The following is a 114,236-nucleotide window of genomic DNA, read 5'->3' as shown; positions in this document are numbered from 1 at the left end:
GCATCTGCTTCCTGACAAGCTTGAAGATGGGAGGAGCTCCCTGAGTCTGTCCCAGTGGAAGTGGCTAACACGCAGCCTCTGGGACGGTGATCAATATGCTGTGAGCTTAGTGGCTGGCAGCTGTGTGGGGGTGGAGGGGCCGGTGATTCCCAGATGGGGCAGGGATCTTGGTGCTCTCAGCCCTGTGGTCCGTGCAGGGCCCTAATGCTGGAGTGGTTCCCTAAGCCTTTGGCTCCAGCCCTTTCTGGGCAGAGAAACTGAACAAGGCAACGGGCCTGGTATGTTTTAAATAGATGCTGCTTGCTGTAGCCAATAAGCCCACCAGCGTGGGGCTGAGTGACCCTTCCTGAGAGATGGCTGTTGCGCCATTCCTCTGGCTTCCAGCCCCTCAGAGTCCCCCTGCTCTTCGTTGACCTCATCCACCGACATTGGTTGTCCTCTCACCGCTCTCTGGATGGTGTCTCCTCAGGCCTTTCTGGTCCTAGTACTTAGGACACTTCATTGGTCTGCACTCTCTGCTTCATCTTTCCCTGCAGCTGCTTTCCTCCTGCGCTGTATTGTTACATCTTGTGGAGTCTGTCTGTCTGCGCTACCGTGTGCACGTCTGTCTGCTGCTCCGAGCAGGACTCTGCCAAGGCTCTCAGTTGTCCTCTTGCCCCCACCCTCCCATGGCTGTTGGGGGACCACCCACCCATATCTGAAAAGAAGGTGGGTGCAAGGCACGCGAGTGGAGGGTAGAGGAACTGCCTTGACCATCCCAGTGGTGGGCAGGAGACAGCTCCTGTCTGGGAAATGGGCCTTAGAGGGGGCAGCTGTTTCCTGGCAGAGAGCAGTACACTAGATCAGCCAGAAGAGGAGGAGTCAGAAGTCAGAGGAAAGGTGGAGGGAAGGGGGGGACTCAGATGTGAGGGGCCTGCACCCACCCAAGGTGATCATCAGAAACAGAGGTGGGAAAGGAAGGCCCAGTGGAAGCTTGGTGCCCTGCGGGAAGGCTGTGGAGGAGCGGGCAGTAGGGATGAAACTAGGGGAGGGGGCCCTGCAATGCTGCACCCAGCTCTGCCAGGTGGAGGCAAGTGGCATGGGGTGGGGCCAGGAGGAAAGGGAGCCTTCATGACCCTTTCTCCCCACTCACCTCTGGCCCTTTTGCTGTTTTTCTGTATGTTTTTTTTTTCATGTTCCTGTCCTCATGTTATATTAGCAAAAAACAAAACAAAAGGCAGCCTGTCTTTGAGAGGGAATGGCGAGATCTGGAGAATCAGGCTGCATGCACGTCTCCCTTTGCTGAACTCCTGGGCTCCTTTGCCCATCTGGCTGCTGGAGCCAGGGGAGCCAGCCCCTCACTGGCACACCTTGAATGGAGTCCCTATACCAGCTTGACAGCCCAGAGGAGTGTCAGTGGCAAGGGCAGCCAGCAACTGTGTGCAGCCACAGGTCCCCTCCGGTGCCTGGGGCAGCGGGGGAGCAGGCTGCTGGCCACTGGCTGGAGTTGGTCTTAGGCAGGGCCTGGGCTGAGGGGCAGCTTCCAGCTTGTGATGCCAGCCCCACCGTGGGCTCCTCTCCCCCAGGAACTGAGCTTCAGAAAGGCCTATGGAAGAAGAAACAGGAAAACTCTTCCCTTGCTTAAAATAAATTAATGGGAGGGGTAATAAATGCATGTGGTAAAAAATTCAAAAGGTACAGAATGTACAGTGAAAAGTCTCCCACTCCTGTTCTCAAGTTTTCCTTCTCGGAGGATCCCTGGACGTGCCAATTTCTTGTACACTGTTCTAATTTCTCCTTTTTAGGTATTCTGTAATCCAGATGTTTTCAGACGGATCCAATGGAATATTTTAAAATTTTGGGGTGTATATGTAGGGTATGTAATATATGCAGGGGGGCCAAATGATAAAGAAAATTGTGCTCAGTTTATTGCCAATAATTCTTGCTGCGGCAGGGAATGGTTTAAAATATTAAAATAAATAAATAGAATCCTAAAATGCTAGCACTAGAAAGCACTTTCCAAGCCCTTTTGTACCAAAGATTTCATTTTAAACACAAGAAAGAGGTCCAGGCGACTTCCTAGTGTCACCGTCTAGCGAGTGGCATGCCTGGGACTCACACCCAGGAGTCCCACCTTCTGATCACCCCCCCTTGCCCAAGAACACACTAAATGCTCCATATTTAGATACTGGCCTTTATAGAAACATGTGATTCAGAAATGGAAGGAAAGATAAACGACTGGACATGGATTTAGACATTTTTATCACTGGACATAAATATAGGGAAAGAAATCAGTAATTCCTGGAAAAACCTGAAGTCAAATTCCAGGGAAAACCTGAAGTCAAATTTCAGTTGGAAAACAGCACCCCTACACACACACACACACACACACACACGCACACACACGCACGCACAGAGGCATTGACAGAAAAGATGAAAGTCCGTACAGTCCATTTTCTGTCTAGAGGCGGCACATGCCCCCGCCGCCTGCCCCCATGCTAAAGAACTTGCATCCTTCGGATCTACTGTGCAGGCAGAGGCAGGCAAGTTTTTGTTGGGCTGGAGGGAGAAGTGCCATCCTAGACTAGAATAAGACAACCTGTGCATGGACACCGCGGGATGCGAAGGGAGGGGGAGGATGTGCGTGGCCATACCACCGCAGAGATCGCCACTACTGGCTCCATGAGCACTGACAGCCCCAACCTTTTATACCACCTACCAGGAGGAAACACCCCAAGATTTACACACTGACAAACGGCAGGATGGTTTTTTAAAATATTCTCTCTGCTTTGACATCAGCTCCAGACACTGTGAATGGTTTCAGTGTCCAAGCCAGATTGATGGGCCTTTTGATGGCCTCAGAGGGTGGCTCAGGGAGAGCGGGCATGTATGACTGTAAACACTGGCTGTGAAAACCCTCAATTGCGTTGCAATGGTAAGTTTCCAGGCAGTGTGGATCTAATGTTCCACGCCTCCTGCATTAACAGCTTCTTCTTCCTGTTCAATTATTTCGGCTGGTAAGGGAGTAGAAATTACACTTCAAAATGTATCGATGGATATTTTCAGCCTTGCTGAGAGCTTCAAAATATATACCAATCCTGGGAACAGCCTCTTCATTTCTGCTTCCCAGTTTCTCAAGAAAAATGGAAGTATCATTTATACTAATACTGTTAGACTGAAGGAAACACAGGGCCAGGTCCATGGGTCTTTCCGTTCATATTCTCTCTGATCTTATCATCTAACCTCTCTTTGTACAAGATGATGAGGTCCTTGATAAAGAAATGAATATTCTTAAGAGCTTGGTTCAGGGCCTTGAATCAGGGCATCTGATGGAGGCAGGACCAAAAAAAAAAAAAAACAACAAACAAAAACTCAGTTCTCTGCATCTTCTCATAAGAGATCCAGACGTCCTGATCTCTGATGAACATGGCCTTTCCCCCGTGCCTAGGTGCTGGGTACACGGGCAGCCACCAGCAATGTCCTTCCCCAATTGTATTCTGGTTCCCTTAGCTCTACCTGACTGGCCTCTCCCACTCCTCTTTCTGAGCACCAGACCTGGACCTACAGCTGCCTTCCTGAATGGACCACAGAGGACTCAAGTTCAGTTGACCATGCCTCCGGAATCTGCACCTCCTCCTGTGTTCCCCATGTCAGTTCATGATTACCCTACACCAAAGCACTTGACTCCTACACAGGACATTTACATGTTCTTCTCAAATCCTTCTTCTCGCCTTCACCTCCCACTGATCATCAAATTCTTTGCGTCTACCTTCTTTCTCTTCAGCTCCAGCGTTCTCGCACTAATCCGGCCCCACAGAATTGCAATATCACTGTGATCCCCTACCACTAGTCTTCAGCCTCCTCATGAAAACTTATAACTGATTATGTCATTTCCTGTTTCAAAATCTTGGATGGTTCTCCATGGCTTACCAGAATAAGTCCAAACTTCTTACAGAGGCATAGCAGATGCCAGTTAACTGGTCCACACCTGCCTCTCTAACCTCATTACCATCACCACCCCGACACCATACACACCAAACCATTCACCATTCCTGACTCCTGTACACTTCCACATCTTAGTTCCTTTGTTTGCCTCTTCCTCTTCCCAGAATTCCCTTCCACATCTTGCCCCCCTTTTTATCCTTTACGACTCAGCTCTCAGATGACTTCGTCCCTGTGAAGAAGCCCCCTTTGGGCTTCCATGAAACTTATTATATGATCTTGACTACTTATCTATATTTCCCCATTATCAGTTACTGGGCTCCTCAGAAGCTGGGATCAGATTTTGTTCACTTTGTAAAATATATTTTTTATTGTTGTTTTTTTTTTTTAATATATTTTATTGATTTTCCACAGAGAGGAAGGGAGAGGGACAGAGAGCCAGAAACATCGAGGAGAGAGAAACATCGATCAGCTGCCTCCTGCACACTCCCCACTGGGGGCGTGCCTGCAACCAAGGTACATGCCCTTGACCGGAATCGAACCTGGGACCCTTGAGTCTGCAGGCCGACGCTCTATCCACTGAGCCAAACCAGCCAGGGCTATTTTTTATTGTTGATAGTATTGCAGATATCTCCCATTCCCTCTCCCTTTCCCCCCTAATCCCAGCCGCTACCCCCCCCCCAGGTCTTCCCTACCCTGTGCCATGGGCCATGCATATAAGCATATAAGTTCTTTGGTTTATCTCTTCTGGTCCCCCCAACCCCACATCGAGGTATGTCAGTCTTCGTTCATTTTTATAGCCCTGGAACCTAGAAGTGCCTGACATAGTAGGTGTACAAGAAGGAGTGGAAAGGAAAGGACTTGCAAATACCACCCCGATGGGCAAACAGGCATTGGCTGTACAGTCGACGTAGCATTTCCATGGGACAGAATGGGGAGAAGCAGCAGCCTACTGCCTTAGGTATTTATTCGTTCATTTGCTTGTTGCACAAATATTTAGCGAGTGCTGCCGTGATGCCTAAAGAGGAACTGGTGATACATAAAGGAAGCTGCCGGGTCCTGCTCAGAGGAACTCCCATTCCAGGGAGTTCAGGCATGTGACAGGCCCTGGCCTCACAGTGTGGGCCACAGGGACCTGAGGACCTCTGCCATCCGCTCTGCAGAGGTTGTGGGGGAGGGGAAGGGACCAAGAAGAAGGCGGTGGGAATGGGGGGGGGGGGGCGCGGGGGGCGGGCAGGAAGGACTTGGAGCTTGGACAGTGCTCTGCCTCCAGACCAATTCTGCTGACCAGATGGCTTCAGTATTTATGCATTTCCCCTTTGTAGGAATTCCTTGCTGTTAAGAAAAAAACACTTGACACATTTCTAATTAGCCCTCAGACTCTGCAATCCTATTATTCCTAAATGCAACAGCTGGGTTATTTCATGATCGGTAATAACGTTCATGGTTTCTGCAGTTATCCACCAAATCGGTCATTCCTTCCCTGACTTCTGATGGGACTAGAGAGGACTTTCTCACCCCCTCATCCTGGGGTAGCAGGGTTTGGCCTCAGGCCAATGGTTGGGGGAGGGAGCCTTCTGCTTCCGAGGAAGCACTGCTAGGGGACCTGGGTTACTCACTACACTGGGGCCCGGGTCCCCACACACTGAGCCTAGATGCATCCTCCTTTTCTCTGGGCTCCATCCCTGCACTGGACTCGCAAGTGCTTGACTTAAGAGAGAAGTTCATGACCTGGCCGGTGTTGCTCAGTGGTTGAACATCATGGCTCAGTTTCCAGTCTGGGCACATGCCCGGGTTGTGGGCTCCATCCCCAGTAGGGGGTATGCAGGAGGCAGCTGAATCAATGATTCTCTCTCATCATTGATGTTTCTATCTCTCTCCCTCTCCCTTCCTTTCTGAAATCAATCTATCTATATCTATTATAATAAAAAGGTAATATGCTAATTAGACTGGACGTTTTCCGGATGTCATTCTGGATGTCCTTCCTGATGAAGCCAGGGCCAGAAGGAAGCCAGCCCGGGCCCCGAGTGCCTGCGGGAGGCCTGAGGGAAGCCAGTCCGGGTCCTCAGTGCTTGCCAGTGGCCAGAGGAGGGAAGCAGCCCGGATCCTGGGTGCCTGCTGGCGGCCGGAGGAGGGAAGCCCAGGCCCCGGGTGCCAGAGCGAAGGCCTACTCTTGCATAAATTTTCATGCATCAGGCCTCTAGTATATATATAAGGCTAATATGCAAGCTGTCCCCTCGGGAGTTCGACCTGGAGACCGGGAGTTCAATCATTCGCCAAGACGTGCTGACCACCAGGGGGCAGCCAGAAGGTCCCGATTGCCAGCTAGGCCTAGAGACCCTACCTGTGCACAAATTTTGTGCACTGGGCCTCTAGTAAAAATATATTTTTAAAAAAGAGAGGTGCATGTTTCACAGAGCTACCCTACCCTTTTCCCGACCTCTGCCTCTCCTCTTTACTTCTATCAACAAATACTTAATGCGCATGTACTATGTACCACTACATGCCAAGCAGTGTTCTAAGTGTAGAGAAGACAGCAGTAACCAAAACATATCAGAACCCCTGCCCTGCAAGGAGCTGACAGTACAGTAGCAGAAACTGATATGAAAAGCCATGGTTATCAGACAAATAGAATGATGACTAATAAGTAGACTCTTTGAGCTCCTTACACAGAGCCAGGTCTCCTCCCCCATCTATCACAGTTTATGTAAACTTAACTTATAAATAACTGTTCCTTAGACACACTGGCGCATTAAATGCGGACACCTGTCCGTGGGGAGCAGAGGCACCACTTGGTGGCTGCCTGACCTCTGCAGGCATCAGTCTCTCTCTGGGATAAGGAAATGCTCACACCTGCCTCACAGGCTCTTAGGGAGTATTCAGAGACCATGTATCAGCACAGTGCCTGTTGCATGGTAACATACATCCTGTCCACCCTCCCTGCCTCCTTTCCTGCTTAGAGCAGGCATGGGGGTCTAAGCTGTTCCCCTCATCCAGCTCCTGGGCCTCCACTGCAGCTGCAGATGGGACAAGAGGCTTCTGAGCTGGACAAGGGTCTCAAGGCAATGGGTATGCCATCAAGAACAGACACCAGCAGAGGGTGGGGCCCTGCACACCAACCCCCCCACCCCCAACCCTCCAGCCCTCCCTCCAGTCTATGCAGCAGAGACTGGAAGAGGCAGCCACCCAACTGCAGGGCAGGCGATTGTCCTTGATGGACCTTGGGTGTGGCTGAGAGGCCTGCCTGGGGCCTGTACTCTTTCTCAGCACAGGCCAGCAATCCTGTGTGTGTGCCCTGGCAGCCCTTCAGGAGTCCCCCTCACCCAGCAGCCAGCAGCAGCACCTGTGAGAGGGCGCCTCCAGGGGACTGGGCCGGTTACCAGGCACTGGGTTTTGCATGCTTTATTTCATCCTACTTTTCCCAGCAATGCTGCAAGTTAAGAGCTGTCATGCCCCACTTTACAGTTGAGGAAACTGAGGCTAAGAGGAGTTAAGAATTTGCTCAAGTCACTCTCCTAATATGTGACAGAGCCAGCATTTCAGTTCAGGTTCTCAAACTCCAGAGCTAGGGCCTTACACTGAGGTATACGCTTTCTCCTTTCTGCTATCCACCCACCACCCAAATCCCGCATTAAATACACGGGCAGAGTTCCCTGGGGCCTCTGGGAGTGCCAGGGACACATGGCACTTTGTCCAGCTTACCTGAGTGCTGGCATAAGCAGTGTTAGAAGGAGACCATGCCCAAGAGTAAAGCCACAATGGAGAATATGCCTAAGGAACTGGAAGCCCAAAATAGTGTAATCGGAGGGATCTTAGAGGTCATCTCTTAGACCAGTGGTTCTCAACCTTCCTAATGCCGCGACCCTTTAATACAGTTCCTCATGTTGTGGTGACCCAACCATAAAATTATTTTCGTTGCTACTTCGTAACTGTAATGTTGCTACTGTTATGAATCGTAATGTACATATCTGATATGGAGGATGTATTCTCATTGTTACAAATTGAACATAATTAAAGCATAGTGATTAATCACAAAAACAATATGTAATGATATATGTGTTTTCCGATGGTCTTAGGCGACCCCTGTGAAAGGGTTGTTCGACCCCCAAAGGGGTCGCGACCCACAGGTTGAGTACCGCTGTCTTAGAGCCATTCTCCTTTTACAGAGAGGGAAGTGGAGGCCCAGAAGGAGAAGTGGGGTCCCTGCAAACAGCACTTCTGACCTCCCTGCAGCCTGCCCAGTGGCCTCAGAAGCCCTGCACTAGTGCCCAGACACTGGCAGGGAAAGTGGACAGAGACCCAGCCCCACCACTTACCTGCTCTAGGACTTGGCAGTCGAGAGCCTCACGGAGCCTCCGAATCCTGCCTGCGGGTGTGGGTGTGTGACAGATACTGTGTGTGAGATGCCGCACAGCAGCTGGCACCTGCTATGTGCTCAGTGAAATGCCGCTATTATTATCACGCTTGTTGTTTTTCGAGGTCCAACGAATGTTAGGCAACACTGTCTCTTAGGTGTCGCTTTGATTCTATGGTTCTGCTGGAATCCATTCCTAGGACGGGAGAGGAAGCAGTGCTCGCCATCATCTCTGAACACGGAAATCCATATCAGGGACGCTGAGGCTCAGCTCTGTGCCTGTTTGGGATTAGACTCTGGAAGAAAGACCATGGGCTGCAGCCGAGGTAGCAGCTGCTCGTGCCCATCTCTTCCAGTGGCTTGAGGCCCATCACTCAACCTCTGTGTCAAATTTCCGTGGTCACATGAGCATGGTAATTACCTGCCCCCTTGCCCCCGCCCCAGGAGAGTTGATTGTGTCCATCTGAGGAAGGGTTGGCTGTGAAGTCTAACACTGTCCAGAGAGGCCACGGCTCCTGTGGGGTTTTCTGGTGAGGGTTGCAGGGAGAATGGGGAAGGCTTCTCTTTGGGACAGAGCTGCCAGGGAGTGACAATTTGGTGCAGATGTGTAACACCCTCACCACGGAGCCCTGGGGAGTAAGGGGTGAGACTTGTAGAAATTCCAAATTTTGCCAAATTCCAGCTCCTCCTTCCTTCCCTCTCCTCATAGAGCCCCCCTTCTGGGGCCATCAGACACCCCACCAGCTGACTTCAGCTTGGTATGGTCCAGCTTCACCCCCATGCCTAGGGCTGAGTTTGGAGCCTTTCACTGGGGGTTAATCCGATGAGTTGGGATCCCACATCTTCTCACCTAGTTCTCTCAAGACCAAAAGCGACTGGACATGCCTAGACCAGGCTGGGATGAGGGGAGCAGCCAGTGACAACCTGGCTGACGGAAAGCCTGTGTGAAGTGGGGACGGCAGGAGGGCAGTTCCCTACACTTTCTTGTCTGGAGATGCCTATGGGGCCTGATTCCTAAGGAGCAAGGACTCCCTGGCTGCCCACCGAGGGCATGACCTCTGGGTCTGCCCCATGATTCCTGCATCTATTATTTGCGTCGTTCAGTCCTGAGTGCTGGAGAGATGGGGAAATGAGTGGTGATGATGGGGGTGGCCGGAGTAAGGCATGAGCTGTGACCCCCACCGTTTGCCTGGTTCCCGGGGAGTTTCATTTGGCACAGGGGTGGGGAACCTTTTTTCTGCCAAGTGCCATTTGGATAGTTATAACATCCTTCTCAGGACACACAAACTTATCACCCTAAAAATGGGCCTGCTATATTTGGGCAAACATTTAATTAACTCATCTCAAATGCCTTGGCAGGGCCAGGCCAAATGATTTCTTGGGCCTTATAGGGCCACAGGCTGGACGTTCCCCACCCCTGATTTAGAAGGACCCTTTGTGGGCGTTCAGATCAACCACTGCCCAGCAGCACCAGCAGGAAGCAAACTCCCTGGTATTTAAGGACCTCCTGAGTCCAGACTTGCCCAACCTGGCCAGTCTCAACTTCCCAGCATCCTGGACCCCAGCGATGCCAGGCAGCTCTTTGCCTGGAGCCCATCAAATACTTCCCTCCTCAGAACCTTTTCTCTGGCTACTCATGCAGCCCATACCCTGCCCTGCCCTCCTCCTTCCCTGCCTCTTAAAAATTTATTCAAAGATTTATTCACCTTCTGTGAGAAGCCTTCCCTAACCTGGCAATACATTGCATCTTCCTCCGTGATCGCCACTTGGTTTGTTTAGTTAATATGTATTCATTTAGTGTCTGCTCTGTGTCTTCCAGCTGTGCTGGCCTCCTAGAACCAAGTTAGCCCCCCTGTCTTCTGCCGAAGTGAAAGGAGTTCACGCGGGATTCTCTGTGGCGCCAGGGCTGAGGCAGAATCTCAGGGATTTTTGTGTCTGTTTCTCACCACCGCGTTTTGTACTTTGCCCAAAGTGTCAGATGGAGAAATGGCTTCTACACTGGGTTCTGCCCACTAACTAGTTAGTCGCCTGGCCCTGGGCGCATCTTCAAGCTTCTCTGGCCTCCCTTCTTCCTGATGGAATGGTGAAAATGGCCTCAGGGTTGTCCAGGGGACACTGAGGCAGGATGGAGGGAAGCACCATGAAAGCTGGAAGGTGTGGGTGGGGTGGACCCCCATTCTCCTCTCACTGGCTGTGCAGCAGCGTCGCGTCTCCTTCCCTCTCTTCGAATGTCAAGCGCACCAGCCACCCTTCTCTCCTGAGGCGGGTCCCTGGGACGCCGAAGAGGATTCCGGTGCAAACTTCGAGACTTTCCTCCCGCCCAGCCGCCCCTTCCCAAGGACTCGCCGAACACACCTTAAACCCCGCGCTAGAGCGCAATTCAAGCGCAGCTCGGATCCGCAGCTCCGCAGCGCGGGCCCGGGTCGGGGTCGCGCATCTCCAGCCGGTGACTCCGGGCCGCTCGGCCCGGGGGTGGATGGAGGTAGGCGGGACCGACCAAGGCCGCGCGGGGGCAGCCGCCGGGCGCTCTGTCGCCTAGCGTTGGGAGCCCAGACAGACTCTGGCTCGTCGCCATTCCGCCACGGGCGTCCGCCTCGCCGGGCCTTCCTTCGCCGCTTCGCACCGGTAGCGCTGCTCTAGCGGAGCGCAGCGGCCGGGACAGCTGGAGGGGGCTGGAGCGCCGGGCGGGCGCTGCGCGCGAATGAATGGGCGCCGGGGGGAGCGCGCGCGCGGGGCTGAAGGGCATTAGGACCGTGAGGATCGCTCCGCGCGCCTGTCTCTCCCTATCACCCCCCCAACCCCCACCTCTCTCCTTTTTCTGCTCTGCAGGACTGAGCAGCCGGGCGCGAGCGAAAACAAACAGCTGGGGCTGCGAGCGCCCCCGCCCCGACCCCTAGAGCTCGCCGACCCGGGCCCCCACTCGGGGCGCCCTCCCGCCCACCATGAGGAAGATCCGCGCCAATGCCATCGCCATCCTGACCGTAGCCTGGATCCTGGGCACTTTCTACTACTTATGGCAGGACAACCGAGCCCACGCCGCATCCTCTGGCGGCCGGGGCGCGCAGAAGGCCGGCGGAAGGCCGGAGCAGCTCCGCGAAGACCGCACCATCCCGCTCATTGTGAGTCCTCTCTGTGCGCCCGGGCAGCCGGCTGGTGAGCCGCGGCGCGCGTCCTAGCCCCGCGCGGCTGCCGAGGGCGTGGGGCTGGGCCGGGGGCGGTGTGCTCGCCGCGCCCTGCTGGCTTTGTATACGTTGGAGCATTCCTGCATGTTGTTATGGCAACCTCCACCGGGCCAGCGAGGCCGGGGCGCAAGGATGGAGGGAGGGTGACAGCGGGTGGGGGTTGGGAGAAAGTGCTGCAAGTTTGGTGGGCCCGGCGTGCGCGCGCGACTGGGAACGTGGCGGCTCTCTCGACACTGAGCTGCCGGGCTGGGGCCGGGGGTGGCCGGTGCCGGCCGGTGCCTCGCCCGCCCGGGAAGGTGGCTGGACCTTGCGCTCAGCGAGCCGGCAGTGGGAACTGCGCTCGGCTAAGCGCGTAGGTGGCCATGCGCACCGCACACCCTCTCCAACCTCCTGGGGGCCGAGGACGTGGGGGTGGGGGCGTTAGGTGAGGCCGGGTCGCCCTGGGCTGCGCCCGGCTTTGCGTCCCCTTCTTAGCTCGGTTCAGCTTGAACCCGCTTCTTCGGCGCGGAGTCCTCTCCACTAACACCCCCGGGTTCTCTGGGTCGGGGCAAGGTCTCATCCTGTACGCGCCCCTCACCCCATCACGACAGGTGAGCGGGCAGTGTCTGTGCCCGGGCTCGGAGATTTCCTTTCACGAGGTCAGCCTGGAGAGGTCAAGGCGAGCGGGGAAACAAAGGCGGCAGAGACCAGGGCCTCGGCGGAGTTGCGAGGGCCCTGGGCTCCCTGGGGACCTGGGCTGGGGCGTGCGGAGTCGCCGCCGTCCTGCAGGGGGCGTGCCTGCCGGGGCGCGGGGTGACGATCTGTGGCTGGGGCACCTGTTGAGGCGGGATCCGCGGCGCGTTCTGCGGGCTTTGCTCTTCCAGCCTTCCAACGGGGGCGGGTGGTGGGCGAGAGCCTTGGACGACCCTGGGGACCAGCTGCTGGGCGGATGCGGCCTGGCCAGACGAGGACCTGGAGAAGGAAGAGCAAAGTATGGGGCCGAGGGTGGGGAGTGGAGCTGGGCAGCCATTCTGACGTGCAGAGAGGTGAGCCTGGGGAGGGAGGTGCAGGGTCAGGAGGGCCAAGGCTTGTGTGGAGAATTCGAGATGTTTGTGCAGGGGCAGCTGAGCCCCGAGAATATGGTGTGTGTGGGGGTTGGGGGGGGGGCGGGAGGGGGGGGCGGTGTGGAAGTGCTCTCATGTTCCCATCCTGTTCCAGATTCTGCCTCGTTACCCACTGGGAAGAAGTAAAGATCCCTGCAAAGGAACCGTATTTCCTGGCTTTGCCTGAGGAGACTTTGGGTTATCCCCAGCCCCCTCCCCCAATTCCCAGCCCCCTGCCTGGTTGAACTCTGGGAGTGAGCCTGAGTAGGTGGAATGTCCCTTTCTGGGCCGAGGGTCCCTGCCTCTAGGACACTGGTTCCAAAGCACGTGTGGATGTTTGGACAGGAAGGCTGATGAGGAAAAGCCTCCTGTGTCAAGACCCCAGAGTGTGGGGATCTGGGTGGACGGACAGACTGGAGTGGGACTGGCCAAACCAGCGGCGGCCCCAGGTCCTGAGGGAGCCCCAGCCAAGTGCTGCCCCCCTCTCTATCCTGAGTCTCAGGGTAGGTGGGCCCAGAGCGGCAGGAGACAGGCAGGCTGGCCAGATGTTCTGGCCTCTGTGTGAGGCGATGGGAGGAGGGTCTGAGCTGGAAGAGGAGGAGGAGGGGAGAGAGGAGGGGACACGGAAGGGAAGGGAGCACAGGGAAGCTGCTGCTCAGAGCCCCAGGCTGGGTCTCATCACATTTACCTCGGCCTCAGAATCCTGACCTTGCTCTTGAACCTCTCCCCGGCTCCTCCCAGGGCCTTTGGAGATCAGCCCAGAAGGCTGCTCAGACTGAGGCCCCGGGATAGTGAGGAGGGGGGTGGGGGTGGGGGGTAGGGGATGGTACTGCTGGAGGCATGCAGCACTCATTTTGAGGGCGGGCAATTTAAGGTCTTGGGCAGGGGCAGTTCTAGTGAACACCCTCTCTCTCCCCCTGTCCTGGTTCCCCTGGGGTGTTACTTGCTGCAGAGTAGAAAGGGGCTGTGAACTGGAAGCCAAGTTAAAGTGTGAGGAGCTAGGGAGTCGAGGTGCAGGAGGAGAGGGAGAGTGGAAGTTCCTGGGGAGTGAGTGGCAGAGCCTTCTCGGGCCACATAGGGGCACAGCCAGCTCCCTCCTGTTCTTAAGCTTTAGCCCTGGGTGTCTGCTCCATGGTCGTTGGTCCCCAGGCACACCCTGTGTCACAGACTTGCCTCGTATCCCTGTCTTCTGAGGTATTTCACTTCAGTGCTATTCCAGTCGTCTGCCGCGTCTCCTCATTGAATGTAAGCAATCACGCAGGGACTGTGCGGGAAGCTTCTTGCATCCCCACACGGATGCACACAGCAAGACTGAAGTGCTGGTTTGATGAGTGAAGTAAGCTTACTGCCCATCTCTGGGAGCAGTCAGTGGTCCTAGCTTCACACCCGTCTCATATTTCATTCGTTCCCAGCTCCAGCCCGACTTAACCAAGGAGAAAGGGGAATGCATATTCAGCCTTTCCTGGAGTTGAACCCTTTGTTTAACTTCAAAGGGGCAGGTGCAGCTGAGGATTGGCTTTCTCCCTGAACTCTGTGGTTCACCTCTCACTAGTCTTGCCATTCCTAAACCCGGCGGGCTCTCTTTAGTTGGGCCAGGACGCTGCGTGGGGATTTTTAGATTCTTAGGGAATGATGTGGCCAGCCCTGCTGACAGGGGATGAGAAAATTCAGACAGGCATCGTCATCTCCACTCCCCTGGGGAATCAGAGAGCTGAGCTGGGAAAGGGAGGGTCTGCGAAGCAGCCGGGCCAGGAGGCAGCTCTGTGTTCACAATGTCTGGGTTATTCCGCAGCCAGCCAAGTTGCTTCTGGACCTAAGAGGCACTTGTTTGGCATCGTGGGGTGTCGGCATGGTAACCATAAGGCCTGGATTTCTCGGAGAGGCCCTGATTTTTAATATTCTGTCCTGCTGTCAGCCCATGTGTCACAGATTTTGATGGGAAAAATTGGTCATGGATTTGGTAAAACTAAAGGGAGATACTGACTGCATCCCTCATTGGCTTCTTAGGCTGGGGCAGGGCTTGTGATTTCTCCATGCTGCACTTCATGGGCAAGGCATTGGGCTTGGGGATATCCACTTGAGTCCACATGGATACACGCTGCCACAGGGCCTGGACGGCAGCAAAAACAGGCGGTGAAGCAGGCAGGGCCGGCCTTCAGCCTTCAGGCCTCACCGCCAGGAAGAACGTGTGTGGTGGGTTTGGGACGCAGGTTTTCCATATAGGAATTCTCTAGCAGGCTAAGGCGGGATGCTCAGGTGGGACATGGAATTTCACTTTACAGAAGTATTTTTAAAAGACATGTTTTCAAGATCGGTGTGCTCATTTGCAACATTTCCTGTTTGGAACCAGGGAAGCTTTGGGCAAGCATTTTTCTAAGCTGGAGTTTCTTGTCCTCCAGTTGGGATACTGCTGAGGGACCCCGGACAAAGCACTTAGCAACTCTGGGCCTTGGCTATTCTGTGTGAGATGGTTTCTGAGATGTGTTGACCTTTAGGTACGCGCATTCAGTTCTAGAGGTGGATGAGTAGCCTTCAGGGAGCTCTCCCAGAGGGTCCTGTGAGGCTTCTGGCTCGTGGAGGGACACCCCCTGTCAGGAGAAGGTCCCGCGGTGACCCCAGGCCTCGCGGGGATCCCTCCTTACCCGCAGGAAAGAATGGCTTCCCAGCGCTGTCCTCTGAGAGCAGAGGCTTCAATCAGATCTGTCTGGGTTTATATTTTATTTATAACGTGCGAATTTCTGAACGGTGGGAATATGATTTGCTTAAATGACAGAAAGTGATTTTACATTAAATTTATCTAGGTGCTGCACACGGGAAAGGGAGTGGGGCGGGAGAAGCGCAAACACTCCTTTTGCCAAATGTTCAGATCGAAGGGGCCTGGTTTCCCGTCACTGGGGTCCCGTCCTGGGTCATGTTGAGACCTGCTCGTGGGCCTTAGGGACAGCACAGAGTCACCAAGGCTGGTAAGGGCCCTGCAGCCTGAGTCACCTCCCCGGGAGGCCCCGAGGAGCCCAAGGGCACGGGATTGGTTGTAGGGCGCTGCTCATTCCGGTCCCTTATTTTTGTGCCTTAACAGGGATTACCCCTGGCTGCTCCCAGGGCCTTGGGCCTGGCTTTCTTCTCTGGTGGCTGTTGGTTGGCTCTGCGAGTGGAGCTCTGGAAGTGCCATTTAGGTCCATGTGGAAGGGGCACTGAGAGGCCAGGCTGCGCTGAGTTCCCGGGGCACTGTCTGTCTTGCTGTAATGGAGGAAACCGCCCTGGGGTGAGAGGTGAGCCTGGAGACCAGCAGTTCATTACAGTGAGAAGATCGAAGCTTTATCCCCATCTGCTTCTTGAGACCTGAGACACCTTCCCGCTGAACAGCAGGGCAAAGACACAAGAGAGCTAAACAGACAGGCGACCCAAGACTTCTCAAAGCGAGCAGGGAGCAGAGCTTTCAGACGAGAGTCAATGATGGTTACGCTGGGCAGTAATTCAGTTCACCAAACCAGACACCGTGCTTGAAGCGGTTATAGATGGTGTAGAGCAAGCATGCCAAACTCAAAGGCTAACATGGGCCAAATAAACGAGGCACGCGGCCCATGGGTCTTGAGTTTGACATGCTTGGTGTAGAGCCTGCTCTGGAAACAAGCGGCTTAGTCTCTCTCTAAGAGAGACTTGTGGTCTTGGCTCTGCACCCACCAAGCCTCTGTAATCGCTGTTACCTCTGTATTACATTTATGGTGGCTGACTCATTGGTCGCTGTGGTAGGTGCTTTACAAGCTTTGAATGCCCTCAACAACTTGTGAGGAAGGTGCCATTTGTCGATCCAGTTAACATGCGCGAAAGTGAGGCTTGCAGAGATTCATGACCTGGCAACTAGTGCGTGCCTCTGACACCCAGCATTTCTGCCTCTGACGGCCATGCGTGTGTCTCGTTTCCCCTGAGGCATCTTCAGGGCAAGATCCAAGTCTGATGCATCAGCACGTCTTTCCTGGAGCAACGAGAGCAGCCCCTGCTTTGTATTCACTCCATAAACATTTGTTGGGGAAAAAACACAAAACCATGTAGAACGAAATGTTAGCCCTAGTAAAGTAGGATTATGGGTAATTCCCCTTCCATCTTTTGGCTCTTCCCAACATTTTCTATAATAAGCACCTATTAATGTTATAATGATAAAGGCATGAAGATAATTATTTTTGTTGTTGTTAATCCTCTCCCAAGGATACTTTCTCCATTGATTTTTAGAGAGAGTGAAAGGGAGGGGGTGAGCCACACAGAGAGAAACATCGATGTGATAGACACATTGATGGGTTGCCTCCTGCACATGCCCCCTGACCGGGGCCAGGCATCAAGCCTGCAACCGAGGTATGTGCCCTCGACTGGAATCAAACCTGGGACCCTTCTGTCTGAGGGTCAATGCTCTATCCACCGAGCCAAACAGGCTAGGGCTGAAGATTATTATTTTTAAAACTGTTTGAAGACTGAATAAAATCATTCTTGATTCCTCAAATAAAGGATACACTTCTTAACCGTGTTTCTCATTTCTGAATCCCCCATCAATGCTTCGCATTTAGCCAACAGAAAAGGCAGGAGACTTCTTTGAATGATTCTGTAAGGTTCCAAGGAACAGAACTGGGGTCAGTGAGTGAAAGCTGCAGCGAGAGAGATTTCCTTTCACCAGAAGGAGAACTTTCTCCCTGAGCCCGTCCATCATCGAAAGGCCCAAAGGCCGACCAGGGTTTCTCTTCACACTCCCTGTCAGCAGTCAGCGCCTCCTCCCCACAGCAGTGGGAGGAGGAGGAACAGACTCCTTGTCCGCACTGTCCCCTGGGATGTCGGCAGCTCTGGAACAGTCTGAAATAGTGTCCAATTATTGCACCACATGAGACCTGGCGCCCTGGATGCAGGGCTGGCCAAACACGCAGAGGTCAGGGCGGAGGGTCGACTGAAAGAAACCCCTCGCTGCTGCTGTGCTGTCCTTCCCTGCTTCCTCGGAGCTGCCAGGCGGGAAGGAGAGGGGCCAAGACTGGTCAGAGGCAAAGCTGCGAAGTAGGAAGTGCTGGTCCTTAGCATCTTCCCTGCTCCTGGGCACAGAGGCCCACAGAGGTTTTCCTGCCCTCTGAGGCCCTTTGAGTCCTACATTCCCATAGCCCCTTCTTTTCTTTCCCTCACTTAACCTGGGGAGCGTTTACAGGTAGCCTGTCCTACCTTCCAGGGCCTGCCCATTGCGTGTCAGGGCAATGCCGGGTCGCATGTACCTGAGCGGGGTGTTTATGGAGGAAAATAAAAGAAAGCAGTAGAAGGGGACAGGAAGATGGCCGAGAAGGGCCTTTAAGAGGGTGTTTGAGCCCTGCAGGCATTGAGGGAGAGAGTGTGCCAGGTAGCCAAAGCCGAGGGCACATCGCTGCAGGGCGTGTGCTTGGTGCGCTTGGCTGGGACAGCGTAAGCAAGGGTAAAAGTGGCCCAAGTGGAAGGCCTCACAGGCTGAGGTAAAGATGGGCTCAGAAACATGTCCCTGAGTCACCAGGAAGTGATAAATCACGTTCCGAGTACGGGCTGGGTACACCCGGGACCTAAGTCATTCAGCTCAGAAAATTTTCCAGCAGTATGGTCAAACAGTGTCGGTCCTTAAACAGGTAAACCTAAGCTCTTTGAGAAATGTTCCATGGCCGAACACTTCATTTCTTTATAATGTGAGATCAATGCGGTACTTGTGTGTGTGTGAGTGTGTGTTTGTGTGTGTGTGTGAGTGTGAAGTTGGTGGGGGGGCATGGTGGGTGCTGGTGCCTGAAGAGATTTAAAAGTCAAAAGCCTTCTTGTTGAAATTTTGGAGAGGTATGGATGGGGAGGGCTCTGCCCCTAGAGCAGTGGTTCTCAACCTTCTGGCCCTTTAAATACAGTTCCTCATGTTGTGACCCAACCATAACATTATTTTCGTCGCTACTTCATCACTGTAATGTTGCTACTGTTCTGAATCGTAATGTAAATATCTGATATGCAGGATGGTCTTAGGCGACCCCTGTGAAAGGGTCGGTCGACCGCCAAAGGGGTCGCGACCCACAGGTTGAGAACCGCTTCCCTAGAGGGAGGGATCTGTGTGGGATGGAGAGTTCCTCTGTGCGTTGGTACCCGATCCAGCTGCCCTGTGCTTCTCGGCTGGCTCATCGTGTCCTCAGGTGCATTTGGAACTCTGGAAGGGATGTTTCCTGGCCATGTGGTAACCTGGAATTCTTGCCCTTTCCTGCCGCAGGTTCCCTTCTGCACACACAGACCCTTGAAGGCAGAAGTGTCCAGACCTTCCCTCGGGCACAGAGGTGGGCACCTGCACCGGGGTGGGCACCCAGGCCTGGCAGGATCAAGGACCCCACGCAGCTTTCTTCAGGCAGGCAGTGGGCGAAAGGGCTGCTGTCAGGAAGATGGCTCTGCCAGGCCTGTCTGAGGCTGTGTCTGAGACGTTCAGGTGGCTTCCCGGTGCCCTGGTGACTGGTAGGATATGGCTTCATGGGTCCCCGGCTGAGGCGGGCGCTCTGTTTTAGTGGTTCAGGCCATACCAGTACACATTCAACCCCAGACTCCTGTCGGTCACGCCCTTTAGGTGTGCTTTTCAGAGTGCAGCTTTTCATCCCTTATCTTCTCGCAGCAGCTCTGGGTTTTGGCTTCTTTAAATAAATGTCTGACATTTCAAGGTGTTTCATTTCCAGGGAATCTGGCCTTGGAGTGCCACAGCCAGAGGAGACCTTCCAAAGGTGCCAACTCTGTGGTCATTTCTGGGAGGTTAGCTTCTAGTGCAGGGGCGGGCAAACTTTTTGACTCGAGGGCCACAATGGGTTCTTAAACTGGACCGGAGGGCCGGAACAAAAGCATGGATGGAGTGTTTGTGTGAACTAATATAAATTCAAAGTAAACATCATTACATAAAAGGGTACGGTCTTTTTTTTTTTTTTTTTTAGTTTTATTCATTTCAAACGGGCCGGATTCGGCCCGTGGGCCGTAGTTTGCCCACGGCTGTTCTAGTGCCTCAGACGTCTGGGACCAGGTTTTTTCATTGAAAGCCATCTTTTCCCCTTCCTGTGAAATCTCTCACTGGGATGGGGGTTTTGGGGGGGGGGGGGAATGTGAGAGGCTGAAACAGTATCCCAGAGTTTGAGGTAGAGCCCAGCCAGAGGCTCAGGAGAAAGAACATGTGATCCATGAGTGATGTCTGCGGTGGTGTTGGTGCCTTGAAGGAGTGAGGCGTCAGGACTGAACCACAGCCCTGACCTAGTTCACCAGCCCCAGAGACCAGAGGAAGAAAGGGAACCAAGGGACAGAGCAGACACACTGCAGGGACCGGGGAAGGTGATGGAGGACCTTTTGGAGGGAAAGCCAAAGGGATTCGGCTGGTAGAGAGTAGAAGCTGCCCATGCTGATGCTGTAGTACAGCCTTGGTGCCACCTTGGGGGCATGAAATGGTAAGGGCCCTCTTTCCAAACACCAAAGGGAAATGGCTCCTCTTGGATGCACCCCATGGTTGCCAACCCTGGTTTTTGTTTTGTTTTGGTTTGCATAGCAGAGAAGATAGCATCACCTGGACAGCTCTTCCAATAAGGCAGGGCCTTGGGGCGGGGGCTTGGAGCCAGGTGGGGTGGGCGAGCCTGAGAACTGCAGAGATCTGAGAGCCAGTGTTGGTGCAGTGCTGTGGGCAAGCCAAACAGAGAGAGTAAGAAAGGGCCTGGTCAGAGAGTGAAGCCAGCTGTGGGACGACAGGCCTGAGCAGGAGTGCTCAGAGGAGCCAGACCTTCATTTCCCTGAGCATAGGCACAGGGGCTCTGAGGGGAGGTCAGCATCTGGCATGGGTAGGCAGAGCCCCCATGGTCCCGACCTGCGGTGGCCCTGACAGTAGTCACCATCCACATGTGCCCACTGAGCACTTGAACTGTGGTTAGTGCAACAGGAGGAACGGAAATTTTCATTTAATTTAAGTTTAATTGATTTAAATTAAACATAGACACTCATTTCAGTTCTTGGAAAACTTTTAGGAGTGTTTAGAAGAACTTCAATATGTGAAATCTATATTTCCAAATGTAAATTTATGACATCTCAATACAGATCAAGCATTTTTGATGAAAATTTAGTATTTAAATTGAAATGAGCTGTAAGCGTAAAATACACCCTGGATTTCAAAGACTTAGTATAAAAAAAAAAGAATTAAAATACCTCTGATTTTTAAAAAGTACTGAGTATTGTTGAAATGATAATATTTAAACATATTGGGCTAAATAAATAAACTATTATTAAAATTAATATTACCTATTTCTTTTTACTTTTTAAATATGTTTAGTAGAAAAATATTAATTATATATGTGGCTTGTACTGTATTTCCATTGGACAGCTCTTGTCTCACATGTGTTCACAGCCATTCTCTGAAGTGCTCAGAGGTGCCCTAGCCGGTTTGGCTCCGTGTATAGAGCATCGGCCTACGGACTGAAGGGTCCCAGGTTTGATTCCGGTCAAGGGTGCGTGCCTGGGTTATGGGCTTGATCCCCATGGGGGTCGTGCAGGAGGCAACTGGTCAGTGATTCTCTCTCATCATTGATGTTTCTGTCTTTCCCTCTCCTTTCCTCTCTGAAATCAATAAAAATACATGTATATTTTTTTAAAAAAGTGCTCAGAAGTTTCAGTGGAAAGTTATTTATAAAGAACGTGGCTGCATTCCTGGTTTACCTTGACTTCAGGATAGTTCTTGGTCCATCTGCTGCTGAGTTCCTAATTCACTAGCATCTGTGGCAGGGGTGGGTGGGGAAACTTTTTTCTGCCGGGGGCCAGTTGGATATTTGTAACATTATTCACGGCCCATACAAAATTATCGACTTAAAAATAAGCCTGCAATATTTGGTCAAACATTTAGTTAATTCGCCCCTAAAGCCTTGGCAGGGCCGGACCCAATGATTTCTCTGGCCTTATACGGCCCGCGGGCCAGACATTCCCCACCCCTGCTCTACGGGCACGGGGCACCTCTCAGCATGGGCCCTTGTCCGCATCCCATCATTATAACCCAGGTCAATGTTTTCTGTAGTGTCCTCTCTTTTTAAAATCCCTTCTAAGCTCTGGCTGCGATGACAGTGGGTTTTGGGGGAGGGGTAAGGGCAGTGGAGACCGGAAGCCTTTCACTCCCTTGGGAAGGAGAGAGATTAGTTCCAGTCCGTTGCCTTTGGTGTTTCATCTTTGTCCTGTTAGAGCCAGAATGACAGATAGGCCTCAGCTCTCCTGCCAGCTCAGAACCTATGGGAGTGGCAGTGGGAGCGCGGTGGCAGAAGGCTTCTGCATCCAGACTGAGTGGGAAAGAGGCGATTGACTAGCCATGTCTGCAAAGGGCAAGGAAGGGGCCCGGAGAACGTGCGCTTTGTATTTGCGGCTCCTGCATTGATGAAGTTGTCTTCTTTGCGTGATTTTGCTCTACCTGATATGGTTTAAGACGTTGGCCAATTTGAAGAAGTTGGGACGAGACTTGCATTGAATCAGCAGATGGGCAGCGGGGAAAGTAGTCATCTCCATGGATCAGAACCCTAACTAAGGAGATGCGACAAGAGCTTTAAAACACCGTGTAGACATTGTGTAACATTTTACTTACTTGGTGGAGGTGAGTTAGCTGGTTCTGGTCCGGGACCAGCCCACTGGTGGCAGAGGAGGTGGTTAGAGCTGAAATCCAAGGAGAAGGATAGAAACCTGGAGGATCTGGGGAAAGAGAAAAGGTTTGGCTTCTTTTCTTTTCTTTCCCTCATCTTACCTCCCTTGAAATTGGCCTCTGTAAATTTGAGATCATTTCCTGCTTCTTGATGCCACATGTCTGATTATGGCTTTGTTCACGGATGCAGCATGAGATAGTGGTTATGGGCACAGCGGCTGGAGCCAGAGCGTCAGGGTTCGTGTTCCAGCTCTGCCACTTACTAGCAAGTTATTTAAGCATTCTGTGCCTCGGTTTTCTTACCTGTAAAATGGGGGTACTAAGAGTTCCCATTTCAGATGGTTGCTATGAAGATTAAATGAATTAACTCATATAAAATATTTAGAATAGCGTCTAACACGTAGGGCGATACTAGCATTCATACACAAGTTAGTAATAACAACACAACTTGTCATTGGCTCGAAGCCAATCTGACAAAACTTTAACTTGTATATTACTAATTTAATGCTGCATCACAAATCAATAGTGGATTAAATCAACAGTAATCATCTCTTCTTCCTCATTGTGTCTGTGGGTCAGATATTTGGGAGTGGCTTGGCTGGGTGGTCCTGGCTCAGGGTTTCTCAATGAGGTAACAGTCAGCTGTCAGCTGGGGCTGCAGTCATGGAAAGGATCGAAGGTGGCCGTTTCACATGGCTGGCAAGCTGGTGCTGACGGTTGGCAGGAGGCCACAGTTCTTCTCCACAGGGGCCTCTCTGCTTGAGTGTCTTCGTGCCCTGGCGGCTGGCTACCTCCAGCACAAGCACCCCTGGAGGCCAAGGCAGGTTCTGCAAAGCCTTCTTGACCTAATCTGGGAAGTCACATTAGCAAAGGGGTGATGTGGTCTCATTACATTGTGAGAGACCCGTTGTGACTGCGGGTTTGAGAAGAGACAGGAGAAGAGCAAAGGCAGAGCCCTTTTTGGTTGCCTGCTATGTGCCAGTTGTGTGTCATCTACTTTTCCTTGCAACTGTCACAGCTGGCTTGTGACCTGGGTATTGCTACCTTCACTTTACAGACAAGGGGCCTGACTCAGGGAGGGCAGGTCATCTGCCAACAGAGCTAGGGTTCAACCAGGCTTGTCTGGCCTCAGAGTCTGCAGAGAGCCAACTTCTCAGGATCCCACCACCTGTTGGCATGGCTTATGGGGGGAAACAGACTTTGTGAAGGATTTTAATTTCCTCATTTCTTGAATTTGGGATGGAAAACCTTAAAAAGCCAAAGAAGTATGCACAGGTTGGACAAAGCAGTGGGGTGAGGCAGGAGCTGGGGGGGATGATCCAGGGGCTCGAGTGGGGTTTGGAGGGTTTTATGGACTAGAAGGATGTGGTCTGGGCAGAGTCCCTGCAGTTGGTTTAAGTTTCTCAGATTAGCAGAACCTCTGAGGTCAGGGGAAGCCTTGGCGTTACCTGAGCTCCAGACAAAGGACTCAGGCCCACCCACCTGGGCTGGAATACCTTACAGTTATAAAATAAATGAACTAGATCAATATATATCAGCATGAATGGAGCTTAAAAACATGATGTCAGAGGGGGAAAACCCCTGAGTGCAGATAATTTAGTATCATACATTTATGCAAATTGGAATGATACAAAACAATTGTGTCTCTTGTTCCTGGATGGGTGTGTGTGTGTGTGTGTGTGTGTGTGTGTGTATCTTAAAGTATAACAATGGACCAAAGAGGATGCACAGCACACGCAGGGCAGCGAGTGTTGCTGGAGAGAGACGGGGAGGGGACCAACAGGGAGTCTGAATTTATTTGTAACGCTTATTTCAGTTGTGTTCTTAAAGGAGAGGCTTGACGCTAATCTGACAAAATGTTAAACTGAATTCTGGTGGCAGACCAGGTGATCCTTAGTCTTTGTACTTTGGGGAATTAAAAAAAAACCCCTTAAATCTAAAACCATTTTAAAAGGAAAGAAAGAGCTGGTACCTCAAGGCTGCTGGGTGTCAGTTGCATGAAGATGGAGAATGAGGGCAGTGGAGGACCGGAGGCACCTCCAAGCCCGTGGACCCCAGTGCTCTGTGTGTGTACCCTCCCCACTTTCCCGTGCTCTGCGCTTAGCGGTGGAAGTCCATCTTTTCTGTCCCAGCGGGGCTATGTGGTCATGCCACCAGCCTGGCCCTTCCTCCTTGTGACCCGGCACATGCCCACATGACCCAGGAGCCATGGCTTGCTCAAACACATTGGCATCGCTGTCTCTTCTCCCAGGACACAGGCCTGTGGCATTTCTGATATTTCACAGTCCCCTATCACTGCAGGCACAGTCCTCTGCCCGAGTGAGCGTGGGGGTGTGGGGGAGGAGCTGAGCTGTCCCCAGGGCCTGTCAAAACCCCAAGACATCAGTGATGATTATTAGAGAAATGCTAAATTCTGAAATGGCTTCCTGCTGGTGAGTACTTGCATACCAAGACCACTTCAAAGACCAAGTGTTAGGACTATTAATTTTCATAAGCTACCTGATGGGGTTTTCCCCCAAAGACCTCTGAGAGTCATCAGAATTGGCAATGATTATTTTTTTTTTCTTTACATGCAGAAAACTCAAGCTGCATGGTCAGGTTCCATACCCTTAGAGGAGGGGCTTGGAACCTGGGCCACCCTGGTCTTCTAAAGGCAATCCCTGTGCAGCCCCCTGGCACACTGCTGCTTCGGCATGGTGGTGTGTGTTGGAGTCAGCCAGACGTGGGTTTGAATCCCCCACTTTACTGATCTCATATTGTCCCCTCCGTTCACTGTGCTCCAGCCACACTGGCCTCCTGTCTTCCCTCAGCACATCAAGTTGCCCTGCCTCAGGCCCTTTGTACAGGTCGTCCCTTCTGCCCAGACCGCCCCCCGCCCCCCATTCCCACACCGGAGCTGACCATGCTGGCCCTTCTCTCCATCCCTCTCTCCAGCCTTCCCCACACTTATTCCTGGAAATGGTTTTGTTTCTGTGTTCACTGCTCTCCCTCTCACCCCGCCACTAGAATGCACAGCCCACGTGCGGAAGGACTGTGTGTGCTACTCACTTCTGTGCCACCAGAGCAGGGGCTGCCCGAAGACACCTGTAAATACGTGTGGGTACCATGGGGCAGGTGACCTGACCGCTAAGCTCTCTGAGCCCGTATTTCTTCACCTGTACAATGGGCATAACTAGTCACGAGGCTCATGTTAAAAAAGAGTTTTTTCTTTTTAATACGGGGCATTTCTTTGTCTTTAATATGGGGCATTTCTAAATCTAAAACCATTTTAAAGGGAAAGAAAGAGCTGGTGGTACATGGGGTGTGGCACAGAGCAGGCACATCGCAAATGATGGATGGCTAATGCCATTCACTCGGTTCCTAGAGAGTAAAGAACATGTCTGTCTTGTTGACATCTAATGAGCTGGCACCTAACGGGCATGAACTACATGTTGACTGAACTGGAGGGAGGCTGACCATTATTAGTATGGCCGCTGTATCACCCATGTCTTGGTTGCCAGGTTGCTGATGTATTTGCCAGTTTCATACTTGGCGTCCTACAGGTCCTGATTTCTGGGCTCAGGTGGGCGAGGAGCTTGGTGTAATATGCCAGGAAGCTTTTCCAGGAAAGATAGGATGGTGGTCATCACGGGAGTTAAGACCACGGACTCCGGAGTCTAAATGTTGGGTTCAAATATAGCTCCACTGCTTACTAGCTGTGTGGCCGTGGGCAAGTTATTTAACTTTTCTGTGCCTCAGTACCCACATCACAGGGTAGATACAGGGTTTGATTATTTACTAAAAGTAGTTTCTTAGAATGGGGCCTGGCACTTAGTAAGTGCCACCTTAATTATGTGCTCCGATTTCTCAGCTTCCCTGTGTGGTGTCCTCATTCATTTAAGATATATTCATTAAACCCCTACCCTGCATCAAGAACCCTGCAGGGTGCCAGGGAATCAGAGGTGAACAAGGCATCCTGGCCCTTGTCTTCAAGGTGCTTGCAGTCCTGTGGGGGAATAGATGATGACAGAGGCATGGATTAATGCCAGGGAGGACAGCCCTGGCCAGGTGGCTCAGTTGGTTGGAGTGTCATCCCGTACACTGAAAAGTTGTGGGTTCCATTCCCGGTCAGGACACATACTCAGGTTGCGGGTTCAATTCCTGGTCTGGGCCCATGGGAGGCAACAAATTAATGTCTCTCTCTCTCTCTCTCTCTCTCTCTTCTCTCTCTCTCTCTCTCTCCCTCCCCCTCTCTTCTCTCTCTCTCTCTTCTCTCTCTCTCTCTCTCTCTCTCTCTCTCTCTCTCTCTCTCAATCAATTAAAAAAGCTTATCCTTGGGTGAGGATTAAAAAGAAAAATACCAGGGAGGATGCACCTAAGAGGAATGATTCTGCTCAGCCACGCCCTTCCTGGTTTGGAAAAACGGATTCCCACCTCAGGGTGCTCACGCCTGCCCTGCTGCACCATCTCTGACCCTCTCCTGGGACTAGGATCACCCTAACTTCTCAGAGGTTGCAGGGAACATTGGAGACCCCAACCTCTTCCTTATCTCCCATCCCAACACCTACGTGGTTCCTCAAAGGAGGGCGCCTGCTCTGCAGCCACAGGGAGCAGAGCTGCTGCCTCGGTGCCCACAATGAAGTGGGATGGCTCTCATTTAAGAAAGATTCTTCAGTTTTCATATCAACTGTCCTATGTGCCAGCATCTGCATTTCCATTTCAGGGGGGCTGTGGCATTGCTCAGAGGAGAGGCCTGGACCTGCAGCTGCAGACAAAGGAAACTGAGGCCCTCTCTCCCGTCCCTCCCTCAGGGGCCATGACCCTCACACAGAGGCTGTGTGTCCCCTCATGTTCCCCACCAGCTCCGGCTTCCCTGTATTTTGCATGTGGTCCGTGATCATGGTGACCCAGCCCCAGATCGGCCTCATGGCCTTCAGCTCAGGGTCCTGGCCCAGCCAGGCAGTCTCTCCATTTCCCACCTCCTGAGAGAGACTCTGAGCCCAGCACAGAAGTTAAAGGTCCACTAGCCAACACCTGGATGACCACTTTTGGATCAGGTGTCCACCCTGGTCAAGCTGTGGCGAAGTGACCAGGATCACGGGGCACAGAACACAGATTAGGAAGCAGGGGCTATGTGGGTGGGGCGGGGGCATGGGCAGAGTGCCTTAAAAAGGGGTGGACAAGGGAACTCTGGAGTGATATTAATGTTCTGTTTCTTGGTAGGGATTTAGGTTACACAGGTGTATGCATTTATCAAAATTCATCTAAAGGCACTCTTAAGATCAATATATTTTGCCAAAACAAATTTTGAACTCTAGCTAATGATATGCATGTTGAAGTATTTAGGGGTGAAGTTTACTGGGTTCTACGGCTTTCTTTTAAATACACCAAAAAAATTAAGAGGGATTGATTAATTGGTGGATGAAAGAGTGGATAGAGGGATAGATATATAATAAAGCAAATACAGCACAATGTTAATGGTAGACTATAGGTCGTGGATACTTGGTGGTTTCTATATAATTCTTTAAACCTTTCAGCACATTTGAAAATGTTTATAATAAAATGTAAACGTTTTAATAAGAAGGAAAGGCAGGCACTGACTGCCATTGCAACATGATTTGCTCTTTATTTATTTTTTTAGTGTTATTTTTTAAAATTTTAAATTCTTTATTGTTTAAAGCATTACATATAGTATTACATATGTCTCCTTTTCCCCCCATTGACGTCTCCCTGCCCCCCCCCCCCGCCCCACACATGCCCTCATCCCCCTAGTGTCTGTGTCCATTGGTTATGCTCATATGCATGCATACAAGTCCTTTGGTTGATTTTTTACCCCCCCCCCCCCCGCCACCTTCCCTCTGAAGTCTGACGGTCTGTTCGATGCTTCTCTGTCTCTGGATCTATTTCTGTGCATCAGTCTATGTGATTTGCTCTTTCTCCAGTCAAAAGCACAGGCACTAGGACCAGACCTGTGCAGGACGCTCAGCATCTCTTGACCAGTATCTGACTCCTGTCAAAAGCTGGAGGAGTTGATTAGTGATTGAGAGAGTCTCCAGGAACTGTGAGTTGCTCACACTCCTGGTTTTCCAGATCAAGTCCCCACATCAAGCCAGGTCACTGGCGTGCCCTTCAGTGATCTGTGATTTTGCTCGCTGTTGGGAAGTCTTTGTAGATTCACAACTCTGCTGTCACACCCTCACTGTTACCGAGTCCCTCTCAGCCTCTTTGTACGATCATCATTGGCACCATTGTCTTACTCAACTGTGTGAGAATCCCCAAGATGAAATCACCGTCCCTACCTGGGCCGCCAGGCTGGTTGCTGTTGCAGGTCCAGTACAGGGTCCCCTCCCAGATGCTCAGTAAATGTTCACTGTCTAAATGAAAGTTTGAGCAGATTGTAGAATTCAATGCAGAAAAGAAGCCTCTTTCTCCTGACGGATGGGTGAGCTTCCTTTTAGTGAACAGTGAGAACTGAACAGCTCACGGTGCTTCCGTTTTGGTGCAGCTAGAAATTCAACAGGGCAATTACAACTGCTCCAGTAGCCTGGGGTCCCTCAATGGTAGTGGGGGTATCCAGTCCCTCCTTTCCAAAACTCTGAATTTCTTGTCTCCTTGTGTTGAATGATACAGGAAATACATAATAAATAAATGAATAGAAATCCAATTCTTCCATTTTGCTGTTGAGGAAAACGACTCAGAGAGGTTAAGTGACTTGCCTGAAGGTGAACAGCAATCTGGTCAGCAGCAGAGCCAATACAGACCTTGCCTTTCCTACCTCCACAGTTTTTTCTCCTGGGCTACTCTACCTCTTGTGCTCAGATCTGCTAACTCCAAAACGACAGACTCATCAGAATGAGATGATGCAACTGCCTCTAAGTGAGATACACTAACCTAACTACAGGGCCCAAATCCACTAGAAAAGTCTCCACTTGATCCACAGCTGGGTATTGAGTGACTAATTCTGAGGACTCGGGGAAAGCCCTTCATAGACCAGGAACTCTGAATTGTCCCTGAAATCTCCTGAGTCCTCAAAGACTGTGGTGCTAAGAAACCAAAGTGTTTGTTGGAATCAGTGATCCTGCAAGTCCACAGCAAACTAGCAAAGGTTCCTGCCACTGCCTCTCTCCAGTCCCCCACACCCTGCTTCCCGCAGGGACTGGAAGAAGGGCCTGTAGCATCTGAGGAAATGACCTGGAAGGCCCCCTAGTGGCCTGATGTAAAGGGAGGAAATGACTGAGAAAGGGTCACACAGCTTGTTTCTTGTTTGGGCAGATGAGGGCTGGGATCCAGGCCTCCCAGCCACAGCTCTTCCCAACAAACCCTGCTTCCTCTTTAGAAAAGCACAGGACATTTGTTCTGCATGAGGGCAAACCATTACGCAATCAGAACGAGTTGCGAGCCAGCTGTGAAGAAGCCTCTGACGCAATCGGTGGTTAATGAATTAAGTGGAGAGGCTACCAAACCCAACCCACACCGACATGTCGGTCCCACGGGACCACAGCACCAGCGGGGCCAGCACTGCCTTCGCTCCTCCTCACTGAGAGCGCCTCGCCCCAGACCTCACGAGTTCACCACCTGGGATCGCTCGGAGATTCAGGGGACCTCACAGGTACATCCTCAAGGATCAGGAGGTTTCTGTAGGTTTCCATCAACCCAGAAGTCTGTGGGTTGGAAATTAGTCAGTCTCTGTAGCATCAGAAACTTAAAACTCACCCAGGGTCTGGGAAAGTCGGCACCCGGGGAAAGGGAGCGTGCGAGTGTGACCCATGCTCGTGTTTGGCTCTGATGTTGACATGGCTTTTTCCTGGATAAGAAGCCCAGGTCAGCAGTGGACAGAGGTCTTTGTTTTCCCTTGGGGGCCAGTGAGGGATGCTGAGGTGGCAGAGGCTGAGGATGGCTGAGCCTGTGTGGAAGTCATTGCTTTGATGGGACCGCCGTTTTGGAGTTAGCATGACAAACTTACTCATAAGTGTTAGGGGACTGTATTGCTAGGGCACTGGGAGGCTGGGAACCAGCTGCTTCAGGTGGTCAAAACCTCTGAAAGTTCACTTTGCTAGAAGGCTTAGACACTATAGTTGTTGCTGGTCTCAAGCCCAAGGCCTGGGAGGGCCTTGTTGGCCCAGCTTAACTCCTGTGGTTACCCTTCGGTGGGAGGAAGTGGGAGGTCTTCAAAGGGTCCTGCAAGGACCATGGTGATGTTGGTGGTGAGAGCGGTGAGTCCTTTGGATTTACGTCCCCTTCCCACCCCAGTGAGGTTGCTCTTAGAGACCATTTGACCCAGTGATCCCACTTTTTGGGTTATATCCTAAGAAACCCGAAACACTCATCAGAAAGAATATATGTACTCCTATGTTCATAGCAGCAGTGCAATTTACAATAGCTAAGATTTGGAAACAGCCCGAGTGCCCATCAGCAGATGAGTGGATTAGAAAACTGTGGTACATCTACACAATGGAATACTATGCAGCAATACAAAAGAAAGAACTCTTAACATTTGCAACAGCATGGATGGACCTGCAGAGTATTAATGCTGAGCAAAATAAGCCAGTCAGAGAAAGATAAGTATCACATGATCGCACTCATTTGTGGAATCTAATGGACCAAATAAACTGATGATCAAAAATAGACCCAGAGACATAAAAAGCATGAATAGACCGTTGAACCTCAGAGGGAAAGCAGGGGAGGATGGGTGGGAAGAGATTAACCAATGAACTTGTAGGCGTATATGCATAACCTGTGGACACAGACAATGGGTGGTGAGGGCCTGGGAGGGGGGGAGGTAATGGGAGCGGGCTGGGAGAGGTTAATGGGGGGGAAAGGAGGACCTATATAATACTTTCGACAATAAAGATTTAAAAAGAGAGAGAGAGCCGGAACTGGTTTGGCTCAGTGGATAGAGTGTCGGCCTGCGGACTGAAGGGTCCCGGGTTCGATTCCAGTCAAGGGCATGTGCCTGGGTTGCGGGCACATCCCCAGTGGGAGATGTGCAGGAGGCAGCTGATCAATGTTTCTCTCTCATCGATGTTTCTAACTCTCTATCTCTCTCCCTTCCTCTCTGTAAAAAATCAATAAAATACATAAAAAAAATAAAAATAAAAAGAGAGAGAGAGAATTCCCTAAAAGGAAACCAGGGTACTCTTTGGAAGGGGAAACGGATGCTGGGCTTCCCAAAACAAAGGCTGGTGTTTGTGCCCCTTGTAGAAATTGTTCTGGGCCATTTTTATAATTAATTTAACAAACGTGCTTTGTTGGTCAGTGTCAGTGATCTAACGTGTAAGATTCCTAAAAGCCAGAGACAGTGCCACAATGCTAGTTACTGTTGCATACCCAGGTGTGCAGATTTAGCATCAGATGCTCAAGTTTGCGCTTTGTCCCACACCATCTCGCCCATCTTTGCAAAGTTCCTGGGAGGCAGTCCTTCTACCCCAATTCAATGCTCCCAGGAGAAGCATCTGTTGCCTCAGGAAACCAACATTTTGGATTGCCTTGCAGGCACACAGGAAGGCGGGGATGCGGGGGGTGGGGGGGACAGAAAACTGTCCCAAGACATCAGAGTTGAACCCGCCTGCACTGGGAACAGCTCTGCAGGGGCAGACTCCATGTCACCCATCTTTGGTGCCTCCCCAGAGGAGCTGAGACAACAAGACTTGGGAATGCACGTTGCCCTTTGGTTTCTCTGTTGATTTTAAACTCACAGAAGCAAATGAAAAGGTTATAAAAATAGTAAGGCTCTCATTGACCCCAAGATGCTGCTGTGGAGCGTGATTGAAAGATTCATATTAAGAATGTGGTTCCTGAGAGCCCCTCCGGCACTCAGCCCTGCTGGGGGAAATTCCACGTACACCTCACCTCTGGGTTGGGAACAAAATCTCCATCCAAATGGTATTGGTCTCAGAAAATTACCGGCCCTTGAAAATGAGGGTGGAGAGTGTATATATTTTATTGATTTCAGAAGGGAAGGGAGAGGGAGAGAGAGACAGAAACATTAATGATGGGAGAGAATCATTGATTGGCTGTCTCCTGCATGCCCCCGTCTAGGGGCTGAGCCCACAACCCGGGCGTGTGCCCTGGGAATCGAACTGTGACCTCCTGCTTCATAAGTCAACGCTTAACCACTGAGCCACACCGGCTGGGCAGGGAGCTTCTTTTTGGAAGGGCTTGTCTTTGTTACTTTGGTAAGACTTAATATTTTAAAAGTTTACTTAGTATTTGAGGTTTGTCCCCGAAGTCCACTGGTGGGACTTCACACCGACTTCCCCACATCTCTACACGGATGACCCCAGCTACCAGCTGTGCAGACAGCTGAGTTGGTGAGGATGCAACCCAGTGAGACCAGGACCCGTCCCCACCTCTCCTGCTCTTGGCCAAGGCAGTGGGAGGGGGTGTGCCTTCCACAGACATCCACCAGGCCCTGACTTTGACCCTGGCCTGACCACTGAACACAGACGCTCAGGCAGGAGAGAGAGTGTGACAGGGCAGGACAGAGCCTCGCCTCTGCCAGGAAGGCCCAGAATGACTCGGACCAGGAGACCAATGCCCTGGGTGTCAGTCCCTCTTTTCAGCTGGGAACCCCCTTGACTCTCTGCATTTTAAAATATGTAAAATGGCTATTATGATGATACATGCAGGCTTCTCTAATGAGATAGTGCATGTGACACTGCTTTACAAAACATCCAGTACCATAAAGCCTAAGGAAGCATGGTCATTACTGCAGAGGGGGCCCAAGCCCTGTAATGGGTGTGGCCCCACAGGCACTGCTACCTTGGGAGGGGTTTGGATGCCCCTCCCGGGCACAGACCGGATGGTGTCCTGATGTGTCCCTTTTAACATAGGAACCTGGGGTGGGAAAGGGGACCTGTGGTGACTCTCTCAGCCTTAACATTAGTTTAATACCTGCAGTTTGTGGAATGTTAACGATGTGCCCAGCACCGTGCTAAGCATTTTACACACATGATGTTACTTTCTTCTCCCAACATCCCTGCGGGATAGGTACTGGGGCACAGAGAGGTTAGGTAACTTGTCCAGCACTACACAGCTAATAAGTGGCAGAGCTGGGATTCCCCCTCCACCCAGGTTGTCTCATTCTTAATTTAGTGCTCTTAGCCCTCACCAGACCTCTGTGTTTCCCATTATGATCTCTGTCCTGGGATGGAGGGGAAAGGCGGGGCAGCTGCCTAGTGGTGTTGCCTGTGCTGGGCCCTCTTCCTCCTGGGAGGGGAGGCCAGAGCCAAGGCAGGCAGGGCAGGGAGTGGGAGCAGCAGCCCAGAGCCTGGGGAGCGGGTCTGAGTGCCCTGACTGCGAATCGAACTGGCAACTTTTGGGTGCATAGGACAATGCCCAACGAACTGAGCCACACTGGCCAGGGCAGGAAGTCCTTCTTTATGCTGAACTCAGCCAGCCTCCTGCCCCAAACTAGACCCAGCTGTTCTTTCTCTGCACCCTGGGGAGAATTACTCCATCCTCCCCATAATAATATTTCTTCTACCAAACTCACAGATCTACCCAAAGCCCCTCAGCCTTTGCTCTTTAGCCTAGTGAGGTTGGCTCCCCGTCTCCCATTTGGTTTGCAGGTGCCCTGTGGAGAGGCTGGCAGATGCCTTTTGGGGACAGTGGCTGCAGTTCGCATCGTCCCTCCAGGGTGAGGACAGGGTTGGTCCACTAGGCAGCTTGGTCCCAATGTAGACAGTTGGAGCATAGAGCTGGGAGCTTGGTTAGTTGTCCTCAACCAAGTGCAATACCTCCTTAATGATCTGCAATGAGAAATGAATCTGTAGGCAACAAGAAAATTAGATAGAAGACAATCACATCCATTTATTAAGCCCTAATTACATGCTGATCACTGTACACATATTACAGTATGTAACCCTTACACCCCTCAAGCTGGTACCTTTTTTTGCAGCCCATTTTACAGATGAGGAAGCTGAGATGTAATAGAAGTGAAGTATCTTGTCATTGATCTGATGGCCAAAGCAGTAGAGGAGCCATGATTAATCCATATTCTATCTTGCTCCAAAGCCTGGACTCTAAACTCCTCAGCTTACTGCCCCGCTGTCCTGCAAAGAAACCCAGGCACTTAAGTACACATTAGGAATTGTGTTGACTTTTCTCTCTTCTCTCCATCCCTTAAAGTCTAGACCAGTGATGGCGAACCTATGTCAGGCGTGTCAGAGGTGACACACGAACTCATTTTTTTGGTTGATTTTTCTTTGTTAAATGGCATTTAAATATATAAAATAAACTAGAGGCCCGGTGCACGAAATTCGTACACTCAGGGGGTGGTCCCTCAGCCCGGCCTGCACCCTCTCACAGTCTGGGAGCCCTCGGGGGATGTCTGACTGATGGCTTAGTCCTGCTCCCCTCAGGGACATCCTTAAGGCTGCCAAGGAAGTGGGAGAGGCTCCCTTCATGGCCGCTGCCCGGCTTCTGGCTGAGCAGAGCTCCTCCTGTGGGAGTGCACTGACCACCAGGGGGCAGCTCCTGCATTGAGCATCTGCCCCCTGGTGGTCAGTGTGTGTCATATTGATTGGTCGTTCCACTGTTTGGTTGATTTGCATATTAGCCTTTTATTATATAGGATATCAAAAATATAAGTCTTTGTTTTACTATGGTTGCAATTATCAAAACATTTCTTTATGTGACATGGCACCAGAGTTAAGTTAGGGTTTTTCAAAATGCTGACATGCCAAGCTCAAAAGGTTCGCCATCACTGGTCTAGAGACCATACCAGTAGTCACTTCCCCTTCCCACCCCCAGCCCTAGGCAACCACTAATCTACTTTCTGTTTCTATGGATTTGCCTTTTTTAGACATTTATATAAATGGAATCATATAGTGTGTGGTCACGTGTCTGGCTTCTTTCACGTCACATGATGTTTTTGAAGGTCATCCATGTTGTAGTTTGGATCAGTAGTTTATTCCTGTTTATCGATAAATAATTGTATGGAGACACCTCATTGTCCTTATTCATTTGCCAGTTGATAGGCATTTAGATTGTTTCTATCTTTAGACTATTATGAAGACCTTTTAAATATTTAATAACTTGTTATGAAAAATTTCAAACATACCACAAATCCCCACAGATCAGCTTCAACATTTAACATTAACATCCACCCTTCTGTTTCATCCATACCCCTCCCAACTATCATATCATGTTACTCTTTAACTTCTTCCTTTAAGCATATGAAGTTTTATTTAATTTTTAATAGGTAGTATGTTCATAAGATTTTAAGATCAAATAGTTAAAAAGATATACAGTGAAAAGTTTCACTCTGGAAACTTCTATTCCCCCATCTGCTCAGTTTTCACTCAGTGCCATTCAGCTATTCTTATTTTTATGTATTTTTCCAGAATGCATATGTAAAGAAATATAAATCTATAGTCTTTGCCCACTTTTTACTTAAAGGGTAAGCATATCTATTATATATCCTGTCTGTTCCTTGATTTTTTTGCACTTAATCATATAGCTTAAAAATCTTCCCATATTAGAAGATCACCAGTTTTCTTATTCTTTTCTTTTTATTTTCACAGCTTTATATTGTTTCATTGTATGGATGTACCATAACGTATCCCACCAGCCACCTACTGGTGGACATTTGGGCTGTTTCCAGTGTTGTTTTTACTATTATAGGCAATGCTGTGGTCCATCATTTCTCATAGTAGAATAACTATAGGAAAAATTTCCTAAAAAGGACTTGCTGAGTCAGAGAGTATATGCCTTGGTAGCATTTGTAATTTTCATTGATTTTTCTCTCTTTGGAAGTTGTAGCAATTTATATCCCACCAGCAGTATACACAAGTATTGGTTTCTATCGCCTAACCAATGGAATGAGTCATTCAACTTTTTAACTTTTACATAATAGTTCTGTTTTTTAGTTCTTGCCTCATTTTATTTCTTTCTCTTCTTATTTTGCTTTAGTTTATACATTTTTATGTAAAACATTTTTGAATGGGTTATTCCCTGCACACCTTGAATCATTTTTAAGGCATTTTGTTAACAATCCTTTTGGGATATAATTCATATGCCATACAATTTACCTGTTTAAAATATACCCTTCAATGGTTTTTAATCTGTAGCTCATTTTTAATGCTCATTTCTAATCTTTAAATTTTTATTTTTGTTAAATGCTCTTAGAAAAAATTTTTTTATTAAGGAGGTTATACCTATTCAGTCCAAAAAACTTGGAAGAAAAAAAAAAAAGAAAAATAACCATAGTGCCATCATCTAAAGATATCCACTGTTGCCCGGCCGTAGTGGCTCAGTGGTTGAGCATCGACCTCTGAACCTGGAGGTCATGGTTCGATTCCCAGTCAGAGCACATGCCTCGGTTACAGTACAGGAGGCAGCCGATCAATGATTCTCTCTCATCATTGATGTTTCTGTCTCTCTCTCCTTCTCCTTTCCTCTCTGAAATCAATAAGAATATATTAATATATTTTGTCAAAAGATATTTACTGTTAATTCTTTAAAACAAAAATGATACTAAACATATATACTATGCTGCGGTTTGCTTTCATCATTCTCAGTTTTAAAAAAATACATGTTTTTATTGATGAGAGAGAGAGAGAGAGAGAGAAACATCACTGTGAGAGGGAAACATTGATCGGTTGCCTTCTGTACAGGCCCCAAACAGGGACCAAATTGCAACCCAGGTGTGTGCGCTGACCGGGAATCAAACCAGCAACCTTTTGGTGCACAGGACAACACTCAACCAACTGAGCCACTTGAGCCAGGCCCTTTTTCAGTTCTTTAAAGTCTCTCACTTATGTCTTCGACCTCTAGGTCTGTTAATCAACATAGTCATCATTCATGGTGATAATAATAGAAATGCCAATGATAATACTCTCTGCGTACTGTGAGCTTGCTGTGTGCCAGGCACTGCGTGTTGCACACTTGACTCAGTCTCAGTTATTCCTTGAAATAATTTGGTGATATTGGTACTATGCTCATCCCGTTTCACAGCTAAAGAAACGGAGGCTTAGATAGGTTAAGTAGTTTGCCTAAAGTTAAACAGGTAGCAAGCGGAGGAGCCCAGGCTTGAATTCTTATCTGTGTGGCTTCAGAACCCCTGGTCACTAAAATACGTCTCAGATTAAAGACATTCGGGACTGGTTCCAAGAAATAACCCCTTTCTGGGGAAGAGTCAGGAGGACCCAGGGGTTACAGTCCCTCAAGAGCAACTTCAGGGCTCACCACCACCAGCTCCAGAGGGCCCACTCTGTCTTGGTGGGGGCCAGGTGTGGGGGTGGGGGCTGTCTCAGGTCCATCAGCTGCATTTGCAGGACTTTCTGGTGGTGTGTGGCCCCCTCTCTGCCCCTGGAGGGCCTCCCCCTCCTACCAGGAGGGGAGTGGAGGGGGTGAGGGATGTGTTTGTGGAAAAGTGGCTAACATCACTAGAGGATGTGGGGGCCCCTCTGGCAGGAGTCATTTTGCAGCTCTCCCAGCCCCAACCTGTTGCGGAATTACGAAACAACAGCAGAAACACTGCACTCTGCCTTCATGAATGCCCTCCTGTTCCCCTCCCTCACTTCCCACATCCCTCCCTGTTGCAGCCTCTCAGACTTTGGGGGTACCCCCCCCCCCCCCGGGTTTAGCCAAGCCAAGTAGCAGCAGGAGGCTCATGACTATTAGCTAGAACAGCAGGTTGGTTGTTTGGTTGCCGTGGCAACAGTTCTTGTGAGTAAGCAGTCCTTGTGGCAGAAGACAAATTAATAAGCCAAATTCCGGGGCCCGGGGGAAGATCTGGTGGAGGCTGTATTGGGTACATTCTGTGGCCCTGTGGTACAGACAGAGGGTGTGACTGAGGAGGCTGGAGGCTTTTGTCCTGCAGAGGTTTGTCTCTGGGGATGGGAGACCCATCCTGTGTCCTCAGAGATGCCACGGCCTGGCACTTCTGCCTCCAGCTTTGGTGCATGAGAGCAGCCCTCCCTCTGAAAACAACAGGAAAGTCTAGACAAAGTATTAGACGTCTGTGTGAGGTCGAGATTGAGGTGGGCAGGGTGAGTGTCCACCCCTGGGGACCCGCTACGTGGCGTGTGGTGGCCTGGGAAGCGGTGTGCTGTTTCCGAGTCTCTGTACTTTAGTTAAAATCGAAAAGTCCTGGAGAGAGTGGTTTGTGCTTGCTGTGCTGCCTCTGGCCTTCCATTCTGTCTCGATCCCCTCCAAGCAGGTTTTTGTCCCGACCGCTTCTCTTCAGTGCTCTTGTCAAGGTCACCAATGACCTCCCTGGGCCTAGATCCCCTTGTTACCTCCCAGTCCTCATCCTTCTTTTCTATGAGCTACTTTTTCTTTTTAACCCTCACCCAAGGACATTTTCATTGATTTTTAAAGAGTGGGGAATGGAGAGAGAGAAAAACATTGTTCTGAGAAACATCAATCCGTTGCCTTCTGTGCACCCCTGTCCCGGGACCAGGGATCAAACCTGCAACCCATGTACGTGCCCTTGACCGGGAATCAAATCCACAACCTACCTGTCAGTGTGTGGGACGATGCTCCTACCGACTGAGCCACCCCAGCTAGGGCTCTATGAGCTACTGTTGCCACTGTCAGTCACTCTCTCTTTTTCTTGTCCCTCTTGGTTTCTGAGAGACGAGAGGTGACAGCCATCCCCTCCCCTTCTCTGTACTGGGGCTTCCTCTTCCCTGGTGCTGACACTTTGGAGGGCCCAGGCCTGACTCAGGACTTGGTCTTCTCGTTTGTTCTCCCTTCACTCGCTCCCTAAGGGAGCTCACCTAGACTCTCAGGTCCCCGGGAAACAGGCTCTGAGCCAGAGACTTGCAGCAGCAGGTTCACTGGGCATGAGGGATACGGAGGGAGAAGTGGAACTGTGATGCTCTTGCAGCAAAGGCTTCAGCCAGTGGGGAGAGAGGGAAACATTGATGTGAGAGATCTGGGATCCGTGAGTGCCAGTCACTGTGCTTTGCGGGAATTAGCTCATGGGATTCTCATAAAGCCCTCATGGAGGAGATCTTCATGGTCCCTGTTTTTCGGGGGCAGAGGTTGAGTCTGGGTGAAGTTATTCAAGCACCCAGTCTGGCTGCCTCCCAGAACCCGAGGCTCACTTCTGCTTTGTAGAATTTCTAAGAAGCATATTGAGTCAACTCTGGGGCCAGGTCCCTTGGAGGCCCTGCCAGGGTCTGCAGCCCTGTCACTACCATCACCACTGACACCCCAGCATGCACCCTTTCTGTCCCCAGCCCCCCCCCCCCCAGGAGAGGGAACACATCCCTCCCAAGGTCTGGAGTGGGGGCCTAAGGCCCCACAAAGCTGTGGGGGTCTCTTGTTTTGTTTGAAGATGCATGAGAAGTTTGTCTGTCTCTTGTTTAATGGGAAAATAATGTCCTGTCTCCCCAATCTTTGCACAAAAGGAAGATGCACAGTGATTATCTCATGTCTGGGCCTATCCCTGGATGGATAACCTCATATCCTTGAGGGTCACGGGCGACCGATCCTTTCATCCAATAGATTTGGGGACTGAGAATGAGGGCAGGCGAGCAGATTCTCCCTTCCCAGCACCCAGGCCTGGAGCAACTGCCCCCAGTCTCCATCCTTTCCTCCCGCCCTTATCTCCAGGTGCCCCGGGGCCCGCTTTCAGGGATGGACATTTCTTATGGGGCTGCCATTTGCCACAGGTGATTCAGACATTTACACACACACACACACACACACACACACACACACACACGCGCGCGTCAATGCCAAAATAAGCAAATCTAATCTACAGCCTTCGGGGTGAACCCCTCTGCCTTCCCGAAGAGCTTTTATGTTTAAAGCATTAGTGTGTGTGCCACACACACAAGCACACCAGCATACACATACATATGTATGTCCCAGTACACCCAAGCATGCCCATGTACATACATGAGCACACCCATGCTACTTACAGACAGGCCCATGTGCACACATACAGTACAACCATGACTCATGCAAGCATGCAGACCCGGAACGGGAAGCCCTGACCAGAGTCAGACTGGAGTGAAGCCATTCTCACCCTTGCTGTCCCTGGGCTCAGGGCTGTTGGGGATGCTGTTGCGGCCAGGGCCACCTCCAAGAGCTGCCAGGAAGCGAGGTGACATTCTCTCACCTCTGGGAAAACTGTTCTTGCTTTTGCCCAGCATGATGGGTGAAGCTGGCAGGAGAGGCTTTGCAGGTAGAGTGGGGGGGTGGCCACTGAAGCATCTGTAGGATTTTCACAGCATCCACTGTGGAGCTGGAGGGAGAGTGGGGTGGGTCGGCCTTAGACACGACCTTCTGGGTTTCACTGACTTTTGAAGGGCTTGGGAGTCCGTTTGGGGCCCTGGGAAGAGGGCTGAGGACTAGGCTGTTGGTGGGTGGTAGGAGGTGGAAGTGGAGGAAGGGCAGTGGTTCAGTGTGGAGTCCCTGAACTGCCCAGTGGCAGAGGCCAAGGGCATTGGCCCACCTCTGAGAAGGCCAGCTAACATGAGGGCAGAACCGAGAATGAAAGCCACATTCTTTTAAAAAGATTATTAGATTTTTACACGTCGCAAAAGCAGCACGTGCCTGTTTTTACGAGTGCAATAGTACAGAGAAATAATTTCTAAAGAAAAAGTTAAAACTCTCTCTCCCTGCCCCTTCTTCCCACCCCTCTCCAATCCCATCTCCCTGAGCTAAACATTAACAGCCTGCCGTGTAATTTCCTATTCTTTTTTCTATGATCATAGAAATGCATATATACATACAAAGCTAGCGCTCTCTCTCCTTTGCCCTCTCTTTACACAGAAAATGGAATTGTACCTTACAAATGATTCCTCAACTTGCTCTTTCCCTTAAATATTGGGGACATCTCTCCAGGACAGTGTGCTTAGATCACCCTCCTCCAGTGGAATGGCCCTACCACAGTTTGTCTAACCATTCCCCACTAACGGGCATTCAGGGCGCCGCAAGCCTTTGCCAACACACACAATGCTACACAAACACTATTCTATGCAGGACTTTACATACTCGTGCCTTTAGTTCTGTCGCGTAAGCTCCCAAACTGGGATTTCTGATGAAAATTCCGTGTATCTTAAATTTGAGTTTACCTCTCCAGATTGGTCTCCAAGGTGGTGGAAACGAATACCTCTGCTGTGTTTCCTGTATCCTCACCGGCTGCGGAGATCATTATTCTTTCTTCATTTTTGCCCATTCGATGGATGAGAATGGCATCTTCCTTTATCTTCATTTCCTACTGATCAGTTGTTTGGTGTGTTCATTGGCAATTTGCATCTTCTCTTTAATGGGCTGTCCATAGCCTTTGTCCATTTATTATTTGGCTTGGTTGTCCTTTTTCATATCAGTCTGAGGGAGTCGTAGCATATTTCAGGGATTAACCTATTTTTTTTTCTCTCAAACAACAGAGTTTTAATTTGCATAACTCTAGAAGCTGGAAATCCCAAGATCATGGTGTTGGCAAAGTAAGGGATTAGCCTTTTATTTGTCAAACATGGTATAAATATTGAGGTCTTACATGATATTTCATTTGTGTTTTGAATTTAATAGTATTTCTGCCATAGGAAAATTCTTAACTTTTGGATAATCCAGTCTACTTTTTTTTTTTAATGGCTATGTATTTCCTACCCTCTTTAAGGGTCTTCCACACTGGATATTGTGCTAAGGTTTATTATAATATTTTTATTGATTTTTATGTTTATATTTTAAATTAATCTGAGATTTACTTTAGTATCTATCATGAATTGAGAGCCTAATTTTGCTTTATTCCATATAAATAGCCAGTTATGCCAACACTATTTATGCCAAACTACCTTTTCCTCACCAAATTAGAATGCTAATTTATCATATACTGAGTTCTTGTATGTGTTATTTCTAGATTATCTTCTGTCCCACCGATCTGTTTGTCTCATGCTCAGCCAGTACCAAATTGTTTTTTTAGTATAGTGGCTTTGGAGCTCGTGTGGTTGTTTTTGTTCTGTTTCTTAGAAAACTTGTCAAAGCAAATTTTATTTTTTTCAAGTTACAAAAATATGTGCATGTCAAAAATACAGTCTAGTTCATAGAAGCGTAGTTCTAGCCATTTAAAAAATGATACAGAATTTGGAAAAAACAGTTCATACACAGTCTTAAAACATTCAATTCATGAATAGTGTACAACCACTTAATTTACTTATTGCCAATTATATGCAGCTTTACCGAGACTGCTCTCCACGAAGGAAGGGCAGTGTTGGGCATTCTGACTGTGGCTGTGAAAGCTGTGTTTTTTAAAAAGCCAATCCGAAATCAGCCAGTTCATTTGGAATAAAGAATAAGTTTTGATTTAGTACTGTAAGTACAAGTGGTTTAAATTCCAATTCCACCCCTCCTCCTATTTAATTCCATTTTGTTAATATATAGAAATAAAATGTGTTGTTTGGGAGAAAAGTAAATGAATTACTGGTTTTCAAATAAAGTGATAAGAAATTACTTGTATGCATGCATATAAGCTTAACCAATGGACACAGACAGTAGGGGGGTGAGGGCATGTGCTGGGGGGTGGGAGCAGCCGGGAGAGAGGTCAATGGGGGATAAAGGAGACATATAAGGAATTTAAATTTTTTAAAAAGACAAAAATGAAAGTAATATTTAAAAAAAGAAATATTAACTTTGAGCTGCAATGTGTAAAGTTGGTACATCTAGCTTAAAAACATTAAAACAACAAATTCAAGAATGAAAATACAGCCGAAACCGGTTTGGCTCAGTGGATAGAGCGTCGGCCTGCGGACTGAAAGGTCCCAGGTTCGATTCCGGTCAAGGGCATGTACCTGGGTTGCGGGCACATCCCCAGTAGGAGATGTGCAGGAGGCAGCTGATCGATGTTTCTCTCTCATCGATGTTTCTAACTCTCTATCTCTCTCCCTTTCTCTCTGTAAAAAATCAATAAAATATATTAAAAAAAAAAAGAATGAAAATACATTTAAAGTTTAACCAAAAACGGAAACTATATTTCTTTCTCTTTAGATGTTGAGACATAAAATGAATCAGTTTGTTCTTTTGAAGTTTATGGGCTAATGAAGATCTACTGCTCTCTGTTTTCTTGTTAAAAAGACAAAGTCTTAACCACATAACTAGAACATGTTTTAAAACAACTCTATTTGTGCTCACAATGCCATATAAAAGAACAAATCATAAAATTAAATAAATGTTAATGAGTAAAAAAAGATAATGTAGTTCACAGTGTAAGACACAGGAAAGAAATTACTTACTCTGAGGGTGGGTAGCACAGAGGAGACTTTTGGCCTGAAGTTGACATGGAAGACTTAGAAGTTAAGGGTGTCCCACCCTGGCCGATTACTCAGTGGTTAGAGCTTTGGCCCACGGACAGAAGGGTCATAGGTTCAATCCTCGGTCAAGTTGTTTTGTTTTTGTTTTCTTGTGTGTGTGTATGTGTTTAATTGAGATTTTTTTAAATAATTTTTTTTTATTGGTTAAGGTATTACATATGTGTCCTTATCCCCTCATTGCCCTCCCCCCCACCCCCCCCCCCACTCATGCCCTCACCCCCCTGTGGTCTGTGCCCATTGGTTAGGCTTATATGCATGCATACAAGTCCTTTGGTTGATCTCTTCCCCTTACCCCCACCCTCCCCTACCTTCCCTATGAGGTTTGACGGTCTGATCAATGCTTCTGTATCTCTGGATCTGTTTTTGTTCATCAGTTCATATTGTTCATTATATTCCATAAATGAGTGAGATCATATGGTATTTATCTTTCTCTGACTGGCTTATTTCGCTTAGCATAATGCTCTCCAGTTCCATCCATGCTGTTGCAAATGGTAAGAATTCCTTCTTTTTACCACAGTGTAGTATTCCATTGTGTAGATGTACCACAGTTTTCTAATCCATTCATCTGCCGATGGGCACTTAGGCTGTTTGCCGCTATGAACGTAGGGGTGCATATGTCCTTTCTGATTGGTGTTTCTAGTTTCTTGCGATATATTCCTAGAAGTGGGATCACTGTTAGCTGCAGGTTTGATCCCCAGCGGGTTTGAACCTCTGGCTCCAGTTGGGGCATGTGTGGGAGGCAGCCAATCGATGTGTCTCTGTCACATCTATGTTTCTCTCTTTCCCTCCCTCCTAATATCCCTCCTCCCTCCCTCTCTCTCTAAAAAATCAATGGAAAAATATCCTCAGGTGAGGATTAACAAAAAGAAGAAGAAGCAGTAGTAGTTCAGGGTGTCCCAAAGAGAGAGCGATGGCTTTGTTTCCAGGCTTCCTGGCAGACCCTGCTGCAGGGTCAGGTTATTGCTGACATTTCACCTCCATAAGTTCTTGAATAAACTGAGATTTATATTGGTGGTAAGTATGAGGTGAACTGGAAAAACCTTTTTAAAAAAAAATATATATTTTATTGATTTCAGAGAGGAAGAGAGATAAAAACATCACTGATGAGAATCATCGATCTGCTGCCTCCTGCACGCCCCTCACTGGGGACCGAGTCCACAATCTGGGCATGTGTCCTGCCTGACCAGGAATCGAACCATGACCTCCTGGTTCAACCACTGAGCCATGCCAGCCGGGCTGGAAAAACCTTTAAAAATAATCTGTAAAACAGAAGCGATAGTCATGACCCTTTGGCAATACTTATTATCTTAACAAGTACCAAAAATTGACCATTTGGCCGCCCCTCCTAACTTTTGGCCAACCTTGTGATTTCTTTCTTTTTTTGTTTGTTTGTTAATCCTCACCCAAGGATATTTTCCCATTGATTTTTAGGGAGAGTGGGAGAGAGAGGGAAAGACAGAGAAACATCGATGTGAGAGAAACACACCAATTGGTTGCCTCCTGCACAAGCCCTCACCAGGGCCTGGGCTGGGAAGGAGCCTGCAATCGAGGTACATGCTCTTGACCAGAATCGAACCCGGGACCTTTTGGTCCACAAGCCAGTTCTCTATCCACTGAGCCAAATCAGCTAGGGCAACCTTGTTATTTCTCACTCCCTATTCTCCCATTAAAGCTGTTACCATGCATCACCTAAAGTTATAAACCTGGAGCTGCCAAGAAAAATCTTTTTAGCAAGTTTTGCTTTTAAGTCACTGAGTATATCCAATACTCAGGTATCAACTAAGAACATGTTATACCTCTCGAGTAGATTAATTCACTTAATAAGAACATGTCAACATAGAAAACGTTAGGTAACATGAAAAAAGACCACTGAACATCTCTACCTAGGATTCTAATATGTCAGAGTAGTTATGCAAACCAAAAGTAGAAATATTTTCATTGAACTGATTTGAAAAAGCCTTATACCAAAACTGTATTACCAATGTTTACTGAAAATACATATGTGTTCCACTATAAAATTAACCTAATCAAAAAAAAAATAAAATACTCCGCTTCCTTTCAGAGAGTTATGTTGTGCTGACATCCTATAGATAGTATTATAAAAGGATTTCATTTTTGCCCAGCTGGTGTGGCGCAGTGGTTGAGCATCGACCTATGAACCAGGAGGTCACAGTTCAATTCCCAGTCAGGGCACATGTCCAGGTTGTGGGCTCGATCCCCAGTGGAGGGTGTGCAGGAGGCAGCTGATTAATGGTTTTTTCTCATCATTGATGTTTCTCTTTCTCCATCTTCCTTCCTCTCTGAAATCAATAAAAATGTGCTTTAATAAAAAGGATTTCATTTTTGCAATAGGCTGGGCTCACAGTGAAGTATGTTAGTACAGAGATCATGGGTTTATAATATTACTATAAGAATGTCATTAGTGAAATGTATATAGCAGCGGTTCTCAATCTGTGGGTCGCGACCCCTTTGGGGGTCGAACGACCCTTTCACAGGGGTTGCCTAAGACCATCGGAAAACACATATATAATTACATATTGTTTTTGTGATTAATCACTATGCTTTCATTATGTTCAATTTGTAACAATGAAATTGGGGGTCACCACAACCTGAGGAACTGTATTAAAGGGTTGCGGCACTGGGAAGGTTGAGAACCACTGGTATATAGGGCATGTAAAAAACTATCATTAAAGCCATTAAGGGCAATAGCCCAAACTGGCAGGTGCTAGAGAAGGTGCTGCTAGAAATTAAAACCACAATGAAATGAATTAATTCACATAAAACTGTGTTGCTGAAACTACTGGACCAAAGGAGAATGGACTTTTGCCCCCGTTGGCTACTTTTTTTTTTTTTTTTTGTATTTTATTGATTTTTTACAGAGAGGAAGGAAGAGAGATAGAGAGCTAGAAACATCGATGAGAGAGAAACATCGACCAGCTGCCTCCTGCACACCTCCCACTGGGGATGTGCCCGCAACCCAGGTACATGCCCTTGACCGGAATCGAACCCAGGACCTCTCAGTCCGCAGGCCGACGCTCCATCCACTGAGCCAAACCGGTTTCGGCTCGTTGGCTACTTTTGCCCACTCTTGAAAACAGGTCTTCCACGCAGTGTTGCCAGGAGTAGTCTGAGCAGGAAGTTCTGATTGAAGAAGGACTGTCTGTTTCCATCAAGCCTCACAGCTCCAATGTCACAACAAGAACCATACTCTGTGCCGGGGTAGCTTGCTCATGACCTGGTTGGCAATCTATCATATTAACCTGAATTCAGTGGAAGGTCACACCTCAAAAAGATCAGTTAAGGCTTCCAACCCTGTAACAACACTTCCATTCCTATTACGGGTCAGCGCCGTCTACTTCTGTCCAGTGTCTCATAGTCAATGAATAGTGTACAACCACTTAATTTACTTATTGCCAATTATATGCAGCTTTACCGAGACTGCTCTCCACGAAGGAAGGGCGGTGTTGGGCACTCTGACTGTGGCTGTGAAAGCTGTGGTTTTTAAAAAGCCAATCCAAAATCAGCCAGTTCATTCTGAATAAAGAATAAGTTTTGATTTAGTACTATAAGTACAAGTGGTTTAAATTCCAATTCCACCCCTCCTCCTATTTAATATTGGCAAATTCCTCAGCAGCTCTAATGCCTCATCTGCGGAAGGTTTAGAATCCACAGCCATGGCCATCGGGAAGCCCAATGGAGGAGGTGGTGGTGTCATAACTTCCTCATGTGTCCGGCTCCCTCTGCTTGGGAGGCTGGCTTGTGGCTCCTCAGAATAAAGGTCACGGGCACTCCTTCCTCGATACCCTGCTGTCTCCCTGATTCCAGGCTTTTCCAAATCTTCTCATACCTTTAACCTTTTTTTTTAACACCCCACGGCTATTTTTGCCTTTCTCCGAGTACCTTCTCTGCTCCGAACTCGGCTCTTCTAAGAGTTTTAATAATTGGCGAGGCAAGTCTCTTCCATTGTTTTTTTTTTGCTTTCTTTTTGGGGGTTGGGGAGCAGAGGGACTAGAGAGAGGCAGGGCTCTTTTCTGATGTTTGTTCTTCCAGATGAACTTTAAAAATCTTTTTTGTTAAGATGAAAGCAAAGAGAGAGAAAACGAGCGTTGTTCCCACCGGAATGGCATCGCTGTTCGTCTTCCAGGAGTTTGGAAGGCCCGCGCCTGCCACCGCTCAAAGGCCCTTTTAGGCACCCACTGGCCTTGTGATCCTGTGAGTACACAGCAGAAAAAGACAAAGGCAGCGTTGGCCTGAGCTTAGGACTTCCCTGTGCAGAATATTGTTGTGGTTTCCCCTTGGAAAATAAATGCAAATACATATTTGTAATTGAGTTTATTGGGGTGGCATTGGTTTGCAAAACCATTCAGGTTTCAAGTGTACAACTCAGTAAAACATCATCTGCGCACTGCATCATGCGCCCATCGCCCAAAGCAAAGTCTAAATCACATTATATTCATAGAGTTTGCTGATTATATTTTGGTTTAAAATGTAAAATGGATCAGAGATAAATTTGTGTTGGTTAACATGCTGCAAAAAACACCCTGTCTATGCCTCTTTGGGTATGTAGGTAAGCCTTTTTTTTTGTTTGTGGGTGTTTTTTGTTGTTGTTTGTTTTTAAGAGATACCAAGAGGTAGAGTTCCTGGATAGGAGAGCGTGCACATTAAACATTCCACTAGCGACTGCCAAATTGCCCAGCCCTCCATGAGGTTGTCCTCCCAGGTGCTCAGCAGTCTCCCTCACCTTGTCAGTTGGCCCCTGCATGGTTCTCAGGCAGCATAAATGAGGTTGGTTCATGGTACAGCTGTTTGAGAGAGCTATTTAAGGGAGTGGACAGCCAGCTTGGAGTTGGCACAATACTCCTGTATCCCACCCCACCATCCCCTCCCTGCCCCATTCAGCCATCTCAAGGCATCATACAAAGTAAGGATTTCCCTTCCGGTTCTTTTTCCTGTTTGTGCAACCCTCCCAACTCTGATGCTTTTCAGCAATACTCAGTGTGCAAGAAATTCTTCCTAAAAAAAAAACAACAACAAACCAACAAGAAAGAAATTCTTCCTTGGCATCATCTTCTCTTACACACACACACACACACACACACTGCTTTAGAAGTGCTTGCTGTGTGGCAGTGCCCTGGAAATGCTGAGCTAGATTCTATCCCTGGCTTTGTCCCTTTTTTCAAAATCTATATTTAATCAGTTTGGTCCTAAAGGGAATTAGCTTAGTCAGGGCTCCAGTGAGTGCCAAAGGCTTGGGATTGCACCAGAGGTTCTGAACCTGGAGCCCAAGAGTGGACTTCAGGGAGCGTGTGAACCTCCTCAGCCGCCTACAGCAGCGTGTGGGTTTATGGGTGCTGCTTTTAACGGGGTCTCAGAGCAGGTGCGTGACCGCTGTTCACCTCTACCCCAAATAGGTTAAGAACCACTGCCACAGGCACAGAGTGAGTAGCTACTTCAAAAGCAGGCAAAGTAAAGAAATGGCATTCTAGAATCTAGGGAGGGGATCTTAACAAGAGATGCTCAGGGAAACTGCAAACTTGTGTGAATACACCTGAGACGAGGACAAAGAGATGGCATTAGATCGCCGAAGAGTTCATAGCTTCCCGATTTAAGAATCATAGGTATGAAGGCTTAATGACGTTAAGGTATTAATGTCATCTGAGAGGGAATATTTGTAATAGTAATTATTTTCAAAATGTAAATTCATTTAGTTCATAGCAGAAAATCTGGAAAAGTCTTCTGGAAATGTTCTAAAATTCAACTACAATTCCAACACCCAGAGATAATAATTGTTTGGGTGTTTTGTTTTTTTAGTGTTTTTTTTAGAATGTCTGGTATCTGTCTGTATCTCATTCTCTCTCCATATGTACATGTATAGTATATGCAAACCTAGAATCATACTGATTTTTAACATGATTTTTGTCTACATATTATTTTATGAGCACCATCTCTTATTGTTATTTCCTAAAACTCTTTTTTACTGTTTTATGAGATTTCAACCAAATCTTATGTAGAAGTCTAAAATATAAAATAGATGAAAGATGAGAAGTTCTAGCTAGAGTACAGGGAGAGAAGAAACACAATTTGAAAGCCACTGCTTTCAAAACATGAGGTTTTGTTGTTGTTTGATTTTGCTGCAAAAAGCTTTATTGCTTCATTTGGTCCAGTGCATGGGAGAGGGCTTCAGGGTGGTTAAAAGAATGGCTAGTAGTTTCGGGGAGAGGCTCAGGTAAAAGCCAGGAGCCTGGGGAATGCAGAGGGGCCTCTGAAAGGCCTCTGGGCTCCAAAGGCTCCTAGTCGAGTTTGAGGGTGAGCCTTTCGAAGAGATACTCGCCCAGCCTGGGGGCCGGTAGCCTGCGGATGTTAGTCAGGTGGTGGCTCATCTTTCTGATGAATTTCACCTCCTCATCCAGGAAGTGGTTCTCCCGGAAGTCACAGAGCTGAGGGTCTGTGCGGGTAGAACCCAGGGCCTGCAGCTCCAAAAGGGTCTGGTTCAGGCGCTTCTCCAAGGCCAGGGCGGGTTGCATGATGTCCTGAGTTTTGCCCCACTGACCTTGGGAAGGCTTCAGCACGTCCAGGAAGAGAATGCTGCCGCCGTGCTTGTTTTGCCCCTTTAAGAGATGCTCTCAAGCTTTTTCTCCACCAACTCGCAGAAGAAGTGGCCCACACCCTCGAGCGCGTGGTGGTGGAAATAGAAGCCCAGAGAGAGGTAGGTGTGGGAGGCCCGCAGGTGCAGGTTGGCCAGGCGGTTGACGCAGCCTCCACCCTGGTGGAATAATTCTGACCAGTTGGGAGCTCATGGTTGTTCGGCAATAAGGAGTTAAGGTAGAAAATAAAATGGTGTGTTGGCTGGTCCTAGAAGTGGTTCTGAAGGTGGTGGCTGGATAAGACGCAGGAGAGTGGCCGGAGGCTGGAAGAATGGGTGTCCCTGGGTGTGTTCTGTCCAAACACTGTTGAAGCAAGAGACAGATCCGGGATCACAAGGGCACTGCCTCAAAACATGACTTTTAATAGCTATATTCTATTATTGGATGTGTAAGGTGACCAAATTTAGCAAATAAAAATATAAGATGCCCAGGTAAATTAGAATTTCAGATAAACAACGAATAATTTTTTTAGTACAACTATATTCCAATGTGAATTTTAGATAAGCAATGAACAAGTTTTATTTAGAATAAGTATATTCCATGCAATATTTGGGACATAGTTATCCTAAAAAAATTTATTTGTTCTTTATCTGAAATTCTAATTTAACTGGGTAGCCTCTATTGTACATGACCACCTTATGATGTGCCACAGTTTATCTAACCAAGCTTCCATTGTTGGGCATTTAGATTGTTTCCAATGTTTTACTGGTGTAAAAAATATGAAGTGGTATATGTTTGTACCCACATCTCATATACTTATCTGTATATATAAAAGGCTAATATGCTAAGTGTCTGACCATCCAACCAGTCGCTATGATGTGCACTGACCACCAGGGGGCAGCCGCTCAACACAGGAGCTGCCGTGACGCACACTGGCCATTTACAGAGACACGGCACCGCGGACCTGGATAAAGCAACACTTGGCTTCCCCCAAGTAGGACACAGGCCCCGCCACCACCCCAGAGTGACAGCCCACCAAATTGCAGCCGACACTGCCAAGACTTCATGGTGCAAAATGTGGCCCACAGCCCAACCCAGCCTGCCGGGAGCCGGTCCATCCTTGCTGTTTCAAGGGACCTGGCATATATGGCATACGGTTCTTAATATGTTTGCTCACCTTCTTGGTGCTGTGTTTTAACCAAAGTCACCTCTCCGAGAAAGGTTGAATCCCCAGGTAGGGATTTTCCCCTGAAGTTAGGGAGGGAATAAAACCCCTCAACTAAGTGCCAGGCGGGTAATTAATCCCTTTAACTACAAACAATCATGCTTAAACTACATAATCTTTTCTCCCTGGAATGGAGATAAGAAACACCCTAACCTTTGTAATAGAGATTGATAGGATTGAATCAACTGGTATAAATACAGTTGTAACAAGACAGAAACACTCAGAACACAGAACTAAGGACACAGGGCTTGGAAGACAGGACCAAGAGAGACAGAGCCTAGGCACAGAACCTACACAGAACGTCCTCTAGAGACAGAAGAACTTCGCTGGCGAGAGCATGCCGGAGGATCCTGTACAGGGACTGGCCTCGGAGCCTGGAGGCGGAGCCTGGCGAGAGAGCATGGCAGGGATCCTGGACTGAACCTGACTGCGGAGATTGGCCAGAGAACCTGACCAGGACCTGGCCACAGAACCTGGCTGGAGATCCGAAGCAGAGCCTCTCTGGAGATCAAGACCAGAACTTGGCTGGAGATCCTGGCTAGGCTGCTGATCAACTGAACGCTGCCTCCGAGTCTTTCCCTCTTCGCCGACTCCGTCTACACCTTTGGGGACCCCTGGACCCGCTGGGGTTGGACCCCGGCACCAGCCCAGAAACAATGGCTGTGGGTGCCGGGTAATGATGTCATGTAGCAACGGCTGGCTTCTTCTCCCTAGCAACTAGCTTCCTTGGAGTTTCTTCAGCCCAGGAACACAACTTGCTTTATAGCCAGGTGGAAACATTTTACACTTTAACCAAATGTCTGTGAAGTGTTTTCCCCTGCCTCATCTCATTTGATCTTCATAGAAGTCCTGGAGTAAGTAGATAGGAGACTCGATGGAATCCTATTTTCTTTTCATTAGCTGGAAAACGGAGATTTAGAAAGCTTGGAAACTTGACCCGGCTGAAAAGAAATGATGGACCCTGAAAATGACTTCAGGTTTTCTCACTGCACATAATATAGTCAAACTCTGCTGCAGTTAAATATTTTACCCTTTGTTCTTCTTGCGTGATCTACAATAATAATTTGCTTTGTGTTGATATTTACTGCTCTGTTGCTGACAATTACCTGAAAGAGAAGTTGGGTTTCTTCACTGTGCTGGAAAAAGTTTACCTACTTAGAAAGCAGGTCTAACTAAGCAAGTTTATTCTATATATATAAAAGGTTAAGTTGACTCGTGCATGCACAATATATATAAAGCTCTCGCTGGTGCCAGTTGCACACATGTGTTTCGGTCTGTCAATGTTGATCGTGAATTTGGTTGACACTTCTATTACAGAGAAAGGGCAAATAGCGATATTAAAATATTTCTTCTAATTAATTTCCTTTCAATGTGCACAAATTTGTGCACTGGGCCACTAGTTATTTTATAACATCCTAGAATTATAATCGCTAGACCAAAGGTTGTAAACATCTTAAAGGCTTTTGATTTATTTGCAAATTTGTTTTCCACAAAGGAACATACTCCCAAGAGCTATGTATATGAGCGCCTGTTTTGGGAGGGTCAAATATGCATCAATCCATTACTAGTGGTTTATGTTGGCTTGGCTTGCTGCCCTGGTGAGCCCCTGAGATGTTAAGCTTCAGTGCTGGCAAGTTTGATTGGTGGGGTTCAGGGTGCCCAAGAGGGGGTGGTTAGTCCAACACTATCAGGGTGTTTTGGGTCAAGGGTCAGGGCTGATAAGACAGGGTAGAAGTGTGTGGGACGGTCAAAGGAGAAGAGGTCACAGTGACAGCTCTCACCAAGAAGTAGAAACAAGCTGTAAAGAGGCAGGCTCACTGTAAGGCATTCTTTTTAGTAAGCAGCCTGTGTTCCATAAAGACGACTGTTCCAAGGAGGGGAGAGGCTAGAGAGGAAAAGTCTCAAAGGGCTTCTTTTTTCCACTTAAAAAAATAAAAATGACATAAACATCGTAATAACCGAAAGGATGGAAAATCACCCGTAATCTCGCCATCCTAACAAATCGCTGTTTTTATTTTTCAGTGTTCCCTTCTTGTCACAGTCCATAATTTTTACATATCTGCAATCACAGAGCATATGCAATTTTCATCCTGCTCTTTTCTCTCATTATTGAGCAAGCATTTTTCTGTGCTGCTACAGAGCTTTCATAGTTACTATGGTTAATGTTATTTTTTTCTTGGTTTCACAGATAATAATTATTCATTAAGACAAATCAGAACATCCAGATAAACAAAAATGGAATCACAATGCACGTAATAATTTATAGCCTGCCTTTTTTCACTGAACTGTGGATGGTGAACATCTTTCTTTGTTTAACAGAATACATTTCTATGTCTTTTTAAATAGTTGCAATGTATTCTGTTGAAGGGATATACCATAATTCATTGACCTGATTTCCTATTACTGGAAATCTAGGGGGTTTTTTCCCTCCATAATCTTTTGCTACTGTAAATGGAACCCATTTTTAATCATTTCCTTAGGACAGATTTCTAAAATTGAATCATAGGTACACATCTTTTTCAGACTCTTGATACATACTGGTAAGTTTACCTCTAGAAGATTTATACCAGGTTAGACTCCCTGTAGGAATGCATAAGAGTGTACTTATTTCCCCACAGCCTATATCAATTATTGTAAATGGTTGCCATATATTCTTTTCAGTTCACAGAACATAATTTACTTATTTATTTCCCTACTCTTGACATTTTGATTGTTTTCAAATTTCCAGTCTTATAAATAAGACTGTCGCGAACATCTTTACGCCTAATAATTATCTATTGTTAGTTATAAGATTAAAATAGGAACCCTAAATGAATGGCACATTTACACATGTCACTCCCCTTCCAAAGGTTAAATTTAATTCTTCTGGGTGTATGGGAGATGTGGGGCCCAATTGGCAGCCTGCCGTGGTTAGGGGAAGATAATGGACAGAATAAAACAGAAAAGGCCGTGGGCCAAAAAATATAGCACTAGAAATGTACTGCCAGACTGTTTTCCAAAAGGGTACTAATTTAATAACCATTCTAGTGGCTTAAAAACAATTTAATGTAATATTCAAAGATATTAGCCAAGGAAGACAACCACTATCCACCATTAACCCACAGTAATGTCATTCCCACAAAGGACTCTTTAATCACAATGAAGCATCCATTTCTGTCCCTCCCAGACCCAAAGCTAGCATGCCCATCTGCCTAGCTCAGGCACTTGGCAGGAGCCGCCAGTCGGGCCCCCAGGTTACCCTGCTTTCTGCAGCTCCCCATGCTAGAGAGCCTTTGTATTCTTACCTCCTGTGCAAACCTCAAGACCCCAGAGGGAGGAAGCACTATTTTTATGACAATCAGAGCTGCTGACCTCCCTTCAGTTCCTGGGGAACCAGGGTCTCTGGAGCACAATGCACACACCCTCTTGATGTGACACCCTGCTGAGCACCTACTGTGTGTCAAGCACACTGGCAGGTCACATAGGACAAAGCGCTCAGAGGTCCTCCGTGGTCTGCAGTAAGTGGGTACTGAAGACTGATAGAGTGAGCCCTCCTTCCAGGTGGAGGAGCCCTCAGAGATCATCTAGTTCCCTTTCTTGATGTTTTCAGATTTTCCCCCTGATTATTCGCTCGTATTTGAACTCTTCCAGTGGAACCCTCCCTCACCCCCAACATAGTTGTTATTTGATCAGGATTACACTGAGTTTGTAGATGAAGTCAGGGAGGACATATCTTTATATCACTGAGAATATATGAAGAACATCCTATATAATATGCAAATTGACCAAATGGGGGAACAACTGGTAGCTATGATCACCAGGGGACAGATGCTCAATGCAGGAGCCAGGCTTATGGCTGGCGAGCACAGCGATGGTGGTGGGAGCCCCTCCCCACTCCATGGTAGCAGTAAGGATGTCCTATTGACATCCCCCGAGGGCTCCTGGACTGCGAAAGGGCACAGGACGGCCCCCCCCCCTGCCATCCAGTGCACAAATGTCATGCACCAGGCCTCTAGTCCTATATAATAACGCGGTAATATGCAAATTAACCCTCACGCCCTCTCAAGATGGCTGCCTATGACCAGGCCGTCAGGGGGGTTAGTGAGGGACAACCAAACAACTGAACAAGCAGGCTGCATGGGGCAACCAGGCGGGCAGGGGGGCTGTGAGGGGTGACCAGGCCAGCAGGAGGGGCAGTTAGGGGGAACCAGGCAGGCAGGCAGGTGAGCGATTAGGAGCCAGCGGTCCAAGGTTGTGAGAGGGATGTCCGTCTGCGGTTTAGGCCCGATCCAGGGGATCGGGCCTAAACCGGCAGTCAGACATCCCCCAAGGGGTCCCCGATTGGAGAGGGTGCAGGCTGGGCTGAGGGGACACCCCCCCCCCGCCCTGTGCACGAATTTCATGCACCGGGCCTCTAGTATATAATAAGTGGTTTATTTAGATTATCCTACAAACATGACACAGTCATTGTGTTGTTGCTCATTAACAATTATGGTTCAGTGCCCTGTGCAAAAACTGCAGTGAATGTGATGCCTAATGTTGAGTTTCCATTGGTCCCAGCATGTGTACCTGTGATGCACTGTGATTAGGTGACTTGTGTCTCTGATTTCTCATTGAATAAAACTGCATCTTTGGTACATCCCAGAAGTAATCAAAAGGCTCTATCCATTGAAAATATTAGTATTATTCCTGCCTCGAGACGTTATGACCAGTTTTTGTACTGTGTCTAAATAAAATGCTGGGCTGCAGGGAGAGGTGCCAGTCCAGAGGCATGACCCCTCTTGAAGGACAAGTTGCACCTGCCCCCGAGGTGGCCCTCAAAGAAAATCACTCCCAAGGCAGGCTGCTATTTCCCAATTCCCTTACCCCTCCTCCTTTTTCTTTTTTGCTTAATCTGATTTTAAAAGTCAGCCTCTGTTATGCTTTCTCCTATTGGTAGATAGAACCTGTTTAAGTATTAGTCATAACCCATAGGAAATGTACTTCTACACTTGACCCACAAACCAATAATGTACTGCATCAGCTACTATTCTTCTTAAAAATATATTTTTATTGATTTCAGAGAGGAAGGGAAAGAGAGAGAGAGAGTGATAGAAACATCAATAATGAGAGTGAATCATTGATCGGCTGCCTCCTGCACTCCCCACACTGGGGATTGAGCCCGCAACCCAGGCATGTGCCCTGATCGGGAATCGAACCCGTGACCTCCGCGTTCATAGGTGGATGCTCAACCCCTGAGCCTCACTGGCCAGGCTCAGCTACTATTCTTTGTTCTAAAAAGTGTTATAAACTGAGATGCCCACTCCATGATCAGGGTCTTGCTGAGTTCTAATGGGTTGAATTTGATCCTGGCCCAGCTGGTCTCGACCTCAGTGGGTGAGGCAGGAGGCTGTCGCCACCCTTGAAATAATCATACTGTATGTGTTCTGTGTGTTATAAGGCCCGTTATTCTTTTTATTTTTCCAGTTAATATCTGGCAGGTTCAAGTTCAATAGACTCTGAAATGAAACACCTGTAGTGCCATGCTAGCGTATAAACATTGACATATTACACTTGCGCGACTAGAGCAGAACGGGTGGTGACCTGCACCATATGTTGGCCAGGAGGGTGTTGTTGGGGCCCAGGGAGCCTTGGGGTTGCCCGCCTCTGCAGTTTATGGACTGGTTTCCTTTCTCCCAGCTGCAGAGCATGGCAATGTAGTTTGGGGGGCTGGTACCATCAAACAGACAGGAACCTAAACAGGCATCGGCTTTGTCTCCCCCTTTTGCTATGATTGCAGCAAGTCATCAGGACCCTGAGGGTGTCCCTGACTGGGAAGACCAACAAGGGCCTGGGCTGACCCAAGGATATCTGGTTGTTTGCTTTTTGGTCTGAGTAATACACACTCTTGTACTTTTCACTTTTTCCATAGCCTCCCTAGCCATAAGCAGAGAAGTTTCCATGCCCGTGTCAGGCCAAGAGATGACAGGCCTGGGCAAGCCCCCATCTGAGCCATGAACTGATGCTCTGACCCTGAGCCCAGGAGGGAGGCAGCCTCCAGGCTGCACTTGTCGGGACCTGGTTGTGTTCTGGGCACCAGTGTCCAGCTTCCTTTGGAGCCAAGGGACCCAGAATTGGAAGGGAGGTGCCAGGCACATCTGGGCCCAGGAGTCGTTTGAGGCACACAGAGGAAGCTTTGTGCTTAGGCTCTGCAGCCAGACAGCCTCAGTTCTAGTCCCAACCCAGCCCCGCGGCAGCTGTGTGACCTTGGGCATGTTGTTTTACCTCTCCAGGCCTCAGGAAAATGAAACCCTGGAAAATGAGAACAAGAGCATCTATTTGGCAGGGCTGCTTGGAGTCAGAAATAAGCACCTAGTGGAGCCCCAGCTCAGAGCAGATCCTCAGCAAGCAGTCAGCACTGACTCATTTCTGTAGAAAAGGCCTAAGTCTTCATCATGCTCTGCAGAGATATGGTTGGGAGGGTAAGGCAAGGTTTGGGTATCCTTCACAGACCGAAGAATGCTCTGCTCCAGCTGGGTAAACTGATAAACAAGTAGAAACTGAGCTGTCACACCATGTAACCCTAGGCAGTGGTTAGCAAACTGCGGCTCGCGAGCCACATGCGGCTCTTTGGCCCCTTGAATGTGGCTCTTCCACAAAATACTGACTTCTGCACATGGGCCACGAAGTTTCAATCGCACTGTACGTGTGCGCCTGCACGTGGTATTTTGTGGAAGAGCCACACTCAAGGGGCCAAAGAGCCGCATGTGGCTCGCGAGCCGCAGTTTGCCGACCACTGCCCTAGGGTGAACCACCCTTAAGTCCCTCTTCCCTAGGGGTCCTCTGGGGCGGGAAGAACATAGGAAATGAGACCTGGGGAGCTTGTTTTGACCTGGACCCTGGATCTGAGCAGAGACCATCTGGAATGGAGGGCCTGGTGGGCCAGCCTTGAATAGAGGACCCTATTTGGCTGAGATCCCTAAGGGAATGGGCAGTGTACCCCCTCTTTCCTGGTGAGACCACTTGTGTCATAAAACTGGAGTCATCAGCGCTCCTGGAACAGTCAGGTCATGTGGGAAATGTAACTGGGAGCCCGAGGTAAGCTTCCCAGGCAGCTCCTACCCTGTGCTGCCAAGTATGTAATTAAACTAGAGCTCCCTGGGCTTGTGGGCATAGGTGGTGCAAGGTGGTGGTTTCCATAGCAGCCATGGAAACTAGCTGAGTTGCAGTCAGCTCTGCTAAGGGTATAGCTCCGGGTCAGTACAAATAGACGCCAAACAGCAGACTCATGGTGAGGGTCCTTGGAAGGGGACCAGGGTAGACGGGCTCCAGGGACCCTCCTGGTTCTTGGTCCTGTGATTTCACCCGCCCATGACTAGCAGCAGCTCAGCCTTGGTAGCGCACTGGAGCCTCCTGGAGAGCTGTAAGAACCCCTGGAACATGTGTCCCCCCTCCAGAGATTCTGATTTAATCGGTCCTGGGAAAGGCCTGGACATCAGGATTTTTTAAATCTTCCCAAATGATTCTAATGTGCAGCCAAGGTTGAGAACCACTGGCAAAAGGCAGGCGAGCTAACAATAAAATTACAATTTATGTGCCGGGTACTGTGCCAAGCACATTGTCTACATTCTCTTCTTTAATCCTCCCATGAATCCCCATTTTTCCAGGTGAAGAAGCCTTCTCAGAAAGGGTCAGAGCAGTGAGCACTGGTGTTCTATTCCAGGGCTGTCAGAGTTCAAAGCCCAGGCTGGTAATCCCTATAATAACGGCCTTGGAGGCGTTGTGAAGAGGAAGATGGGGACAGGTCTGGGGCAGGCCCTCAGTGAGGTTCCCGGCCCTGTGCCACCCTGTGGATAGGAGGAACGCTGGCAGGCCAAGTGGGGGTTGGCTACTTCCCCAGAACCCAGTGACTCATGGGGAGGCCCTGGGGGACCTGCCTTTTCATTTGGGAAAGGTGGAACCTGAGACTTTGTGCTCAGAGAGATGGCGAATCGTGATTCCCTACCATTCCCAGCTCTCAAAATGAATGGCAGTCTTTCAACTTCAGACATAGCATCAGATGAGATTTTTGTTCCCAGGGGAGTGGTAGGGAATCACATTTTATTCTCCAGGTGTTTTGGGTTTAAAGCAGACTCAGGAGGCATCCATAAAATAGGACCAGATCCTTTATATTTGCAGTTCCATTGAAACTCAGCGAAAGGCAAACCCAGCAGGTACCTGTTTTACTGGCAGTAAAAGGAAATTGGACAGCAGTTATTTAAAAAGGGGTCTGAGTTATTTAAATCTAAAATTTAGGGGTACATGTATGTTTTAAAAGGAAGTTTACAAGGCCTGGGGATTTGGGTTGAATGGCTTTTTATGAACATGACATGGAAAATATTTTCCTTTCTTATTTTAAACCTTCCCCTTTGCTGTTTGTTTTCTAAATTTAGAAGTCAGGAAGAAATATGCAGATCTAGCTAGAAAAAAAAGTGAAGCAAGTCAGGCATGTTTCAAAGTTTAATTGAAGTGACGGACTGAAAAGAAGAATCTCCAAGAAGAGAAATAATTCTTCTCACTTTATAGAGCAGAGTCATTATTTCAGCTTAAACAACTTCAGATGTGATTGACCTTATTGGACATGGAAGGGCTGGATTTGGCACTTCCCGAAAGAACAAAGTCTGGAGGGGAGGCAGCTGCCTAAATGTCAACCAAGGATGCTTAGGGAAAGGCTGGAGGGCTGTGCGAGGTTCATCAGGCTGTCACTCATCGACTCCCCACCCTTGTTCCTGGACATGGCAAATCAAGGGCCTCTTAAGTTGTGGTCCAGATGGAAACCCCCCCCACTTCCCCCACCCCAAAGCCTGACCACAGAACTGCTGGCTGGGAATGCCCCACCCATCTCCTGGCTCAAGTCACTGGGCCAGATGCCAGAGACCAGCCTGGTATCTTAGAATGAATGGCTGCCACCTACAGCATGTCATTGTGATTAATGGCTCATTTTGTTTCTGATTTTGTTTCTCATTTTTTGATAATGGTTTTCTATTCATTGAAAGGACTAAGGACTGACATCTCTGAACTTTTGGTCATTAGAGAAAACATTCAACTGAAACTAGTTTAAGAAAAAAAATAGAGCCCTGCTGGTGTGGCTCAGTGGTTGAGCATCGACCTATGTACCAGGAGGTCGTGGTTCGATTCCTTGGTCAGGGCACATGCCTGAGTTGCGGGCTGGATCCCTGATGGGGGGTGTGCAGGAGGCAGCTGATCAATGATTCTCTCTCATCATTGATGTTTCTATCTCTATCTCTTTCTCCCTTCCTCTCTGAAATCAATAAAAATATTTTTTAAAGGATACATACATACATAGATTTTTTTAAAAAACCAAAGTAGTCCTAGCCGGTTTGGCTCAGTGGATAGAGCGTTGGCCTTGGACTGGAGGGTCCCAGGTTCAATTCCAGTCAAGGGCACATGCCCAGGTTGCAGGCTTGATCCCCAGTTGGGGGCATGCAGGAGGCAGCCAATCAATGATTCTCTCTCATCATTGATATTTCTATCTCTTTTCCTCTCCCTTCCTCTCTGAAATCAATAAAAATATATTTTTTAAAAGAAGAAAAATATCCTTGGGTGAGGATTAAATAAGTAAATAAATATTTTAAAAAACAAGCCGAAGTAAATTTGGAATGGGTATGACTGACTTCAAACAATATCATTGGAGCTCTTTCCCTCTCTTGGCTCTGATTGTTTCTTCTTGGTTTCATTTTCCAGACAATATTTTTCTCTATTTTTTAAATATGTTTTTATTGAATTTAGAGATGAGGAAGGGAGAGGGATAGGGAGAAACATCGATCGGCTGCCTCCTGCACACCCTTTACTAGGGATCGAGCTTGCAACTCCGACATGTGCCCTGACCAAGAAGAGAACCAGTGACCACTTGGTTCATGGGTTGACACTCAATCACTGAGCCACACCAGCTGGGCTATTTTTTCTTTTTTTTAAATGGACATATAACAATATATAAGTTTCAGGTGTTCAACATAATGATTTGATATTTATAAAGGATGTCCCCCCAAAAGTGTTTACACACTTTGAATAATTATTAATTCCAATGGGTTAAATCTGAAAAGAAAGAAACATCAACTGAGCTATCAGCTATTAAAGTGTGTATACATTTTTGGGGACACCCTGAACATTATTGCATAACGATCACCACAATAAGTCTAATTAACATCCGTCACCACACATAGTTACAAATCATGTTCTAGTGATGAGAATTTTAAGATCTACTCTCTTAGCAACTTTCACATATACAATACAGTAAGTCCCCATGCTGTACATTATATAGACAAGCTTTCTCCATGTGATTGGCAAGAAGCCCCTCGCCTGTCAAACTCAGCAGTGCTGATAAAAAAGATCTTACCTTATAGGAAAGTCTCAGGGAAGATCCTCATTGGCCCAGAGTTAGTCAAATGACCATTCCTGAACTAACCCCTGTGTCGGGGGTGCAGTGAGAAGATCAGCCTAGCCTGAGTCTTGTGCCCACCCCTGTGGAAGTGATCGAGGTGGTGGTGGGACAGGGGACAGTGATTGACAGCTCTGCCAGGAGCATGTGACTAGGCAAGGAGATCCCTGAGGCAGCAGAAACTACCTTGCCACCTCCTTGGTCCACCTCAGCTCCGAGTGTTGTGTTAGACAAGAATGTGTGTGAGGAGCAGGGGGTGAAGATGCTTGAGGTCATGATGGCTCATCGTGCATGTATTCATCAGCCATTGTGTTTGAGTCCTGTGATCACTCAGGCACTGCTCTGGTCTTTGGGATCCAGCATTAAACAAAATAGATAATACGTGTCCCAGTGAAGTTTATACTCTTGTGGGAAGAAACAGTCAAAGAGATAAAATAAATAAGCAAAATACACACAGAATGGCACACAGTGCTGTAGGAAAAATAAAGCAGGGCAGGACTAAAGCAGATAGGGAATTTGAGGGTGGGTCGGGTCGCAGTTCTGCAAGTGATGGTGGGGCAGGTTCACAGAGGCCACATTTGAGCAGGGCCCTGCAGGGGTGAAGGAGGGAGCCATGCAGACATCTGGGAGAAGAGCCTTCCAGAAAGAAGTCAGAAGGAACAAAAGGGCAAAGGGGAAGGGTGCCAGTGGCTCAAGGAACAAGGAGGTGAGTGCAGCTGGGGCAGAACCAGAGAGGGGTCAACAGTATAAGTTGAGTCTAGTCAGGTGACAGGGTGCCCACACACAGTCTCTTGGTCACTGTGAGCTCCAGGGCTCTTGCCCTGAGGGACAGCGAAAGTCACCAAAAGTCACGTGATGTGGCAAAGGATCCCACTTGTTTGCTGTTTTCTCCTCGGTTGATTATCAATAAGTTGGGACACATTTAGGTGTTCATTCATTCATTCACTCGCTCACCCATTCATTCCTTTATTCAGCAAATGCCTGCTCAATACCTACTATATGCCAGGTGCTGGGAGCTCAAAAATGAGGAGCCCACCATCTAGTGGAAAAGAAAGAGAAGTAAACACAGATGTCAGAGCCATGTGATATAAAAACTCCACAAACAGCCTCAAGTGCCCTCACCCCCTCCAGAAAGGGCAGCAGTGGTGGTTCCAAGTGGCTCCAAGCCCAGGATCTCAGGCTGATCCAGATATAGCTTCTCATGGTCCCACAGCCTAGAGCCACAGGGTGCATTAACCCCTCGCATGCCTATGTGCCTAGTAAGCACCATGGATGGGAAAAGGGGATAGAAGCAGCACACTTCCCCTTTCAGACAGAGGAGAAGGGGAACAGCATTTACTGGTACCCAGTCCGTGGGCCAGAGCCATTTCCAGACTCCTGCTCTAGCTGGGGTTGGGGTGGGGTGACCTTCCTCAAGTAGTTCTCCAGCTACCTGTGCTCTGGGGTTGGAGGCAGGGCCGCTGTGGCTCAGTTGGTTAAGCATCATTCCATGCACTGAAAGGTTGCTGGTTCAATTCCCAGTCTTGCTGACTTGAGCCCCAGTAGGGGGTGTGCAGGAGGCAGCAGATCAATGATTCTCTCATCAATGTTTCTTTCTCTCCCTCTCTCTCTCTAAAAAAAAAAAAAAAAAATCAATAAAAACATATTTTAAAAAAATAGTAACGTTGGAGGTGGGTGTTTCTTCATGACCCTCCATGGCCAGCCTTACATGGGTTTGGGGCGGAAAGGGGGCCGGTTTCCTAGATTCCTCTTCTGGGGGCCACACTGCTTTGTGTTTATTTCTGTCTTCATAGCCTCTTGCACAGTGACTGCATATACCAGGCTTTCGGTAACTGTGTTAATACCAGTGGGATGCCCCTAGGATACTGCCTGTGGACACCCAGGACAGGGGTCTAAATCAGGTTGTGGAGCATGGGGAGGGCATCAGGGCCCCTGGATTTGTGGCTTGGAGGACCCAAAGGATGGGACTGCAGCAGGCCGTGCAGGAGAGGCAGCTGCTTTGGAATTCATTTTGAGGTGTTGAGTTAGCGGCACCCAGGGGACATTCAAAGGCCTGGAAGTCTCCAGATCAAAGATCAGGGCCAATGGGAAAGGAGAGCTGGCGAGCTGGGAGGGAATGAGCGGTGGTGTGGGCGTGTGAACTGGGGCTAGATGTCCGAGGAAGATGAGCACTGGGCGGTGACTGGCGTGAGGCCAGGAAGGCGCTGGATGGAGAGGAAGTGACAGCCCTGCCGAGGTCACCTCTCACCCGTCCTCAGTATTCCCTCCACTTGGCAGACACAGGGCCAAGCGAAGTTTCAGCTCCAAACCCCGGGGACTGTTGGGTCAAGGAAAGCAGGGCTAAGGCCTCTGGGAGGGGCTGGGCCTGGTGTTTCCACGGCACCCTTCTTCACAGCTGCTCACAGGAGGCTTGGACCCCTGGGGGCGATGGGTCTGCAGGCGGGAGCAGCAGGGTTTCCTGACAGCATCTTGGAGGGCGTCTGGCTTAGTTTTAAGGCCCGAGAGGAACTTCTCTCGAGAGCCGCGGCCTGAGCAGCCGCTCTTCCACAGCATTCCCTGTGGCCCCTCGGAAGCTGTGGACGAGGTGCAGGAGGACAGCAGGCTGTGGGTGGGGCGCCCATCTCAGAAGTATTCCTTCCACTTCCTGATGCAAGAATGGTGCTCAGCGGACCTTTGTTGAACGAATGGGTGGATGAGTGAGTGAGGGAGTGAGGGAGTGAGGGAGTGAGTGAGTGAGTGAGGTGAGGGAGGGAGTGAGTGATTGAGTGAGTGAATTCAAGCACTTGTAAGCAAATGAACGGGTGCCCCAGTGCCTTGGAGCCCCCAGGAACTTGCCCCCCGTGGCGGGAGGGTGGTGGCTCTCTGTCAGTGTTTATTGGGTGATGGGTGAGTGTGAAAAGAGGGCTCGGAGATGTTCTGAGCCCACAGAATGACCATCAGTCCTGAATGAATAAATGTTATTTCCCACATTCAACTTGAAGGATAATTAAGTGGCATCCTCTCCCTGTGGGAGCTTCTGCAGTTGTTCTTGTATAACTCCTCCACCATCAACTGGAGGTGCTTTCCATCTCCCTGACCCTGAGGGGGAAGGAAGGAAGAAGGGGGCAGAGGTAGCATCCATTCTTTTCCTGGGTGGGAAGGGCATAGAGGATCTCTCTCATTCTCACTCTCAAGTTGGACAGTTTAGGCCTCCCAGCAATCCTGGGTTCATATCAGAACATTCTCTCTTCCTCCTTCCTTTCCTCCGTCAGTCTCTCCTGAAATGGATTTTTAAACCACTCAGGCTCTGCTGTACCTGTCCAGCCCTTGGCATAGCACCAACTCAGAATATCACAGTGCGACAGGCGTGGCCATTGTCACACCCTGAGCATCCATGTGTAGCTGGGGCTGGCTGGGCCAGCGGCTACAGGAAGAAATCTCCCTCCTGGCTCTGACCTCAGGGAGCTCAGGGACTGGCTCTTAGGATGGGATGCAACTGGGGGCGGGAACACTACAGAGTGGCGCCCTTCAGGGTGATCAGCGCTCCCTGGAGCTTTCCGACTCGTGAGGTTGGGAGCTGGGCTCTCGGGAACATGGAGGCCCTGGGCTGCTGGTGGATGTTCCCCAGCCTCACCCAATACGTTGGTTTCCTGTCCCACAGGCCCAGCTGCCTTCCTGGGACCATCTCTCTAGGGACCAGGCCTGGGACAGAGTCCTCCTGCAGGGGTTTGTGCATGAACTATTCTCATCCGACTTCCTGCTGCCTCTGTGTGCCCCTAGCTCCAGCCCAGGCTGCTAAGCAGCTGGAAGGGTTGGAGTCGGAAGGCGCTCACAGCTGATGATATTTCAAGGCATTCTGGGAATGCCTGGCCAGCAGTTTGGCTCAAATAATGAGATGTCAGGATTCATCCATTCGTCTCAGGTATGACCTTCCCTAGTGTCTTTCAGGGGGGGACTTTGGGAGCACAGAGTAGGGTGTGGCTGAGAGGAGGGAGTCTGGGCCATGGCATCTGTCATCTATCACTGCCCGGCACTTAGCACCGTGGGCCCAGTAGGTCTGATGTGAGGCTGTTTCAGCAGCAAGTGCAAGTCCCTGAGAAGATGCATCATTGTCTGTGCACTTGACTCCCAGCAGTTCTGGCATTAGCCTGTGAGAGCCTGCTTGTCCTCACAGGTAGTTCTCTGGGTAGCAGCTTGTCGAAGCCCTGGGTTTTACTGATCATACCCAGCACAGTGTCAGGCCCAAGTTCATCCCTAAGAGACTGTCAATCTGCTGGTAGCGTGGTAACCTCCAATCTCCTTGGCGATTTCCTCAGGACACCACATCATGGGGGTCGGGTGTGCTTCAGAGTCACTCTCTCCATATCCTGTATACAGAAGTGGTCAAGAGTATGGGTTTCAGGCCCTAGACGGTTTGGCTCAGTGGATAAAGCGTCAGCCTGTGGACCCAAGGGTCCTGGGTTCAATTCCAGTCAAGGGCACGTACCTAGGTTGCAGGCTCATCTCTGGCCCAGGCCCTGGTCTGGGCTCGTGCAGGAGGCAACCAATCGATATGTTTCTCTCACATCAATATTTCTCTGTCTTTCCCTTTCTCTAATAATCAATAGAAAAATATCCTTGGGTGAAGATAAACAAACAAACAAAAGAGTATGGTTTTCAGCCCTGGCTGGGTAGCTCAGTTGGTTAGAGCATCATCCTGATATACTAAGCTTGTGGGTTCAATCCCTAGTCAGGACACATGCGAGAATCAACCAGTGCCGAACCGGTTTGACTCAGTGGATAGAGTGTTGGCCTTCGGACTGAAGGGTCCCAGGTTCGATTCCGGTCAAGGGCATGTACCTTGGTTGCGGGCACATCCTCAGTGGGGGGCGTGCAGGAGGCAGCTGATCGATCTCTCTCATGGATGTTTCTGGCTATCACTCTCCCTTCTTCTCTGTAAAAAATCAATAAAATATAAAAAAAAAAAGAATCAACCAGTGAATGCATAAAAAAGTAGAATAACAAATCAATGTCTCTGTCTCTCTCTCTTCCCCTTATTTCCCTCCTAAAAAAAAGAAAAAAAGAAAAAAGAGTATGGGTTTCAGACTTAAAACTACTAGTTGGAATCAAGAACCTGTGACTTACTAGGTCTGACCTTGATCTTTTTTTTTTTTTATCTTCACCCAAGGATATGTTTTATTTTAAAGAGAGAGGAAGGAGGAGGAAGTAAGAGAGAGAGAAAAATTGATGTGAAAGAGAAACATTGATCGGTTGCCTCCTCCAGTACTCCGACTGGGGATCGGACACAAAACCTGTGTATGTGCCCTGACTGGGAATTGAACCCACAACCCTTTGGTGCATGGGGTGATGCTCCAACCAGCTGAGCCACACCAGCCAGGGCAGTCTTTTTTAAAAATAGCCTTTACGTTTTTTAAAGAGCAGTTTTAGTTTGTTTTTTTAAAGAAGTTTTAGGTTTACAAGATTGAGCAGGAAGTACAAAGAGTTTCCACATATTCCCTGCCCCACACACATGCAAATACTGTTTTTGACTTCTTGAGCCTCAGTCTCCTCATCCGTACAATGCGGGGGAAACGATGATCTGCTCATGGAGTTGGGGTCAGGGACAAATGAGGTCTTGCTGTTGGCTCCCGCCTGGCAGTCAGTGGACCTTGCACAGCGGGTACTTTGTCCTGGGGCCCCTCTGATGCTGACCTTTGTCGCAGGTGACAGGAACGCCCTCCAGAGGCTTTGATGAGAAGGCGTATCTGGCAGCCAAGCAGCTGAAGCCCGGAGAGGACCCCTACAGGCAGCACGCCTTCAACCAGCTGGAGAGCGACAAGCTGACCTCAGACCGACCCATCCGGGACACCCGTCACTACAGGTGTGGCCTCCAGGGTGCCGACGGAGAAAGGAAGGCGGAGGGAAGGGCCAACCCCAGTTAGCTTGTTTTTCTTCAGCTACATGGACTTAAGAAATGAGGGAGATTTCCTCAGACTCGGTCTACTTGCTGAGACTTCAAACCCTCCCCCTCAGCTATGGACTCCTGTGGCTCCAAGGAGACCTTCCCAGCTGGGACCAGGGAGGCCCCTCAGCACCTCAGTCTGAAGTCCCAGGGAGAGTGACCTGCCAGGGGACCACCCCCAGGTGTTCCTGGTGCCCTGCTGGGGGTGCCCCAGGTGGAGACGGGCCGCAGCCCTGCCCACACTGCGAACCGTGGAGTGCTGTGCATGGCCCTCGGCATCCCTTCCCTTCCTCTCTTCCCGCCCCTCTGCCCTCACTTCCTTAAAACTCCCAGGAAAGCTGCCCAGTCTTGTTCTTAGTTCTCGCAGGGTGGCAGTTGGGAGAGACTGTAGACCAGGACCAAGGGCACCTCCCACGTTAAATCCCAGCTCCGACTCCGCCCAGTGTGAGTGACGGACCTTGGGCAAGTCAGCCCCCTCCTTGGTTCAGGCCCTTGTGTCCTGTCTCGTTTACAGAGTCGCCACCTCCGGTCTCTCCTCTTCCTGCCCTCACCTACGGGAACAGTCTGAGCTCCTTACCCAGACGTGGGAGGCGCCCCCTCTCCCTCTGCTCCTTTCACTGATGCTCCCCCATCCTATGCCTCTCCCACCGCCCTCCTCGTCTTTATACTCTGTTTCCTCTCCTGAACCCCCTCCACGCACACATACCTTCATGATTCCCCTCAGTGTCCTCTCTCCGGGGAGGGTTCCTTGCCAAGCCAGGCTGGTAAGGGGGCCTTCTCTGCTCCCCGTGCAGACACCAGGCAGAGCAGCAAGGGGCTGTCGTAGCTGACCCACCCATGTGCTTGCAGCTCTGGATGGCTATAGGGCCGTGTTGGACCCAGCTATGCACCCAGCCCTGGTTTGAGGGTGAGCGAGCACCCAGCGCCAGGCTGGCCCTGTTTGAGGGTGGGAGAGAAAACCCAGGTCAGTTGCTCTGCGGAAGCAGCTATAAAAGATACGTGTGAGATAAGGGGACCTGCCTTGTCGCTCATGGAGGTGTGCCTGAAGCCCAGTGGGCTTGGCAGCCTGTGCAAGGTGAGATGAATGCGTAGTTGGGGGAGCCCCAGACTGTCCTCCCTGTCCTTAACCCCAGCCAGGCTTGTCGGCCTCCAGAAACAATTCATGCTACCAAACAGGGCAGTGGTCCGCTCCTCAGGAAGGCCCCCGCCCAGGCCTAACGGCTAGCACAGGCCCTGGGAATTCTCCGTCCTGGGCAGTCTCCCCTTTTCTCCACCAGCCTGCAAGGTTATGTCCATGCAACTCCACTCAGAGGCCTTTTATGGGCAGCCCTGGCCATGGCCAACCTAGACCCCGGGCCTGGAGGTTCTGCTGTCCCAAATCTGTGAATTGAGAGGATGCCCGAGTCACTACTGCCCTCCCTCCCACCTACCCCCACTCTGAACCTCTCAGTGTTCACTAAAGAACTTACATGAGAAATTCCTCTTGGGGATACACACATTTTAAAATGAGACTCTTCAAAGCGAAGGTAGTGGTGGGTTGGTGAATTTCACCTGCCTCTCCTACCCCCGCCCCACCCCCCCCCCCCCGCATTCCCCCTCCAGGAGAATTATTCTGCCACCTCTCAGGACTTCTCCCATGGGGGCCCCAGGCTGGTGGGCCTCCCATCTGCTCTGCAAGAAATGGGCCTGGGAATTTGGCTGTAAGCTGCTGTCAGTGGAATGAATGCTGTAATGAAAAAATAGTCACTGCTGGAATAGTCAGAGAGCAATTGTAATAAAGAAGATTGCCATGAAAACCAGCCCCGTGGCTGCCTTCCCCAGGCCCCAGGAGCGTGAATAACGCCTTCGCGGAAAGACAGATGAAGGCTGGCAGGAGTGGAGTGTTTGAGTGTTTTCATTCCCTTTTCATGGTGGGGGTGGGGGGTAGGGGGAGCCAAGGGCCAAAAATGTGGTGTCTGGGGATGGCGAGCAAGAGCAGCTGGGGAGGGAGTGGGCTGGCGGGAGCTGCCTTTGCTGTCTTCTCAGAGGCCAGTTTCCTTCAGGAGCCCCGGAGAGGCAGAGGCGGAGGCGAGGCGAGGCTGCTCCCTGCCCGGTGTCAGCAGCCAGCTGTTAGGATGGGCAGTGAGAGGGAGGAATTCACAGCACAGCAGGCTGGGGGTGACTGCTCTCCAGATCCTACCAAATGTCACTGGGGGTGGGGGGTAAGAAGGAAGAAGCTGCAGGGTGTCAGAGACAAACAAAAGTCCCCCCCACCCCATTGTCTCTTGGCTGCTCCATCGGCAGGGAATTCTGTCTGTGGGACCAGACCTGGGGCAGTGCCTGCACATGGCCGGAACCTTGATGAGGGTCCCCGCCTGTGGGGTCCCTCCGAGGACTCCAGGCTGGGTGGAGTGTGGGTGTGAAGGGGCAAGACCCACGTCCTGGCTGCAGGCTTTATTTCTCTGTCCCACAGAGGTATTCCAGGGGGCAGCAGGCTGGACAAAGACAAGCCTCAAAACCTGCCCTGAGGACACTCCCGCAGCTGCCCTCTGACCTCTCTGCTCCCTTCCCAGTTGTCCATCCCTGTCCTACTCCTCGGACCTGCCGGCCACCAGCGTCATCATCACCTTCCACAACGAGGCCCGATCCACCCTGCTGCGCACGGTGAAGAGGTGAGCCCCGCCCCGGGACCTCTCTCAGCGGCCTCTCCCCAGGCCCCGGTGCTCTGCTGAGCCCTCGGCGGGGGAGGACATTGAGATGGGGTGCTGTGGCCGGACGGGTGAAGGCCAGCGGGCCCTGGGAGGGGGAGTCCTGCCTTCTGAGAAGCCGGGGCTGGTGAATCAGGGTCGGGGACACCCCAGAGGTCCAGTTGTTAGCAGATGCACAGTCCCACACAGGCCAGGTTCCTAGGAGGAGGGCAGAAATTCAGGGTCAGGAATGGGGAGAGGCAGGGCTGGACGTGAGGCCTCGGGTGGATGATGCCAGCTCAGTCGGCGCCTGTCAGTGATTCGGAGACAGGTGCCCCTCTGTCCTCCTGAGCTTGGCCCTGTGCTCAAGTCTAACTCGTACCCACCCTGCTTCTTTAATGAACTTAGTGGGAATAGGATCCCAAAAGGCATGCCCAGTGGTATTCCAGGGAAAAAGAAGCTTGGGTTTCCTTTTCCAGGGAGTAGAGGCCTGAACAAGCCTCAGTAGCCTTCCAGGCAGTAGCTCCATCCAGCTGGGCCCCCGGACAGGCAGCCAGCGCAGCTGCAGGTCCTGCCCCAACCACCAAACTAGGACAGTATCCACCCCCCACCTTGGGGGGTTCCAGGTGCCTGAGGGGCCAGATAGCAGGTCAGCGGGCCCTTAGCAGAGCCTGAGGAACACGGTGCTGCTCATTCATTGATCAGGGCCCAAAGGTTGCAAACAGCTGCCCATGGCCAGTGTGCTGGCCCCCGAGCTGGGTGGGGGGAGCCCCATGGCCGGGAGAAGTAAACAGAAGTGGCCCCTAAACCTGGGCTCCTCTGTCCCCGTCACTGCTCCAGTGTCCTGAACCGAACTCCTGCCAGCCTGATCCAGGAGATCATTTTAGTGGATGACTTCAGTTCAGATCGTAAGTATCCACCTTCTTTCGTTGCACCCTCCAAACCCCCATCTCCCCAGAATGCCTAGGCAAGCCCTCTTGAGGCTGCCCTGACCATCACCTGCTGGCCTCTGCCCACCCCCCACAAATCCCTGGAGTCTTTAGTCTTTTCTAAGTTCCCTTCCCAGTACCGCAAGGAGGGGAAAGAGTGGTGTTGTTTTGATGGGACACCAATGAGATGACATTTTTAAAGAATATATTTTATTGATTTTTTTACAGAGAAGAAGGGAGAGGGATATAGAGTTATAAACATCAATGAGAGAGAAACATTGATCAGCTGCCTCCTGCACACCCCCTACCAGGGATGTGCCCGCAACCAAGGTGCACGCCCTTGACCAGAATCAAACCTGGGATCCTTCAGTCCGCAGGCCGACGCTCTATCCACTGAGCCAAACCGGTTATGGCGAGATGACATTTTTAAACATTTGAAGCATCAGCAGCCTCCTTCCTTATTACAACTGTCACGGGGAGAAGATTGCCTGTCAGTCTAGCTCCACAGATGTTAGACTGGTGATGGTGCTGGCGCTCTCTGGCGTCCCTGGGGGCAAAGCCATAAGTACAGGCAGTCCTTAGTCTGGCCTGGGAGTGGGACCCAGGCCCACTGGAGATGACCGTGCTCCTCCATGCCGCCCATCCCCAGCCCTTTCCCTGGGCCTGGGCAGTTCCAATGGTGGCCAGACCACCTGTGACCTGAATGAGCCTCCTTCTCTCCACCCTCAGCGGAAGACTGTCTGCTCCTGACCAGGATCCCCAAGGTCAAGTGCCTGCGCAACGACCGGAGGGAAGGTAAGCTCTTGGACCCTGGTGCCACCGCAGACCCCTGTTGGCCTAGACCTCTGCTCGCCCCACTCCCTTTGGGTGCTGTGTCACGCAAACCAGGATGGCCCTGCTGCATTCCTGTGGCGAGAACCAAAGTCCCTAGAAGGAGCCTCCTGTCTCAGGTCCGTCCGTCCCAGCATGACTGTAGGCAGGTTGCTCTACTGAGAGATGGGGATAGTAACAGTCCCCTTTCTGCCTTGCACGGTGATTGTAAGATTAAGTGAGATAGGCCACATAGAAATGCTTCGGGACAGTCAAAAGCAGAATAAAGCAGACGGACCTCATTTCTAACCAGGAGGTGTTTAGGCATCAGCGACAGCATAAGACTACTCTCCAGGGGACACAGAAGAAGTCTAAAACGTGGTCCCTACCCTTGGAGAGCTTTGATGCAGCCGAGGAGTCAGAATTCACAGCAACAGGCTGGTTATAATTATTAGGATGGAGATCAGAGGAGAGGGTGCCGGAGGAAGGCGGGTGGCCAGGGAGTGGGCCTTGATTGGGTGAGGGGCGCTGTGAGACAGCGAGCAAGGGAGGGCTTTCCAGGCTCCCGACGCTGCAGGCAGAGGCGAGGCGAGGGTTGGGAGAGGCACACAGGGACTATAGTAGCCCTCCTCCCGCGAGCGCTCATCCTGTCGTGGGCGTTTTCTTTTTCTGCTCTTCACGGTCAGTCCTCATAATAGCCCATAACCCCCATTTTGTAGATAAGGAAATGAGGAGGTTCAGTAATTTCCCCAGGGAGGGGATGAATAGAGGAGCCCAGATCCCAACCCAGGGAGAGGGATCACCCCAAAGCCCAGCCTCTTCACCTCCTTCTGCTCACTCTCCCTTCCCAGGAGAATCCGGTCAGTCAGCAGGGGGAATGGGCGGAGTGACGGTAGATGACAGAGGACCTTAAGCCAGAGAAAGGCATTTAGACTTGATAAGGCAGATGGTAGGGAGCCACTGAAGGTAGGGGTGTGTGTGTGTGAGAGAGAGAGAGAAGGGAGAGAGAGGTGGGTTTATGTGATGGGCATATTTAAGAAAGGCCAGTCAGGCTGAGGGGACCTTCACAGTGGAATGGACCTTTAGAGAGAAATCTCTAAGTATAGTAGGTCCTTAAATAATGTGGTTTCATTATAACATTGATGAGTTGCTATAGGAACTTAGTTCTTGCTTATGGCAAAAAACTGGTTTTGTTATATGTCATTTCACTTAAAGTCACAGAACCTATGTACTACATTAAGTGAGGACTTATTATACAGGGTTGTGAGGTGCCTTTAGGTGTGGGAATATGCTATTCCCTGGGGTTTTGCCCAACATAGATGTGAATTTATGTAATTAAATTAAGGAGGTTTAAATTAGGTGCTTTATAGCTACCTCTGGAGTGAAAAGATGGGACAGATGCCATACTCCCTCCCGCCTGTCCTAGCGGGGCCAGCGGGGCCTCCTCCCTCCGCACCAGCTAATTCCCCACCCCTGACCGGGCTATTGTCTGACTGTCGGTGAGCCGTGGGCGAGCCTGTGGGGAAAGGGGTGGACGCAGGGCAGAACCTAGCACATGTAGGCCTCCTGGGCACCAGGAACACCCCCGACAGGCAGGGGTTGTGCTCTCTGAATCTCAAGGTGATAAACTGAGGCTCAGAGCAGGTAAATAACATGCTTAAGGTGAGTGAGGGGGCGCGTGCTCACTCCAGCCTGTCCTCGTGCAGAGGAGTCCCTCCACGTCACACATGACGGTGCGGCTGCAGGGGACCACCGTGAGGTTCCCGGAGGTGGGGAAAGGCTTTTGGTTCCCGGTTCTCCTTTGGTGTCAAACCACACTTGACTGCAATTCCCATTCCCTGATCTCTGACTGTTCACCAGTGGGTCCCCAGAGCCCGGCACAGTGTCTAGCACACGGAGGGCATTCTGAGAATGGCCTTGGAGTAATGACGCTTACTGAGTGGACGAGAGAAAGAAAAAGAGGAAATAAACAAGTTCAAAGTAAAGTTCAATCACGGTGACTCGGAAACCTGCGCTCCTGCGGGCGGAGCGCCCCGAGACTATGGGATGGCTGGGCAGCCGTTGGGCTCAGCACCACCCTCCGCTGCCCCTGCAGGGCTGATCCGGTCCCGGGTCCGCGGGGCGGACGTGGCCGCAGCCGCCGTCCTCACCTTTCTGGACAGCCACTGTGAGGTGAACGCCGAGTGGCTGCAGCCCCTGCTGCAGCGGGTGAAGGAGGTGAGTCTGTCTGTCCCCGGGGGAGCTCTGCTCGGGGGTGTGCCCGCCAGGCTCTTGGCATGAGGGTGTGTGAACCGTCTTTGGCGTTGGGCAGGCAGAGTAGGAGCCTAAATGGTCTGCTGCCTCCTGAGTGACCACCTCATTGAGCTTCTCATCTGAAAATGGGGATAATTGTAATATTTGTCCCACCGGGTTGCTGTGAGAATTAAACAGGAGGAAAGCCTGAGTGAGCTATAAAGGTATTACAGAAAAGGGCATGATTGATTTCCTCCCGGGGAGGCAGGGAGGGGTGGGGGTGGGTGGGTTAGGCTGGGAAGCCAGAGAAGGAGGGAGGAGAGAGCAGTGTTCTCAAGGAGAGATGAGGGCAGGGAGCCCCTCCTATGTGCCTGCTGTTCTCTAGAATGGGGAGGATTTGGACAGATGAGGTGATTACAACTCAACTATCAAAAGACAAGCTTCCCAATTTAAAAATGAGCACAGAATTTGAATGGACATTTCTTTAAGGAAGATACACAATGGCCAACAAGCACATGAAAAGATGCTCAACAGTCTTCAGTCATTAGGGAAGTGCAAGTCCAAACCACAGTGAGATACCTAATAGGATGGCTATAATAAAAAAGATGGACAGTAACACGTGCTGGTGAGGACGGGGACAAAAATAGTCACGTACCGGTGGTGGGGATGTCCAACAGTGCAGCCCCATGGAAACCGGTCTGGCCGTTCCTCCATCGTTTAAACAGGGTTACCATACGGCCCAGCAATTCCACTGCTGGACATAACCCGAGAGAAATGCCAACATCCCCAAAAAACTTGTGCACAAGTGTTCAGAGCAGTATTATTCAGAATAGCCAAAACATGGAAACAGCAGATGAATGGTAAACAACATGTGGGATATCCATACAATGAAGTGTCACTCAACCATGCCAAAGAATGAGGTACTGATACATACTACAACAGGGATGAACTTTGAAAACCTGATTCTAAGTAAAAGAAACTAGTCACTAAAGAACAAATACTATATGATGGCATTTATGTGAAATAGCCAGAATAAACACATTCATAGAAATAGAAAGTGGATTAGTAGCTGTCAGGGCCTGGAGGGCGGGGGTAGAGGGGAGTGACGGCTAATGGGTACAGGGCTTTTTGTGGGGGTGATGAAAATGTTCTGGAATTAGACAGTGGTTGCACAACCTTGTGACTATACTGAAAACCACTGAGCGCTGGCCCGGTAGCTCCGTTGGTTGGAGCTACATCCGGATAGGTCAAGGGTGTGGGTTCAATCCTTGGTCAGGGCACATACAAGAATCAACCAATGAATGCCTAAATAAGTGGAATAGCAAATCGATGTTTCTCTCTCTCCCTTCCTCTCTTTCTAAAAATCAATAAATAAATATTTTAAATATTGAATTTCACACTTTTAAATGGTGAATTTTACGGTATATTAATTATATCTAATAAAATTGCTGTAACAATGGGAATTATATCTCAGTATAAAAGTCTCTAAGAAGGATACGGTGAGGCCCCACAGAGAAACCATGGATGGTCTCCGTGATCCTCCACCCCCCAGGCTTGTGTCGTCCTGAGATGGGGTGTGAACTGCGGGGTGGGGCTAGATTCCAAGTTTCAGACAAGAGGATTTTCAGGGTCAGTGCAGAGTGTGAGAAAGGAGAGAAAGAAGGGTCTCTGTCCCATATCCCTCCACAGAGGGCTGATAGAGGGTGCTAAGCTTCACATGTGCTATATGAAAATTCACCACCACCACTACCCTCCCCCCCCCCATAAAAAGAATTTTAGCCCTGGCCAGCATGGCTCAATGGTTAGAACGTTGGCCTTCGCACCAGAGGGTCGCAGAGTCCATTCCCAGTCCCAGGTTGGGGCGCCTGTGGGCAGCCACCAATCAATATGTATCTATCACATAGACATTTCTCTCTCTCTCTCCCTCTCCCCACCCCCACTACCCCTCCTTCTCATTTCCTCTAAAATCAGTGGGAAAAATAAAATATCCTCACTCCTTGGGTGAGTATTTTTTTTAAAAAGGAACTTTAGTAAAATTGGCATTACCCACCGACGTTTTGGAGGTGATGACGGGAGTAGTAAGTCTGACCTTGAAGTGGATGCGGCATGAAAGGAGTGACACCCACGGAACACAGGGTCCCTGCCCCCCAGCTGCTGGCGCCCAGTGGGGAAGATCCAACCCAAACACGTACAAAGGTGGGCGCGATGAATAAAACAACAGTTCAGACCAGCAGCAGAAGAGCTACCTCAGGCAGCATGTGATTCACTGTCCCGGGAATTGTCTAGGTCAGGGGTGGGCAAACTTTTTGACTCGAGGGCCACAATGGGTTCTTAAACTGGACCGGAGGGCCGGAACAAAAGCATGGATGGAGTGTTTGTGTGAACTATTATAAATTCAAAGTAAACATCATTACATAAAAGGGTACGGTCTTTTTTTTTTTTAGTTTTATTCATTTCAAACGGGCCGATCCAGCCCCGGGCCGTAGTTTGCCCACGGCTGGTCTAGACTGTAATTGTGAGAGCAGCTTAAAAGAGGAAGAAATCCTCCGCCTGAAGCAATCAGGGAAAGCTTCCGCGAGGGGGTGAGATTCCAGCAGGCTCAACATGACGTGAGAGGAAGAGGCTGGGAGAGCATTGCGCCCGTGGGCCCCAGGTGGGACCCTCCAGGAGCTTGGATGTGATGATAAGGACCCCTCCCGGGAGCCTGAACTGTTCTGCAGGAAATGCTGAGTACATGGCCTTAGGCCCCGGAGAGACCTTCCTCCCAGAGCCGCAGCTGGCCCTTTACTCACAGAGTCCCTGGCCTCACACCATCGCACCTTTTCTCTCCTAGGACCACACCCGTGTGGTGAGCCCCATCATTGACGTCATCAGTCTGGATAATTTTGCTTACCTTGCTGCATCGGCTGACCTTCGCGGAGGTGGGTCCTGCTCCCAAGGGAGGGGCTCTAGACCAGAAACCAGGCAGGTGAGGGCAGACCACAGCCTGGCTTGATGCTCTTCTTCCCAGCTGTGCCAGAGGGTCTCATGACACCCTTACTTCCAGAAAATGAAAAGGGAGTGGGTTGAGCCCTGGGTGGGGACAAAGGGCCGAGCCAGCAGTGGCAGGCTCCTGGCACGATCAGTGGCAGTCAAGCCAGTCTCTTCCTCCCCCCAAACATTGGCATACCCTTCCCAAGTGATGCCAGCCCAGGGACCATGGCCAAGTCCTGGTAGATGGACACGATATGACTGCTTTTTTGGGGTCGGGGAAGGGAACCCTCGACCTTACGTGAATTCCTAACACGGACCTCCTGGAAGTGGTCTGGATCTGTGCTGTCTGATATGTAGCCATTAGCCATGTTGGGCTATTGCGGTCTTGAAATAGGACTAGTCTGAATTAAGATGTGCTATAAGTATAAAATACGCACCAGGTTTCGAAGTTTTAGTATGAACGTAAAATATCTAATTAGTAACTTTTTATATTGATCGCAAGTTGAAATGATAATACTTTGGATATATTTTGTTAAATATGTATTATTTAATTTCATATGTTCTTGTTGCTTTTTGATATGGCTATTGGGAAAATTTTAATTACAACTGTGGCTTGCATTATATGTATTTCCTTTGGACAGCACTGGTCAAGACTGGAGAGCTGTATGTCCAATACAATAGACAAAAGCCACATTTGGCTACTTAAATTTAGAGTAATTAAACATAAATAAAATCCAAAATCCAGTTTCTTAGTTGCACTAGTCACATTTCACGTGCTCAGTAGCCACACATGGCTGGTGTCCACCATATTGGACAGTGCAGATATGGAAGATGTCCATCATTGCAGCAAGTTCTATGGAACAGACTGTTCCAAAGAATCTGTTGCTGGGAGCGCGTGGGCAGAGTGGATTTTATATTTGGGGCCCGACTTCCAATAAGTGGACATAACCATTAATTAGCTCTTGGGATTGAGTGGGATTCTCAAGGGAGCCAGGCATTTCTCCTTTGGGAAGTCACCTCAGGGCCTTTGCACTCACTGCCTAGAATTCCCTTCCCCCAGAAACCCACATGGATCAGTCCTTCATTCAGGTCTATATTCAAATGTCACTTCAACAGAGAGCAATGTCTGACTGCCCTTACCAGAATACTATGGGCACCCTTCCTTTATTTTACTTTTTTTAGCACTTTTCACTCCCGACTGACATATTATCCATTCATTGATGGATCTTGTAGTCTCCATCCTACCCAGTAGATTGGAGCGCTACAGGGGCAGAGACCTGTCTCATTCTGAATGAAGAAATGACTACACGAATTGCCCAGGGCCCTCTGTGAGCTGGGCTCGGATCACGGGAGACTCTGAGGGGTGGCAGAGTGAGGGGGCAACAGCCACCAAAGGCTCAGCCCTGAGCTCCGTCCTCACCCTCGTCTGTCCCTTAGGATTCGACTGGAGCCTGCATTTCAAGTGGGAGCAGATCCCTCTGGAGCAGAAGATTGCCCGGACAGACCCCACCAAGCCCATAAGGTCAGGGCTACTGTGAGCTCCGGAGAGAGCCTTCTTCCCCTGGGGCAGGGGCCTGGGAGGCTGCTGGGAAGCCGCATCAGTCACCGGGGCTTCTGAGGATGTACAGTCTAAGTGCTCACTCTGTTCTGGGCCCCAGGGACAGAGAGGACAGAGGCCCCAGGGACTCTGCACGCAGGGGATTCTGGGGCCAATGGCCCGGGGTCCTGGGACCCTGGGACCATGTGGAGGGGCTTCCAGCTTCTTAAGGTCACGTGTTACTTCTCTCATCTCCTTGCTCCCAGGACGCCCGTCATAGCTGGAGGAATCTTTGTGATTGACAAGTCCTGGTTTAACCACTTGGGAAAGTATGATGCCCAGATGGATATCTGGGGGGGAGAGAACTTCGGTAAGTTGGGAAATGTTAACAGCAATATTAATAACGGGTAACTCTGAGCACTTTCTATTCATAAGGCCCTGTTCTAAGAACTTAATCCTCACAATGACCCTCTGAGGTAAAGTACTATTATCCCCATTTTACTGATTAAAAAACTGTGGCACAGAGAGGTTAAGTAGTTTGTCCAGAACCACACAGCTCATAAACAAAGAGAATTGGGACATTAGGAGGAGCCTGTGACCATATGGCTAGATATGTATGTGGAAGAACATACAGGCTGCATCATGGACCACAGCTTGAACACCTGTTGCTTCCCTGCCAGAAAGTCTGGGAGTGTGTTCAGTAGCGGGCATGGGTTAAATGTAAGCCTGGGTGCAAATCCTGGCCATCTGATCCCACCACTTACATTTAACCAGTACCCTGGGTTACTGGTTACTGGGTTACTGGGTGAAAATCCTATCACTTACAAGCTTTCATCCCTGGGCAAGTTAAAGCCTCCCTAAGCCTCAGTTTACTCAAGGGGCTGTTATAAGTACTAAGTGCGACGATGAGTTAAAATGCATGGCACCTCTGCAAGTGTGGCTCAATTGGTTGAGTGTCCCATGCACTGAGAGGTCGCTGGTTCCATTCCCGGTCAGGGCACATGCCTGGATTGCAGGCTCGATCCCCAGGAGGGAGCATGCAGGAGGCAGCCGATTGATGTTTCTCTCTCATCTATGTTTCTCTCTCTCTCTCTCTTTCTTCCTCTCTCTCTCTCTAAAATCAATACAAATATTTAAAATAAATAAAATGCATGTCACAGTGCTGATAGCCATTATCACTACTTCTGAGGCTGTAGGAACTCTAACCCCAGAAGGAAAGTGAAGAGCCAGGGAATTCCCAGGGTTGCTGGTGAGGTTCGGGTTAGATAAAGGCCAGAGAAAGGTGGAACACCCAACGTGGATGATTTAAGGGGGTTATTAAAGGATAGTGTGGGCCAGAGAGAGAGAACCACAGGAGCAGCTTAGTATTGGGCAAGGCTGGGGACTGCCCCTGAGGTGTCACCACCCCCAGGTCTGAAAGATGGGGAGGAGCGCCCTCCAACAGGAATTGTGGTCTTGGGGCACCTGTAGCCAGCCCACAGCTCCCAGGTCAGGGAAGGACACCCAACCTCATTCTCCCCTTCTGATCTCCTGCTGGTGCCTCTGCTGCAGATAGGAAGCCCAGTGGTGCAGCCCACACAGGCAGCCTCCCGGACTAGGAGCAGGGCAGGTACTTTGAGATTGTAAATCAGAGGCCTGTTCTTGCTCTTTCTAGTACAGGGACCTGGTCCTGTGAAGCGCTTTTTCTCACTGCTTTCTTTTCCATCCTACCCAGGGCTTCTTCCGAAGTAAATAGGGCTGGTGGTATCTCACCCATTTCACAGGTGAGAAAACTGAGGTGGACATAGCCCAGAGCCTCCTCAGTGCTGGGAGGTGTGATCAATCACAGTCTGTGTTTCTGAGACGTGAGGTGCAGGTCTTTCTTCTCTCTCCCTGATCAGGAAACAGATGAGCAGTGGGGGTTAAAACAGGCCTGATCCCGCCCGGCCAGCGTGGCTCAGTGGTTGAGTGCTGGCCTATGAACCAGGAGGTTCGATTCAGGTCAGGGCACATGTCCGGGTTTCAGGCTCTGATCCCAGTGGGGGGTGTGCAGGAGGCAGTCGATCAATGATTCTCTCTCATTATTGATGTTTCTCTCTCCCTCTCCTTTCTCTCTGAAATCAATAAGAAATTATTAAAACAACAACAAAAATCCAGGCCTGATCCCAACCCCAAACCAGGAGTAACTTAGGGCCTGGGGTGCGGTGAACCTTGCATTCTGACCTCCTTTCACGTGTTTAGGCCTAAGTGACCTCCTTCGGCAAAGCCAGTTTCCTGTAAAGACTTACAGACTGAGAAACAAGGGTCAAAGGGTCGCTCCTGCGTCCAGAGGCCTTTCTTCTTGTCTTTCTTTCTTTCTTTCTTTCTTTCTTTCTTTCTTTCTTTCTTTCTTTCTTTCTTTCTTTCTTTCTTTCTTTCTTTTAGGCTGGGGTCTGACAGAGAAACAAGGGAATGATCAAATAGCTAACTTCACACTCTGCCTGAGGCAAGGGCTCAGTGGTGGGGAGACTTGAAAGGTGAACTGGGGAGGGTTCTGGAGCCGGTTTTGTTTCTTAGAAGAAATTCAAAGGAATTTCTGGCTAGCCATAGTTTTGAGCTGGGAGACTCCTGCTGCTGGTGGTTGGGGCCTTTCATTTTGTTTCTTTGTTGAAGAAAGGGAGATGCCCAACCTCAGGCTCATTACTGTGTGCCTTGGGAGAGCCACACTCAGGAGCCAGAGTCGTCCGCCTTGAGTATGTGAGTGTGTGAGTGTGTGTGTGTTTTGGGGGGGTTGGGGGGTGGGGATATGAAATCCTTGGGAGTTAGATTTGGGATCCTTTCAAAGCGCAGCCAGATCTTGTCACTCCACTGCTCAAGGCCCTGCTGGGGCCCCTGCATCACTCAGAGCAAAACCCAAATCCTGACACCTGCCTTTCCCCGGCAAACACACACCATCGGCTCTGCCCGACCTCACTCCGCTCTGGCCACCGGGCCTCCTTGCTGAGCCTCGACCTTGCCGGCCATGCTCTTCCCTCTAGGTCTTGGCCCTTGTTTATCCCTCTACCGGAATGCCCCTCCCCTGAGAGCCGCATGACTCGGTCCTTCAGGCCTTAGTGCGGACGTCCCCTTTCAGGGACAACCTAGTTAAAATTCCCTAAGCAGCCTAGTTAAAATTGTCGCCCCCCCACCCCAGAGCCACTCGCCCACTCCCATCATCCCCCACAGGCCTCCTTTTCCTCCATTGTACTTACTTCACCTGATAGACTGGGTCACCACCACGCCCACAGGAAGAGGGCCAGCAGCCTGTACGTGGAAACCCCGGACAGGAGGGAGGTGGGGGCAGCCAGCCGGCTTAGTTGGTGGCTGGTCTTCCAACCTCGCAGGTGCCCAGACAGGCCGATGAGCAGATGTGTCTGTGTCTGTGCGGGGGCTCTGGACAGAGGCTGGAAGTGATGCTGCCGTTTGATTCACTTTTCCTTCTACTTGTGGTCTTCGTGTTCCTTCAAAGCTTTCCCACTGCTCCCCCAGAGCCTGGAGCGTGTGTGGAGGGTGTGTGGGTAAGATGTCTGTGTATGATGTGTGTGGTGTATGTGGAGGGCATTGTATGGAGCGTGTGTAGAGGGTGGGTGTGTGGAAGGTGTGTGTATGTGGTATGTGTGGAGGGTGTGTGTGTGATGTGTGTAGAGGGTGTTTTTGTGGAGGGGGTGTGAGTATGTGTAGTGTGTGTGGGGTGTGTGTGTGGGGGGGTGTGGAGGGTGTGTGTATTGGGGGGCTATGTAGGGAGGGTGTGTGTGCACAGGCATGTGGTGAGGTCAGGAATGAGTGCACCTATGTAAACAGCCCAGGAGCTCTGACCCCAGCAGGTGCCTCCAGTGAGACACGAGGGGAAGGGAGGCCAGCCCCTCCCCATCTTCACTCAGAGGGACTTGCCCACGGACTCCTTCTCCTCCTGACGCTCCCTCTCCCTTCCCCTCTCCTGCAGAGCTCTCCTTCAGGGTGTGGATGTGCGGAGGGAGCTTGGAGATCGTGCCCTGCAGCCGAGTGGGCCACGTCTTCAGGAAACGGCATCCCTACAACTTCCCTGAGGGCAACGCCCTCACCTACATCAGGTAGGTCACAGAACCAAGAGCTCTGAGCTGGGAGCCAGTCCTGTCAATGACTTCGGCAGCCACCCACTCTCTGGGCCTTGGTTCCCCCACCGCCCCTCCCAGGTACTTTCAGGGTGGAAGGATGAAGTTGGGCTGTTGCCTTGACTATCTTTGTCCTTGAGGGTCTTGGAAAACCAGCCAAATGACCGACTGAGAGCTGCCCCCACTCACATGGCACGGACGCCATGTCCTGACTCTGACTTGGTCAGCGTCTGCCCATCCATATCCCTAGCCACAGGGCTTTCATACATTTTCACATTACAGTTCATGGAGAGAGAGAGAGAGAGAGAGAGAGAGAGAGAGAGAGACGCATGTGCTCCATGGGTTTGTGTTTTTATGTAAATGGGACCCTGCTCTGTGATTTTATGCAGCACGCTGTCCTGCCACTCACCACTGAATTACAGACATCCTTCCCCATCAGTGCTTATCAAGCGTGGCATTGTTTTCCAAGGTGGCCCAGTACTCCGTCATGTAGAAGTAGTTCATTATCCTCCACCGATGGGCCTTTAGGTGGTTGCCAATGTTTATTAAACAAATATCCTTGTACATGTCCTTCTTGCCCACATGCAGGTCTGTCGGTAGAATAGATTCCTGGGAGTGGAGCGTCAAAGAGTATACATAAGTTGATGGATATTGACAGATTGTTCTCCAAAAAGATTATGCTCATTTATATCATCCCAATCAGTGTTGTTCTGCATCCTCTCCTGAGATTTTCACCACTCCATGGTCTCATCAATGCACAGAGCTGATCTTGGTCCTAACCCTTCCTCTGTCACCGCCTTGGTGACCTTCTCTTGCTCCTTCCTCTCCTTTAGGAATACCAAGCGCACTGCAGAGGTGTGGATGGACGAATACAAGCAATATTACTACGAGGCCCGGCCCTCGGCCATCGGGAAGGCCTTCGGCAGGTGGGCCCTCCCCCAGCCCTGTTTGCCTCCCTCCGCCCAGGTTAGCACAGCTTTAGCCAGAGCGAGCACAGCATGTAGGCACTCAGTGCGCTTCGTAACGGAGCCCCTGCTCCGTGTGCAATGCAGAGACAAGACACCGGTCCTTGAAGAGGATGCAGTCCGTGGGGGGCGAATAAGCAGAGAGGGCTGTTTGTGGAAAGTGTCTGTGCACAAGCCGCCTGCAGGAAGAGGGACATCTGTGGGAGCGCTTAGGGATGAACCGTCTGCAGAAAACACTTCGGGTTTTGTCTCCACCCCCTGTTGTTCCCAATGTGATTGGGAGCTGTTAGCCTATTTTCCTGTCTCCGGCTGTTATGACTACAGTCTGGTTAAGCATTTCCAACATGCAGATTGGTTATGAAATCAATTTAGTGGGTTGTCACTATCATTGTCTTAAAAAAATGAGAGGGACTGAGAACACTGTAGATCAGTACAGAACAGAATAGAAAATAACAGGCTATGGCAGTGCGGGTGGTGTTGTGTTTTGCGATATCTCAGTTATTTCAGTAATACGCGTCTGTGTGTTTGCATACAGGGAAACTGGATCGTAATGTAAGATGCATCTATTTCTTATTTAAGGCTGTGGTCAGAATGAATTACTAGTGATCATCAATGAATCTTCCTCCCTCTATTTACTTATAGCTATCTCTTAAAAAAAGAGTTTTATCACTGACTACTTCTTTTAGTGGGAGCTAGCCTTTATGAGGACCTACCCTGTGCTAAGCACTTACATCCCTTCATTTATTTGATTCTCACCAAAACCTCCTGAGGTGGCTGGTTACGGCTTCAGTTTACTGGAGAAGAAACTGAGGCTCAGAGAGGTGGTGAGGGGCATGTCAGTGGCCGTGATGGTCAGTGTCGCTGAGGAAAGTGAGGAAACCAGCCTGTGTGCCCACCAACACCTTAGACGGTCTGATTGGCTAGGATTCCCGCGAGACCTCTACCGCCTGTTCCTCTTGTTGTGCACAGAAGGGAAACTCGAGTTCATTAGGGCTCTGCTCTCTGTGGAGGTAAGAGCCTGTGCTGAGGGTATGTGTGACGCTGGCTGAGGGCTCCAGGAGTGAGGAGCCTGAAGCTGGGCCCCCTGCAGGCTGGGCTGATCTTAAAAGGTGAGCAGGAATTTGAGGAGAGAAATGAGGAGTGGCCAGGAGACCTGGGTGAAGTCAACAGTCAGAGAATGACCTGAGGCAGGTGGCAGAGGCTGGAGGGCCGGCTGAGACCCAGCCTCCTGGCCTGGCCCGCTAAGGAGGGAGCCGGCCAGTCCTCCCTGGGGCTTCCTCCCGTGCCCACTGGCCCACGCCTGAGCCTGGCCTCCTCCTGCAGTGTGGCCTCAAGGATCGAGCAGAGGAAGAAGATGAACTGCAAGTCCTTCCGCTGGTACTTGGAGAACGTCTACCCAGAGCTCACGTGAGTGCTGCCATCAGCCTGTACATCTGGCCTGGGTGGGGGCCGGCAGTTTGGGGGACCCCCCGACCCCGGGTCTCCCCATCCCAGGCTCTCCGGCTGGCTTTTCTAGCTGTCCGTGTTTATCTTCATGTGAAGGCTGAGGGGGAACTGGAAGGATGTTACCAGGAGTTAACAGACTGGGTCTTAGAGCCAGAAACAGACATTGTCTCTTTAGGCAAACAACACTGCATTATGTAGCAACGGCCACAGAAATCCGCATGCCCTTTCACTCTGTTCTCTCCCTCCTGGGAGTTTATTCTAAGGAAATAAAGCAGCTGAAGCAAAAAAAAAAAAAAAAACAAAACTATTGACAAGTACACATTCACTATAGGCTTCTCTGCTGCGGGGGAGAAATCAAGAAGCATCCAACAATGGGGGCTGGGTTCCTGTGAATCATGACTCACCAATCTCAGACAAATATCACGCATCCCTTACCAGTATAACTGGAAAGACTGGAAAGGCATGGGAAATGCTTGCTCTAGCAAATTTGGAAGCAACCTGAAAATGGCGTGAGCCACTTTTTAAAAGTATTTTTATTTATTTTTTATTTATTTGTAAATATATCTTTATTGATTTCAGAGAGGAGAGAAGAGGGAGTGAGAGATAGAAACATCCATGATGACAGAGAATCATTGATCAGTTGCCTCCTGCACGCCCCCCACTGGGGATCGAGCCCATACCCGGGCATGTGCCCTGACCAAGAATCGAACTGTAACCTCCTGGTTCACAGGTCAACACTCAACCACTGAGCCATGCTGGCCGGGCTACAGCCGTACTTTCTTTCTTATTTCAAAATCCTTTTGAGTGTCTTGGCTGCATCCACATTTCCTCACCTCCTTCAGGTCTTGCTCAAACGTCCCCTTCTCAGGGACACCTCCCCTGAACACCCATCCCCAGCACTCCTGCTTCGTTTTCCTCTGTCCCCTCACCATTACCTGGCACACACCTGGCCAGGTAGTTCTGTGGTCCTCTCCCCACACGTGACTGTAAGCTCCATGGTAGAGGTGTCTATCTGTTTCCTCCACTGCTTTATCTCCAGCCCCTAGAACAGTGTCTGTCACAGAATGGGCTCTCAATAAATATTTTTGATGGAATGAATTGCATAGTCAATAAGCCTCAATAATAACCTAGAAATTAGCATTCTTCCTTCCATAGCTGTCAGCTTGGGAAGCGGGTTACCCACTGTGAGGCTTTCTCCTGAAGATGCCGGGCGGCTTTCCAGAACACACACCCCCACCCCCCCTCAGAGCTTGCATATCTATGAAGGGAAGATTTGATTTTTGAAAAACAGCCATAGTTACATTAGAGGCAAGACCAGTGAATAAGCTAGATTAACCCAGATAAGATCATCTTGGGTCCCAAATACAGTGTGACAAGACTGAAACAAGTCACGAAAGTAACCGGACACTGGGAGCAGTTTCTAAGGAATTCCAAAATCATTTGAGCAATGGCAGCATCCTCAGAACAGAGTTGGCAACTGGGATAACGCCAAGCTCCCTGGATGATAGCTATGAAGGGAAGAACATGCATTTGTAAAAGTATAATAAACAACTTCCTCAAGTGACCGCTTTTGAGGGGATGGTTTCATTCAGACGTGTCATTTCTGAGGGAAAAGCCATTTCTTTACATTCTGTCGGCGTTCACACCACATGTGATGGAGCCATGGACTCCAGGCCTTGGTAGGAGCTGGGGAGCCTGGGGAGGAGTTGGGAGAGGGGGGATCAAAGGTGTCCTTCCAGTCCTCACCCTAGTCCCCACACAGAGTGTCCCACGTCATCCCCCGAGGACCAAGAGGAAGAAGTATTTTATAGCTGTCAGAAACCTGGATGGATCGATCCCAAGGCAAGCCAGTGGATGAAACCAGCTGTGTTAAATGAGGAGCATAAGTCAGCCTCTGTTTGTTCTGTCACTGCGTGAAAGTAAAAAATGATTTATTGCTGTTAAGGTAGAAAACACACACCTCATTCATATCCGATGAGTTCTCCCCAGTCCACTGCTCATGCCTCAGTTCTCAGGGGGAGAGGCCAGGGCTTAGAAAGGAGATCAGTTGGCCCAAAGGATACCAACTTCCTTCCAAAGGGGATTCTAGTAGCTGCCCACACGGCTGCCAGGGGTGCGGGAGAGAAACGCTGAGGAAAGGAGACCTGGTTTGGCCGAGACCCTATAGGAGGATGTCTGCATCAAAGAATGCCAGAGTGCTCTGCTGTCCCCCTGTCCCCGCCCAAGCTCTCTTCCTGCCCGAGGTGACAGGAGGCAGACAAGGTTAGGCACGTGGCCAGACTCTAAGCCCCCCTGATTCCCCATCACCCCCCATGGGTCCACAATCCAAGATCGTGTATAACCTCCTAAACCCACGTATACAAACCTGCTTCTGCTGGGCCGGCACCTTCTTAGGTTTACTGCCCACAGGGTAAGACGCTGTGTCTCATGTCAGTGTGTGTGTGTGTGTGTGTGTGTGTGTGTGTGTGTGTTTATGCATGTTTTTGCTGTGCATATAAAGTGTTTTAATGATATAGTATTTTGAAATGCCTGTATTACTTAACAGTTGCCCACATTAGCAGATATTCCTTCACAGTCATTTTTAATAGCTAAAGGGTTTTCCATCTTGCAGATGAATCCGTTTTCTTTGCCCACCCTCTATTGTTGAATATCTGCGGGTTTTCGATGTTTTCATGTACTCAGCCACTCTGATGAATATCGTCCCAGTTTTAGTATATGTGCTGCTGAAGCGAGCACTGATGAATGTCTTTTAAACTAAATCTCTGCACACATCTACGATTATTGCTGTAGGATATTCAGTTTCCTGAAGTGGGGCTGATGAGGTCAAAGGTGTGCACATTTTTGTTGTTGTTAATCCTCACCAGAGGATTGCTTTTCCATTGATTTTTTTTTTTAGAGAGAGATTGGAAGGGAGGGGGAGAGACAGAGAGAAACATCGATATGAGAGACGCATTGATTGGTTGCCTCCCACATGTGCCCCAACTGGCACCAGGGACTGAGCCTGCAATCAAGGTACGTGCCCTTCGAACCTGAGACCCTTCAGTCCACAGGCCGATGCTCTAACCACTGAAGAACCCGCCAGGACAAAGGTGTGCACATTTGTAAGGCCTTTGATACATAACAGTAATAACACATTGCCTTCCAGAACAGTTAGGCTAGTTTGTGCTTTCACCGGTAGAGTATGAGATGATCCAATCGCACAGCTAGTGCCAACACTGGGCATTGATATTAAGTATATATATATTTACATGTATTATTACATATGTATATACTATATTTTATATGTATATAAATACACATGTACACACTGATGTGGTCATCAAACAGTGCTGTCCAGTCTGTACTTCTTTAAGGTTGGTTAGTGAGATTGAACACATTTTCATATTTGTTTATTTTACACTAGAGGCCTGGTGCACAGCATTCGTGCACTGGGGGCGGGGGTGTCCCTCAGCCCGGCCTGCGACCTCTTGCAGGCGGACATCCCCTGAGGGGTCCTTAGCACTGCTATGGAGGCAAAAGAGGCTCCAGCCACTGCTGCTGTGTTCGCCAGCCTTGAACCTGGCACTGACTACCAGGGGGAAGCTCCTGCATTGAACATCTGCCCCCTGGTAGTCAGTGTGCATAGGATTTTATTATATAGGATTGGCCTCTTTAAAGTGCCCCTTCCCTGTTGTTCTGAGATTGCTTACTGAGCTCTCATTCAGATCCCCGGTTCTCCTCTTTCTGGACTGGAGAGTCCTGGGTTTCTGGCCTAAGCTCTCTCCCCCAGGATCCTCCCAGATCTAGCCTCCAGGCAGTCCCTGGGCTCCTGGCGCTACCCAGAACTCAATGGGGCCCAGGCCTGTCTTCCCCGAGGAATCCCTGCTCCCTTCTCCCCTCCTTGCCAGCTAGGTCTGTCCCCCCCCTCCCCCCCGGCCAGCCCCTGCCTGGTGCCCCTCTCCCCTAACACCTCCGTGCCCCAGGGGCTCAGGGGCTGCCCTCTGGGCAAGTATGGGTAAGCCCTGAGGAGGGCAGGAAACAAGCCTGGCCCTGCCTTTTCTCAGGGTCCCAGTGAAGGAAGTGCTCCCCAGCATCATTAAGCAAGGAGTTAATTGCCTGGAATCCCAGGGGCAGGACACAGCTGGTAACTTCTTGCTTGGAGTGGGGACCTGCAGGGGGTCTGCCAAGAACCCGCCAGCACCCCAGGTAAGTTGCTTAGGACCCAGAGTCGGGTGAGGGGGTTTCCTCCGCTCATGCTCATCCTCTCTGCCTACACCCTCCACAAACCCACTTTCCCAGGGACCCTGCCAGCCGTCCTCCCACTCTGCTCCTTGCGTCTGTCTGCTCCTGCCACGTTCGCCCCTCCTTTCCAGCCTGTGACACAGTTGCCCTCTGTGCCCTGCCCACTGTACCCTTACAGAGGGAGAAATGCTGCCCAAACAGCGCCCAGTTCTCTCCTGGACGCAGTTGTGGTCAGCTTTTATGGCGGGCAGCAGGGCATCCGGGACACGTATGCAAAATATGACTGCCGATGCACCCAGGTCAAAACCAGAGCAGGTCACGGAGCCCCCGTCATGGCTGCCCCGGTCTCATGCCCTGTCTTTCTCCATGGCCCTCTGGCCAGCTCCAGCCAAGCTCCCCTCATATTTTATTATGAAAAATTTCAAACATATAGAAAAGTTAAGAGAATTGTATAGTGAATACCCATACACCCACCCCTATTAGAAAACTCTACCACAATATACAGAATATTTGCTATATCACATAACCAACCTGCGCATCCATCGCTGTACTTTTAAAAATATATATATTTTTTATTGATTTTGGAGAGGAAGGGCGAGGGAGAGGCATGTGTCCTTGACCAGAATTGAACCCGGGACCCTTCAGTCCACAGGCCGATGCTCTGTCCCCACCGAGCCAAACCAGCTAGGGCTCCATGGCTGTACTGTTGCTCAGCCTTCCTGGTCCCTGTCTTGCAGGCATGGCTGTTCAGTGACCACCTCATCCAGCAGCAGGGGAAGTGCCTGACCGCCACCTCCACCTCCGCCTCCATCTCCCCTGGGTCCCCGGTCGGACTACAGACGTGCAACCCGAGAGAAGGCAAACAGGTAAGCCTCCTCGTTCCTGGGCTCAGGATGGCCAGCCTGTGCAGGGGACAGGCAGTGGCGGTGGCAGCCCCTTGCAGGGGAGCCCCAGGCCGAGACATATAGACTCCAATAAACCCTCCGGAATGAGGACCTGTGCCGGCCTCAGTCATTATCCGAGTCAAGTCCATGATCTTACTCATGAGGAAGTCCTTCAGGCAAATGTCTGTTAAATGTCTGCCCTGCCCGCTGGGAGCTGAATGAGGGCAGACTCTGGCAGCACCGTCCCTGGCCTCTGACAACCCCACAGCCAAAATAAAGGTTCGCTTTTACTGAGAGCTCTGCTAGGAGTTCTACATGGATCACCCCATCTAATCCTCCCAGCAACCCCCGACGAAGGCTCTAGCACTACCCATTTTTAGGGGACAAGACCGAGCCTCCCTAAATTGGAGAGATCAGTGTTAGCTCACAGAGCTGGGATGGGGTGGAGCTCGGACTGAAACCCGGGTAAGTGTGATGCCTCGCCCGCAGTCTTAGCCCAGCGCATAGTCGATGCTCAGTGAGTATTTCTTGACTGCTGGCTGACTGGGGACACAGAGGCAGAGTGACTTCCAACTTGTCCTGCCAGCCACACTTTGTCCTCCATCCAGGCACTTCCAAAATGTTCTACGGGAACAGCTCTCCTTCCCCTGTCAAGCCTGGGGAAGAGGAGGCCCCAGGAGGGGAAGGCACTGACCCTGGAGGCCCTTCATGACTCTTACGGGGACTCAGGGGCCCCCTCCATCCCGCTGGCCTCACTCTTCCTCTCTGCGGAGATGGCGGCCAGTTCCCACGAATGGGTGTAGGTCCTGGCTGCACAGTCATAGGCCAGGGCGAAGCTTAGAGCTGCAGGAAGAAGAAATCTCGTCCGAAGGAGCCAAAGATTCACCTGGTCCAGGAACTCCAGCTCAAGTGTCCCCAGGGAGCAGTGGGGAAGCCGGGGCGGGGCTCAGGTGAACTGAGGTCACGGTCCACTTACAGCCGAGCAGCTCCCTCAGCCCCAGGCAGCCATGAAGGGAAGCTGGAAACGCAGATTCTTCTGTGGCAACTAAGCCGACTTTTAAATTAACGCTGTGCAGGCCAAACAAAATACATCTCTGGGTTAGATTCAGCCCATGGGCCTCTGATCCAGACACTGACTTCGTGCCAAACGACAGAACAAGCCTGCATTGGGAGGCTCGGCTCCAAGCTTGTGTGCGGAGGGGGCCCCTTATGAAAGGGACACACGGGCTGTTTAAACGGGGGGCAGGGGTGTCCTGGGCCTATGCAGGGCCTTTACATGCATGTGCAATGAAGGTGTGAGCACTGTTCTCACTGTTAACCACTGTTTTCTCCTTCTCCGCCTTCCCTGCTTCTCCCCCCAGAGATGGAGGAGAAAAGCCTCTTTCATCCAGCATTCGGTCAGCGGCCTCTGCCTGGAGGCCCAGCCCACCCAGCTGGTGACCAGCAAGTGCCAGGCTGACGCCCCCGCCCAGCAGTGGCAGCTGTTGCCGCAGCCGCACACCTGACGGCAGCCCGGGGCCTCCTGTACCTTCTGCATGAGACTTTGGGACTGGAAGGGGCTAGGGTGGGGGAGTGTAAAGCGGGCCGTTCCCATCTCCTCACATTTCTGCCGGAACCATCAGCAAACACCCCTGCCATGAGACACCATTCTCCAGAGCTTGCACAGGGCGGGCAGGGGGCGGGCCTCGATGCCCAGGCTGCCGACCTGCCCTCACCCCGGGAGAGAAAAAGGAAAGGATGCCGGGCCGCTACTGGTAGAGACTGGGCAGGTGCCCTCACATCTCTGTCCCCTCCCTTCTCCTTCCCGGGGGCCTGGGCAGTGGGTTGGGTGCCCTCCCGTCGTTGTCTGGGTAGATCAAGGACAGAAGCCCGCCTAGGGTCCCCACTGTCACAGGCCCTGTTTGTGGGATCATGGGAAGAGGCTGTAGGTGGCATGGATGGAGAAACTGAGGCTGGGAGGAGAGGGCAGCCTGCAGTGTGGGTGGAGAACCAGAGGGAAGTGAGTAGCTCAGTGGCCTGTCCCAGGCAGGTGCTGGGCTGGGTGTGGGAGGGATGGGGTCGGGAGCAGAGGATGGGTGATTTGCGGAAGGACGTAGACAGGAAAGCGGCACAGCACCCAAAGTGGGTCTCTTCCCGGGCACCCAACCTCCCAGGCCGCACCAGCCCCCCGGGCACTGTGCCTGCCTCCGTCCTGTGCTCCGGTCCCCACTTCTTAGGAAGAGGCTGCCAGGCAATCTTCAGGGGCAGCCTCGGGACACTGTGTATCACACAGATCCCACTTCTGTTTGGTCATGTGTCAGGATGAGACGTCGCCCTCTGAGCCTTACTGACCTGCTGGCGCCCTGTGCCCCTCGTCTGGGCCCACCACGAAGACCCCGTAAGGACAGGCAGCCACCCTGCCATGCACTGAGCTGCCCCGTCCGCGTTCGCAGCAACGCTGCCTTCTCCAAAGCCGTTGCCTTTGTAAACAGAGCATGATGGAACGGGGGGGGGGGGGGGGGGGGGGGCATAAGAACGGGACCTCCGTCTGGAGCATCGGTGCTCCCTACGTCATTAGGGAGAAAGTCATCCAGGCCCCGCCTCATGCTCCCCTCGCCCCCACACGCACTTCAGGAGGGAGGCCCCAGAGGTCAGTCACTGCAGTGGGCGGAAGGCTGGCTGGTGACTCCCGATTGTGTAGCGAGGTTCCCGGTACTTCTCACAGCCACTGGGCCTTGCCCCCACCCCTGGGCTGGTCTCGGAACCACTTCTGTTATTCCCCGTGCCCCTCTTCTCCCACCCCACCGGCTCAGGCAGTGTGATCTTGGACAAAAGACTGGTGGTGCCAGGACCCTGGGGTCCCCCTCCCAAAGCAAACCAGCCTGAGGCCAGCCTTGGGAGCTCATGGGTTCCAGAGGGCCTAGGAATCTCCTGAAACTGTCCCCCAAATCGTGCGAGTGTGTGCACAGACGCAGTTTCCCGAGGAGCGCGTCCGTGAGCCTCCCCAGCTTCTTACAGAGGCCCCTGACCCCTAAAGGGCTCTGGACCAGGGCTGCCATGCGCCTCAGCTGCCATGCCCATCTCTCCCTGGTGCGCCTGAGCGGCTGTCGCCTGCTCCCTCCACGCAGCCCTTGGGGCAGGACCCATCCGGAGGGCTCTCAGTGGTTTCCTCACCTCCTGGCTCTCACTGGCATCCGCTCGGCAGTGTTCCTGTGCCCCAGCGTGCGCCCCGTGGTCACAGCGTGGGGGCCGCGCCTCTCCCATCCTCTGCTGTGGTGTTTCGGCCAGCACCATCTCCGTGGTGCGTGCTCACCCCGGCGGGCAGTGTGGACCTCTGGGGCCGGGGAGCGGGGGCTTCTCTTGGATGTAAGAGGACTGCGGCTCAGAGCGGCTCAGAGAGGCCCCTCCTTCCCTGCCAGCCCAGGCTCGGCACTTGTCAGCCACCATCTGTGGGCCTCAGCCCTGTTCTGTTTTTGCTTTTCCTCTTCTTGACCAAAGCATGTGCCACTCACTGTCCTTGAGGACCTCGTCTTTATGAAACACACGCCTGGAATAAAACCACTTCTCACACCGACACGTGCACCAGCGCCTTTCTGACTCCAGAGTCCGGCCCCTCCGCGCCACCCTCCTCTGCCTCGGAGTGAAGCTGGGGCCTCTATTCAAGGCTCACTCCCTCCTGCACCTGAGAGCTTGCTCCTCGGCCTACCTGCCCATCGTACCCCAGGGCCTCCTGGACGACAGGCTGTTCTGAGGGGAGCCAGCAGGTGGCCCTGCCGGTGGGGCAGGCTGGGACCAGAGCCCAGGCTCCTGGGACCTCACTGAGAGACACTGCTTGGGGCTTTGAATGGGAACCCAAGGGGCTTCTCCAAATGCTGCCTTTTGCCAGCCCTTTCCTTCCCTGAGCGCCAGCCCCGGCCGCTCTGAACTGCCCTTCACCCCCGCCACACAAGAAGGCAGTGGTAAGAAGGCAGGTGGGACCATTTCCTGGGTAGAAACAGTAAAATAATTGCGGAAAGACTCCTACCAGCCTAGCCTTATTTGATCAGGCAGCAGATGCTCTGCCTCATGTTTCCATGGAAACCAATAGAAAGCCCTGCCACTTGTGTGATCAGAAGCTGAACTTACCCAGGTAGAAATAAACACTTGGGTGCACGTGTGAACTGTAGTGGGAGACTCACCCTCTCCTGGATGCGGCCATTTTCGTCCCTGTCCCCACCTTGGCTCAGGGCTGCTCATCTGGGTTCCCCAGAACTGATGACCCCCAGGCCTGAGGGCCCGGAGCAGAGCGCTGGCTGGTGCCAAGTCCCAGCACACAGCATGGCTCCAGAGCGCAGCTTGGGCTCAGCCGGGCAAAGGTGGCAATTTACTGCAGGACTCTGGCTGCAGTCTGTCCATCGTCCATCCTTTCAAGGAGCACAGCCCGCTGCCCACCGCCTTCGTGGGCCTCCCTCCCGCCAGGCTGGGCCAGCTTTCCACTTCGTCTATTTCACTCCCACCTTGCAGGGCTCTGGTCCTGCTTTGCCAGAGGCACCCTCTTGCCCTTCTCCAAACGCACCTCTCAAAGGCCCATTTTCTCTCCCACCCACTCCCCTTCTTTTTCCTGCAAACGAAGGCTGTTAGCCTTTAGCCAGCTCCCGGAGGACTCAGCAAACGCCCCCTGGCTGGCCAGTAACAACAGGCCTAGCAGAACCCGACAGGATAGACGAGCAAGCCTCCCAGAGCACTTGGGGTGGGGAGGGCGGGAGGGACACTCTGAGGCCAGCCTCCGGTTTGTCCAGCAGGGAGTGCTCCCTCCATCCCTGGGCCTCTGAGACTTGGCTGTTTTCACAAAGACTCTTCTCTGGCCCCTCAGGCTCCCCATCGGCAGGCCTGCGGATTGTCTTTCAGCACTGAATGGGGTGTGGTCCTCTCCCACCAGGCGAACAGGACAGGAAACCTGGAAGGGAAAGGCTGGACTTCATAACGTCCACAGCTTCGTTCCCGACTATATTCTCAGCATCTGGTATTTCTGTGTCCCCTAAGATGCTCTGAGTCAGTTTCCTCCAGAAGGGTGGGGACCCAGGCAGCTTCTCTCATCTTAAGAGGTCTTCACTGCCAGGCTCTTAGCAAAGATCTTGAGGCAGAACCGGGAGGGTCTAGGGCAGTGATGGCGAACCTATGACACGCGTGTCAGAGGTGACACGCGAACTCATTTTTTTGGTTGATTTTTCTTTGTTAAACGGCATTTAAATATATAAAATAAATATCAAAAATATAAGTCAGCCCTAGCCGGCTTGGCTCAGTGGATAGAGTGTCAGCCTGCGGACTGAAGGGTCCTGGGTTCGATTCCGGCCGAGGGCACATGCCTGGGTTGCGGGCTTGTTCCCCAGTGGGGGGTGTGCAGGAGGCAGCTGATCAATGATTCTCTCTCATCATTGATGTTTCTATCTCTCTCTCCTCCCTTCCTCTCTGAAATCAATAAAGAAATATATTTTTTTTAAAAAAATATATATATAAGTCTTTGTTTTACTATGGTTGCAAATATCAAAAAATTTCTATATGTGACACGGCACCAAAGTTAAGTTAGGGTTTTCCAAAATGCTGACACGCGGAGCTCAAAAGGTTCGCCATCACTGGCCTAGACCCTCTAGCTCAAGCATGTCAAACCCGTGGCCGGCGGGAGAAGAGGAGCACGGCCATGGCACACTCCGCCCCAGGGCGCCTTAGGTGCCACGCCAGCTCAGGTTCGGTGACCCCGAGAGGCGGCGGTGAAGGATGGAGAAAAGACAGACAAGAGAAAAAAGCTGTGTCTGGGTGGGACGCTGTCCTCTCTGATGGAGAGCTAGCGACAGCGCCACGGACTACAAGCCGTGTCTTTATTTCACAGCCAGATTCCACGAGGCAAAGTAAGGGCGTGGTCAAGATGTTTACAACATTCTCGTGGGTTTTGATCCTACTCAATTAAAATTAGGCTTTTATTTTTTGTTGTTGTTGTTAATGCTCACGCAAAATTCAAATCTTGCGTGAATTTTGGGACACCCTATACTTTCCACAGCCACAGCACAGAGCTTGGTTCTCAGACTTCCAGTAATTGTTGGCTTGCCGAATGAACGAAATAAAAGATTCTAGCTGGGATTTGGTGTGTGTGTGTGTGTGTGTGTGTGTGTGTGTGTGTGTGTGTGTGATAAAGCACTTAGCAATTAGTGCATTGCATTCAGAAAGCACTTAGTTTATATTTGTTCATTTTTTTTCTCTCACTTTTTTTAAAATTTGTAAAAAACTGATATTAGAGAGGAAGGAAGGGGGGAAGGGAGAGGGAGAGAGAGAAACACCAATGATGAGAGAGAATCATTGACCGGCTGCCTCCTGCACGCCCCCTACTGGGGATCAAGCCCACAACCTGGGCATGTGTCCTGACTGGGAATCCAACCGTAACCTCCTGATTTCTAGGTTGATGCTCAACCATTGAGCCACACTGGCTGGACTCCTCTCACTTCTTAAAAGCTTGGTATCTTCACAATTCCACTTTTCTCTAAGCCCTCAACAACTATGCATTGGGGATGCTAAGGGCTGACACGGATTGAGCATTTCCTGGGCACCCAGAACTTGGTACCATGTGCATTCTCTCATTCAGTCTCCAACACCTCCCCTGAGGTAGGGTCTGGTATGCCCACTTTATGAAGGAGAAGAAACGTGCCCAAGGACAAATAGCAAGGTTTATGCTCAGTCCCATGGAAGTATAGGCCAGTGGTTCTCGAACTGTGGTCCCACAGACCAGCAGTATCACCTGGGAACTTAGTAGAAATGCAAACTCTTGGGCCCCACCCAGACCAATTGAATCAGAAACTCGGGGAGTGGGGCTCAGCCATCCAAGTTTGAAGAGCCCCCCGGGGGATTCTGGCACACACTGGTTTGAGAACCACAGGTTTGGTGACTGAGATGAGTCCTGGTCCCCTGACAGGAGGGCATGGGTCACCCCTGGCACAGAAGGCTCAGAGCAGACGCTGTGTGCTGCAGGCCATGCCTCCGCTAGGCAGGCTGCCTCCATGCTCTGGGCTGTGATGGATTTCCAGGGAGGAGGACAGTGCGCATGAGGCTGGGCCAGATGCCACATGCCAACCTTGCTTTGTGTGATTGATGAGTTTCTTCCCAACACCAGCCACATACGGCTGACTTCATTATAGAAAAGCTTCCGCCCCAGAAGAGTCATTACTCAAGGGATCAGTGCTGCGCCTCGCAGCCCTCGGGATGGGCACACATTCCCGGGGGTTATGTGGCTAAGGCTCTTCTATAGGTCATCCAACCGAGGACACTCACAGCCAGCCCTATCACTTCCCCGCCAGTGACTGAGGTGCACACATTCTAGCTTCTTCAATCCTTACAACAACTCTACCAGGTAGGTATTTTCATTGTCACCCCATTTACAAACTAGGGAATTAAAAGCCAGAAAGGTTAACACACCTGCCCAAGATTACCAGGCTAGTAAGGGGTAGAAACTGGATGTAAAATCATGAATTCTGGCCCAGGATCCTCATTCCAACTCTGACACTTGTATTATTTCCCCATCTTGCACTTAAGGAAATGGAGCCCCAGGCAAAGCCCTCCTTCTCACTCGGGAGCCCAAGGCTTGTCCCCCTGCACCCCTACACATCCTTTTGTTGTAGTAACAGCACCATGTGTCTGACCGGTGGGGGGTCAGACCAAACCTGGCTTCACAAGCCTCAGTACTAGGTTTCTGTCTAGGGAAGAATTCAGAGCCAAGACCTAAACTGTAAGAATCATTTATTTGGTAAATCATAGAGGTAGAAAAAGTAATTCCTAGAAGAAATGGGCTTAGGAAACAAATTATGGAGGTAAAAGAAGGGCCTTTGGAGTTTAGAGTGAGGAAGGATGGTAAAGTGCCTGGGGCGGGGAGGGGAAGAGGAGGAGAGGGAGGGGGAAGAGGAGAGGGAGGGGGACCGAGGATGGGGGGAGGGGAAGAGGAGAGGGAGGGGGAAGAGGAGAGGGAGGGGGAAGAGGAGAGGGAGGGGGACCGAGGATGCGGGGAGGATAAGACACTGGCTTACTCCCTGGAGAGAGAGCAACCAGGGGCCTCAGTCCTAAGGGTTTTAAAGATGGAGATTTTAGGGGAGGTCCCAGGGAAAGATCTCCATAAAATATTCAGCAGTTTTCCAGGTGTGCACATTCAGGGTTGTGGTCTCCACTGATTGGCCTGCACGGTCATTATTCAATGCAGCTGGCAGGTTTTGCTGCTAATCTGGGCCTGGAGCCAAAATACAACTGAGGCCTGGATGTTATCTCTAGGAGAGAAAGGTCAGGAGGGCCAGTGATATGCTAGGGGAGGCCACGTCACCCCGGGGCGAGGCCCCACCTACAATTGATTGTCCCTTGCCAGGCACCTGGGGCTTCCCACCCTGGAGACCTTCTGTGCCTGGCCCGCCCTTGTTCTTGCTCTGCTCCTGTCTGTCTAACTGCCTACAAGCGATTCTCAGAAACCTGAGGCAGAGTGGACCAGGGTTGGCTCTACCACAGGAGAAATAGGCTGACAGGCCCAGAGCCAGAAGTCAGGATGCGAACAGGACAGCGACAGATGAGCTGCCTGGCGCCAGGTGTCTCTTCCGGAGCTCGGGAGGGTGACACCCCTGCACAATCCCGCCCACAGGCCGAGGCTGCTGGGCTCCCATGCTTGCTTTCTCCCACATCCCAGCCAGGAACCTGCTCTCCCAAACGTCTCCCTGGCCTCCAGGTTCTCTGTTCTGCATCATTTCTCCTCAGATGCTAGTTTTGTGCTTGTTCGGGTGGACTCCCCTCTGACAGGCCTGCCCCTGTGGCTTTGTCGGCCTGAGGGACCTGAGGGGCTTAGTGGAGCCAAACCTGGGGCGGAAGCCTGGCTGTTTCTCTTACCAGCTGGGCGACGTGTGGCAAGTTACTTTACCTCTCTGGACCTCAGGCCCCTCGCCGGTAAAACAGGGATAATACTACCTACTCCTTAGGGATGTTGTGAGATTTGGAGGAGGAGACATTTGTGAATGGGCTGGAATAAAGGGGACATGGTGCCCAAAGGAATGTCCAGACTCTGAGTAGGTATTTGTCTTGTTTGCAGATGGAGCCCCAGAGCTTGGCACAGAGGATGTGGTCAACAAGTATTTGTGAATGAATGAATGAATGAATGAATGAATGAGAGTGTAGCTCTGTGTGAGGAAAAAGAGCCTCTCTGGGGAGGCCATGACTCCAACCCCCACCCCAGCCCAGGGCCCCAGGACTCCAAAGTGGGCATGTGTTCAAGATAGGTGCACATCAGGCTTGTTAACTTTGCAGACAGAGGAGTCCTGTTGGGCATGAAGTTGAGAGTTGGACAAATGGATGTAATTCATGGGCAAGAACAACAATCTCAAGCTTCCCTGAGATTCCCTGTCTCCATCTCTAGCCACTGGGTGAGGGGCCTTCCTAGGGTTTCCCTGGGTATCCATACTTCCCCCCTTTACCTGGAATCAAGGCTGGACTGGACTGGACTGCACTTTTCTATACTCCCCTTAGATTGCTCGCTGCATGGTCCACATCAGCCAGTACAGTGCCCAGTGCATGGTAGGTACGCAGTAATGAGTGGGGAGTGAGTGGATGTGTAAATTAAAACTGCTGTTCTCCCTCAGTTCTGAGAGTCTGGTCTTGGGATGCAGGGATGCATGGCAATTTGTTCTCAGCCTCTCTTCAAACCTGGCTGCTGATTTGGGTTTTCCAGGAATCAGGTGAGGTTTGACCAGTGCATATTCTTTATCCTCAGGCACAGGAGACCCAGCATTTGCAAGTTAATGCCAAATCAGTGCCTGATTAGACAACAAATGCGAAAACAAAAACATCACAGCAGAGATGATGGAGCAAATACAGGCGGGGATGCATCTACCATGTGAGAAAACTGCTTACATACTAATGAATTCGTTGAATTTAGGCTAAGGCAGTGAAAACTGCAGCACTGGGATTGTCTATGGTTCTAGTTTGAACTGGCAGCAAAGAGAAACTGATGAAGGCTTTTCTGAGGTCCAAGCCCTAGTCTTCCTGAAGTTTTCGCCCAGGGCCATGTCTCTGCTCAGGATATAGTTCATTTGCATACAAATTGCAATCATCTACAAAGTCTTCAGCTCAAGCAATTTTTAAGTAAAATATTATTGCTTCCCTGAAGGCTATAATTCCTTGGTTTTTCTCAATATTCTTCTCAGCAGCCACTAACATTGACGCAGATTTTCCACCCCAGGAGTGTCACAGGAGAGTGGAAGGAGCCAAAGAAGGGAGAGCAGAGAAGGAAGTAACTGGGCACACCCAGAACCTGACCTAAGTGGTTTTTGTGTGTTTTTTTAAATATATTTTATTGATTTTTTTACAGAGAGGAAGGGAGAGGGATAGAGAGTTAAAACATCAATGAGAGAGAAACATCGATCAGCTGCCTCCTGCACACTCCCCACCGGGGATGTGCCCACAACCAAGGTACATGCCCTTGACCAGAATCGAACCTGGGACCCTTGAATCCACAGGCTGATGCTCTATCCACTGAGCCAAACCGGTCAGGGCTGACCTAAGTGTTTTAAGTACAGTATTACTTTGATTAATTCTGAAGCTAACTCTGTGGCTCCTGGAATTACATTCTTTTTATCTTTTTTCTGCAAAAAGCTATATTGTTTCCATTTGGCCCAAGGCATGGGAGAGCCCTCCAGGGCGATTAAAAGGCTGCCTAGTGATTTTGGGGAGGCTCTCAGGCAGACACCAGGGGGATGCAGAGGGGCCCCTCCAAGGCCTCTGGGCTCCAAAGGCTGCTAATCATCCTTTCCAAGGGATACTGGCCCAGCCCAGCCTGGTGCCGGCCAGCCTGTGGAGGTGAGTCAGGTGTCGCCCATCTTCTTGATGAGTTTCACCTCCTCACCCAGGAAGTGGTTCTCCAGGAAGTCACTGAGAGGAGGGTCTGCACGGGTAGAAACCAGGGCCTGCAGCTCCAAAAGGGCCAGGTTCAGGTTCCTCCCCGTGACCACGGCGGCTTCCCTGGTGTCCTGGGTCTTGCCCTGCTCACCTTGGGAAGGCTTCAGCACGGCCTAGAAGAGGCTGTGGTGGCCGCACTGGTTTTGCATCTTCAAGAAGAGGCTTGGGACCCTCGGCCCAGAGAGAGGTAGGTGTAGGAGGCCCGCAGGTGCAGGTTGACCAGGCGGTTGAGGGCGGCCTCCACGTCAGTGGCATAATTCTGATGAATTTGGGAGCTCATGGTTGGTCAGCAATGAGAAGTTGAACTCAAAAAATGGTGTTGGCTGATATTGGAGGCCAAGGATGGCTGAGCTGGTTCTGACGATGGTGACTGGAAAAGAGGTTGGAGGGCGGTAGGAGGCTAGAAGAAGGAGTGTCCCAGCATCTGTTCTGTCCAAACACCGAAGAGACAGATCCGGGGACTGCGGAGGGCCTGTCCCAGAATTATATTTCTAAACTATACTATCTCTGTAAACCACTTACTCTTTACATAGCTTTAATATATATAAGGGAGTGTGTTAAATTATTAACAGTAATGAACAAGGTCTACTGACTTGTCCATAAACTGTTTTTAAATCTAAATGTGCTAAGGAGGTTTCTGGAGTTATTATTGTCAGGATAGGGTTGGCTATGTACTTCGTGGGGTTTGGTACAAAATGAAATTATGGGTCACCTAATTCAGAAACGATTAAGAATTTAAAAAATGATGATAGTACAGGGCCCTGTACAACTGCATGGATTGCAGGCCCATGAAGCTGCCTGCATTGGGATTCTCAGTGTCCATTTTATCTGGGTACCTGGCATTGGGTCTGCCGCATGAAGACATTAAAAAACTGCTAACTGACTGAATGAACCAGTGCAATAAATATTCATCTCCTCCTACATACCAAGCAGTGCTCTAGGCACAGGGGATATAGCCGTAGGCAATACATACAAGGTCCCTGGCCCTGAGGAGCATGTGTTCTGAAGGGATGGGAAAACACAAGGGCACTTCTACCAGGATTGGTGAGCTCTGCTAGAGGGAAGGCATCTCTCCAAAATGGGGAAGCTTGTTTCTCACTAAGTGGAAGAAGCTGGTCCCTGGGAAGAATGAAGCCAACACTTAAAGCAGTGGTTCTCAACCTCGGCTGCACATTAGAATCACCTGGGAATCTTTTTAAAATCCTGATTTGTGGCCTCACCCCATAACAAAGAAACAGAATTTCTGGAGGATGAGGCCCAGAAATCAGGATTTTAAAAAGATTCCCAGGTGATTCTAATGTTCAGCCAAGGTTGAGAACCACTGGCTTAAAGGGAAGCAGAGACCAGAAATGGTAGGCTTTCCTGACTGCCCACACTTTGGGATTCCATTTGTCCCTGGTTTAACCCGTGCTCTGGGCATTCCTATAGTTTGGTTACAAGAGTCAATAAACTATACCACCTCTATTATCGCCTTAGCTAATTCAAGGTGGGTTTCTGTCATTTTTAACAAGAGAATGACAACCAGCTAATGGATCCAGAGTCTCGCCCTGAGGCAGCCAAGTCAATTAGGAAACTATTGCAGTAATTCAGGTGAGAATTAACTGGTCAGGGCCTGAGCTTAGGCACTGGGAATGGTGATGAGGGCCCAACAGGAGAGCATATAGGAACTGAAGGCAGGGATCATGTGGGACTGTCTTATTCACCGTTGCAGCCGCAGAGGTTAAAATTGTGCCTGGCACATAACAAAGTGATCAGTAGGTATTTGTGGAAATGAATGATGAAATGAATGAATGAAGGCAGGAAGACAAAAGTAAAAGCAAGACTTGCTGACCAAAAGAGGGAGACATACAACCTTACTGGCTGGCTGGCTGGCAGCCCTGTTTGAGACAGGAAGAGCTGCTTTGGATGGAGTCATTGGGCAAGAGGCCATCATTTGGGGTAATGAGCTCTGTTTTGAATGACTGGAATGTGTTTTCAAGTTTAGTGGCTGGTCTCAGGGAACAGAGGAGTTAACTCATCCCTGTCCTTGGCCTCCTTGGCTCTGACCACGTAACTAACTGCACACTCAAAGCCTCTTTACCGGCTAAAGACCTAATTTTGCAAGTAAGCAATGATCACAACCGCCTCAGGGACTGGCGGTCCTTGATTAGGAACGGCCTGAGGTTAGTCTGACGAGATCAGCTGTCAGTGTCTGCCTAATGAATCCTCCTGACTCCCAGCACAGCTCTCCAGGGTCCCTACATGACAGCTTACTTCCCAGCCAGACTAGGGGAGATTATGGAGATGAATTGAGAAGCTTGAAATTGGGTATTCAGAAAACACATTTGCTTTTCTCCTTTGGGGATGCCCACACGGAGGCTGGGTATAGATGGCAGCTTTTTAAAAACTGGCGTTATGAAGCTGTTAGAAGTGGGAAATGCCCCTTTCATTTCGGCATTCCGTGTCCAGTCAGAAGCCGTCTAGGGAGATGGTTAAGCAGAGGTTTCAATTCCACCAGAATTTAGCTTGAAGTGCTGTGTTTACATCCCTGGGCGACGCTCATTAGCACGTGTCAGAAATGCAGCCTCAGCGGCTCCACGCTGCCCTGCTGCTCCAGGCTCGCAGAATCCCAGCCTCGCAGAATCCCAGCCTCACTGCAACTAGCTCAGCTCCCTTAAGTGCCTCCTGCCTGAGAAGCCAGATAGTCCAGAGCAAAGATTTTTGTGACCCAAATATGCGCTGCTTTGAGAATGCTTCATTCTCTCTTCTGAGCTTAGGTGGTGGGGCGGGAGCTGGGCAGAGTATCCGGGTGGAATGGAGTGGTGAACCTGAGATGCTGTAAATAACGGCAAAGCACTAAGAGGAGCAAGGGACAAGCTCATCGCCAGCCTCCCTAACGATCATGTTGGCCTCAGCACAACAGCTGTGCAGCAGTCCAGACAGGTCATATCTGCATTACCATTCTGAAAACTTCAAGCATATCAAAAAGGACAGATTAATACCCACCACCCAGGTACAACCACTATCAACATGTGGCTGATCTTGTTTCATCTAATACTTCCACTTCATTCCTTTGAAACAAATCACAGCTATGTCACTTTATCTGTAAATATTTCATTACGTGGCTCTTTAAAAATAACAAATTCATTATCAAACCTACAACACTTCACAATAATTCCTTAATACTGTACTGGTGGAATCTTACCTGTACTACCTTCACTACCCTTCTTGATCTCTAACAGGAACAATGTGTCAAATGAAAGCCTTGAAAAAGACTAAGGATCAAGGCAAGATTTGCCCATACTTGGATCGCTCTGGTAGCATATGTTTAAAACACTCCTTGAAGTAGCCTATCAGAGAAGGTAAAAGGATACCTCATGTTGGTTTTTAAAAAAATATATTTTATTGATTTTTTTTACAGAGAGGAAGGGAGAGGGATAGAGTTAGAAACATCGATGAGAGAGAAGCATCGATCAGCTGCCTCCTGCACACCCCCTACTGGGGATGTGCCTGCAACCAAGGTACATGCCCTTGACTGGAATCGAACCTGGGACCCTTCAGTCCACAGGCCAAAGCTCTATCCACTGAGCCAAACCGGTTAGGGCAACCCTTGTGTTTTTAATAACCTTTTGTCACTACCCAGTGTGGCAAGGACAAGCCGTTAGAGAACAGAAAAGTGTTCCTTCTCTGATCAGCTGGTTGCCAGGCTGCTGTAGGGTCCGAGGCCTCTACCAAGGTGCAGGGGTAACTTTGTGGTAACAAATATTTTAGACTTCCTTCTGGTAGTGATGTTTTAACACGTCAGTATGAGATGTTTCTGGGAAATAAATTTTATTAAAGTATAATATGTATAGAAGAGTGCACAAAAACTCTCAAGTTCACTTACTGAGCTCTATGTTTGTCCTGAGGACTAAGTTAACCACTGAAAATGAGATGTAAACAGAACAACTGCTACTAGGGTAGCCAATCATATGAATGTTTACCATGTGAAACCATCTCTGTGGATGAGCAGGATTGGAAGGGCGCCCCCATGAGGAGTGGCCTGGAGTGGGGAGTCAGAGGACCAAGTAGGGGGAGATATCTATGCAGAGGGTGGCTGGGTGGAGGGCATCAGAGCCCAGGTGTGGTGAGGAGGCTGTCCATGTGGGGGACCCAATGATCCTACTTTCCACGGGCTCTCAGGACAGCATGTTCCATGTTGAGCACCAACACTGACTCACTGTTGGGTGGTGTGTTAAAGTGGTGATATTGAATCTTTTATAAAAACTATAATCCCAGTATATAAGCCAGGTCAATATTACAGAGATGGTCACTTCACAAACAGGTCACATAGGCCTCAAATACTCTGTTGTTTTAAGTGTGATCATTAGCCTTTTACATGCAGGAAAGATGTGATTTCTCAATCCAACCATTTTAATAGATAACTGAGAGTCTGCTGGCTCAGAGAAGCCATCAAAGGGGGTATCAAGGCTTCCACCTTAAACCCCTTATAGCTGCATCAAACCTCATGCTAGCCCTGGCCGGTGTTGCTCAGTGGTTGGAATGTCAGGCTGCACAACAAAGGATTGCAGGTTCGATTCCCAGCCTGGTCAGGGATTGTGTGGAAGGAAGCCAATCAATGTTTCTCTCTCCCCACCTTCCTCCCTCCCTCTTTAGAAATCAACGTGTGTGTGTGTGTGTGTGTGTGTGTGTGTGTGTGTGTGTGTGTGAATATCCTCGGTGAGGATTAACAAAAAGCAACTTCATGCTAATGAACATTTGTCCTCAACAGTCTTTTAGTGCCTGTGCCTTCAAATCCTTTCATAGCACTCCTGAAGGGAGTGAAGCAGTCCCCCTCTCTCACAACGGTAACCTCTTGTTGGGATTTGCTTAATAACTGGGGAGAGCATTATGATGATCCTTCCTGGAATTGCTTCATACGTGGAAGGAAGTGGGGTAACCGTGCCTCTAACAGGCATCTGGGCTCAGAGTGTAAAGGACAAAGGTATCTCTGGAAGGGCCAGGGCCATTGGGAAGAAAGAGGCCCAGCATTATTGGGTGCTCCTCAAACCGTTTACCCTGGAGCAGGTACTAAAAGACGCAACCATACTCTTTTCCCCTAAGACTAGAGGGGCAATATAGTTGGTCACGCTTGGGGGGGTCCTGGAACATAGTAGGTACTCCCCTACTCTGTAGGTGAAGGTAGGAGTTAGCATTACCATGGCAACCCCGCCCCCCCCCCCCCCCCCCCGCCCTCAGACTTCCAAGGAAGAAACCATGATCTATCCCATTTCTCTTAAATTACAGTCTTCAAACCTTAAATTCAAACATCTCTTGACAAGGATACAGGGCCTGTCTCAGGTAAGTGATGTAATCTGTCCTCATTAGCCTTCTCCCTACTCTCTTGAAAAGCATAAAGAAAATTACTTTTGGCACAGAAGAGGCTTTTAAACCAAGCTCTTCCCAATATGTCTCAAATTGAACATCCAGTTGAAACACATAATTACCAACTAGAAAGGAGTGTGCTAGATAAGTTGACACAGGATCTCCAAATGTAGCTGAAGGGATTACTATTGCCTTTGAAGGTAAAATATGTTTCTTAGATCAGGCTTACAAGTCAGTGTAATGGAGGAGACCAAGTGAATCGCTAAGAAATCCCCCTTCTCAGGTTTCTCTTGCTGAAATTCCCTTTAGACCAGAGGTCTCCAAACGGTGGTCTGTGAAGTCCGAAAGATTGGCGACCACTGCTTTAGACCATCATCTAGCTTTTTCCAACTTCTCCATTTCCCAAATGTCCTCCTGATTTTAGTCTCTCAGGCGCTCTGTATCTTTGCTACCTCTTCAATGTCTAAAAAAGTCCCTTCACTTAGTTTGTCGTTTGCCACTTAAGTCTGGTCCTTACTCTACATGGATAGAAGTGGAAGTCCTTGGGAGCTTTTTAAGAATTCCTACTCCCAGGTCCTAATCCAGATGGACTGAATCAGATTCTCAGGAGCTGGGGTTGGCAAACTACAGCCCACTGTCCAAACCCAGCCTAGTCCGTTTTTGTATGGATGACAGGCTAAGAATGGTTTTTACGTCTTTGAAGGGTTATAATGCAAAGAATGTGTGACAGAGACTACATATGGCATGTAGTCTAAAATATTTACTGCTTACCCATTACACAAAATGTTTGCTGACCCCTAATCCAGAGGAAGGGTCTGGGAATCTGATTTTAAAAAGCTTCCAAAGTGCTTGTGGAGTATCAGTTGGTAGACCAACATTTGGGATCTATTACTGTGGTGGAAAGAATGTGATCTCTATAATAATAAAAGCATAATATGCCAATTAGACCGATAGCTGAACAACCTTCCGGGTGTCATTCTGGATGAAGCCACGGCAGTGGGGGCCGAGGCAGAGGTGGTTAGGTGCAATCAGGCAGACAGGCAAGAGGTTAGGAGCCAGCAGTCCCAGATTGTGAGAGGGATGTCTGACTGCCGGTTTAGGCCCAATCCCACAGGTCCGAACTGGCAGGTGGACATCCCCCGAGAGGTCTCGGATTGCAAGAGGGTGCAGGCCAGGCTGAGGGACACCCCCCCTTCTTGCACGAATTTCATGCACCAGGCATCTAGTTTTTATATATGAACAAATTGTATTTTAAAAAAATGTCCTTCCAACTTAATTCCATCCATATTACCAATCTCTTTTTAGTTTCCCGTGAACTTTGCCTTCCTTGCCTATACTTACTTACTCACTCTATTTCCCCTACTCTTTGGTTTTTGTCTTTATATTATACTACTGAAGACTCCCTAAATTTCAAATCTAAAGCCTTTTTATAATCCCTCATCTTACCTGTCTCACTGGAAAAATCTCTTGACTTCTGGGACATTATATTCTTTTTCCAATCTAGTCTACACAGAGCAGTGAGTTTAATCCTCTTAAATGCAAAGATTTGACAATGCCTTAAAAATCTTTACACTATCCACAGCCTATGAAACTCCCTATAGCTTCACATTCAAGGCACTCCAATATTAGCTGTCCTGGCTTTTATACCATCACTCTCCTAAATACTTTATTCCAGCCATGGGACTTAACTTGCTGTTCCTCAAACATCCCCAGTTCTTTACTACCCCCTTATTATTCTTCTTTGCAAATTTTAGCCATTCTTCAAGTCCCAGCTCAAATATTTCCTCTTTCATGAAACCAACTAGATGTGACATCTTTCTTAAATCCTGTGGATAAAAGATTAACAAAATTCCTGCTGTAGGGACAAAATTGACCTTGGGTTAATTTTCTAGCTCTGGCTGTGTTTCTAAGGAGAAATGATGGAATGTATTACTAGGCAAGATTGCATATGGCATGGAGAGTTTCAAGGGCAGAGGACCCAGCAGCATCCAGGATGCAGGAACCTGAGTCGCCCCCGGGCTCTCCACCTTCCCCAGCTCATCGGAGGAAGAAGCGGCAGAAGCGCACGGTGTACAGCATAGAACAGGGGCTGCAGCTGGAGGAATTCTACAAGAAGAAACGCTACGGGACCTACGAGGAACGCGAGACCCTGGCGAAGCAGGTGAACGTGCAGGATCACCAAGTGCAGGTGTGGCTCAAGAACCGCAGGGCCAAAGACTGCAGGCTGCAGCGACTGCGCGGGCAGCAAGGCCAGGGAGCCCACGCTGCGCCCCAAGAACCGGGAGTCCGCGCCCCTCAGCCTGCGCCTGCAGGCCCTGCATTCCAGGGGGACCCTGTGCTCCCTGCCAGCCCTGTGCTGCCTGCCACACCTGTGTTCCCTGAGGAGCCAGTGTTCCCAGCCGGCCCTGTGCTCCCCGCCGCCCCCCTGCACCACGGGGGGCCAGCTTTCTGCAGCCTCCCTCCGCACGGCCCCTTCGAAGTCTTCCCTGAAGCAGAGCACTGCGCCTTCAGCTACAGCCAGGCCTGCTGGAGCCCTGCGCAGGGCGTCCAGGGCGCGGTCCCCGCTGCACTTGCTCCAGCTCCAGCCCAGGCCAGAGTCTGGCCTCAGGGCCCCTACGACTTACGTTGCTCTACCAACCTTGTGGTGACCCCGAGAGTCACAGAGCTGCGCTCACCCAAAGGCTCCTGGGAGGGGCACTTTTCCTCCTGCCAGCCTTGGGCTGAGAATGAGGAGGATCCTTACAAGCTCCTGGATCTCTAAGGGATTCTGTCCCCACCAAGTCCTGCAGATGCCGCGGGATCTGAGGGGACCCAGGTGTGCGCCCACGCGGGTGCGAGAAGCGCTGGTCAGTGCATCTCGGCCGCCAGTTGCTCTTGTGCAGGTCGGCGCACCTCTAAGCATCCACCTTGGCGAGGTGGCCTGGGCTCTGCCCGTTGGTGGCCACTGCGCATGCGCGTGGCGTCTGACTGTTCTCTCCAAGGTCCAGGCTGAGCCCATTAGGGCGCACGTGACCTCGCTGCCTGTTCTCAGTGCTGGTGCTGGTGCGGCATCCACTGGAGAGCTGCTGCCCAGAACTTTCCCAAGGACCCAGCCCAGCCTCCACGCTCCTCCTGGCGGCGTGCTCTGGCACCGGTAGGGCTGGGCGAGCTTTTCGAGTGTGCACATCTGTGACTCGCGGCTTCCTGTGCTTTTCCTATCGCATTCCCTGGACTCGGAGAATTGACCCCCTTCTCGCGGCATCATTGGACACCAGGAATAGTCATCTCATAAAGTATCTATATTTTTATTAATTTTTCTTAACATATTTGAATTGCTTCTATGTCTCGGCAATGAATGTGTTACAAACTTTGTCACATTTGTATTTTCCATTGGTAAAATTTATTGATTTTAATATATTCTATTTCACTATGACTCATTACCTGTTCTTATATTATGTCTTTGTAACTGGTGCTGCAAAATAATAAATGTATTAAAAATTTAAAAAAAGATTGCATATGGTACAAATGACCGCTAATGGATAATTTATACCTAGGTTGAGTGAAACTGTAAATACCTGGTGGAAATAGCTTTGTGCTTCTCTAATGCAGTGATTCTTAACTGGAGTATGTTTTTTGCAGCAACATAGAAGCTATGTCTATGGAGTTATAACAGACTAGAGGCCCGATGCACAAAATTCGTGAGTGGGAGAGGTCCCTCAGCCCGGCCTGCACCCTCTCGCAATCTGGGAAGGTCTCTCGCAATCTGGGACCATTTGCTCCTACCCACCCACCTGCTTGCTCCTTACTGCTTGGCTCATCGCTCCTTAGCGCTGCCAGAAGCAGGAGAGGCTCCCAACACTGTCACTGTGCTCGCCAGTGGTAAGCCTGGCTTCTGGCAGAGTGGTGCTCCCCCTGTGGGAGTGCACTGTCCACCAGGGGGCAGCTCCTGCATTGAGTGCCACCTGGTGGTCAGTGCACATCATAGCGACCAATTGTTCTGGTCCTTCCATTGTTAACTGTCACTTAGGCTTTTATTTTATAGACTAGAGGCCCGGTGCACAAAAATTTGTGCACTGGCGGGGGGGGGGCGGTCCCTCAGCCTGGCCTGTGCCCTCTCGCAGTCTGGGACCCCTCGGGAGATAACGATCTGCTGGCTTAGGCCCGCTCCCGGGTGGCAGAGGGCAGGCCCAATCCCTAGGTGCAGCCCCTGGTCGGGCCCAGAGCAGGGCCGATTGGGGAATTGGGGCGCCGCCCCCTGTCATGCACAGAGCAGGGCGGATTGGGAGGTTGCGATGCCACCCTCAGTCACGCTCAGGGTAGGGCCGATTGGGGGGTTGGGGCACCGCCCCGTCACACTCAAGGCAGGGTCAATGGGGAGGTTGCGGCGCCACCCCGTCACGCACAGAGCAGGGCCGATCAGGGGGTTGGGGAGCTCCCCCCTGTCACGCACAGAGCAGGGCCCATCAGGGGGTTGGGGAGCTCCCCCCTGTCATGCAGAGCAGGGCCGATCAGGGGGTTGGGGAGCTCCCCCCTGTCACGCACAGAGCAGGGCCCATCAGGGGGTTGGGGAGCTCCCCCCTGTCACACACAGAGCAGGGCCCATCAGGGGGTTGGGGAGCTCCCCCCTATCAGGCACAGAGCAGGGCCTATCAGGGGGTTGGGGCGCCTTCCCCTGTCAGGAACAGAGCAGGGCTGATAAGGAGGTTGTGGACCCGCCCCATCACACACAGAGCTGCAGGGGTTTGGGCGCTGCCCCGTCATGCTGATCCCAGTGCCGGGAGACCTCGCGGCTCCACTGATCCCGGTGCTGGGAGGCATATTACCCTTTTACTATATAGAATAGAGGCCTGGTGCATGGGTGGGGGCTGGCTGGTTTGCCCTGAAGGGTGTCCCGGATCAGGGTGGGGGTCCCCACTGGGGTGCCTGGCTAGTCTGGGTGAGGGGCTGAGGGCTGTTTTCAGGCTGGGACTGAAGCTCCCAACTGCTCCTTTCTTTTTTTTTATTCTGAGCCAGCTTTAGCTCTGAGGCTCCAGCTCTTAGGCCTCCGCTCCTGAAAGCAGGTATCTGGTTTGTTTAGGTTCTACAATCGAAACTCTGTATCAACTCCAGGTCTGAGATCCCGGCTAGCTGAAAGCTGGTTTCTGGGATTTTGTTTAGCTTCTGTTTTTGTAACTATGTTTCAAACTGCCAGCTCAGAGGCCGGGAAGGCAGGCGGGGAACGTTGCAGTCCTCCGTCACTGAAGCAAGCAAGCCTCATGTTAGTTTCAAGCTGCCTGGCTGCCGGCCGCCATCTTGGCTGGCAGTTAATTTGCATATTGCCCTGATTAGCCAATGGGAAGGGTAGCGGTCATACGCCAATTACCATGTTTCTCTTTTATTAGATAGGATTGTGGCACCTGTTTTATACGAGGTCTTCTAAGCCAAGCTAACTCTTAAACTTACTGGTCTTATTTCTTGCCCTTGAGCTATCATTTGTGGTGTGTCCAGAGATTAGTTCTTGGATGGCTGTGTAAACTGCCATGAAGACTACTCACTCCCATGGAAGAGAAACTTTTAATGATGATGCTGGGTTGGTGAGCTGTCTCCTGTGTTTACTTTTGAGTAAATAGGTGACAAATGTGACCTATTCATGTATTTATGAATCCAAATGAGTCTAAAGTTTCCTTTGATAGGCATCAGAGATCCATCACTTACCTCACAATTACTCATTTTGTGAGGCTCCCAACGCTCAAGATCTTTGAGGTTAAGACCATGTCTTTTTCATTTAGTAAAGTTTTTGTGGTATTGCTGTGTAATTGCTGTGAACAACTTGAAGAATCTGAACTTAATTTTTCACCAATAGAGGAATAATTTTTCCTACCTCAAAGGGTTGTTGTGATGATTAAATATATAAAATTGTTTCCTAACTAGTAAATGCCATTATCATTATGCTAATATATAAATGAATATTTCTTCTTCTAAAGTACCTCTACAAATATAGTAATATTTATTTTTAAACAGTTCATATATTAATCCCAATTTTCATTCCAATCTTCAAAAATTAGCAATCTGATAAGCAGGGATGAGGAACCTTTTTTCTACCAAGGGCCATTTGGATATTTATAACATCATTTGAGAGCTACACGAAGTTATCAACTTAAAAATTAGCCTGCTCTATTTGGTCAAACATTTAATTAACCCACCCTTAATGCCTTGGTAGGGCCAGACCAAATTATTTTGAGGGCCTTATATGGCCCACAGGCTGGACATTCTCCACCTATAATAAAGGATGTGCCACACTCATATGAAGCTGGTGTTATACTAACAACTGCCCTGCTCTTTTTCTTCCAACCCAAAGTCTGGTCTGCTTTTAGGACAAAAAATTGTCTGCTCATCCCTTGGTGAAAGTAAACAGTTCACCACCATTTCCACCCAAACACAGGAGTAAGATATATAACTTATCCAAACAGTGCCTAAGGCATTTAGTGAATTGCTGAAATATTTTAAGCCACAGAACTGCAAGTGAAGTGAGATAGTTAAAATTTCTCTTTTATACTCCAGAAACCTCTTAGATCAAATGCTAATAGTATTGCCAGTAAATATTATAGAAATTTCCAGGTATGTAAAACCAGGTGAAATACAGAACCAGGAACTTTTTAATTTGTTTGGTAGGTTTTACCTTTATGTAGCAGTATAAAATGTCACTTTATAAACAGAAATCAAACCTGTTTTACCTGTGGTTGGGGAAAGGCCACACAATCAATACTCCAACTCCCTGACATAAGAACAGTGGTTGTAGCTTGGCCAGACCACTAAGTTTCATCAGACTTTACCTTCACAATGAAAAAGCTACTTCTCCTCTTCTGTGTAATTCTAGATAGTTAAATTTGTATTTTTCCATATTTATTCCAATCCTATTCTACCTTAAGCCTTGTAAAGTATGACTCAAAATAATGCATCCCTCCTTTTTGCTCTCATCACCCAATATCTAAGACCCATATATTTTCTCACATTCCACAGTAAATTTTATTTTCCTCTGTTAAGTCCAATACAGAAACTGTATTGTATCTAAAAATCAAGGGATTCCATTCTTTCCAGATGTGCTCAGACTGTTTTTGAAAAAAACTAAAACTAAAAAACTCACTTGGCCTATCCTATTAATATAATTTTATTTCTACTGTTAGAGAAATAAAACTATATTAATAGGATAGGCCAAGTGAGAAGTAGGACAATCTGATTTACTTTTGGATTTTTTTTTCCTGTGAAAATATCTTAGCTTTAAAATTTCACTGGTTCAGCCCAGCTGGTGTAGTTCAGTGTCAACCCATGAACCAGGAGGCCACGGTTTGAGTCCCAGTTAGAACATATGCCTGGGTTGTGAGCTCGAACCCCAGTGTGAGGTAGACAGGAGGCAGATGATCAATGATTCTCTCATCATTGATGTTTCTGTCTCTCTCTCTCCCTTCCTCTCTGAAATTAATTAAAAACACATATATTTAAAAATATTGGCTGGTTCACATGAAATAACTACAGCTATAATTTTGGTAAGGCACCCTAATTTTAATAATCCTTTGATACAGTGATGACATTCATAGAACAATTACTCTGTAGAAAAAGTGAGCACATATAAATACTGACTTAGAATTTGGCCCTAATGTAGAAATGGGTTTGGGGACAAGGAGAATATAGGGGCACTCATGAAG

The 114,236-nt window shown here is 49.9% G+C and overlaps 1 protein-coding gene and 1 pseudogene across 2 annotated transcripts; one reads left to right on the top strand and one right to left on the bottom strand.

Annotated features, from left to right (window-relative positions):
- Positions 1-10,817: 10,817 nt before the first annotated feature.
- Positions 10,818-93,862, top strand: GALNT16 (polypeptide N-acetylgalactosaminyltransferase 16). 2 transcript variants are annotated; one of them, XM_059692257.1, is made up of 16 exons: positions 10,818-10,900; positions 11,105-11,394; positions 67,320-67,477; positions 70,111-70,209; positions 71,065-71,132; positions 71,883-71,948; positions 74,059-74,180; positions 77,029-77,116; positions 78,606-78,690; positions 78,972-79,075; positions 82,646-82,772; positions 83,627-83,719; positions 85,082-85,165; positions 89,248-89,389; positions 90,163-90,291; positions 91,671-93,862. In XM_059692257.1, the coding sequence occupies exons 2-16, from the start codon at positions 11,218-11,220 to the stop codon at positions 91,812-91,814; spliced, it is 1,686 nt and encodes a 561-aa protein (XP_059548240.1). In that variant the 5' UTR covers positions 10,818-10,900; positions 11,105-11,217; the 3' UTR covers positions 91,815-93,862. The 2 variants fall into 2 exon arrangements, with proteins under 2 accessions (XP_059548240.1, XP_059548231.1); XM_059692248.1 differs by having other exon boundaries at positions 10,843-11,394.
- On the bottom strand, positions 49,724-64,191 carry LOC132227695 (ferritin light chain-like; annotated as a pseudogene).
- Positions 93,863-114,236: the final 20,374 nt, after the last annotated feature.

This window comes from Myotis daubentonii, chromosome 1, assembly GCF_963259705.1.
Source record: "Myotis daubentonii chromosome 1, mMyoDau2.1, whole genome shotgun sequence".
Classification (NCBI taxonomy): domain Eukaryota; kingdom Metazoa; phylum Chordata; class Mammalia; order Chiroptera; family Vespertilionidae; genus Myotis; species Myotis daubentonii.
This window is presented reverse-complemented; position numbering and strand designations above follow the sequence as displayed.

Coding starts and splice junctions, on each gene's coding strand:
- GALNT16 (XM_059692257.1), top strand. CDS start 11,218: ATGAGGAAGATCCGCGCCAATGCCATCGCCATCCTGACCGTAGCCTGG. Junction 78,691..78,971: donor GACCCCACCAAGCCCATAAG/GTCAGGGCTACT, acceptor CCTTGCTCCCAG/GACGCCCGTCATAGCTGGAG. Junction 90,292..91,670: donor ACCCGAGAGAAGGCAAACAG/GTAAGCCTCCTC, acceptor TTCTCCCCCCAG/AGATGGAGGAGAAAAGCCTC.